This window comes from Equus asinus, chromosome 12, assembly GCF_041296235.1.
Source record: "Equus asinus isolate D_3611 breed Donkey chromosome 12, EquAss-T2T_v2, whole genome shotgun sequence".
Classification (NCBI taxonomy): Eukaryota; Metazoa; Chordata; class Mammalia; order Perissodactyla; family Equidae; genus Equus; species Equus asinus.
This window is the reverse complement of record NC_091801.1, coordinates 41,888,751-42,032,929: the sequence shown is the minus strand read 5'-3', so window position 1 is coordinate 42,032,929 and position 144,179 is coordinate 41,888,751. Positions and strand designations below refer to the sequence as shown.

General features: G+C 46.0%; 2 protein-coding genes, 1 long non-coding RNA gene and 1 pseudogene across 3 annotated transcripts; 3 read left to right on the top strand and 1 right to left on the bottom strand.

Annotated features, from left to right (window-relative positions):
* The first annotated feature begins 43,793 nt into the window (after positions 1 to 43,793).
* On the top strand, positions 43,794 to 46,621 carry LOC139039844 (ral guanine nucleotide dissociation stimulator-like). Its single transcript, XM_070480935.1, has 7 exons — positions 43,794 to 43,930; positions 44,031 to 44,084; positions 44,503 to 44,577; positions 45,142 to 45,174; positions 45,540 to 45,661; positions 45,868 to 45,971; positions 46,296 to 46,621. The coding sequence occupies exons 2-7, from the start codon at positions 44,043 to 44,045 to the stop codon at positions 46,451 to 46,453; spliced, it is 534 nt and encodes a 177-aa protein (XP_070337036.1). The 5' UTR covers positions 43,794 to 43,930; positions 44,031 to 44,042; the 3' UTR covers positions 46,454 to 46,621.
* A 12,983-nt stretch (positions 46,622 to 59,604) lies between these two features.
* Positions 59,605 to 116,471, top strand: LOC123283949 (ligand-dependent nuclear receptor corepressor-like protein; annotated as a pseudogene).
* On the bottom strand, positions 98,906 to 110,556 carry LOC139039819 (uncharacterized). Its single transcript, XR_011493032.1, has 2 exons — positions 108,472 to 110,556; positions 98,906 to 108,103 (listed from the first exon to the last, which is right to left on the bottom strand). It is a non-coding gene; the product is annotated as an uncharacterized lncRNA (long non-coding RNA).
* Positions 116,472 to 122,299: 5,828 nt separating the features above from the next.
* LOC106841611 (large ribosomal subunit protein uL15m) lies at positions 122,300 to 129,759 on the top strand. Its single transcript, XM_070480899.1, is given in 7 exon segments — positions 122,300 to 122,355; positions 122,669 to 122,915; positions 123,784 to 123,834; positions 123,836 to 123,942; positions 124,542 to 124,707; positions 127,193 to 127,316; positions 127,815 to 129,759. Coding segments are annotated over 7 exon segments (1,089 nt in total). The 3' UTR covers positions 128,153 to 129,759.
* Positions 129,760 to 144,179: the final 14,420 nt, after the last annotated feature.

Here is a 144,179-nt window from a genome sequence, read left to right as displayed (position 1 = left end):
AATTGCTGTGGGCCTGGACTCCAGGCACGGCTTAGCTGGGTGTCTGCCTCAAGGTCTCTATGGAGTTGGGGCTTTGGCCTCAGCTGAGGCTCCGCTGTGGTGGGATTTGCTCCAATGTTGCTCACATGACTATGGTTGGGATTCAGTTTGGACTGGGAGCCTGAGTTCCTTTCTGCCTGTCGGCATGGGCGCTCTCTAGGCTGCCGTTTTGCTGACCAGCACCTGATATTCGATTCCGTCTGCTCCGCTCCTTCTTCTCAACACACAGTCAAAAGGAGGAAATAATACTCTGCAGACAGCGCACTCAGCGTTCAAACTTGAACACGGGTTAACAACAGAGGGAAACTGGGTGGTTGTGAACAAGCGTGGTAAGGGATTGCTAAGAGAATTTCATCCTTTTTTGGAATCTTTCAAAATTTTATGAAAACTTTAATGTGTTTGAAAGTGGAGAAAGTAAAGAAACGATTCCTCGTTGCTCCCTCTGGTCCAGCCCTCTCCGTGCTCCCAGCTCCATGCTGCACACCTTCCACCCCAGCGCCTGTCAGCCTGGGTTGGTTGAACTCACCTGGTGAAACATCTGGGTCCTCATGTGCTTCTGCTCTCACTCATCTCTGTGGCCTGTGTCCACCGCAGGCCTGAGCCCATTGCCTCCCGTGCACAGTTAGAGAGAGAATCCTCCCCACACCGAGACCAAGGGACGGAGGACAAAGCCACCATCTCCCACACTTCCTCTCTGCAAGAGCATCCTGAATGGAGAAGGGAATAAATGAATCAATTAGTGAAAATGTTGGGAAGGGGCTAGTTTCTTGACTCCCTGATCTGCCATGTGAGGACAGGGCACTAATATTTCCTGGTGCATTTAGAAGATCAAGGCCAAGAGGAGAAATCTGCCCAGCTGGCAAAGACGGACCAGCTCAGGAGTGTGAACAAGTACCTACTCACCTGTGTGTCGGTGTCAGGAGCTCAGCCCCACCTGTCTCCCTCTGTGTCCTCATCCAGGGACAGTCTGAAAACCAAGCAGATAAAGCAAAGAAAGAGAAACATGCCATGAGAATCCAGGCTTTAATAACATTGTTAGAACCAGCAGTCATGAATCCCCCCCCAGACATACACCTGCCAGTGACCCTGCCCAACCCATGCACCTGCAGGTGACCTGAGACAAACAGGACAGCCTTCTCCTCTCCCAGGGCTAGGGGTAAGAAGGCTTGGACACTGCTGCTCATAAGGAAGACAGTAATAGCCCCACTTGTAGGTAAGATGATATTCAGAGCCTTTTAAACTTGAATTAGACCTCCCATTTGGAAGTATTATTTAATTAATATTTAATGCCTGGGATTAACACCAAATCCTAGGAAACCCTCACAATTATCACTTGGGAATTCTTGTCTCTACAAGGACACCGCTCTGGAATTTCTGAGGTATTAATTCTTGGTTAGGTGCACACACGTTTCTTCTCCAGCACCCGCCCCAGCCCTCTCTAGCCCCCACCCTCCCTGCCGTACCCTGCCCCCTGCTCCCTGACACACCCGTCCCCAACTATCTTGGCTCTCCTCTAGGTGGGATTCAGGCAACATGAGGACATTGACCCTGACTTGCCCTCCATGGCCTTGGACATGTGGCCAGGCCACTTTGGGATCTCCTAATGGTGGGTGAAACATGTCAAGGACTCACATCGTGTGAGAAGGTTCACTGACTCTCATTGTGCATATCAGGGACTAAAGAGCCCTCACACAGGAAAGAAGCAGGAGGACACACGTCATAAGTCTACTGGTGTGTGCCACGATCCCAACAGGGCAGATAGGCTCAGCAAATGCAGAGTGCAGGAATTTAATTTGGGGAGTAATTTAGTCGACTTCTTCCTGAAACTGAGGATGAAGAGGTTAAAAAATCTTTCCTGGACTAGAAGTAGAGAAAAAACCTTTGAGATAATCTTTGCTAACTGCAACTGTGCATACTCAGCATAATCAACTGTTGTTCAAAACTAACCAGATCTTTCTGTCCCTCCCTAGTATGTGAGCGAGCGAGTTGTCTTTCCCAGGAAGTAAAGGTCCAGACATCAAGATTCAGCCTCACAAGGCCAAATGCAGGCTGACGATGAAAACTAACCAGAAAAGTCCGGAGAGTCAAAGGAAAAAAAATCTCAGCCTTCAAGGCCAAGTGCAGGCTGACGGGAAGGAACCAACCAGCAAGGCAACATGCTCCCCCTCCCCTGCCTAAAAGCCCAGCACAAGCTGCCTCCTCTGTCTAAAACCCCAGATAAAAACCCCTATCTTCTTCCCTTCGAGGAGGTGGATATGAGTTCTATCTCCCATCTCCTAGTCTGCTTGCCTTTTGATAATAAACCTCTTTCCTTGCCACAAGCCTGGCATTTCCAGTTTTGGGCCTTTCAGTGTAACAGGTAATGAACCTGTGTTTGCGTTCAGTAATATTCACATATCTCAGTGAAATGGTGTCTGGAGATCTGTCTTTGTAATTAACATCACCAGGATTATACCTTCTTCTCACAATTTATGTGTATTAAAGCATGTGTCACCTCCAAAGTACTACCCGCATCAACGTTAATAATTCTAAATACGGCATGGACGAATAATGCAGTGTGTCAGGAACAGGGGTGGGGTACAACCTTTAGATCCCGAGCTCCTGAATAGAGAAACCATGTCTGGTAGTACGAATTGAAACCCAGTGAGTGGGAAATACACGTATTGGCTCATATAATATTTCCCTGAGGTTTCCGGAGGTGTTACCCCTTTGACAAGTGAGGTGACCTGCGCTCAGAAAGCTTTAGTGATACCCCAAAATTCCATGCTACAAAATGAAGAGCTAGAGTGTAAACCTACCTCTGTTGTCTCTGAATCTCAAACTTCGAAACGTGCTAGTCTTGAGGGAGTAGGTCCCAGACCCAAGTTGTACCTGGGTGTCCCCTCAGATGAACGATCAGACACTCGTCCCTCTCACCATGACTCTTCTCCTTTCAGCAAGTTCCCACAGTTACTCCCCATGTTAAGCTGCTCCTAATTCAGGGGAACTTTCAGTGCATTGACCCAAATTCCCAAATATCAGCCCTCTGCTCTCCTCTGTTTTACGGATGTTTCACCTCCACTTACTCATGTCAGCACATATGCACCAGGAACAAACGTGCTCACGGCCCTCCAACCTTTTACCGCATCTGATGATCCCAGCTGACTCCAAAAACTGGATCGCCCTTCTCGTGGCTGCATCTGCCGCAGCACGTGATTAAAACACTGACCAGGTCTAATTGTGGCGTCACAAATCTCCCAGTGGCTTTCAAAATGATGAGACATCCTACGGTGCCTTGATAATTGACGCGTCCTTCCGTGCTTCATAAATATTTCAGACCTTCACCGAGCCTTTCGAATCTAAAAAGTTCTTGCCTTTCCTCTCACTTTCCACCAATGGGATCATCTCCTACTATGTTGATGAGTTAGATCATTACAAGAAATACTTGAGCTCACTGCCACAAAGTCTACAAATATCCCACCATTCTTAACCATCAATGACTCCTCTCCTGATTCCATTGAAAATAACATCTTGATCCTTGGTTTAGCCTAATTGTCTCCCTTCTTCCTCTTCTCTAGAGAAGTTTTATTATTGATTCCAAACGTCATGTTCTCTGCTAGCAACCTCCCCTCCCCCATCGAATTCCTTTCACTCATTCAATCTCTTCATTATTGAAACAACAGCCTCTCCTGAACCCATTTCTCTCTAGTTCTCGCCCCACGTCTTCCTTCCCCTTCACAATGAACCTGAAGGATCAGTGTTCATGGAATTACCATCTCCTCACTCCCCCACACTTCAGACTTACTGAATCACCAATGGTCTGTGTATTAATCAATCTTGATAATATCACAGCTATCTCCCCATAATTAAATGCAAAGAGTGTTTCTGCATCTTTCTAATACTTGGAACAAACGCAGAACTGGGCCACGATTTTCTTTTGGAATGATTCCCTGTCCTCGGTTTCTCGACATCTCAGGCTGCTGACTGCCTGTGAACCAGCTCACACTCCCTGGTGTCCTTCACAGGGTCCTTCTCACACAGCACTATTGCGAAAGCTCAGGACTCAATGTGAGCCCTATTCTCTCCATTGACCCTACGTTGTCTCAGTACTCTTGTGCATTTCTTCTATTGCTTCAATGCCTTCCACTGTTATCTCTATGATGACGATGTCTAAAAACCACGTCCAGATCTTATTTCTGAGCTATAATGCTACAGGTGTATGTTATAGGCACCTTAAGCAAACATATTTCCAACGGAAGCTGTTAACTCCCCCTCGCCAACTAGACACCCCTTCACCTCTCGGTCTCCGATCTCGTCTGATGACTACAGTTGACATCCAGGGAGTGATGTTTAACGCAAACTCTCAGAACCACCTGACAGAACAAGCACTGCTGCTGCCAGCACACTGAGCAGTCACCCTTCATCTCCGCCCCAGGATCCACACACGTATTCCTACTCTATACTCCGTTTCAGTTCAAAACGTCAGGTCCTCCGAGATCCCTTTGTTCAAACTGCTGCTGAAGTAAGCCTTCCCTCCCCGCCTGTTGTCTGGTGACTTTCCCTTCAGGCCACTGTGGAACAAATTAGGACATTCTTTTCATTGCATATTGTGTAACCTTTGAAATTGTCTCAAATAATAGTAAAATGATTATAATCACAGTGGATATTTGACAACTGAGATATGAAAGTAGAGAGCAGAATCCTGATTTTATAAGAACAAATGCATGTTTACCTCTGCAGGGAAAGTTCATCCTCTATCGCACCAAACAGCATCCTCCCAGGGGATGAGACAGTGAAGCACGAGGCCTGTGCTCATTAAAGAACAAGGTTCCTGCCAGGAGGCCAGTAAGTTTGTTTTTCCATTGTTGCACCTCACAGTTAGACGCTTTGCGTGCCCTACGTGAGCAATTCATTTGATTTTTTTTGTTTCTTTTCCAGATTGGCGCCTGAACCAACATCTGTTGCCAATCTTTTTCTTCTTCTTCCCCTTCTTCTTCTCCCCAACCTCCCCTCCCCAGTTCATAGTTGTGTATCCTAGTTGTAGGACCTTCTGGTTGTGCCATGTGGGATGCCCTCTCAGCATGGCCTGATGAGCCGTGCCATGTCCCTGCCCAGGATCCCAACCCTGGGCTGCTGAAGCGGGGCACGGAAACTCCACCACGCGGCCGTGGGGCTGGCCCCCCAACTCATTGAATTTAACATGTGCTCTCTCTCTCTCTCTCTTTCTCTGGGTTGTCTTGTTTCAGTTTCGATGGGCTGGGGAGTAAGGTGAACATCCCTGAGGACTCCCCTTGCTGAGTGGACATGTGTGGTCCTGGTGAAAGCCCTCACCCAGTGGGGCTCCTAGAGATGTGACTCAGGGGCACTAATTCCCTTTTGGTGCCTGGCAAACTGGGACTCATCTTCCTCTGTCTGCTATTTGCTCTGTATTATGTCTGCTCCTTTGGAAGACAAAAATTTGTGTCCAAAGGGAAAGTTCCAGAAATGCTTCCAGGGATGATGATGGGACTTTGATTTCCAAGTGAGTATTTCTGGCATCTGATTCAATTCCGTTGTCATTAATCAAAAGCTGGCTCGTTCTGGATTGGTTCCATCCTTTCACAGCGATAGCACCATCTTCTACGGTCATTACCAAAAGTGATCATTTCGTTTGAAAGCTCTTCCCTTAGAAGCCACTGCTGTGTTAGTACTTTATCAAGTTAAAACACTTAATTTTACATGCCTGGGTTTCTGTTTTGGTTTTTTGGTTTTTGAAAGCAGCTGAGCATGTTTGAACTGAAAATGAAAAGTATTTATTATGGAAGTACCCATGCTACCTCATTAGGATAGAAGAGGACATATCATTTATTTGTTATAAGATGCGAAAATTCAGAAGTTTTCCCTTGATCGGTAAAATTGCCCCTCTCAAGAAAGTTTTTTTTCTTGATGTTCAGTAACTTATTTTGGAGACCCACGGGGTCATGTCCAGTGAGATAGTTCTGTTGGAGTGAGGATAGTGCTGCTACAACCTGTCCTTCATGCCACCTGCGACATGCCCTACTCTGCACCAAAGACCAAGGACGGTCCTTCTGAAGACAGGGCTATGTTTGCATTATGAGTTGAGAGATGCTGCAAAGACCTCCTATGGTTTCCCTTCTACCCTACACTACACAAATAGACACTTAGGCTTTTAAGTCTTGGCATTTCGTCTCGAGTGTCTGTTAAAACGTGAGTATCTAGGATAGAAAGCGGCCGTCATCCAGAATCTTACCAGGGTTTCCTGCTGGCCACTTTGGAGGACAGAGCAGAGTGACCCACTAGGGGAGGGGCGCATGACTGCCGGGCCTTGGGGAAGAGCTGACCGGAAGCTGACTCACCAAGGACCGTCCATGCTTGTCTTGGTTGGCAGTGACAGCAGCTGAACGCAACTTAAAGGATTTTAATTTGCATGCAGCTTTGCACAACAACTTTCCATCTTACTTCATCCTCCTTGCTTCCTGTGACATTTGGGGATAGGATAGTTTCAGGGATTCACTGAACTTGTTTGCAATGTTCAAATAGTCTTGTATGATGTGTGCGCTTGTTAATTGAGGTATAATTGACATATACTTTATATTAGTTTCATTTGTACAATATAATGATTTGCATGTATCGTGAAATAATCACCACGATAAGTCTAACTAACGTCTGTCCCCAGACGTAGTCAATATTCATCTTCTGGATGAGGACATGTTGTGTTTTAAGGTGCAGAAGAATCGGTAATGATGTCATACTTTTCCGTATACAACTTGATGACTTTGAACATAAGTGTCCACCCATGAGACCATCACCACCATCGAGGCCATAAACATATCCATCATCTACCAAAGTTTTCTCCCACCCCCTTTACTATTATCATTATTTTGCTTTAAGAACACTTAACAGAATATATACTCTGTTAGAAATTTTAAGGACAAAACACAATACCGTGAGATTGCTACATTATACGCTAGGTTTAATTTTTAGAGGAACCTCCAGACTATTTTCCATCATTACGGTATTAGTTTACATTCCCATCAGCAGTTGCAAGGCTTCCCTTGCCTCCACAACCTCACCAACATTTGTCACCTCTACTTTTTTTGATAATAGCCGCCCTAACCGGTGTCAAGTGATATCTCCTTGTGGTTTTGATTTGCATTTCCCTAAAGATTAGTGATGCTGAGCACCTTTTCATGTGGCTGTTGGCCATTTGTGTGTCTTCTTTGGAAAAATGGCTATTCTACTCCTTTGCCCATTTGTTAACTGAGTGCCCTGGTGTTTTTGCTATTGACCCGAGAGATGAAAAAAGAAAAAAAATGTCCAGGCGTTATGGATGCTTCCCAGTTGATGCAGATGATTTTGTCTTTATGGTGATGACAAAATATCGTGTTGTGTGCTTTTTCTTCAGCAGTTATCATAAGACTAGCAGTAGAATGGCAAAGCAGATAATCAGGATCTCCCGGGTTTCCAGTTTTACAACACAAATAAGACGAGTGGTAAGGAATTTTTGATTATTTCAAGGAAATTATTGAGATCACAGTCCGTGGAATGTAGGACTGACAGGTCCACGAGGAAATTAAAGTGAGGACATGGTGATCTGGCATCACTTCCGATCTGAAGGAACAGGTATCTTCTGTATGAATGTTTGAAGACATATTGGAAATCAGGAATTTGTGGTGGATGAATACATTTTCTGAAGGGTTTATTTCTTTATTTAGGAGGAAGATTACCCTGAGCTAACATCTGTGCCAGTCTTCCTCTCCTTTGTCCGTGGGATGCCTCCACAGCGTGGCCGATGAGTGGAGTAGGTCTGCACCTGGGATCTGAACCCGCAAACCTCAGGCCCCTGAAGCAGAACACACACAACTTTAACCACTCAGCCATGGGGCTGGACTCTAACTTATTTAGTTGTGAACATGATCGTTTGGGTTATGTAAATGTCAGGACCTGGGAGTGAGTGGCTAAGAGTGGGGTAGTTGATAATGTCACAATTGATTTAGACCCTAAAGAGGCTAAGAGCAAAAACTGGCCAATGGGTTAACCAAAGGAATAGTCAGAAAACACAGAAAGGATGGGAATGGGGATCTATAGTAAGCTGGGGGATCACGTGTCCTCAGAGAGAGTGCCAGGACTTGCACAGAGGAGAATGGCAAGAGCAATAAAAGAGAATAAAATCACACTGAAACAAGGAGGGGGTGTTACGAGATGGGGGAGGAAAACTGATCTGGAGCAGTCCTGAGTTTTGACCTTGAGCTTTCTGTCCTTGACCCAAATCTGCTTGACGATGTCCTGGGACACAGGTCAGAAGAGCTCCAGAGGGAGAGAGGAAGGGTGGAAGTACAGGGAAACTGAGATAATTGTCCTAAGAAGCCATGCTTCATTTCTCATTTGGGTCCAGTTTCATGATTACTTTTACAGGATGAGAGGAAAAGAAGTGAGGATGGTCAAGTCTTCGCAGAGGAAGCTGCGTGATCGTGGGAATCAACCCAAACCAAAGCCCGGATTAAGAATTCCCATCTCTTTGAGGATGCGCAGTTACATATTCAGAAGGCCAGTTACTAGAATGCCATCCCACCCAGCAGTGAGGGGTCACTGGGAGAGCACGTGGCACCAGCCCCAACAGGTCTGCTGGCAGGAGAGAAGTGGCAAGCCCTTTGGAACTTGCCGTAGCCTTGCAAAATTGCACCTTGCAGCAGAGGTGAATTCCTGCGGGGTGCGCTCGCATGGGGTGCCCCGTCCGGTCCCATACACACCCCTGCCCTTCCTCAGATTTGGCAGAGATGATTCTGGGAACTGGTCTGGGCATCCCACAGCTCCACAGCCAACAATTGCTGGTGACTGTGGAAGATCTGAGCAAACAGGAGGGGACAGGGAAGAGGGCGGGAGAGAGCAATTGTGGACAGGCTCAGCAGCGAGGCAGAGAAAGTGAGCGCCCAAGAAGGATGTGCTGACAGCACCAGGAAAGAGAGGAGACGCTGGTGCCCCTGCGATGGAGCCCGGCACTTCACTGACGTCTCCTTGAAGGGTCCCACGTTTTCTTGCTTGAGCTCTTGCAACTTCAAGACATACCAATCCTTTTCTTTTATTAAACTCCTCTGTGGGACATAGGAAGCATAGACAGGGATTTCTTGTGGAGGAGAGACTGGATTTCAGCTGAGTAGAGCAAGGAGGGCTTTCCGTTTCACGGTGCTCTCGCATTTTCCTTTCCGAAGTATATTATTTATCTGCGCTTGAAAGTCACAGAGAGTTACCGATTCGCGGGATGATTCCGTTGTCGCCCTCACAGCGACACAGTAAAACCTACCTAGTCGGAATGGATCATTCCTTCTGTGTAATACTCCGGTAGATTCCAAAGATCATTTCAAAAGCGCTGGTATATCTCTGTTCTCAAATAAGAGGTCTGCTTCCAGGTCTCCATTTTTCTGCTCTTTATTGCATGTTAATTCAGAGTTGCAAGGAGGAAATACCACATTCGCCTCAATCTTTAGATCTCTATGTGCTGGAAATTGGATTGACAGAAATGGACAAGGCCTTTGAGGGATCGTGCTGTCAACAGAGACCTTTTCCGGCATCAGCAACGTGACAATAAACCGCTGCTTGTTAGGACTTGATTGTCTATTGGAGGGATGGAGCTTGCAGTATTATGGAAATCCTCTTTAGAATTGCTTACCTTCACGTGACAGATTTATCAGTTTCTGAGAGTGATGTGTTAAAATAACCTAGGGTGGCGCAGGGCTTAAACTGGCCCACTCCACTTTGGAGGCCCGGCATTGGCACGTTCGGGTCACGGTTGTGGACATTCACACCGCTTATCGGGCCATGCTGTGGCAGACATCCCACATGTTAAATAGAGGAAGATGGGCACAGATCTTAGCCCAAGGCTAGTCTTCCTCAAGGGAAAAAAAAAAAAACCGAGGAAGATTGGCAATGGATGTTAGCTCAGGGTGAATCTTAGCCCTTGGGCATCTTCAGCTGTGGTCATTTGCAAAATATGTAGACCATGCATGTACTGGGCAAGCCCAGGCAGGACAGCGCAACCGGCCTCCCGCCTGGATGCTTGGGGCTGCTTGTTGTGGAGCCTCTGCTGGAACCGTCTGGGTGGATTCAGTGCAGAGAATGATGACAACGGACTGCCTTGCTTCACCCTCAGAGTTTCCCCTGAGTTTTCTCCATCTTGACATGCAAAGCAGACACTGTCTGGAGCCCTCGTGTTCCTCTGGGACTCGGGCTTCCCTCTGCTCCTCAGCCTGGAGAGGAGGAAGCCCACGTGTGGACTTCAGGAGATTCCTGACCGCGTTTTGTGGGCTAGCACGTCCTGGGCTTGAAGTCCCCAGGGAATGAGCAGAATCCAATCCAGGTAGGACTGCCATGACCCGGACCCTTCAGGAAGGCAGGTTATGGTCCCCTAACCAGGCAGAGCACCATGACCAGCCGCGGGGTTTGTGGAGGGCGAAGGGAAGATGAAATGGGTCCTGGAAGAAGGTGCTTATAAATACCAGCTACCGAGAAGGAACCAGCTGCAAAACCGTGCATTTGAGGAGTATGAGTATTATTTCTTGATTCTGTTTGGAATAAGTTAGAGTGCATGATATATTTGTGTGTGAGTGAACATATATAGATAGCTCTCTCTCTAAAATTTATATCAAAGTAACATAAAGACTGATGAGATACAGGTGCTGCACATGTGGGCCTCTTTTTGTTGGCGATCAGTTCATTTTTGGCCATTGGAAGCCCAAAGAGGCAACGAGTTATTGTCCTCTGCCGTCTGGTAGGCTCATGACAAACAAAGCGCTGCAACCAAAGGGTCGGCTCTCAGGAGCCTCACGGCCCTGTGAGGGAAACCCCTTGGACACGGTGTCTTCCTCCTGGGCCTGGACTAGCCTTGGGACTTGGCACTTCTCTTTCTCTGTGGCGGGAAGGTACAGCCGGCTCCGGCTTCCATTTAGAAAGTCACCTTCCTGGATGGCTGTGCCATACCAAGAAGGGCCTGGGCTGCTGGGAACCAGCATTCCTCCTCAGCTGCTGGCCGTACTGAGGAGGCCTCCCTGGCAGGGTTCACGCTGCTGTGTGTCTGGGTGACACTTGCAGCCATCAGAAAGGAGGGGAGAACTCAGAAGGGCCAAGCACTTCCTGTGGTCCTAGTCTTACAGGGGCTTTCCCGGGGTGGGTTGGGGGGGTGGGCGTCCAAAATGCCAGGTGGTAACCCTCCAGCTCCTGGTCACCGGGTGGGTTCTTGGAGTGAGCTCGGAGCAGTGTCTGCTCACCACCAGACTGGAACCATTTAAGTGTTTTAATTTTGTCAGGCTGTGTTTACCCGTCATCCGTTTGCTTGCGTTCCCTGCTGGACCCCTCAACCACCCTCCTCTCACGACTCATCTCTGAAAGCTTCCAACGGGAAAGATTCACACCCACACCATAAACGGAGCATAAGGCTGGGCAAGAGAACACAGCCCTCCGAGGGGCTGCATGGACCGAGGGGCTCAGGTCCTCCTGCCCCGTTAGGATGAGTCAGAAACAACATGCCTGAGTGTGTGAACAGGTCATTGCCTGAGACCACACACCTCAGAACCACAGGGGCCCAGATGTCACCCTGGGCAGCGAGGGAGAGTATAGGTCATTCTTTGGCCAGGATTAGGGTATCTAATGTTTGCAAGGCAGACTCCACCCGTGATCCGTCAGACCCTGCCAGGGAGGAGTGGCCACGAGGTACGGGACAGAGAGGCCGAGGCATTCGAGGGAATTTCTGCCCTTCCAAGAATTGTAGAAGGAAGTGCATGGAGGCAGGGAATCCTGGTGGACAAGGAGCAGTGATGCGTCGGGAAGGAAGCCCAGATGCAGCCTTCAAAGCGGCATCACAGATCTGTCCCCCTGGATACCAAACTTGCAGGGAAAGGAATTCAGAGCCGTGGACCGGGATCCCAGAGGATTCCATCCAGGTGAAGGGTGAACATGGAGCCCCCAGAGGGGCCGGGGGAGGGAGGGTCCTGCCTGCCCTTAGTCCATCTGCACATGACCTTCTCCGGCCTTGACCCTCCACATGCACGTTTTGAGCTTTTACATCGTTCTCTGCACTTAGAGCTGCTGCTGTCCAGAGCCTGATTAGAAAACGACAAGTTCCTAACATCTGGTGAAGAGGAACCTCCACAAGAGAAGCCGAAAACGTGGCCTCTCCTCCAAAGGGGTGGAAAAGCAGCCACTGTCCTGGGGCAGGTCGTGGTGCTGGCCCGTGCCCTTTGAAAGACACCCGCATTCCAGTGGTTGTTGCTCTGCCTGTGAAAGTACCTCCACCCTCTAAATGCCAGGAGTTCTGGGTGCTGTCTCTGCTCCTGGCCCACGTGAACCACACTGAAATGAACCCGTCCTCTGAGTAAGAGGGGGGCGCGGAGGTGTCCTTCAGTATCCAGGGAGGGGCCTGGCCCTTCTCCCTTCTCTCACATACAATAAGCCGAGACCCTGCAAGGTTTCTTCATTCCAGGAGGAACGCGAGAGTCTGTGTCTCCTTGACACGAGCACAGGAGGGGAAAGAACCAGACCGTGACTCGCAGGCTGGAACAGAAACAGGATTTTAACATCAAATTCAAAACTAGCACTAACTATTAACACGAAAGAAATACGGCCCCTTCCCAAGTGGTAAACAGGCGCTGGGGTGGAGATGCCAGGCCTGTGGGGTGGGGTCGTCCCCTCCCTCTTGGGCTCCAGGGGTCCCAGGAAAAGGCTTAGAATGTTCTTCTCCCCATCAGCATGGGAGGAGCCGGCCTGGGGCCCCGCGTGTTTCCCAGCTGTGTCCCCGCCGCTGAAGAGCAGGCTGCACTCGAGCTGTTGGAAGGACCGGGATCTGCCACTGTTGCTGGGTTCTGCGTCAGGGGTCTGGTGACTGAAGAGAAGACACTGATGACTGGGGGGTCACACCAGTATCCCAGCCCAACACCTCAGCCCCACTGCATTCTGCTCCAAACCTTGTCCTGAGTGTTCAGTCAACACTACCCCATTGTCCCTGACATGGGAGCTGGCATTTCGCTTCACCCATTTCACAGAAGAGGAAGCTGAGTCCCACAAAGGTCAAGGGAATTGTCCCTCACAGGCCTGGGCAGCAGTGGAGCTGGGATCCCCGTGCCGGCTGTCCATCTCCCTAGGCCCGTGCTTAGCCCGAAGCTTTCCGGAGCCCCTGGCTTCAGTCCCTGCCTGTCTGGACACTCACCGAGCCCTGAGCTGAGAGATGCGCGGTTCTTCCTGGGCAGGAAAAACCGGCGCATCTTGCCGGCCCTCTCCTGTGGGGGCTCCAGGTGGCAGGACAGGCTGTAGCTAAAGGACAGAGTGGACTTTTCAGCTACCGGGAGCCACACCTCAGGTGACCCTCCCAGAGACGGCCAGCAGTTGGAGTCCCAGGGCCCCACGGGTGACCATGCGACAAGCCCCGGGACTGACCCGGAAGCCACGGGCACGGGCTCCCTGGAGCTGGCCATCAGAGAGAGTCCGCCTTGCCCTCACCAACTCCTGCCCCGCCTCACCTCTCATCCTCGCTGAGGGGCTCCATGGCCTCGAACCAGGCCCCAAATCGCTCCTCAGCCTCAATGTGGTAAAGATGGACTGCCTCCTGGAGCAGGAAGATCTGCTCGGTGACTTTGAATTCCTGGGAGAAAGGACATGATGCAGACTGGGCCTGGGTGGGGGACCGTGCTGGGGACTCAGACAGGTTCTGAGAAGAGGGTCAAGGAGCTGGTCTGGGGTCTTGGCCCACATGGGAACCCTCCTTCCCTCCAATTCCGTGCAGGACTTGCTCGTTCTCACAGTTGGCTTGAAATAGCTCCTCCTGCGGGAAGGTGTCCTTGGTGCCAGCCCCTTCCCCCACGCACCAGTGGGACGGCTTTCCCAGCTCTGGGTGCCGAACTCTCCCAAGAAAAGCAAGGCCCAAGGCATCGGGCCAGAGAAGGTCTTCCCCGGAGGAGTCTCTGATTGCCACAGCCCCACCCTCCGCACGGGGAGGCCACAGCTGCTCACCTCACTCCTTTTCTCATAATTGATCTCATTTCCCTGGAAGGCAGAGAGCCAAAGTCCATGAGCAACAGCCCCCTTAGCCCATAGCTAGCCCCCGTCTCCACCCTTTCTCAGGTTGCACTACCAGCAGGGTCGACCAGGGAGCAGGCGCTACCAGAAACAGGAATGGGTCCCGGGCAAGACTCTGAGCTCCAGAGCAAGGAGGCCACGGGGCTATGGCTCAGGGACATTCTAAGACAGCCCTCTCTGACAGACAGACAGACTGAGGCCTCAGGCAGGAAGGGATGCTCAGCCACTCGTGTGCTTCCTGCCTTGGAGGGGCCTGGCTTCACTCCCTGCAGGGGCGGGGCCTGAGGGAGAGGCTGAGTCCAGCTCAGACACACCCTCCAGCAGCTCCGCAGTCAGGCAGCCTGGACTGGCGGCTCAGCTGGATCCTATATTCACTCATCACTAAGATGGGCATGACACCCAGCTCCCGGGGTGGCTGTGAGGCCCTCACGAGAGGACTCTGCCAAGGGTTGTGAGCTCAGGCCTCAGTGCAAGTCTCTCCTCCCAAATCTCCGAATCCTGATCCCCAGCCCCACCTCCAGGCTCACTCACCTCCAGGTAATCCTCCATGTTGGTGTCCAGCAGCAGCAGGTAATTGAGGAATGTGCCAAGGAAGGGGATGAGCCCCTGTGCCAGCGGGGTGGAGATGGTGATGAGATCCCGCTCTCAGGAGCCGTCAAAGGCCTCTCCTCCACTCCTCACCCCAGCCTCCTGCCCAGCCCAAGCTACCCACCTAGGCGGCCTCCCCCCAGTTTCCTCCTCTTCTCTCCTCCAGGAACCCCAAACTCCTGCAGGCACCTCCCAGCAGCCGGCTCTGGCAAAACCCAGGGTACGTGGTCCCCGCCCCTCCCTGTCCCAAATCCGTTGTGCGCCCATCCGTTCCAGGCCTCCTCCTGGTCACTTCCAATGCAGGCATTTCAGGTCTGTGGCACCAGGAGCAGGGCTGGAGGAGAAAGGCTCCCTCTCTGCTGGTAGAGACCTCCGGCTAGGAAGGGGAGTCCCCTCTCCTGCGACTCCTGGGCCCCTCCTCCACAGGCACCCTTACCTTCTGGGCACCTATGGGGCCCGTCTCCAGGCTGGTCAACATAGAGGTCGCCTCCTGCCAGGGTGTTGACAGGGCCAGTGAGCCGATGCTCCCCTCCAAGTGTCCTCCCAGACCCCTCCCAGATCGGGGACCCTGGACATGTGGCCCCAGTCACCTGGTGCCCCTGCGGCTCCCACCTCCAGGGTGCTCTGCTTCCAGAGCCATCCCAGCTCCAACACTCAGTCCTGTGTGACCTTGGGCCCGCCCAGGCCTCCCTGAACCTGTTACCTCGTCTGGAAGGTTTGACGAACTCTGTCTGCCTCCCACAGTCTCCTGAGGCCCAAGCGTCATCTGACCGTCATCACTGCTCTCCGCTCAAGCCTGCCTTTGGAGCCAGGTCCAAGCTCCCCACATTCCTCCCCACCCTTGAGCCTCGTCACCCACTGTGAGGCCTGCACCACGGCTCATCTCCCTCTGGCTCCCAGATGAGGAGACCAAGGCCCACACAGGGGCAGGGACTTGCTCAGGGGGCCCCAGAGGAGAGGCTGTTCCCCTCCCAGCCACAGGCCCTGTCTCCTCTGCCCTTCACACCACCCTCTGCCCAGCCGCTGACCACAGTGCTGTCCTCGGGACTCTCAGGCTGTGTTCGGGCCCCCAGCTGGGCCGAGCCATGGATGGAGGGAGATGAGGTGTCTCAGGAGGCCTGGTCAAGTGGCTTCTGCCAGCCCCAACCCCCAGGAGTCTCTGATCCCAGGCCGAGGCCAAGGCCTTGCTAAAGCCCTCAGCTCCCTAGGATCCCCTCAGGGAGTTCCCCTGCACAGAATTCTTTCTTCATCCGCTCAGGATGGGGACCCCGAATGCCACGTCTGACTAGCAGGGGAGGGGGCGACCAGGGCACTGCGGGGTGGCATTTCCTTTCTGTTTTACGAGGAAACTTCTGACGTCTGGGCAGGAAGGATCCCTGAAGAAGCCATCAGTTCCCTGGGCACTTGCCCTTGCCCTCCGGGGCACATGTCATCGCCAACAAGGACCTGGGTGAGCATCCCACTGGGACTGTCTGCAGCGCCCACTTTAGGGGCCAGAGTGGGGAGTCACCGAGGGGACACAGATCTGTCCCAGGTCCAGTGTCCGTCCCAAGGCTGGGAAGCCCCTGAGTGCCCCCGGCCCGTGGGATCCGGCAGTGCCCATCCCTCAGGCAGGCAGGGTGCCCTTCTTGCGAGGCACAGTGAAGACAGAAGGAGCAGTGGGGCCCTGGCTTCCTGAGCACAGACTGGGCTGACTTCGGAAGAAAGGAAGCCCGCCCACTCGCTCCAGCCAGTGGCCAGGAGGAAGATGCAGGGCAGCTGACGGAGCAGCATGGAAGCCAGACACCGGCACCTTCTGCCAGGTCCTCAGCCTCCTGGAACAGTCCAGCCCGCGCCATTCTATCCCATGCCCCTGGCCTCCTGTCCCAAACTGCCCCCACCTGCCCATGGAGCTAGCACATCCCTCTTCCTGTCCGTCTTTTCCTGACCAACTTCACGTGACAGGAGAACCAAAGCTCATCCTGCCGGGTCCCCTCCCCTCTCGCTCCCCCTCCTTCCAGATGTGCAGCCTCCGTCTTACCTTCACCAGCTGCCTCCTGCTCACCCACTGGTCTTTGATGAACCTCTTCAACTTTCGAGAGCTCTTCCTGAGGGGAGAGGAAAGAAGGAAAGAAAACCCGGGGCGGTTGAAGGCGAAATGCCTTTTGTTGAGAACCCGGAAGGTTCCAAGGGCCTGGGGCCTGGACGAGGGTTTTCCCTGGGTTCTTCGGAGCTCTGAGGTCACCGTGGGACTCGGGTGGAGGCTCTCCTGCGGTCACCTGGGGCCTCCATTCCCACTCCGACTGAGCACATTGTTTCTAACAGTGTTGGTTGCCGATGAGGGCTCCGTTGCTGCGAAGTACACCCTTGGAAATCTCCAGTGTGGCTCAATCCAGGATGTGACAAGGGGGGAACCTGACTCCTGAAGCAGAACCACTGCCTAGGGTCTCAGAGAGTCTCAGAGACCCGAGAAAGGAGGCCAGTCCCCATCCCTAGGGTCCGCTGCCTCCCGGATGGTCCTAGCTGAATGAGGGGTCCATGGCAGTCGTACGGGGGATGTCTGGTCCGCCCTGGTGGTGCTTGGATGGAGCACGGCCTACCCACCTGGCAACTCGTCCCCATGTCTTTTGCAGACGGCTGATGGAGGGGCTCTGCAGAGCAGACACGATGGCACGCAGGGACGCATAATTGCCAAGGACTCGGCACTCCTGAGGAAGGGAAGGGAATGAGCTGCGACGGCGGGCTGGAGCCCTGCTTCCTCTGGCTTGTGTCCCCTCATGGGCTTCTGCTGTCCTGGATGAGGCAGATGCCCAGGGAAGCGAGGGAGGGCACACCTGGGAGCTGATGAGTAACGCTCGCGGGCAGGAAGATTTTAGCTCAACCCAGGGCGGGAAGGGAGCTTCCCACCACTGGGACCAGCACTCAAGGTCAGCAGGCCCTTGGCAGCAAGGGGCCTAGGACTTTGCCGAGGCCCAGACCACCGACTTCAAGGCTGAAAGCTGCGAGAGGAGAAGGGGCAGTCCCCCTGACTCCAGGGAGGGGCTCCCTGGGCCCTGCCACTACTGACCTTGGCCACCTGAATCCACAGCTCGACGACTCTGGCCCTGTCCTGGGCCGTCATGCTGAGGTCCCCAAGGCACGTCGTGATGACGCAGCCGGACACGTGAAGAAACTGGTTGATAGTGGCCCGAACGGTGGGAGCCAGGTACTCCTGGCTCCCATTGGGCCGCTGGCACCACACAAAACCCAGGCAGTGGCGGGGCTCCACCTTCTTGAACAGCTCCTGGGGAGGATGGGGACTGTCACCTGACCCTGCCACACCCGAGCTCAGAGTCTGCAGGCCCCCGCAGCCCCAGGCAGGAGGCACTGGTCAGCTGCAGCTCAGGAACCTGAGGAGGTGGCCTGAAGCTTCTGGGAGTCTCTGGGTTTTGTCTGTGTCCGCTGAGGCCGCCCAGCGCAGGATGACCGAGGACCCAATAGGGGCGGGGAAGAGAAGTCCCATTGGCTCGCAGCCCAGTCTTGCTTCCCCCAAGCACCAGAACACGGCTCACACCTGCCCATCTCAAGGGGCATCTTCCACCCGTTCTCATCACCCCCTGGTCCCACTCCCCTTTCAGATGCACGTTCCCCCGAGGCAGCAACAACCATGGGCTTTGTTTGCCTGTCTTCCATGTAGGTAAGGACGCACTAGGTGTCTAATAAGTCCGGAGGCTGTTGAGGCCTCCTGGGCCGATGGGTGAGTGACCCAGGACTTGGCAGCACTCCAGTGAGCTTCCCTCCCCCACCAGAGGGCTATTCTCTGCCCCGCTTCCTCTCTGTTCGACCTCATCCATCTGCACAGCCACTCTGCCCAGCAGGTGCCCGCCCTTGGTGTGCTCTCTACTGTCCATGTGGGGACAGCAAGGACTTGGGGGCCAGAAGGTGGCCCAGGTCACCCGGTGGGTAAGTGGGGGAGCTGTGACTTGCACCCACATCATTGGATTGCGGCTGAGGGAACAGGAGGTCTGGGGCAGCTGATGGCCCACCAAGGCGGGCCCCACCTAGCCCAAGAGCCCCGCTGCTCACCGCATCCATCCGGGTCAGCTGCTCGGCCACCAGCTTCGGAGGGAAGTCCAGCAGCTTAGGCCTCTCCTCTCTCAGCTCGGCGCTCGCTTCTGCGGTGACTTCGGCAGCTGGAGGCAGAGATCGTCCAAAAGTCAATGGCGCATCTTGCTCCAGCTCAGAAGCTGGCACTGGGGCTGAAGCTGATGGCGCTCGCTCCGGCCCTGGAGAGGCCGATGGAGGTGAGGCTGCTGGAGGTGAGGCTGCTGGTGGTGAGGCTGCCTCCAGCTCCGGCGCGGACGGTGGAACTACAGCTGGAGCTGCCTCTGGCCCTGGAGCTGGCCCTTGCTCTGGCTCTAGAGCCGGCAGGAGCTCTGGAACTGGCGCTGCAGCAGGAGAAAGAGAAAGTTTCACCTACGTACCCGACTTTACAAGACAGGAGAGACTCCGCTGTCTTGAAGGGAACCCCCGCCCGTGAACCCCACCGCAGACAGTCTTCCCAGACTGCTGTCCCCTCACCTTCCAGCTCTGCCCTCCTGGGCCCCAGATGTTGCAGCTGGACCTGGGGAAGGTAGGCAGGGCCTCCCAGGTGCGACCCAGGCCAGATGACACGCAGAGAGGCCAGCCGCATCCTGAAAGAGGGAAAGGGCGTGGGCTCCCAGAAATCCTGCATTGGGTCCAGCCAGGTGCCCACCATAGAAGACGCGGTACTGGGCGGAAGCAGTTGGGCCACAGAGCCAGAGGCCTGGCCGTCACTTCCACACTGTCCTCCCAAGGCACCCTGCTTTGGGTCTGGGCCCTGTGCCTGCCCCTTTCCACCAGGGGGGAATCCCACCCCGGCGCTGACTCCTGTGTGGCCATCCTGGCAGTGGCAGGCCTGCTCATCCAGCAGGTGGAACACGGGGTTTGTGTGAGTCTCTTCTTCCCACTGCCACTCTTCTCGCAAAGAGGCTGGACACAGTCCAGCCCAGCCCTCCACGCCCTTGTGCAAGTGGACTGAGGACTGAGGCCGATGTGTGAGCGGCTCGCTAACACCCCTTCTCTTCTGGGCCTGCTGGTGGTGGTCAGAAGGGGTGGATATGGAGAAGGGGAAGCGGAGGGAGACGGGACTGTGGTGGGGATGGGTCGCTAGGGAACAGCTCAAGCCAGCCTCCCCTCTGGTTCCCAGGGGCTCTGGGACCCCACCCACAGCTCTCTCTCACTCCTATCCCCTTGCAGTAGAAGCCATCAGACCTCAGCCCTCCCAGAGGAATCAAAAGATGAGTGAGATCAGAGTTGTGCCGGGCCCGCCCCAGCCACAGTCCTCTGTCCTCTTGTTCTCCCCCAGCCCTGTTCTGTGGAGACAGGAGGCCCTCGTCTGGCACTCAAAGAACACTCAGGTCTTTAGTTGGCGCTGGGGTCCATCATGCATGAGAACGTGGGAAGAGGCCTCCAGTCGTAAAGGAGCATAGGAGGGCATCCCCTGGGACAGGCGGGGGACAGGATCTGTGGATGATATGGTGTGTGACTATCTGAGTCTCAGGCTGCTGCGGGGGTCCAGGGGCTGTGTCTGCTTCATTCACTGCGTTGTGCCAAGTGTCTCTAAAGCTCCTCTAAAGCATGTCACAGGTGCTTAATATACAGTGTTCTCGAATGAACTCCAACCAGAAGCATCCCCGGTAGCTGAGTGGGCCGGGGGCCCCTCTGCGGCCCCGGAGACCCCTCCTTGGCTACTCCAAGGACCCTCCCCACGACCAGCTGGATGGAATCCCACACTCCCTGCCAGAGTGCTTTCCGTGTGCCTTTGCAAACTCAGAAAGGCCCCATCCCAGCGATGGGGGAGCAGACTGCTCTTCATCGGGGACAGGGAAAGAATAACCAGGAACAACCACGGCACGTCTCTCAGCCCCTTCTGTAGAGCCAGGCCCCAGGGAAGCACCTGCCGTGGCTCATCCCATTCGTGCCCACCAGAACCCGATGAAGTTTATCCTCTCCCACTCCACTTTGCAGAGGAGCAATCGAAGCTCAGAGAGATGGAGGGCCGTTTCCAAGACACACAGCTGGCAGTGGGCAGAGTCACCACTGTGCAGAGGAGGGGCTGGGCACTCACGTAGCAAGTAGGTGGTCCAGGACCCCGTGGGAGGTGAGGACAGCCGCGCAGTCGAACATGATGGTGGTGACGTTGGCCACGTTTCGAGGCGCCAAGGCTGGTCCTATGGACGGTGGCAGCCTCTCCAGCAGGCCTGCCTGGAGGGCCCGCATCCTGCAGGCCTCATTCCGCTGCCCGAGTGACTCTCCGCGCTGGGTGAGATGAGGAAGGACACAGAGTCACCAGCACCAGCGTGAACCTCCAGGAAGTCAAGGTCTGGAGGTCCCCCAGGAACTGTGAGCCCCTCAGGGATGTGTGCAGAGGAGGGACAGGATTGCCCACAGCCAACCGGTTTCCAGGCTTGAAAAGTCCAATTTGAGTCTGGGCGGGGGGAGGATTATACGATGAGTTCCTCAGGACACTTGGCTGGCTTGGCAAGGACAGACCGCCCCGCACCAAAGCGTGCATTAAGAGCACTGACCAGCGAATCCAACACAAACATCCCCATTCTAGAGATGAGAGGATGGAAGCTTCGGGCTGCCAAGCGGCTGCTCAGGGTCCTGTGGGTCGGAACTGAGAACCGCCCTAAGCCAGGGCTGCAGGACTCCCCTGCTCCCCCACCTGAGGCTTCATGTGCTCCTGACATGACGGGAAATGTCTGGTGGGAACCTCAGCCCTCCCCAGTCGGGAGACAGAGACGCTGTGAGGATCTGGCTGACTACAAGAAAGGACGCTGGTTTTTCTTTCTTTGACACGAAAGGGAGGTTTGAGACCCTCGTTACAGAGGTTTCAGATTCAGAAAATGGCAAATTTCAAAGATGCCCCTGGCCGAGTGTGAAGCGCAAACATCAGTGTTTTGTCTACTCCGCCTAGGGTTAGGAAAGAGCGACTTCCCACCCTCCTAGGTAGCTGGTGAGGAGGCGTGGAAGTCCAGATTCCTTTGGGACTGGGCCCTTGGGACACTCCAGTGGGAAAGCCCTGGGCGGGTCCAGGGGAGGGCTCCAGATTTGACTCTGGATTGTGGACACACCCCGGTGATCTCAGGGCCCCGGGTGTCACTCACTCTCCCCTCAGTCCAGCCCCGGGCAAGGTCGGTGGTCTGCTGCACTTGCCCCCTGTCCAGGGAGATGGAGCCGTAGGACCCATGCGCCAGCTCCTGGACCATCTCCTGGGTGGAGCTCTGCAAAGACAGCGTCCGGTGGCCGCGGCGGCAGGTAGCAGGGGCCTGCCTGCACTTGCCCACAGGGGGAAAACTCTCCCACACACCGAGCACAGACAGAGGGGCATCCGCATAGACCTCCAGACAGGGAGCGAATGAGATGACACCTCACGGGCTTGGGATTCACCTACGGGTAGGGCAGCTTGACTCCCAGCACTCACCTTCCATCCTGCCAGCCACCACCTGGGATATGAACACGACATACCGCCAGGCTTCCAAGCCCTAACCGTCTGCTCCCGTCCAGGGTAGCTCCACGCTCATCCCTGCCTTCCGTCACTCCATGCCCGCCAACACACACACACAATAAGGGTCAAGGGGTGTGGGGCTGCCCGCGTGGGAGGGTGGGATCACACTTGTGGCCTGACCCGGAGTGGCCCGCCCTGGGCTGCCTTGTGTTACCTGAGGGTTCCTTCTTCCGAATGGCCTGAGGTCTTGGAGGTGCGGTCTCAGCCAATGTCGACAGCGATGGAAAAGACTGTCATTGTTGGCTTTCTGTGCGCCAGAGCCTCGCAAAGAGGGGATACATGAACACATCCTCCTGTGTCGAGTGTCTCTGGTCAAATGGGCTGTGTGTACAAAATGGCTGCCTGGTGACCAGAGTTCTAAGCTCTGTTGGGGTCGGTCGCCAAGGAAGTGAGGTCATGTCTCCAAGGTTCCAGGATGGGGGGCCCTTCCCTCCATCAGACCCACCCAAAGCCCCCTCGGGGCTGTTGACCGCTCACCCTCCTTGCCCGTGTCATCTCCCGAGCTGTACAGAAAGTTCCATCACAGCCCTCCCCACAGCTCCTTGGGATGGGAACCAGCGCCCCAGCTTTGAAGAGAGAGCGCCCAGTTCGGATCGCCTTTTTCCTAGCAGTTCTGTGTCCTGGAAAAGCCACTGTGCCTCTCAGGGCCTCCCCAGTCTCCCAACCTGCACGATGGGATGGCGCTAGAAACACATTCCCAGGGACGTCTTCGGGTGGACATGTGATAACGCCTCCCATATCTGGGAGGTGGTGCCACCTGGGTCTGGTCCCCGAACTTAGAGGTGGAAGAATTACAAGAAGGGGTGGATGCAGTCGGGAATACCTCTCCAAACAGGCCTGGATGCCAGCCGTGTGATTTGGGAAAAGTCACTGCCCCTTGGGGGCTCATTGTCAGGTCTGCACCTTCAAGGGTTGGAAGTTCGAGGAAATTCAGATATTGTCATTCACTAGCATTCAACCTTTCCCAGTCTCCTGTTGGCCTTAGAACCAGACCCAAGCGCCTCATTGTCGGCCTATGTGGTGGGCAGCCTCCACCAAGGCTCCCAGCGCTCCCTCCCTCCTGCTGTGCACATCCTTGTGGAACCACTACATCCCGAGTAACTGGTTTCTGAGCAATAGAATACAGCCCAGCTGATGGAATGTCACATCCAAGTTTTAATTACCAAAACTCTGTCACTTCCCTCTTGCTTGCTTTCCTGAGTTCCCTCCCTTTATCTCCCCCTCTGTTTCCATCTCTTGCGCTCTCTCTCTGTCACATTTCTGGAAATGAGATAGCAAGTGGCGATGATTTCAGTTGCCCTATGTAGAGGCCAAGGGAGGCGAGATCTGAGGGAGCGCCCAGCCAACAGTCACACGGAAACTCAGACTCTCAGTCCCAATGACTCCTGACACCACCCGTGTGAGTGACTTGGGAGCAAATCCTCCCCTAGTCTAGCCTCAGTTGAGACTGAAGGTCCTGCTTCGCGGAGACCTGGAGGCAGAGGCTCCCAGCTAAGCCGTGCCCAATGCCTAGACCACGGAAACCGGGAGAAGTTCAATATTCGTACTTCAGAGGTGCAACTTTTGGGAGCAGTGTTGTGAGAGAGAAACCCAAATGAACGCAGACTCCCGGGTTCCCTGATCTGGCCCCGTTAACCGCCGCCCCTGCCGCAGCTCCTGTTGCTTCTCAGGCTCCCTCCAGCCGCCTGGGCAGCTTTCTGACCTCCTCTGCTCACGCTCACTTCTGCCCCAGAGTCTCTGCACCAACAGCGCCTTTCCCCCTGACTCCCTGTTCCCGGACCTACGCAGGCGTGGCTCAGTCTTGTCCTTCTGGTCACAGCCTAGGTCACTTCAGTGAGGCCTTTCAGAATCTCCCAGGCACAGTCTCTGCCACCACACATCTCACATCTGGAAGCGTCTTCAATTGTTTCCTCCTTCTTGCTCCCATTTGGATAAAGCGAGCCCAGGACGAGGGGCTGTCTGCTTTGGCTGAAGGAGACGTAATTCCTTCTGGTTACCCCGGGCACACGGCTGTCTCCTCCAGGCTGAGTTTTTCCCACCACCAGTCCATCGGGAAGGCACACTAGCCTTCCCTCTCTCCCGGGGGGCTGGTGTCCCAGGAACACGGTGAGCCGTCCTCTCTCCCTGTCATGCAGCACCAGCCCCTCACCCCACGGCCAGAGAACTAGCACCCAGTCTGAGACTCCACCACATCCTGAATTCAGTTACTGCTGAGACCCTCCCATCCATTTGGGGATTCCCTGGTACCTCCTGAGGGCGTCTTTCCCTGAGACCCCACTCCCAGCCTGCCCTTGCTTATTCCAGTAACAATGGCCTTTCCTCAGAGCCCTCCCAGTCTGGAGAAGAAATGTGTTGAAAGGTTCTCTGTGTTAATTTTCAGGGCCAGGGGAAATTGGTAGAAGTAATTTGGGTGTTTCTGTGCAATAGTTCCCAGGAAGAAGATTCAGCCCTAAAAAGAAATGAACTTCTGACACATGGTACAACATGGATGAACCTCGCAAACCTTACGCTCAGTGAAATAAACGCAACCCAGAAAGACACCTATGATACGGTTCCCCTTACATGACGTGCCGAGCACAGGCAAATTCATCGAGATGGAAGGAAGAATAGAAGTTCACAGGGGCTGGAGCTGAGGGTCATGGGGAGGCAGTGTTTAATGGGGACAGAGTTTCTGTTTGAGATGATGAAAAGAAGTCTTGGAAATGAACACGGTGATGGTTGCACAGTATTGTGAATGCATTTGATGCCACTGAATTGTCCACGGAAAAATGGTTCAAATGGCCAAGTCTAGGTTATGCATACTTTGCCACAATCAAAAGGCACTTAAAAATGCAGCGGGGGGTCAAGATGCAGGTTCTGGGGCCCTCAAGTCAGCATATGGGCCAGGTAGGTGTCCAGGGTCTGAGATCTTGGACCCCGGTGAGGCTCTGGAGTGGTCCTGATTGACGCTAGTTTACAAGTTCAAAGTAACAGGATTGGAACAATTTCACCGATTGGGGGATAAGAAAGGAAACAACTGCATTCAGTCCCATCCAACGTGGAAGAGACCTTTTTCTTAATGGGAAGCAAATGTCAGTCCTTCAAGGAAGTCACTTCTCAACGTCTCTACCCCTCCCCAACCCCACCCGCTACTCCCAGAAAGACGCCGCAGTGCAGAGCTCGGGTACCGTGGTTGTGGCCTCATCCGTGAGTCATGTTTGGGGTCAGATCCCCTGTTTTCCTTCCCCAGCCATGTGACCCTGGGCATGTCACTCAACATGACTGAACCTCCATTTCTTCAACCATACAATGGGGAGAATCATCCTGGTAGGGAAATTATGAAGGTCACAAGACTTTCTCAGAGGAGGTAGCACATGGCAGAGGCATTATGCTGAGAGCCGCGCCCCACAGGTCACACGTTTTCTGATTCTGTTGATACGACCTTCTCAAAACAACAGCATTATAAAGATGGAGAACAGACGAGCGAAGGCCAGGGGCTGGCCGGGCAGATGTGACTATGAAAGAGCAGCACGAGGGAGGGCCTGTGGGGATGGGACAGTTCTGTGTGTGGATTGCGGTGGTGGTGGCGCAAATCTGCCTGTGTCATAAAATGGCATAGAACCGCGCGCACACACACACGCACACACACACACCCCAGTGAGCTCATGTCAAACTAGCGACCTCAGAAGTCTGCGGTCTGTGGGTTTAACACTGTCGATTCATGTCCTGGTCGTGACGCTGTACTAGAGTCCCGCAAGATGTTAACCCCCGGCAGAAGCTGGTGGAAGGGTCCAAGGCACTCTGTACTATTTTTGTTGCAACTTCATGTGCTTTCATATTTATTCAAAGGGAAAAGTTAACAGTGAAAGACACAACAGGACACAGCCTGGCATGTAGTAAGTGGCAAACAACACGGTTCTCGGTGACAATTCTTTGCGATTGTAATTGCACGTTCATTTCCAGTCTCTCTCGATACACAGTGACCTTGGTGAGGGACGGACACACCTCACTAACGTCGTCTGCCCTCTGCCCAGCACAGAGCACGCGCCCACTCAATATTTGTCCACTAAATCCCCCGTGGTCCCTGCGCCAGGTGTTCTTACGTCCATGTTCACTGACCCTCCACGACAACCTTAGGCAGTGTTATTCTTCGTGCTTGGCAGGTGAGGAAACTGAGGCACAGACGGGAAAGTAAATTGTTCCAGGTCAACACACTGGACCGACGAGGAGGTGCCATGCCCTGCTCTGGAGGAGAGCAGAGGCTGTCCATGGCAGCTCCAGGGTCCCTCACGGCGGCTCCTCTCTGCGACTGCCAGGTCCTAACTTTGAGGCCAAATAGCTTGACTTCCTAGAGGGAGCTGGAGAGAGAAGTCACCTACCTGTGGCGCTGAGGGGGTCGGTGGCACCAGTGGGTTCTGTGGGAGGAGCATGGAGGTCACAGCAGCTGAGGAGAAATGGTCTGGAGTGAGACCGGGGACTCCGAGGGGGGCATGGAGGCCACCGCGTGCATCTTTCCTATCCAGCCTGAGCCACTGATTGCGGGTCCTCTGGCTTCTTCTCCCGTGGGTGCCCTGGGATGAGGAGATCAGTCGCTCTCCCTAAGGGGCCTGCAGCACACGGTCATCAGAGCCCTGAGGACTCACCGCGGGGAGTGAGGGCTGAGGTCCGATGTGTAACCTGCTGTGAGAAAAGGAGACAGAATTGGCATGCAAGAGGGGCACGAATGTCCAAAATACAGCCCGAGGACCACCAGCCCCACCCACAACTGACACTTCCAGTCTACACGCTTCCACATTATGATTTAGGAGCAACTATCTCTTATTCCTAAAAGGCTGACAAATCAAAGATCCAGTCCCTGTTTTCATGAGTTTGCAATTTATGTGTGAGATCAATGCACTAACCTTGCTCGAACATGGGTTTGCAAATTGTGCTCTTCAGGTTCCAGAGGTATTTAGAGGTGCTGGCAGGGAGAGAGAGGAATAGCCAGACTCTTGAATGCCCATTGGCTTCAGAGGGATACTCTCTTTCATCTGACTGGAGAAAGGCTTCTGTGCCTCAGGCAAGGGGACGAATCACAGCCCCAGAGTGCAGAGCTGCAAAGGGAAGAGAAGGATTCACAAAGTGCAGGGCCTTGGGGTCCCTGAGCCTTGTTGCTCAGCTGGAAGACTAGACACACAGGATGGCTCCTGAGGAACACTGGAGAGTGCACATCCTCCTGGGGCCCATCCTTAGCTTCAGTATGGGGTTACTAAATAGATGCTCCCCATCGACGTAGAGGCTGTCGCTGTCCAGGATGAAGGAGCCCAGCTGAGTGCCCCCACAGGTCTCATGTCTCAGCTTCCGTGACAGCCCCTCTTTTTCCAGCTTAAGGCCCACAGTGTCAGGATGGTGAGTGAGGACAGTATCGTCTCCGCCGGCTGTTGCAGTTTTCTCAGGCCTGGAGCTGGAGGGACACAGGCATGGGGAGGTGGGGACTCCAGGCAGGGGCGCTGAAACGCCTCCCTGAGGGAGGGGGCAGAGACAGCAGGAAGACTGATGGGCAGCTTGGAACAGCCTTGGTGCTGGGGGAGGGTTGTAAGTGAATAGGACAGCCAAGGTCCCTGAACACAGAGGACGTAGCACCTCCAAATGTTGATGTCGGTGCTCAACTCTGAAAGGACGTTCATGATACGGCAACGCACACCCTAACAACAAAGCATGCGGCAGCGAGCGGAGGAGGACTCTGGGCACAGGACCAGGTGAAGCAAGGCAACATCAAGTTGCTTAAATTGCAGCTCTGCCACTCACTTTCTGCATGCCTCTGGGTAAGTCTCCCAACCCCTCTGGCTCCTTTTCTTCATCTGTCCAGTGAGGTGAGAGTTCAGACCTCACAGCACTTAGCACTGGTAACTGTTCGATGAAAAGCGGCCATTTTCCTTAGGTATTAACAGGGCCCGCATTCTTGGTGTCAATGGACCTGGCAGGGAGAGAGACTGAGCCTTTTGAAGGCAACACTTAGGGCAAGCAGCCGTCCTGGGATGGAGGCGGCGATTGGGCTGTGTGGGATCTCAGAGCCAGAAACATCTCAGGGCCAGTGGAAAGGGAAGACACGCTGCATCACGGCTGCAGGACAATGGCGAGGACCTTTGGAGCTGGGTCATTTCATCCTCAGACAAACGGGTTCATGACTGGGAGGTTCACACGAGGGCTGAGGCCACCCAAGTGCTCATGCGGGGGTTCCCACGTTGAAACAATAGATAATGCTTCTAAAAGATTGATGAACATGCTCTTGTCCTGAGAAGAGTGGGGAGAGGCTCAGTAGCTGTGCACTGTTTCCTCATGAGATGCCTCTGTCCTTAGTAGTCCTTTTGGGGTTGCTTAACACTTGTCGTTTCAGCAGGTGCCCTTGCCCTGGAGGGAAGAGATAGCAGGGCTGCTGAGCGTTGGGCTAGAGTTTCAGTCTAGGGGGCCGGGCCCGTGGCCAAGTGGCTGAGTTTATGTGGTTTGCTTTAGTGGCCCAGGGTTTCACCCGTTTGGATCCTGGGTGCGGACCTGGCACCATTCATCAGGCCACACTGAGGCCGTGTCTCACATAGTGCAACTAGAACGATCTGCAACTAGAATAGACAGCTATGTACTGGGAGGCACTGGGGAGAAGAAGAAGAGGAGGAAAGAAAACAACGTTTAGCAAAAGAATTTCAGTCTTGTCTCTCCTGTGTGTGAGGACCTCCACATTCCCAATCTTTGTTCCTCATAGCTGTCTCATTTCATCTTTTCTCTCGGTTTCTTTCTGTTGTTAACCACTTCAGACACTTGTCTGTTCTACTAATGTCCTAGCCTCTATCAGGCCTTTATCCTACCTCTTCCTGCAGAGCAGCTATGCCTGGCACCTCATTGCCGTTCAAATCTCAGCTCAACCATCAGCTGCTCTGAAAGACCTTGCCAGACCACCTTCTATGAAGTAGCACTTCTGAATACACACCTGGCCCTCAGGTTTTCTCTTCCCATATCACCCTGAGTATTTCTTTCATGGAATTTACTATCATTTGCTGTATTCAGTCTTTAGGCATTTGTCACCTTGGCGCCGAGTACCTAGTTGACACTCGCTTTATGCTGCTTGCTGGAATGAATGCATGAATGTAGCAATGTCTGTACGTGTCCACATTTGTGGGTTCTATTTGAACAGACAGAAAATCTTTCTGGGTCTTAGTCATGACTTTGATTCTAGCCCTGTCTCCTCATCTGGCCCCAATGTGGATCTGAGAGCCCCTGAGTTTCCAGGAACCTGATATAGAGGCTTGATTGATGCCGTGGAACCTGTCGTACCCCAGCTCTGAAGATTCATTTTTAAAATTGAGTCCATGGGGGCTGGCCCGGTGGCGTAGCAGTTAAGTGTGCACACTCTGCTTCAGCGGTCTGTGGTTCTGGTGAACTGGCCCACTCAGCTCCCAGGCGTGGACCTATGTACCACTTCTCAAGCCACGCTTTGGCAGGCATCCCACGTATAAAATAGAGGAAGATCAGCACAGATGTTAGCTCAGGGCAAATCTTCCTCAGCACACAAGGAGGATTGGCAGTGCATGTTAGCTCAGGGTTAATCTTCCTCAAAAAAAAGAAGAAAAAAGTCAAGTCTATGAGTCTTTTTCATGCTTGTGTCCTGACCCAGGCTGGGCCTCCCCATCCCTTAATCCTGCCATGTGAGTCTGGAGTCATGGGATATAAACTGGAGTCCTGAAATTTGAATTCCGCCTTCAGGAATTCTTTGTTTCGTGAGTCAAGACCCTGCACATTTTCTACATGCTGTAGACATGATGCACACTCTCCACTTCCTCACCGCTCCGTCCTGACCAGCTCAACCATTTGTGTAACATGCCTAGTTCCAGCAGAGTGTTAAATATGTGACATGTGCTACAGACCAAGTTATGTCTGTGCGCCCCCAGATGGATTCCTGAGCAGTAGAGCACAGTGGTCACATGGTTTTTGGGGGGTCTGACAGGCCTGTGTTCCGATCCTAGTTCCCTGCTTCAAGACTGTGTGTCCCTGACCAGTTGCTAAACATCTCTGTGCCTCGGCCACCTCATCGGTCAATCGGAAGGGCTCAGTTTGCTTTTCTGCAGAACAAATTTAGCCCACATTCTGCTGGATGGTGATTTGTTCTGAATGCTGCTGGGAAGTTCTCCTGCCGGGGCTGGCTCAGCTGATCTCAGCTGAGGCTCACTGATGTGCCTGCGGTCGGCCGCTGGCTGGCGGACCTCGGGTCTCCCGCACATTCTCTCATCCCCCAGTGGGCACCTTGGGCTCATTGAGCTGCTCCGAGTTCCAGGAGCAGCAAGAAATGGCAAGCCCTAGTGTACACGTGCTTCCCAAGCCTCTGCTTCCGTCACATTCACTAACATCCATTAGCCAAGGCCTGTCATGTGGCCGAGCCCAGATTCAAGAGATGGGGAAGTAGACTCTGCTTCTCACTGGGGAGAGGAATTTGTGTGAGGATGGAAATGAAAAGTGCTTAGCAAAGGTCCCGACATGTAGACAATAAGCGGTAAAGGACTCGCACCCTTTCTTACACCCAACTGTGAGAAGGACCCCAGCACGTGGGAACCCCCGCATGAGCACTTGGGTGGCCTCAGCCCTCGTGTGAACCTCCCAGTCATGAACCCGTTTGTCTGAGGATGAAATGACCCAGCTCCAAAGGTCCTCGCCATTGTCCTGCAGCCGTGATGCAGCGTGTCTTCCCTTTCCACTGGCCCTGAGATGTTTCTGGCTCTGAGATCCCACACAGCCCAATCGCCGCCTCCATCCCAGGACGGCTGCTTGCCCTAAGTGTTGCCTTCAAAAGGCTCAGTCTCTCTCCCTGCCAGGTCCATTGACACCAAGAATGCGGGCCCTATTAATACCTAAGGAAAATGGCCGCTTTTCATCGAACAGTTACTAGTGCTAAGTGCTGTGAGGTCTGAACTCTCACCTCACTGGACAGATGAAGAAAAGGAGCCAGAGGGGTTGGGAGACTTACCCAGAGGCATGCAGAAAGTGAGTGGCAGAGCTGCAATTTAAGCAACTTGATGTTGCCTTGCTTCACCTGGTCCTGTGCCCAGAGTCCTGCCTCCGCTCGCTGCCGCATGCTTTGTTGTTAGGGTGTGCGTTGCCGTATCATGAACGTCCTTTCAGAGTTGAGCACCGACATCAACATTTGGAGGTGCTACGTCCTCTGTGTTCAGGGACCTTGGCTGTCCTATTCACTTACAACCCTCCCCCAGCACCAAGGCTGTTCCAAGCTGCCCATGAGTCTTCCTGCTGTCTCTGTCCCCTCCCTCAGGGAGGCGTTTCAACGCCCCTGCCTGGAGTCCCCACCTCCCCATGCCTGTGTCCCTCCAGCTCCAGGCCTGAGAAAACTGCAACAGCCGGCGGAGATGATACTGTCCTCACTCACCATCCTGACACTGTGGGCCTTAAGCTGGAAAAAGAGGGGCTGTCACGGAAGCTGAGACATGAGACCTGTGGGGGCACTCAGCTGGGCTCCTTCATCCTGGACAGCGACAGCCTCTACGTCGTTGGGGAGCATCTATTTAGTAACCCCATACTGAAGCTAAGGATGGGCCCCAGGAGGATGTGCACTCTCCAGTGTTCCTCAGGAGCCATCCTGTGTGTCTAGTCTTCCAGCTGAGCAACCTCCCTCAAGGCTCAGGGACCCCAAGGCCCTGCACTTTGTGAATCCTTCTCTTCCCTTTGCAGCTCTGCACTCTGGGGCTGTGATTCGTCCCCTTGCCTGAGGCACAGAAGCCTTTCTCCAGTCAGATGAAAGAGAGTATCCCTCTGAAGCCAATGGGCATTCAAGAGTCTGGCTATTCCTCTCTCTCCCTGCCAGCACCTCTAAATACCTCTGGAACCTGAAGAGCACAATTTGCAAACCCATGTTCGAGCAAGGTTAGTGCATTGATCTCACACATAAATTGCAAACTCATGAAAACAGGGACTGGATCTTTGATTTGTCAGCCTTTTAGGAATAAGAGATAGTTGCTCCTAAATCATAATGTGGAAGCGTGTAGACTGGAAGTGTCAGTTGTGGGTGGGGCTGGTGGTCCTCGGGCTGTATTTTGGACATTCGTGCCCCTCTTGCATGCCAATTCTGTCTCCTTTTCTCACAGCAGGTTACACATCGGACCTCAGCCCTCACTCCCCGCGGTGAGTCCTCAGGGCTCTGATGACCGTGTGCTGCAGGCCCCTTAGGGAGAGCGACTGATCTCCTCATCCCAGGGCACCCACGGGAGAAGAAGCCAGAGGACCCGCAATCAGTGGCTCAGGCTGGATAGGAAAGATGCACGCGGTGGCCTCCATGCCCCCCTCGGAGTCCCCGGTCTCACTCCAGACCATTTCTCCTCAGCTGCTGTGACCTCCATGCTCCTCCCACAGAACCCACTGGTGCCACCGACCCCCTCAGCGCCACAGGTAGGTGACTTCTCTCTCCAGCTCCCTCTAGGAAGTCAAGCTATTTGGCCTCAAAGTTAGGACCTGGCAGTCGCAGAGAGGAGCCGCCGTGAGGGACCCTGGAGCTGCCATGGACAGCCTCTGCTCTCCTCCAGAGCAGGGCATGGCACCTCCTCGTCGGTCCAGTGTGTTGACCTGGAACAATTTACTTTCCCGTCTGTGCCTCAGTTTCCTCACCTGCCAAGCACGAAGAATAACACTGCCTAAGGTTGTCGTGGAGGGTCAGTGAACATGGACGTAAGAACACCTGGCGCAGGAACCACGGGGGATTTAGTGCACAAATATTGAGTGGGCGCGTGCTCTGTGCTGGGCAGAGGGCAGACGACGTTAGTGAGGTGTGTCCGTCCCTCACCAAGGTCACTGTGTATCGAGAGAGACTGGAAATGAACGTGCAATTACAATCGCAAAGAATTGTCACCGAGAACCGTGTTGTTTGCCACTTACTACATGCCAGGCTGTGTCCTGTTGTGTCTTTCACTGTTAACTTTTCCCTTTGAATAAATATGAAAGCACATGAAGTTGCAACAAAAATAGGACAGAGTGCCTTGGACCCTTCCACCAGCTTCTGCCGGGGGTTAACATCTTGCGGGACTCTAGTACAGCGTCACGACCAGGACATGAATCGACAGTGTTAAACCCACAGACCGCAGACTTCTGAGGTCGCTAGTTTGACATGAGCTCACTGGGGTGTGTGTGTGTGTGTGTGTGTGTGCGCGCGGTTCAATGCCATTTTATGACACAGGCAGATTTGCGCCACCACCACCGCAATCCACACACAGAACTGTCCCATCCCCACAGGCCCTCCCTCGTGCTGCTCTCTCATAGTCACATCTGCCCGGCCAGCCCCTTGCCTTCACTCATCTGTTCTCCATCTTTATAACGCTGTTGTTTTGAGAAGGTCGTATCAACAGAATCAGAAAACGTGTGACCTGTGGGGCGCGGCTCTCAGCATAATGCCTCTGCCATGTGCTACCTCCTCTGAGAAAGTCTTGTGACCTTCATAATTTCCCTACCAGGATGATTCTCCCCATTGTATGGTTGAAGAAATGGAGGCTCAGTCATGTTGAGTGACATGCCCAGGGTCACATGGCTGGGGAAGGAAAACAGGGGATCTGACCCCAAACATGACTCACGGATGAGGCCACAACCACGGTACCCGAGCTCTGCACTGCGGCGTCTTTCTGGGAGTAGCGGGTGGGGTTGGGGAGGGGTAGAGACGTTGAGAAGTGACTTCCTTGAAGGACTGACATTTGCTTCCCATTAAGAAAAAGGTCTCTTCCACGTTGGATGGGACTGAATGCAGTTGTTTCCTTTCTTATCCCCCAATCGGTGAAATTGCTCCAATCCTGTTACTTTGAACTTGTAAACTAGCATCAATCAGGACCACTCCAGAGCCTCACCGGGGTCCAAGATCTCAGACCCTGGACACCTACCTGGCCCATATGCTGACTTGAGGGCCCCAGAACCTGCATCTTGACCCCCCGCTGCATTTTTAAGTGCCTTTTGATTGTGGCAAAGTATGCATAACCTAGACTTGGCCATTTGAACCATTTTTCCGTGGACAATTCAGTGGCATCAAATGCATTCACAATACTGTGCAACCATCACCGTGTTCATTTCCAAGACTTCTTTTCATCATCTCAAACAGAAACTCTGTCCCCATTAAACACTGCCTCCCCATGACCCTCAGCTCCAGCCCCTGTGAACTTCTATTCTTCCTTCCATCTCGATGAATTTGCCTGTGCTCGGCACGTCATGTAAGGGGAACCGTATCATAGGTGTCTTTCTGGGTTGCGTTTATTTCACTGAGCGTAAGGTTTGCGAGGTTCATCCATGTTGTACCATGTGTCAGAAGTTCATTTCTTTTTAGGGCTGAATCTTCTTCCTGGGAACTATTGCACAGAAACACCCAAATTACTTCTACCAATTTCCCCTGGCCCTGAAAATTAACACAGAGAACCTTTCAACACATTTCTTCTCCAGACTGGGAGGGCTCTGAGGAAAGGCCATTGTTACTGGAATAAGCAAGGGCAGGCTGGGAGTGGGGTCTCAGGGAAAGACGCCCTCAGGAGGTACCAGGGAATCCCCAAATGGATGGGAGGGTCTCAGCAGTAACTGAATTCAGGATGTGGTGGAGTCTCAGACTGGGTGCTAGTTCTCTGGCCGTGGGGTGAGGGGCTGGTGCTGCATGACAGGGAGAGAGGACGGCTCACCGTGTTCCTGGGACACCAGCCCCCCGGGAGAGAGGGAAGGCTAGTGTGCCTTCCCGATGGACTGGTGGTGGGAAAAACTCAGCCTGGAGGAGACAGCCGTGTGCCCGGGGTAACCAGAAGGAATTACGTCTCCTTCAGCCAAAGCAGACAGCCCCTCGTCCTGGGCTCGCTTTATCCAAATGGGAGCAAGAAGGAGGAAACAATTGAAGACGCTTCCAGATGTGAGATGTGTGGTGGCAGAGACTGTGCCTGGGAGATTCTGAAAGGCCTCACTGAAGTGACCTAGGCTGTGACCAGAAGGACAAGACTGAGCCACGCCTGCGTAGGTCCGGGAACAGGGAGTCAGGGGGAAAGGCGCTGTTGGTGCAGAGACTCTGGGGCAGAAGTGAGCGTGAGCAGAGGAGGTCAGAAAGCTGCCCAGGCGGCTGGAGGGAGCCTGAGAAGCAACAGGAGCTGCGGCAGGGGCGGCGGTTAACGGGGCCAGATCAGGGAACCCGGGAGTCTGCGTTCATTTGGGTTTCTCTCTCACAACACTGCTCCCAAAAGTTGCACCTCTGAAGTACGAATATTGAACTTCTCCCGGTTTCCGTGGTCTAGGCATTGGGCACGGCTTAGCTGGGAGCCTCTGCCTCCAGGTCTCCGCGAAGCAGGACCTTCAGTCTCAACTGAGGCTAGACTAGGGGAGGATTTGCTCCCAAGTCACTCACACGGGTGGTGTCAGGAGTCATTGGGACTGAGAGTCTGAGTTTCCGTGTGACTGTTGGCTGGGCGCTCCCTCAGATCTCGCCTCCCTTGGCCTCTACATAGGGCAACTGAAATCATCGCCACTTGCTATCTCATTTCCAGAAATGTGACAGAGAGAGAGAGCGCAAGAGATGGAAACAGAGGGGGAGATAAAGGGAGGGAACTCAGGAAAGCAAGCAAGAGGGAAGTGACAGAGTTTTGGTAATTAAAACTTGGATGTGACATTCCATCAGCTGGGCTGTATTCTATTGCTCAGAAACCAGTTACTCGGGATGTAGTGGTTCCACAAGGATGTGCACAGCAGGAGGGAGGGAGCGCTGGGAGCCTTGGTGGAGGCTGCCCACCACATAGGCCGACAATGAGGCGCTTGGGTCTGGTTCTAAGGCCAACAGGAGACTGGGAAAGGTTGAATGCTAGTGAATGACAATATCTGAATTTCCTCGAACTTCCAACCCTTGAAGGTGCAGACCTGACAATGAGCCCCCAAGGGGCAGTGACTTTTCCCAAATCACACGGCTGGCATCCAGGCCTGTTTGGAGAGGTATTCCCGACTGCATCCACCCCTTCTTGTAATTCTTCCACCTCTAAGTTCGGGGACCAGACCCAGGTGGCACCACCTCCCAGATATGGGAGGCGTTATCACATGTCCACCCGAAGACGTCCCTGGGAATGTGTTTCTAGCGCCATCCCATCGTGCAGGTTGGGAGACTGGGGAGGCCCTGAGAGGCACAGTGGCTTTTCCAGGACACAGAACTGCTAGGAAAAAGGCGATCCGAACTGGGCGCTCTCTCTTCAAAGCTGGGGCGCTGGTTCCCATCCCAAGGAGCTGTGGGGAGGGCTGTGATGGAACTTTCTGTACAGCTCGGGAGATGACACGGGCAAGGAGGGTGAGCGGTCAACAGCCCCGAGGGGGCTTTGGGTGGGTCTGATGGAGGGAAGGGCCCCCCATCCTGGAACCTTGGAGACATGACCTCACTTCCTTGGCGACCGACCCCAACAGAGCTTAGAACTCTGGTCACCAGGCAGCCATTTTGTACACACAGCCCATTTGACCAGAGACACTCGACACAGGAGGATGTGTTCATGTATCCCCTCTTTGCGAGGCTCTGGCGCACAGAAAGCCAACAATGACAGTCTTTTCCATCGCTGTCGACATTGGCTGAGACCGCACCTCCAAGACCTCAGGCCATTCGGAAGAAGGAACCCTCAGGTAACACAAGGCAGCCCAGGGCGGGCCACTCCGGGTCAGGCCACAAGTGTGATCCCACCCTCCCACGCGGGCAGCCCCACACCCCTTGACCCTTATTGTGTGTGTGTGTTGGCGGGCATGGAGTGACGGAAGGCAGGGATGAGCGTGGAGCTACCCTGGACGGGAGCAGACGGTTAGGGCTTGGAAGCCTGGCGGTATGTCGTGTTCATATCCCAGGTGGTGGCTGGCAGGATGGAAGGTGAGTGCTGGGAGTCAAGCTGCCCTACCCGTAGGTGAATCCCAAGCCCGTGAGGTGTCATCTCATTCGCTCCCTGTCTGGAGGTCTATGCGGATGCCCCTCTGTCTGTGCTCGGTGTGTGGGAGAGTTTTCCCCCTGTGGGCAAGTGCAGGCAGGCCCCTGCTACCTGCCGCCGCGGCCACCGGACGCTGTCTTTGCAGAGCTCCACCCAGGAGATGGTCCAGGAGCTGGCGCATGGGTCCTACGGCTCCATCTCCCTGGACAGGGGGCAAGTGCAGCAGACCACCGACCTTGCCCGGGGCTGGACTGAGGGGAGAGTGAGTGACACCCGGGGCCCTGAGATCACCGGGGTGTGTCCACAATCCAGAGTCAAATCTGGAGCCCTCCCCTGGACCCGCCCAGGGCTTTCCCACTGGAGTGTCCCAAGGGCCCAGTCCCAAAGGAATCTGGACTTCCACGCCTCCTCACCAGCTACCTAGGAGGGTGGGAAGTCGCTCTTTCCTAACCCTAGGCGGAGTAGACAAAACACTGATGTTTGCGCTTCACACTCGGCCAGGGGCATCTTTGAAATTTGCCATTTTCTGAATCTGAAACCTCTGTAACGAGGGTCTCAAACCTCCCTTTCGTGTCAAAGAAAGAAAAACCAGCGTCCTTTCTTGTAGTCAGCCAGATCCTCACAGCGTCTCTGTCTCCCGACTGGGGAGGGCTGAGGTTCCCACCAGACATTTCCCGTCATGTCAGGAGCACATGAAGCCTCAGGTGGGGGAGCAGGGGAGTCCTGCAGCCCTGGCTTAGGGCGGTTCTCAGTTCCGACCCACAGGACCCTGAGCAGCCGCTTGGCAGCCCGAAGCTTCCATCCTCTCATCTCTAGAATGGGGATGTTTGTGTTGGATTCGCTGGTCAGTGCTCTTAATGCACGCTTTGGTGCGGGGCGGTCTGTCCTTGCCAAGCCAGCCAAGTGTCCTGAGGAACTCATCGTATAATCCTTCCCCCGCCCAAACTCAAATTGGACTTTTCAAGCCTGGAAACCGGTTGGCTGTGGGCAATCCTGTCCCTCCTCTGCACACATCCCTGAGGGGCTCACAGTTCCTGGGGGACCTCCAGACCTTGACTTCCTGGAGGTTCACGCTGGTGCTGGTGACTCTGTGTCCTTCCTCATCTCACCCAGCGCGGAGAGTCACTCGGGCAGCGGAATGAGGCCTGCAGGATGCGGGCCCTCCAGGCAGGCCTGCTGGAGAGGCTGCCACCGTCCATAGGACCAGCCTTGGCGCCTCGAAACGTGGCCAACGTCACCACCATCATGTTCGACTGCGCGGCTGTCCTCACCTCCCATGGGGTCCTGGACCACCTGCTTGCTACGTGAGTGCCCAGCCCCTCCTCTGCACAGTGGTGACTCTGCCCGCTGCCAGCTGTGTGTCTTGGAAACGGCCCTCCATCTCTCTGAGCTTCGATTGCTCCTCTGCAAAGTGGAGTGGGAGAGGATAAACTTCATCGGGTTCTGGTGGGCACGAATGGGATGAGCCACGGCAGGTGCTTCCCTGGGGCCTGGCTCTACAGAAGGGGCTGAGAGACGTGCCGTGGTTGTTCCTGGTTATTCTTTCCCTGTCCCCGATGAAGAGCAGTCTGCTCCCCCATCGCTGGGATGGGGCCTTTCTGAGTTTGCAAAGGCACACGGAAAGCACTCTGGCAGGGAGTGTGGGATTCCATCCAGCTGGTCGTGGGGAGGGTCCTTGGAGTAGCCAAGGAGGGGTCTCCGGGGCCGCAGAGGGGCCCCCGGCCCACTCAGCTACCGGGGATGCTTCTGGTTGGAGTTCATTCGAGAACACTGTATATTAAGCACCTGTGACATGCTTTAGAGGAGCTTTAGAGACACTTGGCACAACGCAGTGAATGAAGCAGACACAGCCCCTGGACCCCCGCAGCAGCCTGAGACTCACATAGTCACACACCATATCATCCACAGATCCTGTCCCCCGCCTGTCCCAGGGGATGCCCTCCTATGCTCCTTTACGACTGGAGGCCTCTTCCCACGTTCTCATGCACGATGGACCCCAGCGCCAACTAAAGACCTGAGTGTTCTTTGAGTGCCAGACGAGGGCCTCCTGTCTCCACAGAACAGGGCTGGGGGAGAACAAGAGGACAGAGGACTGTGGCTGGGGCGGGCCCGGCACAACTCTGATCTCACTCATCTTTTGATTCCTCTGGGAGGGCTGAGGTCTGATGGCTTCTACTGCAAGGGGATAGGAGTGAGAGAGAGCTGTGGGTGGGGTCCCAGAGCCCCTGGGAACCAGAGGGGAGGCTGGCTTGAGCTGTTCCCTGGCGACCCATCCCCACCACAGTCCCGTCTCCCTCCGCTTCCCCTTCTCCATATCCACCCCTTCTGACCACCACCAGCAGGCCCAGAAGAGAAGGGGTGTTAGCGAGCCGCTCACACATCGGCCTCAGTCCTCAGTCCACTTGCACAAGGGCGTGGAGGGCTGGGCTGGACTGTGTCCAGCCTCTTTGCGAGAAGAGTGGCAGTGGGAAGAAGAGACTCACACAAACCCCGTGTTCCACCTGCTGGATGAGCAGGCCTGCCACTGCCAGGATGGCCACACAGGAGTCAGCGCCGGGGTGGGATTCCCCCCTGGTGGAAAGGGGCAGGCACAGGGCCCAGACCCAAAGCAGGGTGCCTTGGGAGGACAGTGTGGAAGTGACGGCCAGGCCTCTGGCTCTGTGGCCCAACTGCTTCCGCCCAGTACCGCGTCTTCTATGGTGGGCACCTGGCTGGACCCAATGCAGGATTTCTGGGAGCCCACGCCCTTTCCCTCTTTCAGGATGCGGCTGGCCTCTCTGCGTGTCATCTGGCCTGGGTCGCACCTGGGAGGCCCTGCCTACCTTCCCCAGGTCCAGCTGCAACATCTGGGGCCCAGGAGGGCAGAGCTGGAAGGTGAGGGGACAGCAGTCTGGGAAGACTGTCTGCGGTGGGGTTCACGGGCGGGGGTTCCCTTCAAGACAGCGGAGTCTCTCCTGTCTTGTAAAGTCGGGTACGTAGGTGAAACTTTCTCTTTCTCCTGCTGCAGCGCCAGTTCCAGAGCTCCTGCCGGCTCTAGAGCCAGAGCAAGGGCCAGCTCCGGGGCCAGAGGCAGCTCCAGCTGTAGTTCCACCGTCCGCGCCAGAGCTGGAGGCAGCCTCACCACCAGCAGCCTCACCTGCAGCAGCCTCACCTCCATCGGCCTCTCCAGGGCCGGAGCGAGCGCCATCAGCTTCAGCCCCAGTGCCAGCTTCTGAGCTGGAGCAAGATGCGCCATTGACTTTTGGACGATCTCTGCCTCCAGCTGCCGAAGTCACCGCAGAAGCGAGCGCCGAGCTGAGAGAGGAGAGGCCTAAGCTGCTGGACTTCCCTCCGAAGCTGGTGGCCGAGCAGCTGACCCGGATGGATGCGGTGAGCAGCGGGGCTCTTGGGCTAGGTGGGGCCCGCCTTGGTGGGCCATCAGCTGCCCCAGACCTCCTGTTCCCTCAGCCGCAATCCAACGATGTGGGTGCAAGTCACAGCTCCCCCACTTACCCACCGGGTGACCTGGGCCACCTTCTGGCCCCCAAGTCCTTGCTGTCCCCACATGGACAGTAGAGAGCACACCAAGGGCGGGCACCTGCTGGGCAGATGGATGAGGTCGAACAGAGAGGAAGTGGGGCAGAGAATAGCCCTCTGGTGGGGGAGGGAAGCTCACTGGAGTGCTGCCAAGTCCTGGGTCACTCACCCATCGGCCCAGGAGGCCTCAACAGCCTCCGTGCTTATTAGACACCTACTGCGTCCTTACCTACATGGAAGACAGGCAAACAAAGCCCATGGTTGTTGCTGCCTCGGGGGAACGTGCATCTGAAAGGGGAGTGGGACCAGGGGGTGATGAGAACGGGTGGAAGATGCCCCTTGAGATGGGCAGGTGTGAGCCGTGTTCTGGTGCTTGGGGGAAGCAAGACTGGGCTGCGAGCCAATGGGACTTCTCTTCCCCGCCCCTATTGGGTCCTCGGTCATCCTGCGCTGGGCGGCCTCAGCGGACACAGACAAAACCCAGAGACTCCCAGAAGCTTCAGGCCACCTCCTCAGGTTCCTGAGCTGCAGCTGACCAGTGCCTCCTGCCTGGGGCTGCGGGGGCCTGCAGACTCTGAGCTCGGGTGTGGCAGGGTCAGGTGACAGTCTCCATCCTCCCCAGGAGCTGTTCAAGAAGGTGGAGCCCCGCCACTGCCTGGGTTTTGTGTGGTGCCAGCGGCCCAATGGGAGCCAGGAGTACCTGGCTCCCACCGTTCGGGCCACTATCAACCAGTTTCTTCACGTGTCCGGCTGCGTCATCACGACGTGCCTTGGGGACCTCAGCATGACGGCCCAGGACAGGGCCAGAGTCGTCGAGCTGTGGATTCAGGTGGCCAAGGTCAGTAGTGGCAGGGCCCAGGGAGCCCCTCCCTGGAGTCAGGGGGACTGCCCCTTCTCCTCTCGCAGCTTTCAGCCTTGAAGTCGGTGGTCTGGGCCTCGGCAAAGTCCTAGGCCCCTTGCTGCCAAGGGCCTGCTGACCTTGAGTGCTGGTCCCAGTGGTGGGAAGCTCCCTTCCCGCCCTGGGTTGAGCTAAAATCTTCCTGCCCGCGAGCGTTACTCATCAGCTCCCAGGTGTGCCCTCCCTCGCTTCCCTGGGCATCTGCCTCATCCAGGACAGCAGAAGCCCATGAGGGGACACAAGCCAGAGGAAGCAGGGCTCCAGCCCGCCGTCGCAGCTCATTCCCTTCCCTTCCTCAGGAGTGCCGAGTCCTTGGCAATTATGCGTCCCTGCGTGCCATCGTGTCTGCTCTGCAGAGCCCCTCCATCAGCCGTCTGCAAAAGACATGGGGACGAGTTGCCAGGTGGGTAGGCCGTGCTCCATCCAAGCACCACCAGGGCGGACCAGACATCCCCCGTACGACTGCCATGGACCCCTCATTCAGCTAGGACCATCTGGGAGGCAGCGGACCCTAGGGATGGGGACTGGCCTCCTTTCTCGGGTCTCTGAGACTCTCTGAGACCCTAGGCAGTGGTTCTGCTTCAGGAGTCAGGTTCCCCCCTTGTCACATCCTGGATTGAGCCACACTGGAGATTTCCAAGGGTGTACTTCGCAGCAACGGAGCCCTCATCGGCAACCAACACTGTTAGAAACAATGTGCTCAGTCGGAGTGGGAATGGAGGCCCCAGGTGACCGCAGGAGAGCCTCCACCCGAGTCCCACGGTGACCTCAGAGCTCCGAAGAACCCAGGGAAAACCCTCGTCCAGGCCCCAGGCCCTTGGAACCTTCCGGGTTCTCAACAAAAGGCATTTCCCCTTCAACCGCCCCGGGTTTCCTTTCCTCCTTTCCTCTCCCCTCAGGAAGAGCTCTCGAAAGTTGAAGAGGTTCATCAAAGACCAGTGGGTGAGCAGGAGGCAGCTGGTGAAGGTAAGACGGAGGCTGCACATCTGGAAGGAGGGGGAGCGAGAGGGGAGGGGACCCGGCAGGATGAGCTTTGGTTCTCCTGTCACGTGAAGTTGGTCAGGAAAAGATGGACAGGAAGAGGGATGTGCTAGCTCCATGGGCAGGTGGGGGCAGCTTGGGACAGGAGGCCAGGGGCATGGGATAGAATGGCGCGGGCTGGACTGTTCCAGGAGGCTGAGGACCTGGCAGAAGGTGCCGGTGTCTGGCTTCCATGCTGCTCCGTCAGCTGCCCTGCATCTTCCTCCTGGCCACTGGCTGGAGCGAGTGGGCGGACTTCCTTTCTTCCGAAGTCAGCCCAGTCTGTGCTCAGGAAGCCAGGGCCCCACTGCTCCTTCTGTCTTCACTGTGCCTCGCAAGAAGGGCACCCTGCCTGCCTGAGGGATGGGCACTGCCGGATCCCACGGGCCGGGGGCACTCAGGGGCTTCCCAGCCTTGGGACGGACACTGGACCTGGGACAGATCTGTGTCCCCTCGGTGACTCCCCACTCTGGCCCCTAAAGTGGGCGCTGCAGACAGTCCCAGTGGGATGCTCACCCAGGTCCTTGTTGGCGATGACATGTGCCCCGGAGGGCAAGGGCAAGTGCCCAGGGAACTGATGGCTTCTTCAGGGATCCTTCCTGCCCAGACGTCAGAAGTTTCCTCGTAAAACAGAAAGGAAATGCCACCCCGCAGTGCCCTGGTCGCCCCCTCCCCTGCTAGTCAGACGTGGCATTCGGGGTCCCCATCCTGAGCGGATGAAGAAAGAATTCTGTGCAGGGGAACTCCCTGAGGGGATCCTAGGGAGCTGAGGGCTTTAGCAAGGCCTTGGCCTCGGCCTGGGATCAGAGACTCCTGGGGGTTGGGGCTGGCAGAAGCCACTTGACCAGGCCTCCTGAGACACCTCATCTCCCTCCATCCATGGCTCGGCCCAGCTGGGGGCCCGAACACAGCCTGAGAGTCCCGAGGACAGCACTGTGGTCAGCGGCTGGGCAGAGGGTGGTGTGAAGGGCAGAGGAGACAGGGCCTGTGGCTGGGAGGGGGAGCAGCCTCTCCTCTGGGGCCCCCTGAGCAAGTCCCTGCCCCTGTGTGGGCCTTGGTCTCCTCATCTGGGAGCCAGAGGGAGATGAGCCGTGGTGCAGGCCTCACAGTGGGTGACGAGGCTCAAGGGTGGGGAGGAATGTGGGGAGCTTGGACCTGGCTCCAAAGGCAGGCTTGAGCGGAGAGCAGTGATGACGGTCAGATGACGCTTGGGCCTCAGGAGACTGTGGGAGGCAGACAGAGTTCGTCAAACCTTCCAGACGAGGTAACAGGTTCAGGGAGGCCTGGGCGGGCCCAAGGTCACACAGGACTGAGTGTTGGAGCTGGGATGGCTCTGGAAGCAGAGCACCCTGGAGGTGGGAGCCGCAGGGGCACCAGGTGACTGGGGCCACATGTCCAGGGTCCCCGATCTGGGAGGGGTCTGGGAGGACACTTGGAGGGGAGCATCGGCTCACTGGCCCTGTCAACACCCTGGCAGGAGGCGACCTCTATGTTGACCAGCCTGGAGACGGGCCCCATAGGTGCCCAGAAGGTAAGGGTGCCTGTGGAGGAGGGGCCCAGGAGTCGCAGGAGAGGGGACTCCCCTTCCTAGCCGGAGGTCTCTACCAGCAGAGAGGGAGTCTTTCTCCTCCAGCCCTGCTCCTGGTGCCACAGACCTGAAATGCCTGCATTGGAAGTGACCAGGAGGAGGCCTGGAACGGATGGGCGCACAACGGATTTGGGACAGGGAGGGGCGGGGACCACGTACCCTGGGTTTTGCCAGAGCCGGCTGCTGGGAGGTGCCTGCAGGAGTTTGGGGTTCCTGGAGGAGAGAAGAGGAGGAAACTGGGGGGAGGCCGCCTAGGTGGGTAGCTTGGGCTGGGCAGGAGGCTGGGGTGAGGAGTGGAGGAGAGGCCTTTGACGGCTCCTGAGAGCGGGATCTCATCACCATCTCCACCCCGCTGGCACAGGGGCTCATCCCCTTCCTTGGCACATTCCTCAATTACCTGCTGCTGCTGGACACCAACATGGAGGATTACCTGGAGGTGAGTGAGCCTGGAGGTGGGGCTGGGGATCAGGATTCGGAGATTTGGGAGGAGAGACTTGCACTGAGGCCTGAGCTCACAACCCTTGGCAGAGTCCTCTCGTGAGGGCCTCACAGCCACCCCGGGAGCTGGGTGTCATGCCCATCTTAGTGATGAGTGAATATAGGATCCAGCTGAGCCGCCAGTCCAGGCTGCCTGACTGCGGAGCTGCTGGAGGGTGTGTCTGAGCTGGACTCAGCCTCTCCCTCAGGCCCCGCCCCTGCAGGGAGTGAAGCCAGGCCCCTCCAAGGCAGGAAGCACACGAGTGGCTGAGCATCCCTTCCTGCCTGAGGCCTCAGTCTGTCTGTCTGTCAGAGAGGGCTGTCTTAGAATGTCCCTGAGCCATAGCCCCGTGGCCTCCTTGCTCTGGAGCTCAGAGTCTTGCCCGGGACCCATTCCTGTTTCTGGTAGCGCCTGCTCCCTGGTCGACCCTGCTGGTAGTGCAACCTGAGAAAGGGTGGAGACGGGGGCTAGCTATGGGCTAAGGGGGCTGTTGCTCATGGACTTTGGCTCTCTGCCTTCCAGGGAAATGAGATCAATTATGAGAAAAGGAGTGAGGTGAGCAGCTGTGGCCTCCCCGTGCGGAGGGTGGGGCTGTGGCAATCAGAGACTCCTCCGGGGAAGACCTTCTCTGGCCCGATGCCTTGGGCCTTGCTTTTCTTGGGAGAGTTCGGCACCCAGAGCTGGGAAAGCCGTCCCACTGGTGCGTGGGGGAAGGGGCTGGCACCAAGGACACCTTCCCGCAGGAGGAGCTATTTCAAGCCAACTGTGAGAACGAGCAAGTCCTGCACGGAATTGGAGGGAAGGAGGGTTCCCATGTGGGCCAAGACCCCAGACCAGCTCCTTGACCCTCTTCTCACCTGTCTGAGTCCCCAGCACGGTCCCCCACCCAGGCCCCGTCTGCATCATGCCCTTTCTCCCAGGAATTCAAAGTCACCCAGCAGATCTTCCTGCTCCAGGAGGCAGTCCATCTTTACCACATTGAGGCTGAGGAGCGATTTGGGGCCTGGTTCGAGGCCATGGAGCCCCTCAGCGAGGATGAGAGGTGAGGCGGGGCAGGAGTTGGTGAGGGCAAGGCGGACTCTCTCTGATGGCCAGCTCCAGGGAGCCCGTGCCCGTGGCTTCCGGGTCAGTCCCGGGGCTTGTCGCATGGTCACCCGTGGGGCCCTGGGACTCCAACTGCTGGCCGTCTCTGGGAGGGTCACCTGAGGTGTGGCTCCCGGTAGCTGAAAAGTCCACTCTGTCCTTTAGCTACAGCCTGTCCTGCCACCTGGAGCCCCCACAGGAGAGGGCCGGCAAGATGCGCCGGTTTTTCCTGCCCAGGAAGAACCGCGCATCTCTCAGCTCAGGGCTCGGTGAGTGTCCAGACAGGCAGGGACTGAAGCCAGGGGCTCCGGAAAGCTTCGGGCTAAGCACGGGCCTAGGGAGATGGACAGCCGGCACGGGGATCCCAGCTCCACTGCTGCCCAGGCCTGTGAGGGACAATTCCCTTGACCTTTGTGGGACTCAGCTTCCTCTTCTGTGAAATGGGTGAAGCGAAATGCCAGCTCCCATGTCAGGGACAATGGGGTAGTGTTGACTGAACACTCAGGACAAGGTTTGGAGCAGAATGCAGTGGGGCTGAGGTGTTGGGCTGGGATACTGGTGTGACCCCCCAGTCATCAGTGTCTTCTCTTCAGTCACCAGACCCCCGACGCAGAACCCAGCAACAGTGGCAGATCCCGGTCCTTCCAACAGCTCGAGTGCAGCCTGCTCTTCAGCGGCGGGGACACGGCTGGGAAACACGCGGGGCCCCAGGCCGGCTCCTCCCATGCTGATGGGGAGAAGAACATTCTAAGCCTTTTCCTGGGACCCCTGGAGCCCAAGAGGGAGGGGACGACCCCACCCCACAGGCCTGGCATCTCCACCCCAGCGCCTGTTTACCACTTGGGAAGGGGCCGTATTTCTTTCGTGTTAATAGTTAGTGCTAGTTTTGAATTTGATGTTAAAATCCTGTTTCTGTTCCAGCCTGCGAGTCACGGTCTGGTTCTTTCCCCTCCTGTGCTCGTGTCAAGGAGACACAGACTCTCGCGTTCCTCCTGGAATGAAGAAATCTTGCAGGGTCTCGGCTTATTGTATGTGAGAGAAGGGAGAAGGGCCAGGCCCCTCCCTGGATACTGAAGGACACCTCCGCGCCCCCCCCTTACTCAGAGGACGGGTTCATTTCAGTGTGGTTCACGTGGGCCAGGAGCAGAGACAGCACCCAGAACTCCTGGCATTTAGAGGGTGGAGGTACTTTCACAGGCAGAGCAACAACCACTGGAATGCGGGTGTCTTTCAAAGGGCACGGGCCAGCACCACGACCTGCCCCAGGACAGTGGCTGCTTTTCCACCCCTTTGGAGGAGAGGCCACGTTTTCGGCTTCTCTTGTGGAGGTTCCTCTTCACCAGATGTTAGGAACTTGTCGTTTTCTAATCAGGCTCTGGACAGCAGCAGCTCTAAGTGCAGAGAACGATGTAAAAGCTCAAAACGTGCATGTGGAGGGTCAAGGCCGGAGAAGGTCATGTGCAGATGGACTAAGGGCAGGCAGGACCCTCCCTCCCCCGGCCCCTCTGGGGGCTCCATGTTCACCCTTCACCTGGATGGAATCCTCTGGGATCCCGGTCCACGGCTCTGAATTCCTTTCCCTGCAAGTTTGGTATCCAGGGGGACAGATCTGTGATGCCGCTTTGAAGGCTGCATCTGGGCTTCCTTCCCGACGCATCACTGCTCCTTGTCCACCAGGATTCCCTGCCTCCGTGCACTTCCTTCTACAATTCTTGGAAGGGCAGAAATTCCCTCGAATGCCTCGGCCTCTCTGTCCCGTACCTCGTGGCCACTCCTCCCTGGCAGGGTCTGACGGATCACGGGTGGAGTCTGCTTTGCAAACATTAGATACCCTAATCCTGGCCAAAGAATGACCTATACTCTCCCTCGCTGCCCAGGGTGACAATGGGCCCCTGTGGTTCTGAGGTGTGTGGTCTCAGGCAATCACCTGTTCACACACTCAGGCATGTTGTTTCTGACTCATCCTAACGGGGCAGGAGGACCTGAGCCCCTCGGTCCATGCAACCCCTCGGAGGGCTGTGTTCTCTTGCCCAGCCTTATGCTCCGTTTATGGTGTGGGTGTGAATCTTTCCCGTTGGAAGCTTTCAGAGATGAGTCGTGAGAGGAGGGTGGTTGAGGGGTCCAGCAGGGAACGCAAGCAAACGGATGACGGGTAAACACAGCCTGACAAAATTAAAACACTTAAATGGTTCCAGTCTGGTGGTGAGCAGACACTGCTCCGAGCTCACTCCAAGAACCCACCCGGTGACCAGGAGCTAGAGGGTTACCACCTGGCATTTTGAACGCGCCCCCCCCCCCCCGCCCCACCCCGGGAAAGCCCCTGTAAGACTAGGACCACAGGAAGTGCTTGGCCCTTCTGAGTTCTCCCCTCCTTTCTGATGGCTGCAAGTGTCACCCAGACACACAGCAGCGTGAACCCTGCCAGGGAGGCCTCCTCAGTATGGCCAGCAGCTGAGGAGGAATGCTGGTTCCCAGCAGCCCAGGCCCTTCTTGGTATGGCACAGCCATCCAGGAAGGTGACTTTCTAAATGGAAGCCGGAGCCGGCTGTACCTTCCCGCCACAGAGAAAGAGAAGTGCCAAGTCCCAAGGCTAGTCCAGGCCCAGGAGGAAGACACCGTGTCCAAGGGGTTTCCCTCACAGGGCCGTGAGGCTCCTGAGAGCCGACCCTTTGGTTGCAGCGCTTTGTTTGTCATGAGCCTACCAGACGGCAGAGGACAATAACTCGTTGCCTCTTTGGGCTTCCAATGGCCAAAAATGAACTGATCGCCAACAAAAAGAGGCCCACATGTGCAGCACCTGTATCTCATCAGTCTTTATGTTACTTTGATATAAATTTTAGAGAGACAGCTATATATATATGTTCACTCACACACAAATATATCATGCACTCTAACTTATTCCAAACAGAATCAAGAAATAATACTCATACTCCTCAAATGCACGCTTTTGCAGCTGGTTCCCTCTCGGTAGCTGGTATTTATAAGCACCTTCTTCCAGGACCCATTTCATCTTCCCTTCGCCCTCCACAAACCCCGCGGCTGGTCATGGTGCTCTGCCTGGTTAGGGGACCATAACCTGCCTTCCTGAAGGGTCCGGGTCATGGCAGTCCTACCTGGATTGGATTCTGCTCATTCCCTGGGGACTTCAAGCCCAGGACGTGCTAGCCCACAAAACGCCGTCAGGAATCTCCTGAAGTCCACACGTGGGCTTCCTCCTCTCCAGGCTGAGGAGCAGAGGGAAGCCCGAGTCCCAGAGGAACACGAGGGCTCCACACAGTGTCTGCTTTGCATGTCAAGATGGAGAAAACTCAGGGGAAACTTTGAGGGAGAAGCAAGGCAGTCCGTTGTCATCATTCTCTGCACTGAATCCACGCAGACGGTTCCAGCAGAGGCTCCACGACAAGCAGCCCCAAGCACCCAGGCAGGAGGCCGGCTGCGCTGTCCTGCCTGGGCTTGCCCAGTACATGCATGGTCTACATATTTTGCAAATGACCACAGCTGAAGATGCCCAAGGGCTAAGATTCACCCTGAGCTAACATCCATTGCCAACCTTCCTCGTTTTTTTTTTTTTTCCCTTGAGGAAGACTAGCCTTGGGCTAAGATCTGTGCCCATCTTCCTCTATTTAACATTTGGGATGTCTGCCACAGCATGGCCCGATAAGCGGTGTGAATGTCCACAACCGTGACCCGAACGTGCCAATGCCGGGCCTCCAAAGTGGAGTGGGCCAGTTTAAGCCCTGCGCCACCCTAGGTCATTTTTTACCACATCACTCTCAGAAACTGATAAATCTGTCACGTGAAGGTAAGCAATTCTAAAGAGGATTTCCATAATACTGCAAGCTCCATCCCTCCAATAGACAATCAAGTCCTAACAAGCAGCGGTTTATCGTCACGTTGCTGATGCCGGAAAAGGTCTCTGTTGACAGCACAATCCCTCAAAGGCCTTGTCCATTTCTGTGAATCCAATTTCCAGCACATAGAGATCTAAAGATTGAGGCGAATGTGGTATTTCCTCCTTGCAACTCTGAATTAACATGCAATAAAGAGCAGAAAAATGGAGACCTGGAAGCAGACCTCTTATTTGAGAACAGAGATAGACCAGCGCTTTTGAAATGATCTTTGGAATCTACTGGAGTATTACACAGAAGGAATGATCCATTCCGACTAGGTAGGTTTTACTGTGTCGCTGTGAGGGCGACAACGGAATCATCCCGCGAATCGGTAACTCTCTGTGACTTTCAAGCGCAGATAAATAATATACTTCGGAAAGGAAAATGCGAGAGCACCGTGAAACGGAAAGCCCTCCTTGCTCTACTCAGCTGAAATCCAGTCTCTCCTCCACAAGAAATCCCTGTCTATGCTTCCTATGTCCCACAGAGGAGTTTAATAAAAGAAAAGGATTGGTATGTCTTGAAGTTGCAAGAGCTCAAGCAAGAAAACGTGGGACCCTTCAAGGAGACGTCAGTGAAGTGCCGGGCTCCATCGCAGGGGCACCAGCGTCTCCTCTCTTTCCTGGTGCTGTCAGCACATCCTTCTTGGGCGCTCACTTTCTCTGCCTCGCTGCTGAGCCTGTCCACAATTGCTCTCTCCCGCCCTCTTCCCTGTCCCCTCCTGTTTCCTCAGATCTTCCACAGTCACCAGCAATTGTTGGCTGTGGAGCTGTGGGATGCCCAGACCAGTTCCCAGAATCATCTCTGCCAAATCTGAGGAAGGGCAGGGGTGTGTATGGGACCGGACGGGGCACCCCATGCGAGCGCACCCCGCAGGAATTCACCTCTGCTGCAAGGTGCAATTTTGCAAGGCTACGGCAAGTTCCAAAGGGCTTGCCACTTCTCTCCTGCCAGCAGACCTGTTGGGGCTGGTGCCACGTGCTCTCCCAGTGACCCCTCACTGCTGGGTGGGATGGCATTCTAGTAACTGGCCTTCTGAATATGTAACTGCACATCCTCAAAGAGATGGGAATTCTTAATCCGGGCTTTGGTTTGGGTTGATTCCCACGATCACGCAGCTTCCTCTGCGAAGACTTGACCATCATCACTTCTTTTCCTCTCATCCTGTAAAAGTAATCATGAAACTGGACCCAAATGAGAAATGAAGCATGGCTTCTTAGGACAATTATCTCAGTTTCCCTGTACTTCCACCCTTCCTCTCTCCCTCTGGAGCTCTTCTGACCTGTGTCCCAGGACATCGTCAAGCAGATTTGGGTCAAGGACAGAAAGCTCAAGGTCAAAACTCAGGACTGCTCCAGATCAGTTTTCCTCCCCCATCTCGTAACACCCCCTCCTTGTTTCAGTGTGATTTTATTCTCTTTTATTGCTCTTGCCATTCTCCTCTGTGCAAGTCCTGGCACTCTCTCTGAGGACACGTGATCCCCCAGCTTACTATAGATCCCCATTCCCATCCTTTCTGTGTTTTCTGACTATTCCTTTGGTTAACCCATTGGCCAGTTGTTGCTCTTAGCCTCTTTAGGGTCTAAATCAATTGTGACATTATCAACTACCCCACTCTTAGCGACTCACTCCCAGGTCCTGACATTTACATAACCCAAACGATCATGTTCACAACTAAATAAGGTAGAGTCCAGCCCCATGGCTGAGTGGTTAAAGTTGTGTGTGCTCTGCTTCAGGGGCCTGAGGTTTGCGGGTTCAGATCCCAGGTGCAGACCTACTCCACTCATCGGCCACGCTGTGGAGGCATCCCACGGACAAAGGAGAGGAAGACTGGCACAGATGTTAGCTTTGGGTAATCTTCCTCCTAAATAAAGAAATAAACCCTTCAGAAAATGTATTCATCCACCACAAATTCCTGATTTCCAATATGTCTTCAAACATTCATACAGAAGATACCTGTTCCTTCAGATCGGAAGTGATGCCAGATCACCATGTCCTCACTTTAATTTCCTCGTGGACCTGTCAGTCCTACATTCCACGGACTGTGATCTCAATAATTTCCTTGAAATAATCAAAAATTCCTTACCACTCGTCTTATTTGTGTTGTAAAACTGGAAACCCGGGAGATCCTGATTATCTGCTTTGCCATTCTACTGCTAGTCTTATGATAACTGCTGAAGAAAAAGCACACAACACGATATTTTGTCATCACCATAAAGACAAAATCATCTGCATCAACTGGGAAGCATCCATAATGCCTGGACATTTTTTTTCTTTTTTCATCTCTCGGGTCAATAGCAAAAACACCAAGGCACTCAGTTAACAAATGGGCAAAGGAGTAGAATAGCCATTTTTCCAAAGAAGACACACAAATGGCCAACAGCCACATGAAAAGGTGCTCAGCATCACTAATCTTTAGGGAAATGCAAATCAAAACCACAAGGAGATATCACTTGACACCGGTTAGGGCGGCTATTATCAAAAAAAGTAGAGGTGACAAATGTTGGTGAGGTTGTGGAGGCAAGGGAAGCCTTGCAACTGCTGATGGGAATGTAAACTAATACCATAATGATGGAAAATAGTCTGGAGGTTCCTCTAAAAATTAAACCTAGCGTATAATGTAGCAATCTCACGGTATTGTGTTTTGTCCTTAAAATTTCTAACAGAGTATATATTCTGTTAAGTGTTCTTAAAGCAAAATAATGATAATAGTAAAGGGGGTGGGAGAAAACTTTGGTAGATGATGGATATGTTTATGGCCTCGATGGTGGTGATGGTCTCATGGGTGGACACTTATGTTCAAATTCATCAAGTTGTATACGGAAAAGTATGACATCATTACCGATTCTTCTGCACCTTAAAACACAACATGTCCTCACCCAGAAAATGAATATTGACTACGTCTGGGGACAGACGTTAGTTAGACTTATCGTGGTGATTATTTCACGATACATGCAAATCATTATATTGTACAAATGAAACTAATATAAAGTATATGTCAATTATGCCTCAATTAACAAGCGCACACATCATACAAGACTATTTGAACATTGCAAACAAGTTCAGTGAATCCCTGAAACTATCCTATCCCCAAATGTCACAGGAAGCAAGGAGGATGAAGTAAGATGGAAAGATGTTGTGCAAAGCTGCATGCAAATTAAAATCCTTTAAGTTGCGTTCAGCTGCTGTCACTGCCAACCAAGACAAGCATGGACGGTCCTTGGTGAGTCAGCTTCCGGTCAGCTCTTCCCCAAGGCCCGGCAGTCATGCGCCCCTCCCCTAGTGGGTCACTCTGCTCTGTCCTCCAAAGTGGCCAGCAGGAAACCCTGGTAAGATTCTGGATGACAGCCGCTTTCTATCCTAGATACTCACGTTTTAACAGACACTCGAGATGAAATGTCCAGACTTAAAAGCCTAAGTGTCTATTTGTGTAGTGTAGGGTAGAAGGGAAACCATAGGAGGTCTTTGCAGCATCTCTCAACTCATAATGCAAACATAGCCCTGTCTTCAGAAGGACCGTCCTTGGTCTTTGGTGCAGAGTAGGGCATGTCGCAGGTGGCATGAAGGACAGGTTGTAGCAGCACTATCCTCACTCCAACAGAACTATCTCACTGGACATGACCCCGTGGGTCTCCAAAATAAGTTACTGAACATCAAGAAAAAAAACTTTCTTGAGAGGGGCAATTTTACCGATCAAGGGAAAACTTCTGAATTTTCGCATCTTATAACAAATAAATGATATGTCCTCTTCTATCCTAATGAGGTAGCATGGGTACTTCCATAATAAATACTTTTCATTTTCAGTTCAAACATGCTCAGCTGCTTTCAAAAACCAAAAAACCAAAACAGAAACCCAGGCATGTAAAATTAAGTGTTTTAACTTGATAAAGTACTAACACAGCAGTGGCTTCTAAGGGAAGAGCTTTCAAACGAAATGATCATTTTTGGTAATGACCGTAGAAGATGGTGCTATCGCTGTGAAAGGATGGAACCAATCCAGAACGAGCCAGCTTTTGATTAATGACAACGGAATTGAATCAGATGCCAGAAATACTCACTTGGAAATCAAAGTCCCATCATCATCCCTGGAAGCATTTCTGGAACTTTCCCTTTGGACACAAATTTTTGTCTTCCAAAGGAGCAGACATAATACAGAGCAAATAGCAGACAGAGGAAGATGAGTCCCAGTTTGCCAGGCACCAAAAGGGAATTAGTGCCCCTGAGTCACATCTCTAGGAGCCCCACTGGGTGAGGGCTTTCACCAGGACCACACATGTCCACTCAGCAAGGGGAGTCCTCAGGGATGTTCACCTTACTCCCCAGCCCATCGAAACTGAAACAAGACAACCCAGAGAGAGAGAGAGAGAGAGAGAGCACATGTTAAATTCAATGAGTTGGGGGGCCAGCCCCACGGCCACGTGGTGGAGTTCCCGTGCCCTGCTTCAGCAGCCCAGGGTTGGGATCCTGGGCAGGGACATGGCACGGCTCATCAGGCCATGCTGAGAGGGCATCCCACATGGCACAACCAGAAGGTCCTACAACTAGGATACACAACTATGAACTGGGGAGGGGAGGTTGGGGAGAAGAAGAAGGGGAAGAAGAAGAAAAAGATTGGCAACAGATGTTGGTTCAGGCGCCAATCTGGAAAAGAAACAAAAAAAATCAAATGAATTGCTCACGTAGGGCACGCAAAGCGTCTAACTGTGAGGTGAAACAATGGAAAAACAAACTTACTGGCCTCCTGGCAGGAACCTTGTTCTTTAATGAGCACAGGCCTCGTGCTTCACTGTCTCATCCCCTGGGAGGATGCTGTTTGGTGCGATAGAGGATGAACTTTCCCTGCAGAGGTAAACATGCATTTGTTCTTATAAAATCAGGATTCTGCTCTCTACTTTCATATCTCAGTTGTCAAATATCCACTGTGATTATAATCATTTTACTATTATTTGAGACAATTTCAAAGGTTACACAATATGCAATGAAAAGAATGTCCTAATTTGTTCCACAGTGGCCTGAAGGGAAAGTCACCAGACAACAGGCGGGGAGGGAAGGCTTACTTCAGCAGCAGTTTGAACAAAGGGATCTCGGAGGACCTGACGTTTTGAACTGAAACGGAGTATAGAGTAGGAATACGTGTGTGGATCCTGGGGCGGAGATGAAGGGTGACTGCTCAGTGTGCTGGCAGCAGCAGTGCTTGTTCTGTCAGGTGGTTCTGAGAGTTTGCGTTAAACATCACTCCCTGGATGTCAACTGTAGTCATCAGACGAGATCGGAGACCGAGAGGTGAAGGGGTGTCTAGTTGGCGAGGGGGAGTTAACAGCTTCCGTTGGAAATATGTTTGCTTAAGGTGCCTATAACATACACCTGTAGCATTATAGCTCAGAAATAAGATCTGGACGTGGTTTTTAGACATCGTCATCATAGAGATAACAGTGGAAGGCATTGAAGCAATAGAAGAAATGCACAAGAGTACTGAGACAACGTAGGGTCAATGGAGAGAATAGGGCTCACATTGAGTCCTGAGCTTTTGCAATAGTGCTGTGTGAGAAGGACCCTGTGAAGGACACCAGGGAGTGTGAGCTGGTTCACAGGCAGTCAGGAGCCTGAGATGTCGAGAAACCGAGGACAGGGAATCATTCCAAAAGACAATCGTGGCCCAGTTCTGCGTTTGTTCCAAGTAATAGAAAGATGCAGAAACACTCTTTGGATTTAATTATGGGGAGATAGCTGTGATATTATCAAGATTGATTAATACACAGACCATTGGTGATTCAGTAAGTCTGAAGTGTGGGGGAGTGAGGAGATGGTAATTCCATGAACACTGATCTTTCAGGTTCATTGTGAAGGGGAAGGAAGACATGGGGCGAGAACTAGAGAGAAATGGGTTCAGGAGAGGCTGTTGTTTCAATAATGAAGAGATTGAATGAGTGAAAGGAATTCGATGGGGGAGGGGAGGGGAGGTTGCTAGTAGAGAATATGACATTTGGACTCAATAATAAAACTTCTCTAGAGAGGAGGAAGAAGGGAGACAATTAGGCTAAACCAAGGATCAAGATGAATTTTCAATGGAATCAGGAGAGGAGTCATTGATGGTTAAGAATGGTGGGATATTTGTAGACTTTGTGGCAGTGAGCTCAAGTATTTCTTGTAATGATCTAACTCATCAACATAGTAGGAGATGACCCCCTTGGTGGAAAGTGAGAGGAAAGGTAAGAAGTTTTTAGATTCGAAAGGCTCGGTGAAGGTCTGAAATATTTATGAAGCATGGAAGGATGCATCAATTATCAAGGCACCGTAGGATGTAAAGGGAAGGAAAAGGAGGACATTACGCTTCTCTCCTGTCAGGATGTGTGTCTGCTGGCACAGCCTGAGCCAGCAGCTGGGACGGCTGCTCCGTGTCCTGAGAAAACAGGGTCTGAGGTGGAAACCTACACCGTGGAGCGGGCCGGGCAGTTCTTCGGGAGATGTGCAGTGACATGTGGAGAGCCCGCGCTGCTCAAATCACAGCCTAATTTGCTAATGACATCTGAATCCCCCAATACACAAACACACACTGTGGTAATGTCTGGTAACACCAGCTAAATTGACAGGAAAAATGTCACAGCTCAGTGTCATAAGTGGACACTGAGCATCCTGGCTGCTAGAGTATTTCGGGTCTTCGTTGTTGTCAATCTGGATGTTTCAGACATGCATCTCTCTTCTCACCACTGAGACTGTGCCTGTCGCCTCCTACTCAACCTCTGAGGCCCCACTGTGATGCAGTCGTCTTCCCTGACGCTTCCTCCTTGGCTGGTTCACTGTGTGCTCTCTGTGCTCCTGACGGTTTGCCCCTCTTTAGAGCTCTTTGCACGTGGACCCAGAGTTATTTCTTTACCCTGCATCTTTCTGGCTGGTTTGTGAGCAGGGTCTGTCTCTTATTCATCTTTGCAGCTCTGTTCTTCCACACAAGAATGCCAGCAGAAGCTGAGGGACATACCCTAAAGGGAAGACTTAGTGATTGTATTATTGGCGGTACTTTGATGTTTTGTTTTGATTTTGGTGAGGGTGCTAGAGGGTGGACTGCCAATCAGTGCAAGTCCCAATCACTCAGTGCTCAGCTTATTATTTTGACTTGAATTTTACTAATGAGTTTGTGTCATTTACTCAATGTACAACATGCTTGATTGGGCTAAATGAGGAGAATTCCATAACTCAGGACCTGCAGGGAGGCTGATGCATGCACAACAATCTGCAGTACTGTCCCCAAAGTGGGATTACACAAGTCTGGGCAAAGTCCTCGGAGGACCAGGAGAGGGGGCCCAAGGAGGATGTGGTTGAAAACCAGAACAGTGATGACATTGCTTCACATTTTGCTGCCTTGACACCCTCAGACCTCAGGGCTTTGCTGTCTATGATCATTCTCAGAGTGCTGGGAAGCCCGTTAGGTATCGCACTACTGCCGTCCCCACTACTGTAGATTTTGGTAGAGTGTTTACCTTGGCTTTAATTGTGTCTCTACAGAGCCAGCCACCTGGTGGTCTGCTCATGTCGGGTCACACTTGATATTTAGCCTTTTGTGGTCAGAGACAGCGCTGTCCTGTGTATTCATTCCTCTGGGGCCTAGAACACAGCAGGTGTCCAATCACTAGGTGGAAGGCATCCATCCTCACAGAGCCTTCAACTCTGTGCTTTGTAATTGTCGACTTTAACAGAAAGATTTGAAAGTACAGTGCTTCGCAGTAATTTTCTGATATTGTCAAGAAAGACTGTCCCATCAAGAATATGAAGCGTATCTTTATGAAGTGTCTTTACTTGAATGGGGATTAAGTTGGCTGCCCTGGAGACATTTTCCTGTCATTTCTGTTCGTCTACTTGCTAGTTGCATTGTATCTTTGATAAGTACTTTCTCAAGATATTGAGCAGTGTTTGCTAAATCTTGACTTCTGTTTCTTTTATAGATAGTCACTGATGATTTTCCCCCATTCCTCTTGGTCCAAAACTCTTTCATAAAGAACAGATTTGAGTATCTTCTTATTCACTGTGGAGGCTTTTGTGGTCATGATGTATATCTCATAGACTAGACCTCAGGGATATTATGCTTTTGATTAAAGATGAGTATTTATTATATTATTATGGTGTATGTAGGAGGAGAAACATTGAGAAGGAATGATGGTTTTCAGTTTCTCAGGTATGTATATATATATATATATATATATAAAATCATATATATTGAAAATTTTGGGGGCCGGCCCAGTGGCGCAGTGGTTAAGTTTGCACGTTCTGCTTCTCGGCAGCCTGGGGTTTGCTGGTTTGGATCCCAGGTGCGGACATGGCACCGCTTGGCAAAAGCCATGCTGTGGTAGGCATCCCACGTATAAAGTAGAGGACGATAGGCACGGATGTTAGCTCAGAGCCAGTCTTCCTCAGCAAAAAGAGGAGGATTGGCAGTAGTTAGCTCAGGGCTAATCTTCCTCAAAAAAAAAGTTTCTTAATAATGAACGTGTTACTTTTTAACTCAGGATAAGATAAAATTTAAAAAAAGAAGCTTGTTTATGATATAAAGGTGGAGTTGAGAACTGGCATATAATGCAGGTAAGTCATACCCAATGGAATTTACTGCAGAGCCGTGTGTTTTCATCCCTCCATTGACAAGGTGGACATTCACGCGGGTCCAACTCAGGCTGAGTTTGCCTGGTGACCAGCTCTTTCTTCTGACCATCACCTCTGGGATGTGAGTTGTTGTCAGTGGCTCTGCTGTGGGCACCAGGGCCGGTCACAAGGTCTGCTGCAAGCCCAGGAGAGTCCCCCATGATCCTGCTCCAGGGCCAGAACATCAGCATACTGGTGACTCCATGTGGCTTTGTTTCCTGGGTGTATCTTGTAGGTAGCCTTGTAGACTCATCGGGTCATATTCTGATCCCTGGAATCTATGACCACGTGGCTCCTCTTACTGAAGAGGAAAAAAAAAAAATGTACGAAGCCATTGACCTGGACCTAGAAGAATACCGGAATAGCAGCCAGGTTAAGAAATTTCTGTTTGACACCAAGGTATGATCACAAGCTGATGGATAATCTGAACAAAGAATGATGGTAACAAATATTTTCCCAAGGCTTAATTTACCGTGTCCTGTTTATCTGCACATCTTAGAACTGAAAGCAGATGTTAATTCCAGGGGGGACTTTCACTTTCAAGGCCACTTCCCTGTGGTCTAGATCAAGCAGACCTTTATCTGGGGTCCCACTGGCACCGGACTCAGGCACCTAACCGTGGAGCAATTGCTCATTTCACAGATGCGTTTTTCCAAATCAGTTTTCTGGACTCAATCCCAAGCCGGCCTGCAGCCGGTGAGCTGGGCTCCCTAATTGTTTAAAGATTGAGAATAGTCTGAGGTTATTCCAGCTCCATGACCCTAATTGTTCATTTTTCTAGACAAAACCAAGAGACTTAGGGGCTAATCTGTAGACTGCTACGTCACTGCTGCCTTGGTGTAATAAGCAGACCCAAAGCCGAAAGCGTTACTGGCAAATTTAGATTTTTTCCTTTTCCCTTCTCCTCCTCCTCCTCCTCCTTTTTAAAACGCTTGCCTGCTAGGGTGTTTGCTAGCTATGGCTGGTTCCTGGGGGAACAGCCAAGAGAGGGAGAAGCATGCCGAAGAGAGTGATAGAGTTTATTATCATGAAGCGTAGCTCTTCCTCAGACTAGCTCTACAGCGGCCATAGCAAGATTGAAAACTGGCTCAAACATCTGCAGAGTTCTTTGAAGCCTTCTGAAAAATAAAATACATTTAGCACACAAATTATCATTGCAATGACTGGGATAGAAATTTATAACTGAACCCAAGTTTCTGAAAGGGCCCCTTTGCCATCTAGTAACTGCAAACTTCAGCGACGAGGGGCCCTCGCCAATGGGAGTGGCTTGGGCAGGCGAAGGCAGCAGAGATCTCGTGTCCTGAGGGGAAAGTCCACTTGTACTGTTTGTCCAGACATATCTAAGTGAGGCGATAATTAACTTGCCATTAACCGTGTCACAGATGTACAGAAATTGGTGATGCAAGCAATACAATTCAACTGAGTTTTAATTAAACATTCTTTCATACAATAAAATACTTTTATTTCAATTTAGGAGGAAATTCTAATGCACCTATGGAGGTACCCATCTCTTTCTATTCACGGGATTGAGGGCGCCTTTGAGGAGCCTGGAGCTAAAACAGTCATAGCTGGCCGAGTTGTAGGAAAATTTTCAATCCGTCTAGTCCCTCACATGAATATGTCCGTGGTGGAAACACAGGTAACAAACGTGCATTGTTCTTCTGTCCAGCAGCGCCGTTCCTGAGAGCCACATGCCACACAGTAGTGAGCAACTCAGTTGTTAGCATTGAAGTATCACTTTTTTCCAATACAGAAGGGACTGGAACAAATGTCAAGAAACCAATAGGATTTTTGTTCAGTAAAAATCTCTTTCCTCAATTATATGCAATTACAGTCATCAGACAAATAACCATTTGGAGTTGGAGTGATGGGAAATTTTTGAAAACTAAATGGTGCATAAAAAGGCAAGATGGGTTTTACACACAGACGGAGAAGCTACTTGTCTACGGCTGGACTGAGCCGGAAAATCTTTACCCCCAGCGTTAGTTTGTCCATGATGTCTGAAATCAACCCCCTGAAAGCAGCCACCTTAATGAAAACGTTTGTGTCTGGAAGGAGGTGTGTGTCTGAAGTATCGACCTATCATCAGTGCACCTCAAGTTGCACAGAAGGTAGACTCTGAGGAAGGGAGCTCAAGGAATACCTCGGCGCCCTCTCTCCATCCACTGTCCGCTTTTATCGTCGTCTTAGCGCTAATTACATTCTCAAAGATCCTCCTTCCCCTCTGCGTCCCTCCGTTTTTTTGTTTCCATCTTCCTTCCTCCTTCCCTTTCTGGATGGACTGTTCCTCCTCCTCACAGCACACACTTTACATGAGCGCAGGATGGTCTTCGTCTTGCTCACGGCTATGTCCCAGCACCTAGAACAGTTCCTGCCACGTGACAGGTGTGCCTTAAATGTTTGTCGAAGGGATGAATATTTCAGAGTATGGAGTTTTTCTCTGGTGGATCTCCATAATGGCAACCGGAATGGAGCCCAGGGGAGAGAGAAAGATGCTGTCAATGAGCCTCCTTCACAGCTTAGCGTGAAATTGCTCCCACTTTTTGGAAATTTCCAAGTGTGTAATGTTCCCAAAATATTCCTTAAGATACTGATGAGTCCAAAAAGAGGGATATTCAAACTGAGAAGTTCTACTTGTATTGTGTTTCATAATTACCTCAAACATTCATCATATTTGTATGACCCACAATATCATTCAAGGTTTCATAATTACCCAAATTCATAATAAGCCGACATTAACAGTGAGACACTGTGGTCGGGGAGGGGTGGGGACAGGAGGGGGGATTGGAGGGTCTCGGGAGGGGTGGGAGTGAGAGCAAGCATTCCTCACACTGGGCGCAGCTCTCCGTCCTGGAGACCCGGCTCACTCCGCGTCCTCCCTGTGGAAGAGCTGAGGGAAAATCAGAACGCTTGAATGCGTCAGCTTGGGATTCCAATCAGTTTCTTGATACAAGGCTATGAGAGCTACTCAAAATTTTCTCTTACAACTGAAAATGTTACCTTTAGGTAAAGCAGCATCTTGAATATATATTTTCCAAAAGAAATCGTTCCAACCAGATGGTTGTTTCTATGGCACTAGGACTACACCCACGGATCGCAAATTATCTTTAAAGATAATCAGTATCTTGCAGCAAAAAGAGCCATCAAAACAGGTTAGACTTATGCTATTTTGATTGCTGGTCTACACTGGGAACAAGGGGTGGTACCCCGTAGGGCTGTAGATAAAGCAGACACTTTTAAAACTTCACTGTGGACTCTCCTTTTATATGGGCCGCATTACTGATGGTAAACGGTGTGGTTCAGGGCTCTTTACACACACTGTCTCATGAATCCTCCCAACAGCCTTCCCCGGGGTGCAGATTAAGGCGCGAGGAGATTAAATAATTTGCTGGAGGGCACTCAGCTAGAAGTAGCAAAGCCGGGGTTCAAACTCACGTTCTGGAGACCTGAATTTGGGGGAAAATGATGGACTTGGAAACCTCCCAACCCTCCTTCTGCAAAACTCATGGAAATATTGGCCGATACATAAAAACTTTTAAAAGCACAGCCGAACTTGCACGAAAGTAAAGGAAGTCCTCTGGGGTTAAAAATGAAGAAGCTAAACTGTGGTGGAGCGAGCAAGCTGGCACCGCGCTGCCCTGTGGGGACTTGCTCTTCCCGGTCACAGAGGTCTGGGTTTAATGGCCTCCAGACCTCCTTGGAGCACTAACTCTCTGCGTCTATGAGTACAAGGGACACAGACATCAAAAATTAGAGGACAAGTCCAACACCGAGAGCCCTACTTCTCTACACAATCATCCCCACTGCCCTCAATTGTAGCAGTATTTTACCAGTAAACTTTGGGGGTGAAGAAATGAGGAAGAAGAGTTAGGAAGTTAAATGGAATGCCAGCTGAAGAGAGATGTGTGATTGAAATGTCAAATTCAACAGTAAAGACACGAAGTACAGGAAAATGCAGGAATGCATAAGGCACCTTTTTGTCTGTCTGTGTGCTAAACCAGTCCTGCCAACAAAGGACAGTCGTCTGCCACATAATGAGTTTTTCGTCAACAACGGACTGCATGTATGACAGTGGTCCCATAAGATTAGCACCATATCACCTAGGCGTGTGGTAGGCTATACCACCTAGGTTTGTGTGAGTACACAACAGTTAAACCATCTAACAATTAAATCACCTAACGATGCATTTCTCAGAATGTATCCTGTCATTAAGCAATGCACGAGCGTACATCATCTTTATTCACATTCACACCTTGCTCTGTGGATCCAGAAGACACGGCATGTTCTCTTTTGTGTCTTCATTTATTTTTCATTCCCACTCCATCTCTGGCAACTTTCCCTATAGCCTAGAAGGTTTCAACTCATCTCTTTCTAAACCCCAGGATATCCATTAAAACTGTTTCCTGGGATACCTTGAAAGTTGAGTACAAACACTGCAACATTCAGGTGAAAGTTGAGTACAGCGATTTATTCATATGTTGGTTACAAAACACCAAAGACATGTGTTCCTAATATTTAATAGTAGTGTTTCTAATACTTAATTCGTGAAGCAACCATAAAAGTAGGTAGGTACATCTTCTTGTGGTACTCTGGCCAAAAACACGTGACCTCTTCCAATCGTGAAAAAACGTCAGATAAACCCAAACTGAGGGACATTTTACAAAACAACTGATCAGTACTCTTCAGCAGGGTCAAGGTCATGAAAGACAAGGGAAGACTGAGAAACAGTCACAGACAAGAGGAGACTAAGGAGCAATGACAAAATGCAGTGTGGGATTCTGCATTGGATCCTGGTACAGCAGAAGGGAAAGAGTGAAATTCAAATAAAGTCTGAGTCTAGTTAATAATATTATCCAATGTTAATTTCCTATTCTTGATAATTGTACAATAGTTATGTAAGATGTTAACATTAGGGGAAGCAGAGTAAGGAATATATGAGAACTCTCTCTGTACTACTTTTGCAACTTTTCTGTAAGGCTAACGTTAGTTTAAAATATTATTTAAAAATATTTTTTAAAAGTAGATAATAGTAAGTAAGGCAACCACAGTTTTCTTCTTGACTCTATTGACTATTTTAGAATATAAATTGCATGATATCAAGACGCTTACTTATCCCAGCCACCAAATTTCATGGTGGGGAAAAAAAAAAAAAAGAAAGAAAGATAAAGTGAACACGACATTTGCGGAGATCACTGGGGGTAGTCTTCTCATTAATTTATTCAATGCCTTCTTTTCCTGTGTTTCAGTGTTTGGAACAGAACCAGATATGATCCGGGATGGATCAACCATACCAATTGCCAATATATTCCAGGATGTCATCCAAAAGAGTGTGCTGATGCTCCCGCTGGGCACTGTGGACGATGGAGAGCACGCGCAGAAGGAGAAAATCAACAGTGAGCAGGTTCTTGAGGGGGCTGATCTCTCAGTGTGCAAACCACAGGGTGTCCACATCAGTAACCTTCCGACATGCCGCGTATTGTAGATTGAATTTATGTCATCAAATCTTCCTGTTTAAATTGTAGACTACTTTTCCTCCATTATTTGAATGGAAATAACAGTTTCTCTTTATTTCTTCTTTTGTTAGGTGGAACTACATAGAGGGATCCCAATTATTTGCTGCCTTTTTCCTAGAGATGGCTAAGCTGCATTAACAACGACGGGAACCTTCCAGCTTACATCTGAGCTGCTGACATATCCCCTCTCTCACATCCCTGGACAGCAATAGAATCTAAATATCCAGAGAATTTCTGTCCAGTAAATAATATTTTCCCTCTTTAATACGTCTTTGGACATTTGGACCAGTAATAAACTATTTTAAAGGTAGAGACACCGGAAATGGCTTAATGTCTCTGTTGCACACCTCTCTAAAGTCACAGCTACCTTCAACAACTTGATTTCCCCAAGTCTGGCCGAAGTAGTCCCCGGACTGGACTCATTCTGCCCTTCCAGCACAAGGATGGTTCTTCGATTAGACTTCTCTTGCCATTTGATTGGTGGAATTGCTCTAGTTTGCTGTGTCCTGAGGTGCTCAGGACACATAATCATTCATCCACTGACTGTCAGTACTTATGTCACCGTTGCTTTCACCACACATTCCTTTTATATTGTTAATAAAAACATTGGTCTACCCCACCGACTACCATGATTTCCCTGGGGGTTCATTTTCAGATGAGTTATTGAAGCGTGATACATATTAACTTCTTGCCTCCCCTTCACTTTTTCCTTTCTTGAAAAGTTTTGAAACAGAAATGACCAATATTCACACTCTTATGCCATTTGGGATTCCTTGTGAGAAGATGCGTCTATCTTTATTCTAAGCCTCTTTACCTTTGCTGTGAGTGACGCCAGCCCACCGCCCCTCCTGCATCCTGTTCTGTCTCACTACCCCATCGGTAGAGGCCACTCTCCCTCTGACACCTGCGCACATGGAAATTCACCACAGCAGAATCAGCCCTGATGGAATTTCTCTCACCCCGTTGGAATTTTACTCAGTGACTACATCTAAATAGTTCAAAGCTTTAAATAGCATCAATTTTAGACAGAGAACTGATCAACCTGACATCAGTAACACATCCCAAATTTGAAGCTGTCAGCTCAGGTTGCATTCATCAGTCATTTCAGTCGACCAGCTTGTTTGGCTCGATTGGATTGGATGGTGTAAACAAATAAACAAAAGCATGTAATTTTTCTACAGCTAAGTATAAGTAAACAAATCACTTCAGTCTTTAGGAATTCACTATTTAAATAGCATTAATGGAGAAGAAGTTAAGGGTTTATTAAAAATGTTTCTCTTATGATTCCAAATAAAAACAAAGTGCCACACATTCCATCTCTTTGTGGGTGCTTGAAATGTCAGTTTTAAAGCTTGCTGCGTCATGTCTAAAACGGCTGGATCATGGGGCCAGCTTACCCTGCCTCTTGTCACAGAAACGGGACCCACCTGTGGCATCAGCCTCGCTGAGGCATCCATAAGGAGCCACTTCTTCTCTGGTGCTGGACAACATCAAGTCCTCTTGGTTAAATATTCGCAGGTGTTTGGTACTCTTTACTATTTAAGCACAGTCCATGCTCGCCAGATTTGGTTGAATCTTGTGAGGTTTTCAGATTCCGTGGACCTACCTGATGTATTTGGCAGAGGTCCCAAGGACTAACTGTACACGAGGTTTCTGACGCCAATTTATATTTTAACAAGGGTGTTCATAGTAGTCAATTAACAAAAGTTGGTTGTAAAATAGAACCATTTCTGAGCAAGGGAACATCAGTTTTACCAAGTCACCAAATAAGAAGATGTATTTGCTGATCTTCATTCCTGCTGAATCTCTGAGACCTGCAGTGTCTTGGTCAATTATTCAGCTGCCACCAGGTGAGGAGAGGAGGAGGACGAATGAGGTCATTGAATCTAGGAGATTCCAACCCTGGGATGCCTGAGTCCAGAGCCGTGGTTTTCTGCCTCCCCGGGTCACGATGGGTCTCCCCAGCTCTCATTGATGGGTCCACGTTTTCTACCCAAACCCAAGCCATGTGGCTACCTGGGTCTTGCTGTGGTTTGGGAGCCAGATAGGAAGTATTTTCCAGACAGATTACATTCAGAGGGGTGACAGAAATCCGCCCAGTTATTAGCCACAAGACCAATTAACTAGTAATAAGAAGACAAAGAGGTTGGGGATAGAGAAATTTAAGTATTTGCTTTAAAAAATTTTACCAAAGAAGCATATGCACATGGATAAAGATGACCACCCAGTGATGACTCCAGGGATGGAGAGGGAGGAGGCGGGATCGCCCGGGGGTTACCCGCTCGGGGAGCCGCTGGAAGCGCCAGGTGGCCTTCCCGGTCAGACGCCGCCAGCCTCTCAGCCTGACGCGCGTCTCCCCTTCCTTAGATTGACTCCTTCGGCTTTCCGTTTTCCTCTTGGGGAGGGGTGGGACTTCCGGTTTCATCTCCGGAAGACGACGAGCCGGAGGAGTCAGTCCGAGGGGCCAGCAGGAGCGATTCCGTCGGCAAACGGGTAAGTTATTCTCTGGTCGGGCCGGGGGGGAGGTTTGGAGGCGGGGACCGTGCAGCGTCTGCGCGGGGCCTGGGGGCGGTGGCTTGAGGGCTCGGGCCGGGCAGCTGGGCGCCGGGAGTCCCGCTAGGGCCCTTCGCTCTTCCTCCTCCCTCCTCCCCCCGCCTCCGCCCCTCCCCGCTCGCCGGTCCCTCCCGACGCCGCCCAGACTCGCCCGCCGCCCGCCCGCCGCCCGCGCGGCGTCGCAGCCGCCCTGCCCCCGCCGTCACCTGCTCGCTCCGCGAGCCGTGCTCCCGGGGACCCGGCGGGCGTCCGTTTCCCCGCGGGCCCGGGCTCTCGGCGCGGGAGCGGCGCCCCGGGCGCCCCACGCACCCCTGCACGCAGTCGGGGCGCTTCCGACCGCCTGGCTTCTCCGACTGGAACGCGGGCGCCCAGGCGGGGAGCTGCCCGGTGTCGGTTTCTAGTCCGGGCGGTGGTGTGCGTGGCTGCCCGCCCACTCCCTGTTTTCCCCAGCGCACCGATGCGCTGCTGCCACCCGCGCCTCCTTCGGTTGAGGATGCTGGTGCCCGAGAGCACCACGCCTGGAAGTGGACGGTCCTGGCCACTCAGGGTCCCGCTGCTCTCAGCAACTAGCGGGAGACCCCAGGCTGCCGCACGTCGCTGTTGGCAGCAGCGGGATCGTCCCTGGAGATACCCACCTCTTCCTAGTGGGCGAGCACGGCCTGAGGGTGCGTGCCCGCTTTCTGGAGCTTAGTCGGGGGGAGGTGGGTGCCAGGAGCTGCTGACCCCTGCGGTTGCGTTGAGTTTTGAATAGCCTGTTTATTGGGGTGGGGGGTTCTGGACTAGGACATCTTGGCAGGGTTGGCATCTGTGGACACATATGTAGGATTATTTTCTAGGTAATCATAGCCCGAATGGTGATTGTGTCGGGACTTTACAGTCCGTGCCGGTGGAACTAGTTACAGTATGCACCTGGTTTGCGGTGAAGCGTTAGTCCAGATGCAGCGCTGCCTGGGGAAAGTCACTAACACGTATTGATTAGAACATCGTTAGGAGAGCTCATTTGATGTATACTCTGTAGACTTCATGTAGCACGGCAGCCTTGTAGGGTCGGAATTACTATTCCCTTTTCACAAACTGAGACTAAAGTTAAACAGTTTGACCAAAGTTAAGGTCAGGATTAGCGTCTCAAGTGTTTGTGACTCATTGTTTTTCAAGTTTGCTACATGTAAGCTTACTGACTCCTGCTGGCACGTGTGAAAAACACTGAGGCAAGGCTCTCTAGTAGCTGGTGTCTTCTTGCGTGACATGTAAGGCAGGTGTGATTATTACTGATAATACAGTGGCTCCTGGTGCCTTTTTTAAAAAACCTGTTTATTTTGGAATAATCTCAGATTTACAGAGAAGCTGTGAGATAGCACAGAGAGTTCCACTTGTATTCAGCAAAGCAGAGTGGCTCCACTTGAGCAAACTGCTTCATGCCAGTCACCATTCTAGGTGCTGGAGAGAGTAACACGCTGCCCTAGAGGATTTCAAGGTCTGGTGGAAGAGACAGATCCATAAACAAGTATAGTGCCTTTTGCTCAGTGCTGAAGTGGAGAGAGGGGAGCACAGAGTAATTTATGTCTGACTGCCTGGGAAGGAGTGGCGCGAGCTTGCAGGATACAGCATTTGAGTTAGGTCTCAAGGATTAGTGGGTATTCACTTGATTGATGGGACATTTCTGCCCACATTCATGCTACCTAGGTTTGTGTTCGAAGAGAACTCTCTAACCTTTATAAAGCGGACTCTTCTTATTTGATTCTCCTCTGTTCGTCTTTCTCACATCTCCTCTGAGAGGTTTTTGTCATAGTTTCCACAGGCTGTGAGAAGAATCGCGGTTTATAAATCCATGACTAGGAGATGAAATTAAGCTGTGTTTCTTAGTAATGGAAGTATCTAGATCTGTACGTTTTAAAATTCTTTCTCTTTCATAGCTGCTGAGTACTTCAGTGGTCTGATCACACACATTCTTTATGCGAGGTTGGAGCACAGTTCTTCTGAACTATGCCCACAGCAGAGGGGTATTTTGAGTGAGTGTGTTGGTCGTTGTGGGCTGCTCTAGGAAAACACCATAACCCCAGGTGGCTGAAACAACAGTCATTTACTTCTCCCAGTTCTGGAGGTTAAGTCCAAGATCAAGGTGCTGATTCCTGGTGAGGGCTCTTCCTTGCTTACAGCCAGCCACCTTCTTGCTGTGTCTTCACATGGCAGCGATGGAGAGAGAACTCTGGTCTGTCTTCCTCTTCTTCTAAAGACGCTGATCCCGTCTTGGAGACCCTACCGTTCTGACCTCATCTAAACCTAAGCACCTCTCAAAGACCTCATTTCCAACTACCATCACATTGGTGATTAGGGCTTCGGCATCAAAATTGTGTGTGTGTGTGTGTAGGGGGGGCGGGGTGCACAATTCAGTCTGTAGTAGGTGGGTTTCTTGGAATTTTTGTTATTATGAGGAATTGCTCCAAAATAGGCTTGATAGAGAACTAAATAGGAAACTGTAAAATTAGCATTTATATGGCTTTTGCTACAGCAAAGTAGTAAACACAATTTTATTTAAAATCAGAAGAAATTATTGTAGATACGTTAAGTCTGATTCAGAGGCTGGTGGATGCCAAGAAGAAATTTTAATTGTTTCATTTGGATGAAAGAGAGAAATACGTGGTGAAATACTGCAGTGGTGTTTTCACTTTTAGGCCTTATACAAATGAATGCTTTCATGGTTATCAAATTAGGGTGTAAGGACTGTGGTAGTGAGCTATTGCAGTTCCCTCACTGATCAGGAGGCTGAGCCCCACAGAAGCTGAGCGGCTAATGCATTGTAGAGGTGAGTGGCAGAGCAAGGATTGGAATCAGGCCTCCAGATTCACGGGGCCAGTCTTTCTGCTGTTCCATCAGTGGTTCTCAAACTGATGGTGCATCAGAGTCAGCTAGGGGGGCTTGTGAAAACGCAGATGCTGGGCTGGGTCTCTGAATCAGCGGGTCTGGACTGGGACTGAGAATTTGCATTTCTGACAAGTTCCTGGGTGATGTTAAAGCTGCTGACTCTGAGGGCACACTTTGAGAACCCCGGCCTTATGTGATGTTGCCTTTGACCTCTTCTAAGAGGATAGTAAGTAAACGTCTGTGGGTTTATACCAGCTTGACCCTTCCTTGATGTTCAGAGAATCAAGTTCTTTAATTTTGTGTTGTGTACTGTAATGCACCAACAACATAATGATTAGATGGAAAAATGTACTAGAAATGGAGTATGTTTTAGAGTCATTTTGGCATCTTCAGGGATGATTTTTGGAGATAATTGTAGAGGTCAGAACCGCTTATGCAAAGGGGATACACTTGAGCTCCTAGCAGCAATCACACTAAAAAGGGTGCCGGTATTGATTGCTAGATTGTATGGGAGTGAAAAGTTCCTTCCAGTTTTGTTACTCTATGTTTTTCTTTCTCATTTTGTGTACTGAAATGTTCTTAATGTATCAAAATCTTATCAGGCCCCAGCACAGTTCCATGCCCATAGTAGATGTTAAATAAATATAAGTTGAATTGAATTAAAAAAGATTAATAGGGAAAATGAGGTAGATTATTTATCTGGAGAGACTTCAGTGCCCTAGGAAAGTTAGTCGGCTCTCTAGATTATCCCAATCACAGGTTTTTAGTGAATACTTACAGATTATTCTTGTTTATGCCTTATTTGCAATTCTTGGGTTTTTTTTAGCACAATTATTGGAGGAGGTAGCATATTTTTTTTTTCCTTTTTCTCCCCAAAGCCCCCCAGGACATAGTTGTAGATTCTTCATTGTAGGTCCTTCTAGTTGTGGCATGTGGGACACCACCTCAGCGTGGTTTGGTGAGCAGTGCCATGTCCACGCCCAGGATTCGAAGCAACGAAACACTGGGCCACCTGCAGTGGAGCGCACGAACTTAACCGCTCAGCCACAGGGCCAGCCCCGAGGAGGTAGCATATTTTATGTAAGAGTTATTGAGTGATCCCCCATATCTCTTTATCATTCATCTGAAATTATTTTTACAAACTTTTTACTTTGAAATGATTATAGAAGTAGAAAAAATGGCAAAAATAGCCCAGAGAATTCCTATATACCTTAGACCCAGCGTCCCTTTGTTAGCATCTTATGTAACCATAGTGCGGTTATTGAAACCAGGCAGTTGATACAGTTAATCTAAAGTCTTTATTCGGGTTTCACCCCTGATATCTTTTTTCTGGTCGAGGATCCAGTCCAGTAGCCCACACTGCATTTAGTTATGGTGTCTCCTTGGTCTCTTCCAATTTATGACAGTTTTTTATCTTTCGTGACCTTGGTACTTTTCCAGAGTACCGGTCAGGTATTTTGCAGAATGTCCCTCAGTTTGGATTTATCTGGTGTTCTTTCATGATTAAATTGAGGGTTAAGCATTTGTGACAAGAATACCACAGTGGTGAGGTTGTTCCCTTCTCAGTGCATCATATTGGCACATGTGTGATGTAGATAGGTCTTATCGCTGGTGAATGTTAACTTTTGATCTCTTGGTTGAGGTGTCTGACATGTTTCTGTGCTCTAAAGAAAAACATTTTCCCTTTGTAATTAATGACTCTCATAAGTTTACTGATTGTAGTGCAGATGTTTAAATGAAATGAATATAGAATGTCAGAATCCTTTGAGCCTGACCCTAATTATGAGATCTTTCTTATCTTGGAGGCTTCATTATTATTTGTTAGATCCCAACATAGTAGGGAAGGGTAAAGCTGTAGACTTCTAGAAGAACAGTTATTTGTTCAAGAACTTGTACCTGATCTTGGTCAGTCTTAGTCTTGAATTGTCAACAGCGGAAGCTCTTTGTTCCAATTCTTTTTCTGTGGTTCTGCGATCTGTCTCGCATCTGTCTTCCAGTGGATGACTTTCCATAACTACATTGCGTTTCTTCAGATTCTCCCTAGAGCATTTTTGTAGAAGATTTGTGTGCTTCAGTTCATCACAAGGCAGTTGCTCCAAGTATCCTCTTGTTGACCCACTTCCTAGTCCATACAGCTGAGTGTGTGTGTTCTCTTTGTAGACTATGCTGATGAAGTGCTGGAGATTACATAGATACATAGACACATATAAATTGTCTCTATTTTCAAACTGTATATCCCTTTAATATCCCAACAGGAGTCAGTTGGAAGATATGTATGTGGCCTGTCTCCCTCCCCGTCATCCCCCTCCAAAGCTCGTAAGCTCCTTAGAAGCAGGGAACAGATCTCTTTTTGTTTACCAGTCACTTGCTTGGTGCTTGGCATACACAAGGCACTCCATAAATATTTGAGAATAAAAGAATATCATATGTGCATCTTGTTAACTGGTTTTAGAAATTACCAGACTATTGGAAACATCTTTCCACATTAACACAGCTATGTAATCATCATAGTATTCCACTATAGTCATGCCTTGCTTAACAATGGGGATACGTTCTGAGAAATGTGTCAGTAAGTGATTTTATCATTGTGCAAACATCATAAAGTGTACTTTCACAAACCTAGATGGTCGAGCTGTTGACACGAATAATCAATAATCATTCTACAGCGGGGAGTTTTACTCGAGCCAAGCTGAGGACTGCAGCCTGGGAGGGAGTGCAGCCTTCCTAAGTGCTGTGAAGAAGAGTGATTTTTCAGCACCATTGTATACCATTTCCAAACAGACATACATCAAGTGTGACAGGGGTACATTCTTTCAAGGGTTCAAGGAGATACTTTGTTATAGATTAGTACATACACAGTGGGTCAGCATGACCCCAGTGTCATGGGAAAGGACACTTACCTTCAAAAAGTACTGGTGTCATAAGAAGAGAGGCATTGGTTCTTACCTTCAAAGAGTACATTCTGGGGCCGGCTCTGTGGCTGAGTGGCTAAGTTCGCGCACTCCGCTGCGGCGGCCCAGGGTTCGCATCCTGGGTGCGGACATGGCACCGCTCATCAGGCCACGTTGAGGCGGCTTCCCACATCCCACAACTAGAAACGCCTGCAACTAAGATATACAACTGTGTGCGGGGGGTGGGGGGGTGGAGGGGTGGGGGGGGGGGTTGGGGAGATAAAGCAGACAAAGAAATATTGAAAAAAAAAGAGTACATTCTTTATTTTGGGACAATATACAACGAACATTTGACAGGCTGTAAGTCAGGCTTCTTTGGTTTAAATAAAATTTAGTCCAAATCGCATTTAAACCAGAACGGCTTCCCCATACACCTCAATATATAAAATTTTCTTCTATCATAGCCTCCTACACATGTAGGCTCTGTGGTACTAATTTCATGGGATCGCCATCATCTACGTGATCTACTGTTGACTGAAACGTCCTTAGATGGCGCATGACCATATATGGATGTGCTGCAGCAGCTACGTCTGTAACCCATCCTGCGTTGTTGGAGATTAGGTTGTTTCCAATTTTTTCTATTATAAAGAGTTCCATGGTGAATATTCCTAAATATGTATTTTGTTCAGTTGTTTCCTTAAGATAAGTTCTGTAAAGAGTCATTGATAGCTCAAAGAAGATATGTATTTTAAGGCTTTTGATATATTGCAAATAACCCTCTAGAAAGTTTGTATAGATTTATATTCCAGCCAGTACTGTTGAGAATGCTCATTTTGCCACACTTTCCCCAATGCTCAACTTTCAGTTTTTTAGAATAAGACTAAAGCTAGAGTTAAAAAAATTTGTTTTTTGTTTTTACGATTTGCACCTTTGTTTTTCTTCTTCTTCTCCCCAAAGCTCCCCAGTGCATAGCTGTGTATTGTACTTGTAGGCCTTCCTGGTTGTGCTCTGTGGGACGCTGCCTCAGCATGGCCTGATGAGTGGTGCCATGGCCCTGCCTGCAGCCAGGATCCGAGCTGTCAAAAGCTGGGGCTGCTGAAGCCGAGTGTGTAAACTTAACCACTTGGCCACAGGGCTGGCCTCTTTTTTTTTTTTTGTGGTATTTTTAAGGATTCTTCCTGGAGTATGGTGGGGTGGGGATCATAGTCTGACTAATTTGCTAATAACCCTCCAAGTTTTCCGTATTGAAATTATCCAGTTTTTGGTTTGCCTCGATGAGAGAGCAGAATAAACCTCAATAAGGTAGGGGTTAACAGGAATCATTATCCTCTCTGAAGTTATAGTTGGTCATATCTGTGGGCCTTAGCCAATAGGAAACTTCTTGAGAGTGGGATACATTTCTAATTCATATCATTCAGAAAAATCAACTACAGGTGAATTAAAGGCTTAAATACAGAAGGCAAAACTATGAAATTTTTGGAAGACAATGTAGGACAGTAATTGTGTGACTCTAATACAAGGAAGAGCTGCTTAAACAGACCACAGAAAGTGTAGACCATAAAGGCAAAGATTGACCGCTTTGACAGCATTAATTTGACAGCTTGTGGTTATGAAAAGAAACCATCAAGAAAGTGAACAGACAAGTCACAAGTGAGAATAGATATTTTCAGGACGTATTATTGAGAAAGGATTGTATCTAGAAAGGTAAACAGTGACAAATCAGTAAGAACAATAGAAAAATGGGCCTATGACCCAAGTAGGCATCTCACAGAAGAGGAAACCTGCATGCAGAGATTCTCGACTTCATTAGTAATGAGGGAAAGGCAGTTTAGGACCAACGTGGTGTATAGTTTCATAACATTGGGTTGGCAACAGTGTAAAAATCTGACAATGTCTGCTGTTTAGGAAGGTCGGAAATAACTGGAATGCTTACACACAACTGGTGGGATTGCAAATTGGTACCATAACTTTGGGATTACCTAGTAAAGTTAAAGATGGATGTACACTTTGACCCAGTGATTCTACTCCTGGGTCTTTATCCTGGAGCAGTGCTTCTAAATTGTGTTTTCAGCATCTCACAGGAACTTACTATAAATGCAAAATTGGGGGCTCCACCCTAGACCTATTGAATCAGAAGCTTTGGGGATGAGCCAGCTTTCAGTCTTAACAAGCCGTTCAGGTGGTTTAATGCATGCTAAAATTGGCAAACTGCTGCCCTAGAGAAACGCATGTATGTGAGTGCCTGAGGACATGACAAGAATGCTCACAGTTGCACTGTTTGTAAAAGGCAAAAACTGGAAGCAGTGTCCATCAGAGGAGAATGGATAAATTGTATTCCTATAGGAGTGCAACCGAATGGATTTTAGCCACATGCACCACTGAGGATTATTGTCAGGAATATCATATTGAGGAAAAAAAGCTACTTCCAGAAGAATGCACATAGTATTTTTCCTTTTTTAAAGTTTTGAAACATGTGAAGCAAAAGTCCATACTGTTAGGAATACAGATATGGCAAAGTAATAAAGCAGATTAATTACAAACACATTCAAATTAGTGGGTAGCTCTATTAGAAGAGAGAAGGTGATAGGGATCCCGAAACGGAACTGAAAGATTAGGAATTTAATTTTTTTTTTTTTTTTTTTTTGGTGGGGAAGACTCGTCTCGAGCTAACATCTGTTGCCTGTCTCCCTCTGTTTTGTGTGTGGGATGCCTCCACAGCATGGCTGATGAGTGGAGTAGGTTTGTATCTGGGATGCGAACCTGTGAACCCAGGCTCCTGAAGCTGAGTGTGCAGAATTTTAACTGCTTGGTCATGGGGCTGGCCCCCTGAATTTAATTTTCTTAAACTGTGGTCTGTACTCAGGGTTTTGTTATGTTATGCTTAGTGCCTCGCACATATTCAAATTATTTTTTGTACCTGCCAAATTTTTAAAAAACATACACTTATGTCTTTTCTTTTTGCGAAGTCTGTCTACACAGGGACTATTCAGTTTGTATGAAAAAGATCTGGTTGGGGTGATGGTGGAGAAGATATGTTCTTGCAGCATTATGGTCTGAAAGTCCTTTCAGCAGTAGGGATATCAAACAGAAGATTGTTTTTGATGATGATGGTGGTTAATACTTGCTGAGCACTTGCCAGGTGCCAAACACTGGTCTAAGGACATTACGTACTGAGTTTATCCTCAGTTAACTGAGGATTGAGCCTCACAGTGAGCATATGGGGGTTGGTACCACGACTCCTGTTTCCTAGGGGAGGAAAGGTGTGTGTGGATACAGAGGTGAAAACGGTAGAGGCTGTCTGACTCCTAAACACTCTGTCAGACCTGGTCAGAGGGAGAGGACAGCCAGACAAGACTGTTATGCCTGAGAGTGTTGGAGTTTCGAGACAAAAAGGAAAAGTCAAAATAGGAATGGGAGTGTGGAAGACTGTGGAGAGGGAAGGCTGTATATACCCGCATTTTTGAAGTTGCTTTCTTTATCTTAGTAGGTTTGTTTCTAAACCAGCGTAAATGACTGTCATTCTAGCAGATGCTGAGTCTCTAAAGCAGAAAAGTAATTGCATTTTGTTTTTAGTTTTAAGGATTGCATCTTCCAGTTCATTAGAAATTGGTAACATCACACCATAGGATTTGGGAAATCTTACTTCTTTGCTTAGGCAGTTTGGTTGCTAAAAAGGGCACTTTTGGGGACTCTCCCTTTGCCTATTGTTTTCTAGCCTTTGATAATTTTTTTTGTATCATAATTATCTCATATTATGAGGACTATTTCTTAGATAAACATTGGTTATATTGTAAACTTTATTTTAAGCCACCGTAGTATGACCGTCACTCCTTAAAATTAACAAATACAGAAAAAATTAAAAGATGTTCCAGAAGCCATAAGTCAAATTATATGAAACCAAATAGCACTACTGTTTTTGTTTGGTATTCAATTCAGAGTGCTCAAATTGTCTAAACCACATGAACTGTCAAGCATTTGTAATTGTATAATGTCATACTTTGCAGCAGAGTCAGCCCCTTACTAAGCTGACAGCCAGGAGAGTCCTTCCATAGCAGGGATGTCTGCATTTGAGACACATGTAGTGCTTGTTGGAGATCCGAACATAGGCTTCTTAAAAGAAATTTTAAGTACTTCAGCTCTTCTAGTTTCAGATGCATTTTGCTGAAGCTGGATAATCTCAGTCTTAATTGCCAGTGCTTTTCAATGTGTTGCATGTTCCTATTTCTCTTTTATTTTCTCTTATATGCTTTTTCCCCCCTTTAAACAAAAACACAAAAAGTTTTAAATAAAAACAAGTAAGGTAATAGGAAGCCTAATAGGAAAAAGATATTTATTGTTTGATGCCTTTGGAATAATAGCAGTGTAATCATCAAATGTAGCCAAAGCCCAGCATGCTTGTCAGTTACTAAGGATAATGGAAACTTTGTGTTTTAAACCTAGAGCAAGCAACAAACCACTTCTTTCAAAGTGTGTAATTCACTTGTGACTTCTGCTGATCGTGGATTCCGGACCAGAATTTGATGCGTATTATTGGATCAATTATTCTAGAATGAGAAATCACAGTTATAGAAGTTCATATAACTATAAAACCATTAGAATTTAAACTAAGGTGGTAATCTACTTTTAAAAATAGCTTAGACAATTTAGATCATTCGAGGAGAGGTAGTAGGAATTATAGTCTTTCAAAAAATGAGACCAAATGGTTTTCATTAAGAATCTTGAGGGTCTGTAATCTGGTTTTCCATATGGGTGGTGTTTAACACCCTAGGATTTCAGGGTGGGAGGTGGAGGCAGTGTTTGCTAAAAGTGACATTCCTCAGAGTCATTTTGCATGAGAGATTGTTTTGGAATCCCTGTGTGACATCCCTATTGAGTGCAGTTTGTTTACTCTCCTTCCTGATTCACCTTTCTTCTCCTTTTTTCCCCTCTTCTCCACACTTCAGCTCTCTGTCTAGTAAATATATGTTAGGTTTATATTATTTTTTTTTGAAGTTAGAAGGGACTTTACTCCAGGGGGTCCCAAATCTGGCTCATCAGAATCACTCAGGGAGCTCTCTGAAACTACAGATCCTTGTCCTTACCACAGACTCTCTTAATCAGGATCTCTCCATGGGTGGGACCAAGGGATTCATGTTTGGCTGATTAGCTAAATTGATAAATGATTGGTATTGGCTGTGGTTCCCTTGTGTTACAGATGTGGAGGTAGTAAGTCCAGGCATGCTCTTCCAGGGACAGTGGCATTTCTCAGAAAAGGTTGTCGAAGGTCTCGAAAAGCCTTCATTAATGGTAGAGTGACAAGCGATATGATAATTTTTGGGCATTGGTATGTGGCAGAGATGGCTAGCTGTCCATCTAAATCAGTTCTGTCCTTCCATAAGATACAGTTCTACAGCTCCAGGTTTCACTTTTCAGATTCCCTTGCGGCGAAGCACGTATGAGTGGAAGTGGTAGATGCCCCTGTCCGGGAGGGGGAAATTTCCCCTTTATTCCTCTTGAGTTCTTGTGGCTGGCCTCATAGTAAAATTAACACAAGACAGATTAAAGAGAAAACTCGAATTTAATGCGTACACGTGGGAGATCATAAAATTAACGCTCAGAAGTGACCAAAGCAGGCAGCTTTTATACTTTTTACACACAGAAACACTAAATTTGTGAGGATTTGACAGGACAAAGATACTTAGGTTTGGGTGCTTCATTAGTAAGCAATCTAAGCAGAGTTTGGACTTGTGGTGGTAAATTAGTAAAAAAGTAACAAGGTGTGTTTATACAGGCCTCTCCGCCTTGAATTCCACCCCCTCCCAGCCCCACCCTTTTTGCTTGAGGAAGATTGTTCCTGAGCTATCATCTGTGCCAACCTTCCTCTGTTTTATGTGGGATGACGCTACAGTGTGGCTTGATGAGCGGTGCTAGGTCCGCCCCGGGATCCGGACCTGCAAACCCTGGGCCACCGAAGCAGAGCACGCCAACTTAACCCTTATGCCATTGGGTCAGCCTCGTGAGGAAGCTGTTTTTCACATGGGAAATTCGTTTGCTCCTTTCAGGGGGAAATGGAAAGGGTCAAAGTGCAATTTTTGCATCAGCTGCTTCTCAAATAACTAAGTCAAAATAATCAGTGTGCCATTGTAGCATACTTTGGGGGCGGTCTGCCCTGGGTCCCAGCACTGCTTTTGAGTCAAGATTGCAAGACTGCTGTTAGTTATGTCTGACCAGATACTGAAAGTCAAAGGTCAGCAGATGGAAGCAGAGCTGGTTGGGACATGGAGAAGAATTGTCTCAGAGCACGTCTCGATGATATTTTACCAAGAGTCTGCTGCTTCCAGGCTTGCTTTCTTCAGTCAGCTGAATGCAGGGAACGAGGAAGCTCCAGGGCAGAGCTGCAAGATGGAAGGAGCCAGGATCCCTGAGTCGGCCTGGAACAGACCGCCTGCTGACCAGGAACACCTGCCGTGGAAGTTTACCAGAGCGAGAGAGAGACTTCTGTTGTGCTTTGGCCAGTTGTCAGTGCACTTTTTATACCAGTATGGTATTAGGGCATTATCTTCTTGTTAGATGGATTCTAGCCACTGTATCCAAATCTCAAAGGAAAGGCAGGTTCTGAGTATGTAGAAAATTAGTATTCTGCAGTTTTCCTTCTCCACGTGTATAATTCTGTTATCTATTCCTCAGAATGTAGACGTGTGATGTGACAGAGTTGGGACATTTTATTAGGCTGCAGTACTTTCTTAGAGGTGTAATCTGAAGGAGGCTACTACTCATGTGAAAACTGGTGAATGAGGATTTGTGATGCCAACTGTGAAGGTTGCCAGCAGTGGAGGGGAGACTGATCTTCAGAGCACTCTCGTTTAATAATGATCTTAGGGCTAAGAATTATTAGTTTTTATTGATTTCCTAGAATTTACATAATTGAAAAGTTAGCAAATGTATAAGGTATGTATGATGTGGCATTTTCCAAACTTAAGTCATTTCCCTACTCCTTCATTGTTTCTGCTGTGTTTTATACCACAGCATTTTATCTCACTCTTGTTTGTTGTTTGTTGTTCTGTTTGTTTGGTAACGTCTGTTGCCAAGCTTCCTTTTTTTGCTTGAGGAAGATTCTCCCTGAGCTAACATCTGTGCCAGTCTTCCTCTATTTTGCATGTGGGATGCTGCCACAGCATGGCCGATGAGTGGTGTAGGTCTGCACCTGGGACCTGAACCCACGAACCTGGGCCACTGAAGTGGAGTGTGCCGAACTTAACCACTACACCACAGGGCCGGCCCCTTTCTCACTTTTTTTTTTTTTAAACTTAGCATTGTCATAAGAAGTAATACATGTGGAGTCATAGGTTGGTGTGTTATTTTTTCCTAATATCTATTTGAATAATACATACTTATTTAAAAATCCCAACATGTGGTAGATAACTTTATTTTAAACGCCACTAGTGATATTTCTGTCATACTTGGGAAATACTGTTCACATAATGAATATTATTTTTTAGGATCTTCAGTGCTTAATCCATAAAATTCTAATAGAAATAGATGCAGTCACAGGAAACTAGCGGATGTACTGTGTCTAACAGGGCTTTGGTTACAGCTTTTTCCTATCACAGATTAATATTCTGTTTGATTAATATCTACATTTGTTTGTGACTGAGGGACGACGAAAACAGTGTATTTAAATAATTTTTGAACAGTGTTAAGCAGGATGTGCTTCTAAAGTTAGTGAGGAATGGGCCTAAGGAAGTGCTAATGAACGTGAAATTAAGATAAAAATTCTTGGAAAATACTGATACTTGTGGTAGAGAAAGAATTTGACAATCCCGTGATCCGAGGGTGAAGAAGATAATGAGGCTTGAACGGCCCGGGGAAGCGTTGTTAGATTACTGACTTAAATTTCAGGTATTGAGGAAAGAATTCCAGTAGGGAAGTTTTTCGCATTTTCCTCCTCTTCTCCTTTTATTTGCCCATATCTTTTTGTTCACTTGAGAGTATGTAAGATGTTGTCCTGGGGACATTTCCTATCAGTGTCAGCAGGAAAGAGTACTTTGTTGGAGGGGTGCCCTGGCGATCCTTGGTAGCTGAGGAAGTACCCACGTGCTTCTTCTCTCCCCTCTCAAAAGGTTTTAAAGTTCTAGAATTTGCCTAAACCATTGGATTTATATATAATTTAAATGTTACCTTCTTCCGTCATTTTGATAAGTTTGTCTCTTGGTGTATAAATTAATACTTTAAATTTGTTCTAAACATGTGTCTTTAAAGTTGAAAAGCAAGTTGCTTATTTCAGGTGTTCCAGAACTTTGTAGATGAGTCTTATACACTATAGACATTGAGCACATTGAAACTTAGTCTTTTTGGTTTTCCTTTTGAAGAGTCTAACTTCATATATAGTCCTGTTTTTGCTCCTGACTTCCTTTACCCATTTTTTAGGATTTGAATCATTAACACCCTATACCAGCAGGCAGGATAGTAAAAGCAGGCAAGGTAAATAAAGGAAAAGTGATAGAACTTCAGATGAGTTAATTTTGTAATTTGTGTTAGATCAGTTAAAACAGGAGTATGTTAAAATAGTCAAAGAACAATCATTTAAACTTTGGAGATTTTTTGCCCTTTTCTCACTTATAACAATTAATTGACAGTGAGATGTGAGAGACACTGACAGAGCTTTAGTGAAAAGCAGCAAAATGGAATTCAGAAGGAGAATTTAGAGGGAAAACTTGAAAATGGAAATGCAGTTTTGCTAGGTGAAAACTAAGGAAAAGGGGATCAGGAAAGTTACAGAAAAATGATAGCATTCTCGAATGAATGGCATAACGTTTATAGAGAGAACCTGCTGAGATGGTGAAAGAATCTAGAGATGTGTGTGATTGCAAACCTCCCCCCTTTTTTAGCGAATAGACCGTTTAAACTAAATTAAGAAAAGGATATAAAGTCTGTTGTTTGTTTTAATATTTCAGGACTGATTTTATAGATGAAATTATATTTTACAATAAATAGGAAGAAGAATTTATGTAGCCTGTTCTATTTGATGTGAAACAGCAAATCTCGTCTCTCTGTAGCTGTGAAGAAAATTCGTTATAATGTCTTTAGTTGTAAGAGATGGTTTCATTGTGATTAGTTCCATTGATAATAAAACAACCTTTTCAAATGGCATACGACACGAATGATCGTGTGTGTCTGCTTTTAATGGCATTGAAACTTTTCATTTTCTGTTTTACTCATAGAATTTTCCTTTTTTTATGCTGTTTTCCTGTTCCAATAAGAATTTTCTTCCTTTTAAAAAAAATCAAAACAATTAGATGGAAATATTAACAAAGCATTAATTTTAAAAATACATTTTGAAAGGAGATATATTGAATTTTAACTTTTTGTGTAAAATCTTTCCTACTACACAAGATAGCTTTGTCAGAGGTGGTTAAGATCGCCATAAAATTGACTTTATTACTGGATCAATTTAATGTATTTGGAAAATAGTACTTGAAGTGTAGGACCATTTTAATAAAAGAAACAGCCAAGTAAGAAAACTGGGCTAATGTTACAGTTTATTTTTGTCCCATGACTTGTCACGTTATGTTGCTGTTACTACATCCTCACGAGTAGTGTTGGGAAGGGGAGACTCTTTGATAATGAAAGGGGTGAGGTCTGTTTATTCTGTTACAGTCACCATGGCTTGATCCCTATTAGTATGGCTTTTTAATGATTGTTTTAGCTCTAACTTGAGCACTAAACAAATATTCTAATTTTTAACTTGCAGGCAAAATCAAATTAGGTATTTGAAATAGAACATGGGTATCCCCTGAAATAGGAACAGTATTCTCTTCTGACTTGAGTGCGAATTTTTTTCTCTCCGTCGATAGTTTTATTTACTCTGACCATTTGGGCTTAAGAGCACATAGTTCTAGCTTGTCTTCGGTTTGTCCTTGGACTCTGGCTGGGGAAGGTTATTTTTAGAAGTAGGCTAGACATGGCATGTGAGATGCTTTGGAGGTGGAACTTAATCAGATGTGAGTCCTGTGACCAGAGGCCCCTACATCTCCGAAGTTTGAATGCCTCCTGCTACGTGAGGGTGAGGAAGTTTTGTATTCTGTGTGGCCAAAAGGATTGTGACTCATTCAGCCCCAGTGGCATGTAGCTCTATAGGTGTTTACTGCATGGGCTGCCCCCTCAGGTTTGGGGAAGAGTAGAAATAGAGGTTGCTAACATTTCTGAGCTTAGCTGGACAGGAACTCATGGCTACTGTTATCTTTGAGGCAAGTTGTTTGCTATAAATGATTCTAGGGGCCAATAAGAATGAATGCCTTCATCCAAAATGAGGTTTTTCAGGAAACATGAAGACATTTCTTTTATTCCATACAAATCTAAATTTAAAACTCTCTACCTCATGTCTTTGTTAGTTAGCTCTTTAATAACTCTTGATTTTAGTATCCCAGTTTTTCATTGTAAGCCGTGTCAAGTCTGGTTTTGGTAGTGGGAGAGGCATAAATGTAAATGTCAGTTTATTAAGTTTTGAAATCTTTCAGAAGTTTGATGGGAATTCTTCTCTTCAACCAGTATACTTCATGGACCTCCTCCCGTGTCCCTTAATACTATTGTGATAGTATAGAACATTCTTGTTAAAGGTTGGAGGGTATAGGAAAGGAAATCTATGTAAAATATATACAAACGAGGGGTGAACTTGAGCCCTGTCTACTCTTGCCAAGGTGCAAAGGAGAGAGAGGGCATTATATTAGTTATCTACCGATGTGTAACAAATTATGTCAGAACTTAGTGGCTTAAAGCAAATAAGCATTTATTATCCCCCGGTTTCTGTGGGTCAGGGTGTGGAGTAGGCTCATTACCCAGTTGGTTGTGGCTGCAGTCAGGATTTTGTAGGGGCTGCAATCATCTGAAGGCTTGCCTGGGGCTGGAGGAGCTGCTCTGCAGGCAGCTCGCTCCCATGGCTGTTGGCAGGAGGCCCCAGTTCCTGTTTGGCTCTTGGTAGGAGGCTTCGGTTCCTTGCCCCCTGGGCCTCCATGTGCACAGGCTGCAGAAGTGTTCTTGCGACAGGTCCCCCACTTCCCTGGGCGGAGTGATCAAGAGAGGGGGCAAGCAGGATACCGGCACCTCTGTGACTGTGTCTCCAGAGCCGAAAACCCTCACTGCCACTGTTTTCTGTCCCTTGCAAGCACTTGGTCACCAAGGCCAGCCCACACCAAGGGGAGGGAATTAGGCTCCACCTTTTGAAGGGAGTGTCAGAGAATTTGTGGACTCATTCTGAATCGCCACAGGCATTTTCCTGGTGGGGGAAGGTAGAGTTAACAGACTTACCCTTAGGAATGCAATGCAGCCTGTCCCTGGCCCTTTGAGGAGGTGGGTTTGGCTGGACCCGAGTGTTCAGGAGCTGATCCCATTGTGAATAAACAACTATGTTACACATCCATTTGTGGTAAAATTGCTTCTGATGTTACCAATAAGTGGTTTTTAGGGTGTTAAATTTTACTCTTTTGTCACGGGAGAAGTTATTCAACTTGTGACCGTTAGCATTTTCATAGAAGAGTGATTTTTTTCTTTGTAGGATCAGATACTTTATTTTGTGGTCTCTGTTACAAAGTGATGTTTCTGATGGGAGAGTGTGGTGAGAGGAGGATTACATAAAGCACAGCTCCCTTTGGTTACCCTTAGGTTATGCACACGGTGTTTTGTAACGACAACGAATACTACAGTTTTCTCCTGAACAGACTATATATGGACTTGGTGGTACTTTATTAAATCAGGTAATCGTATAAGACATATACTTTCGATAAAAGGTCCAATTGAAAATGGTAGATTAAGAAAGAGATCTGAGCAGTCCGCTAATTTCCGTTTATTCCTGTCTTGCTCAGCTCGCAGTAGGCCTGTAGGAAGTCTTACCTGTCCTACCTTGCCCTTCCAGGAGGAGACTGTGCTGTAGGATCTCCACAACTTCTGGAGTTCGTCCTTTGTTGAGCTCCTCAAAGGGAAAGGGCAAAAGAGCATTGGGAGCTTTTATAAATGCACGTGTGTGCACGCCAGCCATGCTGCACACTATCCCCTGTTGTGACTTTACCATGGGCCTGGTGCCAACACGTGCTAACTGCACACTGCTTGCACCACTAATTTGGGTAAGTCTAGGAGGGGTGAAGGGTGAGATGGCGTGGGATGGAGGCAGGGAGAAGGTGGTTTCCTGTGTGGGTGGCCTTGTAGCAGTGAGAGAGTATGTCTGTGAGTGTGCGTGTGTGTGTGAGTGTGTGTGTGTGAGTGAGAGAGGGTGTGAGAAAGAGACAGAAAGCAAGCTCAAGCTGCCTTAATGTCTACTGGTTAGAAAAGAGAGAAGAGATGAAAAGAGAAGTGAAGACTGGAACAAAATAAGTGAAAACTGGAACAAAAAGGAGGGAAATGAGGGGAGAGACTTCATGTGTGCTGCCCATAGTCAAGGTAGCATGTGAAGTGGTTGAGAAGTTAACGTTTCCTGGAATAATTTCTTTAAAATGCTGAAAGAAACTTCCTGTGAGAAGCGGCCACCAGGTGTCATCAGAGGGCTGCTACTGATTTGTTTTGTTCTTGTTCTTAAAGAGTATTGGAGTGTTTCGATTTCTTTCTTGCAAGTGTGTTTTTTTTTTCTTCTTTTTAAACCATAGCAGAGACTGTTTCAGTCACAGCGGGGACTTTCTTTTGGGAGTTTCTTGCTGGGCTAATAATTTTTTATGGGTAACACTGAAGATCAAGTTACATGTAACTTTTTAGTCAAGGAACAGCTAGTTGAGAATTTGGATAAGAGTTGATAGTCTAAGTGGAATTGCGTATTTGAAAATCTTTGTGGAGTTGGATGTTGTTGAATTTGCATAGGCAGCATGTGCTTTAAGACTTGGGAATAACGTATCTCATTATTGTAGTCTGAACACCTGCTATGTCTTGTGAGTCTTGAAACCTGACTATGGGAAGAAATTCGAGGCTCATTTTCTTTCTCCAGTGGAACAAGTCCCAGTTCTTTCAGAGAGGACAGAGATGATGCCTTTCTTAAGGGCCAACAGTGAATCCCCTGCTTGTTCTGTTGTTTGCTTTGTTCTTGAGGGAATTAACGATGCTTTCTGGTACACAGTAGGCTTGCAATAAGTGTTTGTTGAATGAGTAAACGAAATCTGTCTCCAGAAAAATGAGCCCTTAAACTGTCCCAATTGGGTGATTTTTGAATTCTTCTTTAAGAAAGACCCCATCCCCTGTCTCCGTTGGTTACAAGGTACTTGTTCGAATAAGCTTTCTGATGAAGATTTTTCTTTTTAATTTATATTTGCATAAATTTCCTCATTTCTGTTTCATCTCCTGTAGATCACTATAAGATACTTTTCTAGATCACTTTAAGATACTTTTTACATCACCTTGCACTCCCGCTTACTGACATCATTCTAGTTCTGGGCTTTATCAGTTAAACTATTAGAATGTACTTTTTCTGTCTCGAGGCTTTCTCGACCTATACTATGTCCTGTGTACTGAAAAATTAACCTTCCTAAAGCGGTGCTGTGTTTTGGTGACTCCCCACTGACGCTACTGGATAAATCCCAGCTTTGAAGTCAGAGCCTTCTGTGATCTGGTCCGGGCTGGTCATTTGCCTTTGTTTTAAGTTGCTGTGCAGTAGACAGCCAGTGCTGTCGCTGTCTGGACTGCTCACAGCCTTGCACACTCACTGTGTGTGTTTTTGGCTTTGCTTAATCCCTTCCTTCTACTTGAGATGTTTAACTCTTCCTATCTGCTTCCTCAACAGAAGACAAAAACGGTTTTAGTTTCTTCAAGGTTTAGCTGAAATAACATTTCTACTATTTTAGCCAGCTATTCTACTTGGGAGTAGGATCTCTTGCTCATTATACTGCTATAGATCTTGGTGTGTATCACACACGTGATCCTGTTTGGCCTTGTGTGAATTCCTTTGCGTATATGTCACATGGCTCCTAATAGAATATGAGCCTAGTGAGGGCAAAGAATGGGTCCATATCAGTGTACTTCCTTTCATATGCTAGGCACTCAATATATATTTGTTGAATGTTTGTTCTTTCTTGATATAATGAGATGATGAATTGACGACCTCAGATGTGTATGGATGAGATTTGTGCACCATACAGCTTTGCGAAATGTGAAATTGCCCTATAGATGAAGCGCAATCTGTTCTTTTGTGTATTTTACTAAAGAATGTCAACTGAATTCCTGGGGAAGGGGAAATGCTGATATGTCCTCCCCTGTCTTCAGGACACAGATGGCCCAGACGTGTTTGTGGCTCAGTGAAGGTGAGGGAGCTGCTGAGCTGCCAGTCCACAAAGATTGATGAAATCTGAGAACTTCAGAGGAAAGAGCTGGCGTGGCACCAAGGCCATTAGCATATGGAATCCTTATCAAGTGTATCCCGGCTTACTTGCACATTGAATTTTCAGTTAGACTTCTTTTAGTTTACTTAATTACCTGCTTATAACAATTCAAATAAATCCTGAGAAGTTATGTTTTGTGTAGCTAGGGAGCTGACTTCATGTAGATTAACACTGGAGTCCAAAATCGGAGAGAAGGGAAGAGTCTCACGTATAAACTTCACATTGTGTCTTTGTACTCAGTTCACTTTGGGTTCTGTCTAATGGAATGCAGTGCCTTAAAACATTACATGGTTGTGTTTTCAACTAGTTTTATCTTCTGTAGTATATTTATTTTCTAGAAGGATATATTTTAAATGTTTTGGCACCGATAAAATGTAGAGAAATGTAAATATAATAGCAATTAGACAATTTCATTTGTAAGATTAGTAATTTCTCTTTCAGTGAAGAGAAGGTGAGTCATGTATGGTAATTTTTCTATTTAAAATGGGGTACTAGCATTATAGCATATGCATATATATTTTTCTTTAAAATCAATGAGTATTCAGTATTGGTACTAAATTTAAACCTGGTTGTTCTTTAACATTTTCTAAAATTGATCTTCCCTTAATGGGCTTTCCGTAGATAGGACAGAAGTTGAGCCTCATGTTCAGTGATTTCTCTCCTATTTCGGAGCCCAGTAAATCTTCACTATGGCCATCACTCCGTCACTTAATCCACTTCATGTACTTACACTCTCAGCGATATCCTAGATTCAGTGTTCAAAGCCTAAAGTTCAGCCAAGTTCCCTCATTAGAATTCCCACCTTTGGTTAGTCTCGTCATAGAATTTTGAGAGAAAAGACCCGAAGCTCACTCTTCTACATGAACCTCATAAAAGTTAGCATTTCCTAGCTTAGAATGGAACCAGGGACACGGTACGAATGTCAGAGCCTTAGGACTTCTCCCCTCCTCACGCCTGAATTGTTGTAAGTCATTCTAGTTCTTCCACGTGGGATGCTGCCACAGAATGGCTTGATGAGCAGCGTGCAGGTCTGCGCCCAGGATCGGAACCGGTGAACCCTGAGTCACCGGAGCGGAGCACATGAACTTAACCAATCGGCCATGGGGCTGGCCAGCTAATCTTTTATGTAAACTTAATTCTCGGTCAAGATGTCCTGGATGCTCTTGGTATTTTTAATCTCACATTGTTCATTTTCACTCTTAACTTCAGTCTACAGAATATGTCAAAATGGGGGCCCACAGAGAACCTTTCTACACTGAAGTTTTTTTTCTTGGACTGATTCTTCAGGCCTAGAAGCTCTCTTTATTGGGCAAGTGACAGGGTAGCAAGTTCCTCCCCGGCTCTCAGTATCAAGAAGGGTTTGATTATAAAAGAGAGCTTCTCTAAACCTGTTCAGGAAAATAAATAGTAAAATATAAGTCTGTCATTTTCATAGGACTACCTCATTGCCAGAAAGAGTCCTACAATCTTTTCCGTGTTGTCATGTACCTCTACTTAAAGGGCATAAAAGAATATCAGGAATCACTTTGAAGAATTAATCTAGCCCAACACACCCTTATAAAGAAGATTTAATAGTTTATTTAACAGTTTATTTGACCACCTACTCAAAATTTGTTTATCTTCAGTTTTCCTCTAATTCTGCAATTTCGTTACAGTTTTACCTAAGTTTCAGACAGATAATCACAATTTAAATTAAAAACAAACACTTCACAATATAGGAAAAGCCTGACTGAAAGATAAATTGTACATCTCAAGTTAGCACAACAAAATCTGTTTGATAAACTGCCAAATAAATCTTTGAGTTGCCTCCCCTACCCTTGAACTGATTTTTTCTCTTAAGGGCATAATTAAGCTTTCATTCAGAATGCCGTATACCTCACATTGCGATTATTGCTCTTATCAAAATCAACCAGTTGTTCTCCTCAACTTGCCCTGAAATTTTAACTCCTCCGGAAAGCTCTCAGTTGCACACTCTCTACAAACATTCCACCCATCTCTGGTATCCAATGCCCACAGCAACTCAAGGAGGAGTTTGCAATTTTAATACGTTCCAGAAACAGGAGTTGAAAAATGACGAATTCACGATGATGAGAGGAAATTCTGGAGGTTTTTAAAAAAGAAAAGATTCTATCATATTACTGGACTGTAAGAAATATCACTAGCAATCTTTTTTCATACAATCCTAGAGTTCATTAACATTAAACCTTTGATCATGTAAGTAGAGTTGCATGACCCCATTTCATTACTGTTATTAAAAATAATGGTACCTACCCTGTATCTCCCAATCCATGAAGGAAAATCACCTACAAGAGAAAAAATTAATACACAATGCCCAAATAAACCCACACAGAATTGATACACACTAGCGTTGGTCAATTCTGGATGCCAGAATTTCAGAACACTACCTTCAGCAAATCAGACTCCATAGAGCTCTCTTCAGTGGGAAAAATACTTAATTTCTCTCACTGTAGTTCCGAAGATAATTAATGTGCGGCTTTAGCACTTAAAGAGGTCCCAGTTAGACATTCTTAAGTGCAAATAACATTCTAGGAAAAATAGTTTGTTTCAAGTCAAACCATGCAAGTCTCATGTAAACTGTAGACTTTTTCCATCACAAAAAGGAGCTTCCGGGGTTAAAAAGACATTTGAGCTCCTCGTACACGGTTTTCTAAAAAACAGCACCCTGTGATGTCATAAGTTGCCAATCTTCAAACTTCTTTAATTCAGGACACGAGTGCAAGGTAAGAAAATAAAGTCATTTTCTTGAGGACTTCAGACTTCCCTCACCCACAAACAAGAGAGAAACGAGCAACGGAGCCACCTCGAGTTAGGGTGCCTGGCCGCTAACGCCGGTCCCTACAAGCTGGGGCCGGCGGCGGGGTCCCGGGGGACCCGGGCCGCACTCGCTCCGCAATGCAGAGGGCTCGGGGCTGACGGGGGCGGGCGCGCTGATCCTCCGGCCCGGCCGCAGCCCCGGCGCCCTCCCGACACCGACCACCCCACCCCACCCAGCCCACGCCGGACCCGGCGGAGGGAACCCACCCACCGGCCGCCAGGCGGTCAGCGACGCCGACCCTGCGCGAAGGGGCAGTGGTGAGCAGCGGGCCGAGGGTCCCCTCCGAGCCCCGGCTGCCGCCACTCACCGCAGCAGTGGCCTTCCGGGCGGCGGGGATGATGGCGGGAAGCGGGGCAGACATGTTATTACCGCACATACACCGGCTCGACCGACAACGCGCGTCGCAGGCGGAAGGGAGAGAGGGCTCCCGGCCCGCCCCACCGGGCGCGCGCTCAGGTGTCGGCGGCCCGGCGGCGCTCTTTCCTGCCGGGCGTCCGGGACACCCTGGGGGAGACGCTCTCAGCCCCAGCGGGACTGCGTGGTCCCTGGAGCCTGGGCTTGCCTTCCGCTCCTGGGGCGCGGTAGTGAAAAGAATGAGCCCCAAAGCCAGTCATCCGCAACCCCACATACTCCTTTGTTTCCTGAAGCCGGGGTGGACTCGTTTGCGCTGGGAGAGGTCGGTCGAGCTTTCGCTGTATTTCCGTTTGGGGCTACACCAGTGTGCAGTTTTGGAGTCGACTCCCCTCCTCCTTTAAACTTCAGCTGAAAGAGAAAACATTCAGTTGTCACCGAGAATGCACAACTTATTGATCGATGGATAGTGACATAGTACTGATTTAAGCATGAGACTAGACGGTCCCTTTTCTGCACAGGTGGGTCAATGCATATTAAATACATGGTATGATCTGGGAAAGCGCAAGAGATAGAAACCCCGTAGAACCAAAATGGCCAGACCTTCTGAAGTTTATCGTTCAATGGAGAAAGTTAAATGATATACACAGTCCTTAGGGAGTACAGTGTAAGATAGGGAAAGAAGCTGGTGAACAAAAGGCTTTAAAACACACACACACACACACACACACACACTCCACTTTAATTCATATGATAACCAGAATGCACTCGTACTGTTTTTTATCTTTCTTGTCTTGGATTTGAGTGCTGAGAATTTGGGGGGCTCTCAAAAATGTTAAATTGATGCTGATTTATTGAAAATGATAATGTGACATTTCACTTATGAGTCTACAATTATGTCAGGCTTTTAAGTACTTGGTTGTGATTTAAGTATTTGGTTGTGATGTTAATAGAGACTAAAACTATCTTTAGCTCTTATGTCAACCTAAATGAATCTGTCTGGGGGGCAAGCTCAAAAAATGAGTTTATTTGGGAATAGCCGAGGAATTGCAATTCTGGACGTGCAAACTATGGTGAACCATAGGCAACTTGGAAGAGACAAGGGGAAAGTTAGTTTTTATTAGGTGTTAGGAGGAAATTAAGGAGGGTTATTTAGAATAAAAGTTCATGGGAGAAGAACAAGAGTGTAAGGTTGTGACAGTGCGTTGTCGCTGCGGCAGGGACGGATCTTCCTTCCTTTTCTTAAAAGCAGGAGATGAAATTCCTAGGTGAAGATGTCCTCTGTTGCACCAGCAGAAAAGTTACATTCTTATCATCACGGATAAGAAGTTGGGACTGAGAGAATTTTATACAAATAGGCCTCGTTAAAATAATTCTTATCGTCCATCTTCCTGCCAGTTAAGCAGGCAGCAGTGAGTGGTATGTACGTGAGAGGTCCCCCTTCAGGGTTTCATGACTCCATTTTAAAAGAGGTTTTCCTTTATTTTCACTCTTACTATGAACAAAACATGTTCCAAGACACTACTAGTCTGAGTTTTTCTGTGATGTAATATGTAGAGTTCCAGGCGCCACCAAGCGGTTCTATCAACTGACTTCCGTTAGTTGGGAGTAGGACAGCTCAAGTTTATCTAGAGACATGCACAGCATAACAGCGTTTGGGTCAAGGATGGAGGGCATATAGGAGGGTGGTCCCGTAAGATTAGTACCATATAGCCTAGGTGTGTAGTAGTCTATACCATCTAGGTTTGTGTGAGTACACTCTATGATGAATTGTGTAAGTACGCTCAATGATGAAACTGCCTAACACATTTCTCAGAATGTATCCCCATCATTGAGCAATGCGTGGCTATATTTCTGTCATCCTCCCCTCTTAGCCAGTCCAAATGCTGCTATTCCTGCAAGATTCACCGAAGTCTTACATCCTCTAAGGAACCTTAGTGTTCTAATTAATCTCTTTGTCCCCCAGATAAGAGAAAGAAAGAAATATAGTAATAGAGAAAAGACAAAATTAGCATTATTTTCAGAGGATGATTATGCTAAGGTGTTTAAAGCAAAAGCCAACTGAGTAAATTTGAAGATCGAATTGGCTCTATTCAACAATTCATGAATTGAGCAGCATCCCAGCTAGCAAATAGAAGGGAGGTCAAAGGAGCTATGCAGAGTGGAAGGCTGTTATGGGCAGAAGGGACAGAATAAAGGAAGTTTCTAGCAAAGAGCAGATTCGGGCAAGATCACCTTCCTTTGGGGAAGAGTGGTGTGGGGATCTATGAGGCAGATTACTCACTCATGCCGACCAGGTAATTCCAGATTGACTAGTTAAAGGTCACATTCCTGTGAGAGACTGAAAGTGCAATTAAGTCTTGATTTATTGATGTGGGACTTAGCACAAGTGACACCATTTTGTTCCTGTTTTTTCTTTTTTAACAGTTCTCCCCCTTTGCATGAGACTCTTAGCATAACTTGAAAGATGTGATCAAAATTTAAGGCATTAGTGCCACTCTCAGCTACCGCTCTGTTGGTCTCGCAGCTTTTACTGTTTCTCCGTGTTATAGTCACAGGTCATGAGGTTTTCTGCTGAATCCTGTGGTATTCACAGGTCACGACTTCACATTCATTTGCTTGATGGTTAGCAGCTGCAAACACGCATTTAAAGCTTTTGAGAGAATACAGTGCATCAGGGAGATTACTATGACTGTTACTGGTAGGATAATTCCCATGTCTGGAGTGCACTTCAGAGCCATGGTCCCCAAGACCCAAACCAATCAAAATCCAATAAGTGAAAGAAATACTCTGTTGAAGGAGTCACCTTTTTAAGCCAAGTGCGTACTCAGTGATTTTATGTAACTAAATTTCAGCTTCCCCAGAAGTGTTAATCCAGGTGCAGCGGGTGGTGGCCACAGCACAGACACATCCTTGCTCAGCTAACAAATGATCAAGGGCTGTCATATTATCAAGAACTACTTTGAGCTGAGAGTCTAGAGATTTTCATTGGGCAGCTATTGCTTTAGCAGCGAATTCTGTAATACTTTCAAGAGTTAAGGAGGGATTTCTGATCACAGGCTCATTTGTACTCACTCCTAACAAAGGAAGTAGGGACCTGCCAAAAGAAGCACATCCTGAATCATGAAGGCCTCCTGGCAGGTCTTTTCGAATTGGATGATTAGGGGAGTTGACCAATGAAGTGTCTTAGCCTATTTGAGAACAGTTGAGTGGCACAGTTAGATAACCTAAGGGGCGTTGCCCAGTTATGTGTTAGCCATCTAAGCATTTATAGGTCCAAGGAGAATGATCACCACCACCGATGAAATTAAATCCTGTTGGGGCATAAACCATTACTGCTCAGGTGGCATTGTTCATGGGTTCCAGCATCATGAACAGATTGGAGTTTTTGATGATGAATCCAGCTGTCTGAAAGGTTGCTCTCCCTTAGTAATGGCTTGGGAGATATGATGGTGGCATTATCTTGCCAGGCCAATGCCAGAGTAAAGGAAAGAAAGAGAGGAAGACAGTGTTTCATGTTTAGTTACAATGGGAAATCTTGATCTGGTGTCTTGGGTGGAAGCAGTCTACGTCAATGTCAGCTGCTTCTCCTGCTCATCAGTTTGATTCAGAGGTCTTCAGTGTTTGTAAAGGACCAGAGGTCAGGAGGAGCTTTCTTCCACTGTGAGATGTGTAGCCAAGGTTTAAGTCCTGGAGGTTTGGCTGCCATCTGGGTCGGGAGGAAGACCTAGTATAGTCCTTCCCAAGGAGATTCAAGGACAGTCTTTGGTCTCAGTGATTCCAAATCAGAAGGATGGGAGGAAATAGGAAACATTAGGTTGGAGAGTGGTAGCCAGATATTTGGGAAAATTGGAAGAATTTAGGATCCAGTTCAGTTTACAGGTATATAACAAAACCTCAAAGACGATTAACAGGGTTAGAATCTAAATATCTACAAAGGTGCAAATATAATTTTTCTCTCTACAATTACCCCATTTTTTACCAAAGATAATCAGAGTAAAACTAATTTGTTTGTATTAAACTTGGCCTGATTATTTACATGAGTGTAGCAAGAATGGTGATTGACCACATAAGCTCTTTTAAGACTGCTTTGCTGGAACTTTTTATAAGGAATCTCAGATTTGACTCTTTCAAAGCCTCTGAGGCCAGGAAGCCAAGCCAAGTTTCAAGCAGTTCCTTACAGCTGTCTGGTCATGTCTGAATCTATGCATATCTCTCTCAACTATGACATTCCAGTCAAAGCCTTGGTAACATAGCCAATGTTTTCAATTGTACCCTGTTAGAAGGAGAACAGATTCTTCTTGAAATTATGCAAGTAACTTACTGTATTGCCATGAAAAGAACACTTGAGTTTCTAAATTCTGGAGGGATCATACAGGGAGAAAAAGTAAATGTTTCCTCTTTGTTTACAAAGGTATACTTTACCAATTGTAAATCATAGGTAGCTTAAGAGAAAAAGTTTCCTTAAATCTGGAAAAACAAAACACTAAAGAACCAGAAATGTTTCAAACAAGAAGTCGTAAAAATTATAACTATCCTTCTCAGCTTATTCAGTCCCAGGTTATTAATTCTTGTTCTGCTTGAACCCAGTTGTTTCTTTTAGTTCTGGAAATTCTTTTAATCTTAAAAACTAATTCTAAAATTCATAAACATGTAGGAGTATCCAGGAATGTTAAAAAAGAAATAGAGTAATTGGCAGTTTATTGAAGGGGATTAGAATGCACCACCCAAAATATGCCATATGGATTATTTTGAGGTAAGGCCATTGAGAATCAACAGATACAGAAAGAAGCCTTCTTGGAGATTCTTTCTCTGACTAAGAGCAGAAACTTCTAAAAACTGAGGGCTGCCATAAATCTCTTCTCCTAAGGGAGTTTTATGGCTATGAAGAAGACAGAAAATCGGCACCAACATGAGCCTGCACAAACAAATTTTAATAAATAACCTTTATCTTTCCTTAGTTTCCCCCTATATTTACCTCCTCACAATTTACCACCCTTAGAAGCTCAAACTTCTTTTCCTTTGTCTTGTCATTTCTTCACAAATTTATTTCCCTTTGTTAAAATGGTAACAGTCTGACTGCCTCTTTAGGATTTTCATGTCATTTCTGAGGCCCCTCCACCATATGCATATGAAATAAACCTTTTTCTCCTGTTAATCTGTCTTTTGTCAGTTCAATTTGCAAGACCCCAGTTATTGAACCTGAGAAAGTAAAGGAAAAAATTTTTTCCCTCCTCGTCAACATCATCTAGAATTACAAAAATTACAAGAGTAAATTACCAATGTAGGCAAGGATAAGCAGATCAGGTCATTTACTGAATGCCCTTAGTTACTCAGATTTATTTCTAGAACAGAATTAAAACTCCAGGGAAAAAAAAAAGCACACGGGAGAAATAAGTACATATTAGAGGTGGCATTTCAAATCAGTGGAAAATGATAATTTTTCAGCAAATGATATTAAAGTAATTGGCTACATTTGGGAGAAAATTCAGGTGGTTCCTCCATTATTCCTCCCACCAAATTTTAGTCAGTATCCAGAAATTCAAATGACTAGCATTTACAAGGAAGTGCCCAACTTTTCTAATAATTAAAGAAGTACAAATTAAAACAATTTATTACTTTAGATCCATGATATTGGAAAGAGTGGAACAAGCTTAAATTGCGTACACTGCTAATGGTGTGTGGTATAAAAGGGAATGACCCTGAAGAACAATTTGGGAAGATCCAGTAAAGTGGCAGATGTGCATAGCTATGACCCAGCAACTCTACTCTGGGGGCCTACTTTGGAAACCCTCACATGTACGTACACAGAGAGACATATAAGAATATTAACTGCAGCGCTCTTCCTAAATTGAAAACTGAGAACAACCTAGACACTCATCAACAAGAAAACAGATAAATTCATTTATATGTGAAAACACGTTAAAGTACCATATATTGTTTCTTTCCGATGTTTTATTAAGATATGTGATGTACAATGAACTGCACATACCTAAAGTGTACAATTTGATAAATTTTGTTTTATTATATACTACTCAAACTATAACCACAATCAAAATAAGGAACATATCCATCACACACAAAACTTCTCATGCTCCTTTGTAGTCTATCCCTGTCTCTTCCCTCTGTGCCCCATCCCCAGGAAACCTCTAATTATTTTGTCACAATAGATTTGTTTGCATTTTCTAACACTTCTTTCTCTCAGCATCACTGTTTAGAGATTCATCCATGTTGTTGTATCAGTTGTCATTTCTTTTATTGCTAAGTAGCACCCATTATATAGATATAACACAATTTGTTTATCTGTTCCCCCGCTGATGGGCTTTTGAGTTGTTTCCGGTTTGGGGCTATTACAAATAAAGCTGCTATAAAGAATCTTGTACAAGTTTTCATGTGCATGTATGTTCACATTTCTCTAGGAGTGGGACTACTGAATCAACTGGAAGGTGAAGTCTTGACTGTTTAAGAACCTGCCAAAATGTTTTCCAAAATAGTTAGTTTAAACATCTGATCAAATCTTTTGCCCATGTGATAAACTGGATTGTCTTATTATTATTGAGTTGTAAGAATTTTATGTCTATTCTAGATACAGTTACTTTGTCAGATACATGTTTTGAAAACACTTTCTCTTAATCTGTGGCTGGATCGTCTATTTTCTTATGTGTCTTTTAAGGAACAAAAATTTTTAAGTTTCATGAAGTCAAATTTATTGACTTTTCTTTTATAGTTTATGCCTTTTATTTTAGTTTATGCTTTATTTAAGAAATTTTTGCTTAACCCAACATCACTAAGATTTTCTCCTATATTTTCTTCTAGAAAATTTATAATTTTGGCTCTTATATTTAGACACTTATTATGATCCATTTTGAACTAATATTTCCATATGGTGTGAAACGATTAAGACCTTTTTTTGCGTATGGCTCTCCAATTTCCTATCACCATTTATTGAAAAGATGATCATTTCCTCTTTGAATTCTCTTGGCTTCTTTGTCAAAAATCATTTGTCCACAGGATAGCCACATAAAAAGAATGAAGTTGTACAGCTATCTCATACCATATACAAAAATTTACTCAAATGGATCAAAGAGCTAAACGTAAGAGCTAAACCTATAAACTCTTACAAGACTACGTAGATTTAAGTCTTTGTGACCTTGGATTAGGCAATGGTTTCTCAGATTTGAATAGACATTTCTCCAAAGAAGATATACAAATGGCCAATAAACACATGAAAACATACTCAACATAATTAACTAATAGGGAAATGCAAATTAAAACCAAATGAGATACCACTTCACATCTGCTTGGATGGCCATAATCACAAAAGACAGGTAAGTGTTGGCTAGGGTGTAGAAAAATTGGAACATTCATGCTGTTGGGAATGTAAAATAGTGCAGCTGCTTGGGATATTTTCCAAAGTCTGGCAGTTCTTCAAAAGGTTAAACATAAAGTTACCCAGCAATTTCACTCCCAAGTATATAACCAAGATAACTGAAAACGTATGTCCTCGCAAAAACTTGTAAACAAATGCTCATAGCAGAATGATTTGTAAAAGCCCCAAAGGGGAAGCAAATGTCCATCAACTCATGAATAAATAACCAAAAGGTGGTATATCCATACAATGAAATATTACTAAGCAAGGAAAAGAAATGATACATGCTACAACATTGAAAGCATTAAACTAAGTGAAGAATCCAGTCACAAAAGACCACATATTGTATGATACCATTTATGTGAAATGTCTAGAATAGGCGAGTGCATTGAAACAGAAAGTAGATTGGTGGCTGCCTAGGGCCAGGGTAGGAGGATTCAGGAGGAAATGGGGAGTGACTGCTAATTGATACAGGGTTTCTTTTGTGGGTGACCTAAATTTTCTAAAATTAAATAGTAATGATGGTTGCGCAACTCTCTGAATATACGAAAAACCATTTAATCGTACATTTAAAATGCGTGAATTGTATTGTATGTGAATTATATCTTAATAAAACTGTTATTTTAAAAATCTATTGTCCATAAATTTGTAAGTCTACTTCTGAACTCTCTATGGTGTTCCACTGGCCTGTGACTATTCCAATACCACATTGTCTGGATTACTGTCTCTTTCTGATAAGCTTGGAATCAAGTAGTTTTAGTCCTTCTACTTTGCTCTTCTATTTCCAAGTTGTTTGGCTATTCTATATCCTTTGTAGTTCCATATTCATTTTAGGGTTGACTAATTTATTTCTTCAAAAGAACCTATTGAGATTTTCATTGAGATTCTCTCAAATGTACAGGTCAATTTGAGGAAAAATGACAACTGAGTCTTCCGATCCATGAACCAGTATCTCTGTCCATTTATTAAGGTAATCTTGGATTTCTGTCAGCAATGTTTTACACTTCTCAGTGTATAGTCCTGAATATCTTTTATCAAATTTATTCCTAGAAAATCCATGTTTATGTTATTGAAAATGGTACTTTAAATTTCAGTTTGACCATTTATTGCTAGACATAGAAATGTAACTAATTTTTGCATATTGACCTCATATCTGCAGTCTTGCTATACTCACTTAAAAGTTCTAGTAGCTTTTATTTGTAGATTCCTCAGGGTTTTCTTAGACAATTATGCACTTGAAAATAAAGACAGTTTTACTTCTTTTCCAATCTGCATGTTTGATTTTTTTCTTTTGCCTTACGGTACTGTCTAGGACCTCCAATAGAAGTGGTAGGTAAACATTGTTGCTTCATTCCAGATCTTAGGGTAAAAGCATTCAGTCGTGCATCCTGAAATATAATGTCAACTGTAGGGTTTTTGTAGATACTCTTTATCAGGTGGAAAGAATTCCCTTTTATTCCTTGCTGGCTGAGAGTTATTGTACTGAATGAATCTTTGTGCATCGAATGTTTTTATATATATATTAAAATGATTATTTTTTCTTTAGTTTGTTAATATGGTAAACTATATTAATTGACTTTAACATTAAGTCAACTTTGCATTCCTGGGTTAAACCCCACTTGGTCATGGTATATTTTGTTTTTTCACTCAATTCATGATAAGTTGTTTGTTCAAAAATTGTGCAGAATTTTTCCATCTATTTTCATGAGGGATATTGGTTTATAGTTCTTTTTTCTTGTAATGTCTTTATCTGGTTTTGGTATCAGGATAATGTTGGCTTCATAAAGTGAGTTGGACGGTATTCCTTCCTCTTTAAAAGTCTGGAAGATTTTGCGTAGAACTGGTATACTCCCTTCTGGGATGTTTGGAAGAACGTGGGGGGGGAATAGGGAAATGCTTGTCAAAGGGTACAAACTTGTAGTTATAAGACAAATAACCTTTGGGTCCTATTGTACAGCATAGTGATTATAGTTAATAATACTGTATTGTATACTTGAAATTTTTTAAGAGAGTAGTTTTGTTTGAGGAAGATTAGCTCTGAGCTAGCATCTGCCACCAATCTTCCTCTTTTTGCTGAGGAAGATTGGCCCTTAGCTAACATATGTGCCCATCTTCCTCTACTTTACATGTGGGACGCCTGCCACAGCATGGCTTGATAAGTGGTTCCCATGTCCGTGCCCAGGATCCGAACCGGTGAACCCTGGGCCGCTAAAGCAGATCACGCAAACTTAACTGCTATGCCACTGGGCCAGCCCCAAGACAGTAGATCTGAAGTGTTCTCACCACACACAACAAAAAAGTAACTATGATGGATGTGTTAGTTAACTTGACTGTAATAATCATTTCACAATGTATATGTATATCAACTGTTTGCGTTGTACACCTTAAGTACATGCAATTTTTATTGTCAATTATACTTCTGTAAAGTTTGAAAAAAAATGTTTAGTAGAATTCACCCATAAAGTCATCTAGGCCTGAAGTGGAAATCAATTTCCTTAGTAGGCATAAGCTAGTTATGTTCTTTATATCTTTTTATTAAGGGTAAAAAAAACAGCTTTATTGAGATATAATTTACATACCATACCACTCACCCATTACAAGTGTACAATTCAGTGGGTTTTGATATATTACATTATTGATTTTTTAAAATTGTGGTAAAATATATTCAACATAAAATTTGTCATTTTAACCATTTTTAAGTGTACAATTCAGTAGCACTAATTCCATTCAAAATGTTGTGCAGCCTTCACCACTATTTTCAAAACTTTTTCATCACCGCCAACAGAAAGTCTGTAATTGTTAAGCAATAAGTCTCCACCCTACCCTCTCTCTAACCCCTGGTTATGTCTACTCTACTTTCTATTTCTATGAATTTGCCTATTCTAGATACTTCATATAAGTGGATTCATACAGTATTTGTCCATTTGCATGGCTTATTTCATTTAGCATAATGTTTTCAGTGTTCATCCATGCTGTGTCATGTATCAGATCTTTATTCCTTTTTATCATTGAATAATATACCTTTGTACATATGCACTACATTTTGCTTATCCTTTCATCTGTGGATGGACACTTGGATTGTTTTCACCTTTTGGTTTTAGTGAATAATGCTTCAGTGAACATTGACATAAAAATATCTGTTTGAGTCCCTGCTTTGAACTCCTTTGGATATATACTTTCAGCTTTCAACATCTGACCATGATGCGTCTTGGTGTAGCCCTCCTTTCATTTATCCGACTTCGAGTTTGTTGAGCTTCAGGGATATATATTGTTTTTATCATATTTGGGAAGTTTTCGATCACTACATAGTCAATATTTTTCTGCTCTTTTCTCTCTCTCCTCTCCTTCTGTTACTTCCATTACACATAGGTTGGTGTGCCTAATGGTGTTCCACAATTCTCTAAGGCTCTGTTCATTTTTCCTCGTTCTTTTTTCTCTCTGCTCCTCAGATTGCATAATCTCCATCAGTCTGTGTTTAAGTTTTCTGGTTTGTCCATCTTTCGGTTCAGATTTATTGTTGGGCTCCTTTAGTGAGTGATTGTCCAGCCACACCCTTGATGTTCTCTCCAGAACAGATTTTCTCATTTTTTTGTAATGTAGATAGGTTGAGAACTTTCAAATCTTCAATTTTGGTTTCTTTTTCTAACTTGCACCTCAAAACTCTTCCAGCCTCCACCCATTCCCCAGTTCTAAAGCCACTTCCACAATTTTAAGTATCTGTTAAGCAGCACCCTACATCCTGGTACCAAAATCTGTATTAGTTTGCTAGGGCTGCCTTAACAAATTACCACAGACTGGGGGGCTTAAACTACAGAAATTAATTTTTTCACAGTTCTGGAGGTGAGGAGTCCAAGATCAAGTTGTGGGCAGAGCTGTTTCTTCTGAGGCCTCTCTCCTTGTTTTGTAGGTTACTGTCTTCTCCCTGTGTCTTCACGAGGTCTTGCCTTTAGACGAGTCTTTGTCCAAATTTCTTCTTCTTGTTTGGACGCCAGTCATCTTGGATTAGAGCCCATCCTAATGACCTCATTTTAGCTTAATTACCTCATTAAAGACCTTTTCTCCAAATACAATCACATTATGAGGTACTGGGAGTTAGGACTTCAACATACGAATTTTTCAGGAACACACTTCAGCCCGTGACATACTTCCTGGTATGGAACCTGCATCCTGTCAGCAAGCTGGGGTGTGGGTGCTCAGGGCCCGGTGTTTTCAACCTGCTCCTACCTGTGGTAGAGTTCCACCTTCCAAGTAGGGGCTACTTGGGGTAACAGAGCCCCAGTCCTCTTGGCTACATTTGCCTGGAATAGAACTTCTGCAACATGAAGCTGAGAACGTTAGAGACTCCAGCAGCCTGCTCTCCCAGGGAGAAACTCTCACCCTAGACTGCGAGCTAAGAGGAGAGAGAGGGTCTCATTTTCTTGTAAAGCTAGATCACTCCGACTTGTAGGAGGGGTGGAGGTAGGAGTGGGACATGGCTCAAATGGCACAGACTTGCTGTTTTTACCCAGATTTACTAGATTTTCCTGAATAAATGTTTTTTAATTTGCTGTATGCCATTAGGACAATTTCCAGAAAATTTAAATTTAAAAATAATAATGATTTTTACCATTTTTCTTTTTTTGAGGAAGATTATCCCTGAGCTAACATCTGCTGCCAGTCCTCCTCTTTTTTTGCTGAGGAAGACTGGCCCTGAGCTAACATCTGTGCCCATCTTGCTCTACTTTATATGTGGGATGCCTACCACAGCATGGCTTGCCAAGTGGTGCCATGTCCACACCCAGGATCCGAAGCGGCGAACCCCGGGCCGCCAAAGTGCAATGTGCGAACTTAACCACTGTGCCACAGGCTGGCTCCAATTTTGATCATTTAAATGATCGTTTCATGGGGAAATGTTCTGCCGAGCTCCTTATACCACCATTCTGGAAGTCCTGTCTCTATTACTTCTTGAGTCAACTTGGCTAGTTTGTGTCTTTCAAGGAATTTGTCTATTCGATCTAAGTCATTAGTTTGTTGGCGTAAAATTGTCTACTCTATTCCCATATCACTTTTAATGTTTGAAGGTTCTGTAGTGATGTCTTCTCTCTCTTTCCTGATATTATTTATTTGTGTCTTTTCTCATTTTTATCCTTATAGGACTTGCTTGAGATTTGTCAATTTTATTGATCTCAGACAAATCGTTTTTGGTTTAATTGGTTTTCTCTCCTTTTTGTCGTTTTTGGTTGTTTTTTATTTTTATTGATTTCTTCCTTTTATTTACTTCTTTCCTACTTATTTGGGTTTATTTTGCTCTTCTTTTTCTGGCTTCTTAAGCTTTAACCATAGTTTTGAGAATTTTCTTCTCTTCTAATATGAGTTTTTAATGCTATAAATTTTCCTCTAAGAACTGCCTGGCTATACCCCACAAATTTTGATATGTCATGCTTTCATTTCCATTCTATTCAAAATATTTTAAAATTTCTTCTGGGATTTGTTCTTTGATGCATGAGTTATTTAGAAATACGTTTAGATTCCATATATATGCGGATTTTTCAGTTATCTTTTGTTTTTTTTAAGATTTTATTTTTTTCCTTTTTCTCCCCAAAGCCCCCTGGTACATAGTTGTATATTCTTCGTTGTGGGTCCTTCTAGTTGTGGCGTGTGGGACGCTGCCTCAGCGTGGTTTGATGAGCAGTGCCATGTCCGCGCCCAGGATTCAAACCAACGAAACACTGGGCCGCCTGCAGCGGAGCGCGCGATGTTAACCACTCGGCCACGGGGCCAGCCCCTCAGTTCTCTTTCAAATACTGTTTTCTCTGAGTTTGAAAATTTTTGTAATTGAGGTCACATTGGTTTTTAATATTGTGTAAATTTCAGGTGTACATCATTATATTTCAGCTTCTGTATAAGTTACATCATGTCCACCACCAAAAGTCTAGTTTCCATCTGTCACCATATATATGTGCCCCTTTACCCCTTTTGGCCTTCCCCCACCCTCTTCTCCTTTGGTAACCACCAATCTGTTCTCTGTTTCTGTGTGTGTGTTTGTTTGTTTGTTTATATTCCACATGAGTGAAATCATACAGTATTTGTCCTTCTCTGTCTAACATTTCACTTAGCATAATACCCTCAAGGTCCATCCATGTTGTCGCAAATGGCACAATTTCGTCTTTTTTATGGCTGGGTAGGATTCCATTGTGTACATATACCACATCTTTATCCATCATCTGTTGATGGGCACTTAGGTTGCTTCCCGGTTGTGGCTATTGTGAATAATGCTGCAATGAACATAGGGGTACATGTATCTTTTCAAATTAGTGTTTTCGTCTTCTTTGGATATCTACCCCGAAGTGGAATAGCTGGATTGTATGGTAGTTCTATTCTTAATATTTTGAGAAATCCCCATACTGTTTTCCGTAGCGGCTGTAGCAGTTTGCATTCCCACGAGCAGTATATGAGGCTCCCCTTTTCTCCACATCCTCTGCAACTCTTGTTATTTCGTGTCATTTTAGTAATAGCCATTCCGATGGATGTGAGGTGATATCTCATTGTAGCTTTGGTTTGCATTTCTCTAATTATCAGTGATGTTGAACATCTTTTCTTTTCTTTCCGTTTTGGAGAAGATTAGCCCTGAGCTAACTTCTGCTGCCAATCCTCCTTTTTTTGCTGAGGAAGACTGGCCCTGAGCTAACATCCGTGCCCATCTTCCTCTATTTTATGTGGGATGCCTGCCACAGCCTGGCTTGAGAAGCATTGTGTAGGTCTGCCCCCGGGATCTGAACTGGAGACCCCAGGTTGCCAAAGTGGAAGGTGTGAACTTAACCGCTGTGCCAACGGGCCGTCCCCTGAACATCTTTTCATGTGCCTGTTGGCCATCTGTAAATCTTCTTTGGAAAAATGTCTGTTCATATCCTCTGCCCATTTTTTGATTGGATTGTTTGTTTTGTTGTTGTTGAGTTGTGTGAGTTCTTTATATATTTTGGAAATTAACCCCTTATTGGATATATGACTTGCAAATACTTTCTCCTAGTTGGTGGGTTGTGTTTTCATTTTGTTGATGGGGAAGACTTTTAGTTTGATGTAGTCCCGTTTGTTAATTTTTTTCTTTGTTTCCAGTGCCTGAGGAGACATGGTATTCAAAAAGATACTGCTAAGACTAATGTTGAAGAGCATACTGCCTATGTTTTCAGCTAGGAGTATTATGGTTTCATGTCTTACATTCATCTCTTTAATCCATTTTGAGTTGATTTTTGTGTATGGTGTAAGATAATAGTCTACTTTCATTCTTTTGCCTGTGGCTGTCCAGTTTTCCCAACACCATTTATTGAAGAGACTTTCCTTTCTCTATTGTCTGTACCTAGCTCCTTTGTCGAAAATTAGCTGTCCGTAAATGTGTGGTTTTATTTCTGGACTCTCAGTTCTGTTCCATCGAGCTGTGTGCGTGTTGTGTACCAGTACCATGCTGTTGTGATTACTGTAGTTTTGTAGTATGTTTTGAATTCAGAGATTGTGATACCTCCAGCTTTGTTGGTTTTTCTCGAGATTGCTTTGGCTTGTTGTTAGTTTCTAATGTAATACCGTTGTGGCCAGAAAGCATAGTTTTTATTATTTGAATTCTTTTACATTTATTGAGACTTTCTTTACGGCCAATCTTACCGTCTATCTTGGTCAGTGATCCAGTTGTATTTGGGGAAAATGTTAGGTAGAATGTTGGTTGATAGAGTTATTCAAGTCTTCCTTTACTGATTTTTCTGTCTACTTCATTTGTCATTTATTGAGAGAAGGGTATTGACATCTATAATAGTGGCTATAATTGTGGATTGGTGCAGTTCTTTTAATTTTATCATTTTCTGTTTTATGTATCTTGAAGTTCTGTCATTAGGTGAATATGTATTTAGTGTTCTTCTTTTCCATAGAATTTGACAGTCTCTACCTTTTCATGACAGTCTCTATCTTTTCATGTTTCAAAAATCTCTACCTTTTGATTTTTTTTTACAGCATTCACAGTTAAAATGATTACTGGTTGTTGTGATTAAAGTGGTCAAATGCACCATTGTGCTATTTATTCATTTTCTCTCTTATTTGTGATCTCTTTGTATTTTTTTTCTACCTTCTTTTAGAAGGCAGAAAATTTTACGTTTTCTAATTCCATTTAATCTCCTTTATTCACTTGTTAGGAATAAGTCAATATTCTTTTCATATTATCTGTACTCTTTGTTTTCTTTATTTTATAAGTTGTTTTAGGGTTTATATTAGACATCTTTCACTTATTATGCTCTACCTTCTGATCATATTATTATCCTTCATGTATAGTATAAGCTCATTACAATAGTTTACTTTGATTTCACCTTTCCTAGATTTTAGGTTATTGTGGATATACATTTTATTTCTACATATATTAGTAACCCCACATGCATTGTTACATTTTTGTTTTAACCGGTCAGTAATGTTTTAAAGATATTTAAAAATTAGGGAAAAGTGTATTTTGTATTTACTCACAAACTTTCCGTTTCCAGTGCTCTTTATTTCCTTGTGTACATCCAGATTTATAGTTGGTATCATTTTTCTTCTGTCTGGAGGATTTTCTTTAATATTTATTATAATGCTGGGCTGCTGGTGATGAATTTTAGCTTTGATATGTCTGAAATAGTATTTATTTCATTTTCATTTCTGAAATGTATGTTTACTGTATATAGAATTCTGGGCAACCATTATTTTTCTTTCAGCTCTTTAAAGGTGTTGCTCCGTTGTCTTCTGGCTTTCATTCAATCCAGTGAGAAGTCTGCTGTAATTCTCATTTTTCTTCTGTACACGTGTCTTTTTTTGGGCTGCTTTTAAGTTTTTTCCTTATCACTGATTTTAAGCAATACGATTATGATGTGCATTGGTGTAGTTTTCTTTGTTTCTTCTGCTTGGGGTTCATTGAGCTTCTTGGAAATATGAGTTTATGGTTTTCATTAAATTTGGAAAAATTTCATCCGTAAGTCCTTCAAAATTTTTTGTCCTATCCCTCTCCTCCTTTTTGGGAGTGCAGTTATATCTATATTAGGGCACATGATGTTTTTCTATAGCTCACTGATATTTGTTTTTTTCCAATCTTTCCTCTCTCTCATTTTAGATGATTTCTGTTGTCTTTAAGTTCATTAATCTTCTTCTACAGTGTCTAACCTGTTGATAATTTTAACCATACTATTTTTCTTCTCAGACATTGTATTTTCACTTGTAGATGTTTATTTGTGGTTTGTTTTGTTTGTTTCCTTTTAGATTAACAAAGGTTCTTTTACCATGCTAAAAATATAAAATATACCATCTTAACCATTTATAAGTGTAGCACAATTCAGTAGTGTTAAGTAAATTCATATTGCTGAGGAATAGATTTCTTTTACATCTTCCATATCTCCTTAAAATGCTCATCTTTCATCCTTTTTGAACATATGAACTGTATTTATACTAAGTGTTTAAACATTCTTGCCAACTATTTCTGTCATCTCTGGGTCTGTTCATATTGATTGATTTTTCTTTTCATTTTAGGTCTTATTTTCCTGTCTCTTGCATATCTGGTAATTTTTTTTTGTCAAGTGCCACATATTGTGAATTTTATTTTCTTAGTTGTTGGAGTTTCTGTATTTTTTTTCTAAAATATTTTCAGGCTTTGTTTTGAGATTCAGTTAAGCCATTTGTAATCAACTCTGCCATTTTGAGGCTTGCTTTCTTGCTTTCTTAGGTGGGTCCAGTACAACTTTTAGTATAGGACTAATTTGGTCCCAACACTGATGTGATACCCTTTTGAGAATGTCCTTGTATTAGGAGGTTCTTTTTATTTGGCTAGTGGGAATATAGAGTATTACCAGCCCTGTGTGAGTTCTGGGATGGCTAGCTTGAATCTTTCTCATGGTCTTTCACTGGCCTTGAGTAGTTTCCTCACACACCTGCATTGATCAGTACTCATTTGGAGCTCTTCCTGTGCAGATCTGTCTTCTCTCATACTTCATCCCATAAATGCTCATAAGATTTCCTTGTATGAACTCTGTATCTTTAGCTCCTGGAACCAGCAGGCTCCGTTTGGGTACTTCCTGCCTGCACACAGCCTAAAAATTCTCTCCAGGCTGTAAGCTGGGGCAATAATATGGCTCACATCTTTTGTTTCATTTCTCTCAGAGATCATTATCTTTCACTGACTGTTGTCTAATATCTGGACACCACTGTATGTTTTGTCCGGTTTCTTAGTTGTGTGTGGTGGGAGGATAAGTCTTGTTGTTTTCTTTTTAATCCAGTTGTTTTCCCCCGTCATTGCTAGAACCCCAAATCTCAAAAATACTGCATATTGATAGCAGATACATACAGATGTAGTAAAACTACAAAGAAAAGCACAAGAAGGATAAATTCTCAATTCAGAATAGTGGTTACTTCTGGGGAAGCTGGGAGAAAGAGGAATGTGATTAGGTATAAAAAGAGACCTATAGGGGGCCAGCCCCATGGCCGAGTGGTTAAGGTCATGCTCTCCACTTCCACGGCCTGGGGTTCGCTGGTTCGGATCCGGGGCATAGACCTACACACCGCTCATCAAGCCATGCTGTGGCAGCCTCCCACATAGAAGAACTAGAATGACTTATAACTAGGATATAGAACTATGCACTGGGGCTTTGGGGAGAAAAAAAAGAGGAAGGTTGGCAACAGATGTTAGCTCAGGGCCAATCTTCCTCACCAAAAAGCGTGCAAAAACAAGACCTATGACTATTTTTATAATATTTTATTTCATAAGCAGGGTATTGGGCACATAGGTATTTGGCTTAGTGTTAGTCACATTTAATATCAGTCCTGAAATATTTCGCAATTGAAAGATTTCAAACAGAACAAAGGATTAAGTTTTTTAAAAAGACAAACTGGAAATACTAGAAGAAAAAGCAGGTATGTCTTAGTGGTGTCTATAACCTTGATTGAACCTTTTACTCCCTCTACAAATGGATGTATAATATGTAAGAAATAGTCTTCAAATTAATATTATCAATCATTCATAAAAAACATTGAGCCGGTCTTGTGCCCATTTCTTTGATTTTTGCTCTGAGAAGTTGATATGGAGAATATATGTATTTCCAGACTGTTCTTGACTTTTAGAAAAGTTTAAGGCAACTTGACTGAAGTGAGCCAACTAGAATCCTGAGTAGGGAGAATGAGGTCACATTCTGTGGATTCATTCTTCCAGGTCTGCAAAACAGTAAGAAACCATTTCCTCAGTATTAGAGGGATCAGATAGCGGCAAGACTCACCAAACTGTCTTCTATTTCTACCATATGCCTCCCAGAGGAACCAGAACTAGCAATTCTAATGGCCTTGCACAGTTGTAGGAGAACTCCTGCCACTAGCACGCATGTATCTATGACTTTCCCTCCTTTATATTTTCCCCTGTGAACATGAAGGACTATAGTAGTAGTTAATTATGTTTTCCGAATATTTCTGATTCTCTGCCTTCCAGGACATGGTAGGACTGCAATTCCCAGAGTCTTGGTTTGGGTGGGGTCATGTGAATAGTTCTGGTTAATCAAGTATAGGTGGAAGAAATCTGTGTCACTTACAGACTAGAGCTTTTCATTGCTGGTGTGAGGCCCTTCAGAATCTTACTTCCTTTTGTCACAGCAACCTGCAAGTTTCAGTTTGGTGGCTGCTCTCTCAGCCTGGGTCCTGGAATTAGATAAAAACTAGAGTTCCCAGATGATCCTTGATGAGATTATGATATAATCAAGAAATAAACCTTTGCTGAGAAAGTGCTAAAAATTCCTTTGTATCATTCAGTTCAAATGTCCCTTCAGAGAGGCAGTCCTTGACCACGCAGTCTAAAACCCACCACAAATATCAGTTGCTGTCTAACACAATCCCCTGTTTAATTGTCTTCATAGTACTCTTTACTTTCAGAAATGGTTTTATCTATCTGCACTTCTTTATTCTATTCCCCACCCCCTGCCCAAAAAAGCCCCCAGAATACTCCATGAGAATAGAAGACTTGCCTGTTTGATTCACTGCAGTATTCCCAGCACTTTGAGGATAGAGAGACATGAAAGAATCAGATTAGCCTAATTCTTATAGGCCATGGTAAGTGCAGTGTGAAGTCACTGAAGGGTAATGAGACTCTGACTACTTTTGGAGAATGGACTGGAAGCGGGCAACAGTGGAAGTGAAAGTAGATCAGTCAGTAAACTCTAGCATTGTTCTAGGCAAGATAAAGGGGGGTTGAACAAGTATGGTGTTTGTAGATCAAAAAGATAGGTCTTGTTTATGTGGGAATTAGGGAAGAGAAGCATCAAGAAGACTCTTAGGTTGCTGGCTTTAATAACTAGATAAATGGAGGTGCCATTTAATGAGATGGGGAATATAAGGGAAGAGCACTTTGGGGGGACTGTGGCAGAGAGTTGGATATCTAGAATTTCCTTCGGACTATGTTATGAAGACATCCTAGTCAAGATGTCAATTAAACAGCTAGATACTGTCCATGAAAATAATCCATAACCAATCTATAAACGAAAATTTGGGTGAATTTGTTCTGAGCTGAAATCTGAGGACCATGGCCCGGGGCCTTTCTTCCCACAGGAAGAAAGGGCACCAAAGAAGTGAGGTGTACAGAGTGGTTATATACCCCCAAGCAGGACGTTTCACATATGATTGAAATGTCCCTCCCACAATAGTCACAAGATTGCCCTGTCAGCACAGCACTTGATGGACACAGCAGGTAGTAGGTCTGCTATCTCAGAGGGCCTAGCAGGAGGCAAGTCTATTGTCTCGAGTTGGGCAGTCACAAGTGAGCACAGCAATCAGTTTCTAGCCTAAGGAAAGACGCTTAAGCCTTAAGGAGATGCCAACTTTGGGAGAGGGAGGGAAGTTGCACCTTTATCTCAAGGGCCTTTGTTCTTGCCATAGGGAATATCTAAAGCAGATATACAATGCATGCTCAACAGCCACGGTCAGGCCCTTTTGGAAAGACAAGGTCAGGCCGAATTAGGTTTACACCAAATGGCTTCCTCATATTCTCCAATATATCCTATTGCTTGCCATTTTTATTTGTCAATACAAACAAGTTGAACTCAGATTTGGGATGCAGATATAAACCTGAGAATTTATAAACCATTTAAGATCACCTGTGTTGGGGAAGTGGGAGAATTCCCCCCCCCTTTTTTTTAAGGTTCTTATGGCTGGTCAAATAATTTAAAAGGCAGGTTAGCAGGAGAAAAATCAAACAAAGTTTAATAGCATGTATACATGGGAGAAACTCAGGAGAAACAGTAACTCAGTCATCTGGCTGAGGCTGCCTGTTTAAATTTCTTCAGCTACAGACAAGGAGGATGTTGGGGGTAGTGATTTGGAGCTTCAAAGGGGAGGAAGGCAACTCCTGGAAATGGAAAAGCAAATGTTTGGTAAATAGAACTTTGATAAGAATGGGCTTAGCAAGGATCCTCCCAGTCTACCAGATACCCAGAGTTATCTAAGGTGATGGCTTGTCCTGGGGACTGGCCTTTATTTTAAATTTCTTTTAGTCAGTTGGGGAGAAGGTGGAATGTTCTTCCTGAGTCTTCTGAGCCTTTATTTTCTTCAGCTTGAAATAATCCACATACCAGAGTGGTGCATCTTGCGGGGGGCGGGGTGGGGGGCGGGTCATGCCCTGAACCCCATCACCTGCATAGGAAAAATAGATTTCAACATTTAGGGGTTAGATAGTATAAGAGGAGCCACTAAAAGTGAGAGAAGCATGGGCTATCCAGAAACCCAACAAGAAAAGTATTTCAAGGAGCAAGTGCTCAACTGCTTTGAATGCTGCTAAGAACTCATTTAAGAGAACAGAGAATTTATATTTTTTTCAGCTTTATTGAGGTACAATTAACATTAAAAAATTGTACATATTTAATGTATACATTGTGATGAAGTTGGACAATATGCTTACACCCATGATACCATCACCACAATCCTGGTAATAAATATATCCATCACCTCCAAAAGATTTCTTACGTCCCTTTGCTTTTGTGTGTGTGTGTGGGAAGAACATTTAACATAAGACTTATCCTCTTAAGTTTATAATGTTGTAGATCTCTAGAACTTATGTATCCTGCATAACTAAAACTTTATGCTGAACAACAACTCTCCATTTTCCCCACTCCCGTCCCCTGGCAACCACCCATCTATTTTCTGCTTGTCTAAGTTTGACTATTTTAGATACCTCCTGTAGGAGAAATCATGCTATATTTGTCATTCTGTGACTGACTTGTTTCAGTCAGCATAATATCTTTTTTTTTATTGAGTTAATGATAGGTTACAATCTTGTGTGATTTCAGTTGTACATTAATGTTTGTCATTCGTGTTGTAGGTGCACCATTTCACCCTTTGTGCCCGCCCCCACCCCACCTTTCCCCTGGTAGCCACTAATCTGTTCTCTTTGTCCACATTTTTAAATTCCTCCTATGAGTGGAGTCATACAGAGATTATCCTTCTCTAACTGGCTTATTTCACTTAACGTAATTCCCTCAAGGTCCATCCATGTTGTTGCAAATGGGATGATTTTGTTCTGTTTTGCAGCTGAGTAGTATTCCATTGTATATATATACCACAACTTCTTTATCCATTCATCTGTTGATGGGCACTTAGGTTGCTTCCATGTCTTGGCTATTGTAAATAATGCTGCAGTGAACATTGGGGTGCATAGGACTTTTGGGATTGCTGACTTCAAGCTCTTTGGATAGATACCCAGTAGTGGAATGGCTGGATCGTATGGTAGTTCTATTTTTAGTTTTTTGAGGAATCTCCATACTGTTTTCCATAGTGGCTGCAGTAGTTTGCATTCCCACCAGCAGTGTATGAGGGTTCCATTCTCTCCAGAACCTCTCCAACATTTGTTACTATTAGCTTTAGATATTTTTGTCATTCTAATGGGTGTAAGGTGATATCTCAGTGTAGTTTTCATTTGCATTTTCCTGATGATCAGCGATGATGAGCGTCTTTTCATGTGCCTATTAGCCATCTGTATATCATCTTTGGAGAAATGTCTGTTCATGTCTCCAGCCCATTTTTTGATCGGGTTGTTTGATTTTTTGTTGTTGAGTTGTGAGAGTTCCTTATATATTATGGATATCAAGCCTTTGTCAGATATATGACTTGCAAATATTTTTTCCCAGTTAGTGGGTTGTTTTTTTGTTTCAATCCTGTTTTATGTGCCTTGAAGAAGCTCTTTAGTCTGATGAAGTCCCATTTGTTTACTCTTTCTATTGTTTCCCTTCTCTGAGAAGACATGGTGTCCGAAAAGATCCTTTTAATACTGATGTCAAAGAGTGTACTGCCTACGTTTTCTTCTAGAAGCCTTATGGTTTCAGGTCTCACCTTTAGGTCTTTGATCCATTTTGAGTTTATTTTAGTGAATGGTGAAAAAGAATGGTCAGTTTCCATTCTTTTACATGTGGCTTTCCAGTTTTCCCAGCACCATTTTTGGAAAAGACTTTCTTTTCTCCATTGTATGCACTCAGCTCCTTTGTCGAAGATAAGCTGTCCATAGATGTGTGGTTTTATTTCTGGGTTTTCAATTCTATTCCATTGATCTGTTCACCTGTTTTTGTACCAGTACCATGCTGTTTTGATTACTGTAGCTTTGTAGTAAGTTTTGAAGTCAGGGATTGTGATGCCTCCCGTTTTGTTCTTTTTTCTCAGGATTGCTTTAGCAATTCGGGGTCTTTTGTGGCCCCATGTAAATTTTAGGATTCTTTGTTCTAATTCTGTAAAGAATGTCATTGGGATTCTGATGAGATAGCGTTGAATCTGTAGATTGCTTTAGGCAGAACGGACATTTTAACTATGTTTATTCTTCCAATCCATGTACATGGAATGTCTTTCCATCTCCTTATGTCGTCATCTAATTCTCTCAGAAAGGGCTTGCAATTCATTATATAGGTCCTTCACTTCCTTGGTTAAATTTACCCCGAGGTATTTTATTCTTTTTGTTGCGATTGTGAATGGTATTCAGTTAGCATAATATGTTCCGGGTCCATCTATGCTTTTACAAATGGTAGTATTTCCTTAATTTTTAAGTTTGAATAATGTTTAATTGTGTGTATATCCCACATTTTCCTCATTTTCTTTATCCGCTTGTCTATTGATGGACATTTGAGTTGTTTCTATATCTTGACTATTGTGAATAATGCTGCAATAAATGTGGGAGTGTAGATATCTCTTCACAATCCTAATTTCAAGTCTTTGCATATATACCCAGGAGTAGAATTGCAGGATCATGTGGTAGCCTATTTTAATGTGGTTTGTTTTGGTGAGGAAGATTGACCCTGAGCTAACACACCTGTTGCCAATCTTCCTCTTTTTGCTTGAGGAAGATTGTCGCTGAGCTAACATCTGTGCTAATCTTCCTCTACTGTATGTGGGATGCTTTCACAGCGTGGCTTGACGAATGGTGCTAGGTCCATGCCCAGGATCTGAACCTCCGAACCCCAGGTCGCCAAAGTGGAGCACACGAACTTAACCACTATGCCAACGGGCTGGCCCCAATCTTCCTCTACTTTTTGTACATGGGATGCCACCACAGAGTGGCTTGATGAATGGTGTGTCGGCCCACACCTGGGATCTGAACCCATGAAACCCCAGCCGCCAAAGTGGAGCGAATGAACTTCACCACTATACTACCAGGCCAGCCTCTATTTTTAATTTTTCTTTTTTTTTGAGGAAGACTGGCCCTAAGCTAACATCTGCTGCCAATCTTCCCCTTTGTGCTTGAGGAAGAGAGGCCTTGAACTAACATCTGTGCCAATCTCCCTCTATTTTATATGTGGGTTGCTACCACAGCATGGCTTGACAAGCGGTGAATGTCTGCACCCAGGATCTGAACCTGCAAACCTGGGCTGCAGAAGCGGAGAGAGCTGAACTTAACCACTACACCACCGGGCCAGCCCCTACTTTTAATTTTTTGAGGAACCTCCATACTGTTTTCCATAGTGGCTGCACCATTTTGCATTCCCACCAACAGTGTACAAGGGTTCCAATTTCTCCACATCCTTGCCAACACTTGCCATTTTCTGTTTTTTGGTAATAGTCATCCTAACATTTGTGGGTGATATCTCAATTGTGATTTTGATTTGCATTTCTTATCAGATTTGGCAATATGGAGGTTATTCATAGGAAAACATATGAATCAAAGAGGAGGAAAACAGAGTCCACGTAGAACTCTCAAGAAGTTTTGCTATGAAAGCAAGCAGAGAAATAGGCTCAGCGAGAGGGATTACGGGGTAAAGAAAAGTGGTGTTTTGTCTTTGTTTTTTTAAGATGAGCGATGTTACAACATTTTTTATGATGAAGAGACCATCCAGCCTGAGGAGAGATTGATGATGCAGTAAAGAGAGGGGATACGGAAAACAACTAAACCCCTAACTAGGTGGCAGACGTAGGAGTCCAGATCACAGCTGGAAAGACTGAACATTAACAGAAGAAAAGCCACTTCCTTCTCTTTACTATGATGCAGAAGATAAATGCAGTTGTAGGAAGGATTGTACATTTCGTGGTGGGATGTGGGAGAAATTCCCTATCTCGTGACTTTTTTCTGAAGTATAAAGGAAAATCATTGGCCAAGAGAGAACATACAAAATAGTCATCGCGGAGAGCGAAAAAGTAAGTTTCCTAAAACCCTGGAAAAGGATGACCGGCTTAAGGTTTGTGATCATGAATTTAAAGAAAGCTTGTCAGCCTGAAAGCCAGTTCTTTGTGGCCAGGAAAGAGGGCAATAATGAAAAGTGTTCTAGAGAGAGCAAATACAGTAATTGTTGTAGCTTCTTATTTACCCTAAATGATCACTTAAAGTGTATAAGTACATTATAATCTATAACAATGTTAAAGAAAATATATAGCTAACAGAAGTTGGCAAGTAGAAGGAGCAAAGAAGTGTGAGAGGTTAGGTGTGTAAGTATCTTCATCTCGCACAGAGTGAGGAGCTAATGTATAATTTTGACAGTTGAAAATCCAAAAAACAGATGTTTGAAGTACTTACCTTATTTAAATTATACGGTTTATCATAAAATAACTAAAATACTAAGAGGAAATAGTTTAAATTATCTAAATCCTCACCTGTCATAAGATAAGTGAATCCACAATGTCAAAAATTGATAAAACAATTAGTGATTGAGATCCTTTAATTTATAAATATGGAGGCAGTCCCCGGAAGAAATAAAAAAAAAAGTGAAAAGTAATTACCTGTGGAGAACTTTTGTTCCTCATTATTATTTTGTATGACTTGATTTTTTTCATAACAAATGTATGCGTTAGTATACTTTAATAAAATTAAAACAGAAACTATTTAGCTGTGAATGAAGGCCTTGAAGTCAGGGCCAAGCTTTGATACAACTGGGTAGGTTTTGTCGAGGTGACATTTATTTCCAGCCCCTTCCCGTGCCCTCTGATTGGCTCTCTCGGAATTGGTTTTCTCCCAGTATCAAAGGGATTCACTGCCCTCCTGCCCCTGGCTTCCTCCCGCCTTCACTGAGGAAAAGCACATCTCTGGTTGTTTTCTGCTCCTCAACTTTGATCATTACAAAATGAGTCTATTCTTGGTCTCGTTCTTAAAATGATTTGTTTTTGGCGCTCCGGGGCTCGCGCCCCTGCCTCGTGCCTGCGCCGCTCGTATGTAAATGAGGGCGCGTGACGCGGGACGCGGATGGACAAGGGAAGAGAGAGAGTGGCCGCTGCCCTCGCCGCCCGGTGCCGGAGCCCTCGGTGCGCGGCGGAGAGGAGAGGATGCCGGCGGGAACTCGAGTCTTGGCGCCACCGTCTCATGCACTGTGTAGGTTTTGAGAGTATTTTAGAAGGGCTTTATGGACCACGGCTACGAAGAGACCTGAGTTTATTTGAAGGATTGTCTACCATCTCTTGATTCTTCACAGTCAACGCCAACAGAGGAACTATCATCTCAAGGCCAGTCCAACACTGAAAAGACTGAATGCCAAGCAGAAAATTACCTAAATGCACTCTTTCGAAAGAAAGACCTTCCTCAGAACTGTGATCCTAACATTCCCCTAGTTGCTCAGGAATTAATGAAAAAGATGATACGTCAGTTTGCAATTGAGTATATTTCAAAAAGTGGTAAAATTCAAGAGAATAGAAATGGTTCAATTGGACCAAGTCTAATATGTAAAAGTATTCAAATGAATCAAGCAGAAAACTCCCTTCAGGAAGAACAGGAAGGCCCCTTAGACCTCACTGTGAATCGAATGCAAGAACAAAATACTCAGCAAGGGGATGGAGTGTTAGATCTCTCTACAAAGAAAACCAGCATAAAATCTGAAGAGTCGTCCGTATGCGATCCTTCTTCTGAAAATTCAATGGCTGGGAGACTACAGAGAAACAGAGAGGACTATGTGGAAAGAAGTGCTGAGTTTGCAGATGGTTTGCTCTCAAAAGCTTTGAAAGACATTCAGTCTGGAGCACTGGACAGAAATAAAGCAGGCATACCTCAAAAAACTTTACTTCTCCACTTAGAAGCCTTACCAGCAGGGAAGCCTGCATCTTTTAAAAACAAAACTCGAGATTTCAATGATAGTTACTCATATAAAGACAGTGAAGAAACTTGTGCAGTGCTGCAAAAAGTAGCCCTGTGGGCAAGAGCTCAAGCAGAGCGCACAGAAAAAAGTAAACTCAATCTACTTGAAACCTCAGGATTAAAATTCCCAACAGCTTCCAGTTACCTCCATCAGTTAACTCTACAGAAGATGGTTGCTCAATTTAAAGAAAAAAATGAAAGCCTACAATATGAAACTTCACATCCTACTGTACAGTTAAAAATTCCTCAACTACGAGTAAGTTCTGTTTCAAAACCACAACCTGATGGTCCTGGTCTGCTGGATGTTATGTATCAAGTTTCCAAAACCTCTCCAGTCCTAGAAGGATCAGCTCTCCAAAAACTGAGAAATATACTCCCTAAACAGAAGAAAATAGAATGTTCTGGGCCCGTAACTCACTCAAGTGTTGACTCTTACTTTCTACACGGGGACTTCTCTCCTTTGTGTCTTAATTCTAAAAATGGAACAGTTGATGGAACCTCTGAAAATACTGAAGATGGATTGGATCGAAAAGATAATAAGCAGCCCAGGAAAAACCGTGGCCGTTATCGGCAGTATGATCATGAAATAATGGAAGAGGCTATTGCAATGGTAATGAGTGGAAAAATGAGTGCTTCCAAAGCACAAGGAATTTATGGGGTACCTCACGGCACTTTAGAATACAAGGTAGAAGAAAGATCTGGAACACTGAAGACTCCTCCTCCGAAGAAACTCCGAGTACCAGACACTGGGTTATATAGTATGACAGATTCAGGGACTGGCAGCTGCAAAAACAGCAGCAAGCCTGTGTAGATTACTTGTTAGGAAAATGTTTGTACGTGTGTATGTGCGTGTGTTTGTGTGTGTGTGTGTGCACAGGTGTGTGTTTGTGTGTCTGTATACACACACGTGGGAATTACAGATGCTCACTCTGACAGGAGACATGAAAGTTTGCAGTTCAAAAACCACTTACATGCCTTTTGAAAAAAAGTTTTATTCAGGGTTTTCACTGTGGACAGAATTATATAGTTGCTTACTTAATTCTGATAGTTTGTATTTAATCCTTGTATAAATAGGTGAAAAAGATTCAGGTTTTCTTTAGTAGTCAATAGCATAAAGCGTTGTGGGAAAACAAGTAATTGTCAAGTGAAACATTTTTATAGGTGAAAGACCACCCCAGCCATTCAGTTAAACCATCTTATAATGGAAATATGCTATTAATAGTTTTTAAACATTTTTACCTAACATACTTACAGTTACTGTAAGTACGTCAAACAACCAATCAGAGTTTAAATACGCAGCTATCTCCATACTAAGAAAAATTAATATATACAGTATTAGGACACTACAGTGCATTCTATGAATATAGAATATGAATATGAAATGCACTCAAGTGCATCCACCAGGAATAGACAAGAAAACCTTAAATGATATGTATAATGAAATTTAATATTTATCATTTAACAGTTGTAGCAGGAAGTTGGGGTTTATAAGGTATACACTTTTTGAAAAAAACTGACACATTGTTAACCCCAGGAGCTATAAAATCCTTTAATATAAGATGGAATACTAAGAACAAAAAGTAATTTAAATTTAATTATTAAAATAATTTAATTTTGTTTTTCATTTGAAAAATAAGCTAATGTGTAAGATTAGAAAAGAAAGTTGGAATGCAACTTAGAGCATGTTTATAATGTGCACAGACAAAGCTTGAGAATGATCATTTTGGTTTAAATGTGCTGGTTGGTTGATGTTATGACTACTTTAAGTTTTAAGGATTGTGATAGACTCCTACTATTGAAAAACCTCAGTGTAACTTTAATGTATTTCCTGCTGTGACATTTCAAAACATTTTCAGTTTATCAAAATGAATTACAGATGTCATTTTGGTGAGCGATACATTATCATTTTGCTAATAACCAAATTTGCAGTTTGTTCAGGGTCTTAAATAGATTTACAAATATTTAACACTGAAGCTGTTTTGAACTTTCAGTAATGTAAACTCTACTAATTGGGCAGTTAGAAGCTGGGCAGTGCATTTTAACTTTTACTAGCCTCATAAAAGAGACCAGTAATTTTTATATAGCAGTTTTAAAATGTGGTTCAGAGTATCCATGTTGGATTTATGGAGTATGCCGTTTTAGTGGTAAAATGTTATAAAGCATGTGCCTCCATATAAAGATTGGGGATTTGCTTCATATGTTCACACTTCTCCGAGTGCCCCTTTGCTCTGTTAAAAGTCAGGTTCTGATCATTTTTCTAAGCCAGTTTTCCTAAGTCCAAAAGGAATACTTAAAGCTGAATTTAAAAAATAAGTGCACCTTGTCAAATACTTGTGTTTTTACACTTGTGTTTGTGTGTATCTAATAATCACATATACATGTAATACTAAAGAGATTTTCAGCTATTACATTGAAAAACTGCTTACATATGTATAAGGAAACTGAAGAGAGGAAAATACACAACCAAGTAGATATTTGGTCTCTTCGATCCATACTGAACCCTCTTCAGCAATTAATGTTACCTGCATGCTAGGGTATGAATCCTCTCGCTCTTTTTTTTTCCCCCCAAGAAAGTATACATAATAGATTGCAAAACAGCAGATGTCAGGGTCATCTTTCTTTTTAAAGAATTAAGCCATATTTTGTGAGGGCCAGAACTTGGATGATTTAATGTATTTCCCCTCCCTGCCCCCCGCGCCCCCAGTGAAAAGCAAAGTTAATGTTTCAACACAATTTTATTGACCTCTTTATACAGAATTTTACTTGCAAAAATTTGGGGGCTTGAAGGCATTACATAATATTTATATTGTATTGAGCTTTTTTATTCCTCACACTATATTTACATTAATAAATTGATTGAGAAGTTTATAGTAAAGGGATACTTAACAGAACACTTTTATATCATTTAAAAGATGACCTGACCAAAAACTTGACAGGATTCATAAAATCAGGGATCATTTTGCTATTGACTTCACAGTGCTCAGTAGTTTTATAGGTAATATTATAGTTAATTTGCAGTGTTTTAGTACTTGTATTATTTATTTTTGGTCAGAAATAGTAAATTAAATATTTTTTGATAGTTTGTAGGTAATGATGAACTCCTAACTTTTAAAAGAAACAAAATGTTTCTAGTTATTGAGTTCCCTTTTGATTATACAAACTTGGAAAGGCAGGGAAATTTATGGGTTCCTCTTCCCCCCCAGTGATTCCATTAAGATATTCTCTATGTTAAACTTTCAAAGTACTTTATAAATTTAGTTACCAGTTATTACTTATTAACTGACAATTTTCTGAAAAATCCAGTTTCAGCAGACTTTTAATGAAGGTGAAAGCAACCATTATGTGCTTTGTACTTATTTGAATGTTCCTCAAGTATTTTATATTTTAAAAAAAAAGAAGGAAAAGAAAAAACAGTGCCTCTGTTTTTAGAAAACTCCTGCTCAGTAAAGTTGTTTAAACCATTTCTGGTAGCTAATGATAATTTTATATTGTATACTAACTTTAGTGAGACTGATTTTTTTAGTTTTTTACAGTACAAATACTTGTATTTGTTTTTTAATTGCAGTATTTCCATTGTCGCAGTAATTTAGTAAAACTCTGGCTGCCTTGATTTTGACAGATTTTGTTAATATAAACTGATTGTTAGGCAATTAGTTATATTTATGCATAAATCAATTGCTCTATAATTCATGAATTATTTATTACAATATTTTCTAATGAATTCATGTATCTGTCTTGTGTTGTGAATGTACTGTAATTCTCTTCCTACTTTGTGGTGTTATATATCTAAATCTGATTGTATGAATTTTAATTGTTCAGTTAACGTGTTTCTAGGTTGTAATTTGTAGTAAAGCTCTTCAATGCTTTTGCACTTAAATTTAAAAAATAAATAAATAAATAAAAAATAAAAATGATTTGGTTTTGGCTCATGGTAAAGATCAGTAATAATCTAATAACTGAAATTCCCTTCCTCCTCCTGTTCCCATCCCTGCCAAATATTATTTAATGTGTGATCTCATTTAGGGAGATTAGATGGGAGAGTTTTATATGCATGTTTTTGTTTTTTAATCTCAGAAACAGAGGGTTAAATTGATCAGATGCTTCACTTCACGGTGTATTAGTATTATGGTTCATACCAAGTACCTCATGTGATAAATTTATCCCCTTTTATTTTCATCCCCCTCTCTCATTCTCTACCCACCTTGAGAATTTTAACTCTAAATAATGAGCTCAAAAGAATTCATCTCTGTTGGCAGACTGTTAAGGCACTGGGATAGGTAGGGGAAAATTATTTGGGAGTGTGTGAGAAAGAGGCCTTCCCAAGGAACTTCAAATTACACCATCTTTACAGGGCTTGTTTTATTCTTTTTACATAATGATTCAGTAGTCACTATCAACTGGGACTGGAATTAGGATGGACTTTAAATCTCTCGTTGAGATGTTTTCTTATGGCAAGGTCTCATTAACATCATTTAAACAGAGTGTAGCACAACACCCCCAGCAGGTGGGTGCTTAATAAGTATTATCATGCAATGATAATGATGCTGTAAAACTATAGGCTTCAGGTAAGGGTTGATGACTTATTCACCACACACCTTAACCTACATTCTTAAAACACAGATGAAACTCATTAAATTATTTTGACAGTTTTATATGCTTCATCAACATGTTGGATATGGGATAAACAAACGGCCTACAATTAACTACAGACAATTATTTCCACTATTATTAACGGATGTTCACCAATAACATTATATAACCTACACAACAAAGAGCATCTACTTGCAAGAAATGCAGCACATTGTTTTTTATTTCCTGTATCTCATCTATTCAATACACATTTTTTCCATGAGAAACATTATTGGTGTTAACACTCATCCGAAAGTTCATTACTTAATGCAAACGATTTTCTAGGTAGAGAAAAAAATTGTATATATTTCTGTAGATTAGGGCACGTTTTGCAACATATTTTGTAATTTTCCTCTCAGAAGTATGAAAATTCTAAAGAAAAGATTATGAAATATATTGAAGTGAAACCTCTTAAAGGCAGGAACTAGCTTTTTTTTTTTTCAGTATTTTGTACTTCTAAATAGAGTCTGGACTTTATCTTCACATTGTTTTATAGAACTCATATATCTGTATTTTTCTTGAATTTGCATTATTAGGTCCACAAGAGACGTACTTTTTTTTTTTAACTTTTATAAAATACTCCATTTGGGAAAGTCTGTCCTACTAGATTTCAAACAACGTGGGAGCAAGATCTTGTTTGACTTCATCCACGTATATTTTTCAGTAACAAGTTTCAGTGTCTTGCTCATAAATATTGCTTAAATAAAGCATGAATGCAAATTTTTCTTTCTGTAGTATTTTATACTTGTTTTAAAATAAGTTGAAAAGGGTTTAATTAAACATAGAAGTAGCTCCCCTCCAAAAATTTCTCTCCTTCACTATTTGTGATCACTAAGAGGAACCAGAAAGAACAACTCCCCAGCGAGACAAGTGAAATATAAAAAGAGTAAGAGAAAGAAAAAGAAAGGAACCTTGTCTTCTATACCACATTCACTTAAGACAAAAATAGGGAAGCTATTTTTTAGCTTGAAAATAATGTTATGTATTCTATGCTACAGATATTCAATTTTATATCCTAGGAAACACTACTGTTCTACTAGGAGGCAGTGTAAGTGTGAGTCCTGGCTCTGCCGCTTGTTGTGAGACCTTGGTTAAGCTACCTGACCTTGCCAACCCTTACCGTCCGGGTCCGTAAAAGGTAGTAGCATCTACCTCCACAAGCGATTGATCGAATAAGGCTGACAACACAGCGGTGACACGTGCCAAGCGCTCCTATGGCACCTGTCATCACGAGCAGCAGCTCAGTGAAGTTCGTTATCTCAGCGACTCGGTGGGTCAATGCAGTACACGTAGAAGCACGCTGATGGGAGTGCGTAGGTTGAATTTCATTACACAGGTTAGTATTAGCCAGGCATTTTACTAGCTGGACTCTGAGTATTGTTTAATCTCACTGTGTTTAATTAGCCAAATTCAAAATTAGTAATTCTGCGCTCAGGTTATCTCATTCTCCACGGCGCGGTCAGAGAAGACACTGCCTCTTGAGGATCGCAGACTGCAGCGTTTGCAGTGCGCGTTTGCTGTGGTGGAAGAGAACACCGGACGTTCAAGCCCGGGCTCAAGCCACGATCTCTCAAACCATGAAGACATCCGCAGCGAATTTACCAAAAAAAAAAAAAGGCAGAGCAACACCGACATGTCAATCTTCTAAAGCTTCCGAAGCCGCTGCCGGAGTCCAGGGCGCTGGCGCGCTCGCGGCATTGCGACAGGGGCGGGGCCGCAGCCGTAAAGCAGCGTCCCAGACCACGTGGGTCCAGGGCTCGGGACCTGCTCCGGACCCTGCCCCGGGTTAGCCTGGCCAACTTAAAGCCGAATCCGGGCTCCAGGAAACTGGTAAGTGGCTGGTGGCGTTGCGGGCAAGCGCTGGCGCACGGGACGATGGAAGCGGCCCTGCACTGCCCGCGCTTTCCGGGGACTGCTTATTCCAGAGGGTATTGGGATGGAGGTAGGGTTTCTGAGTCCCTGTTCTCCTTAACTGCAGAGGAAAATCTTCTCGCGTGGTCTCAACTCGTAATACGGTTTATACTTAAAAGCATAACTATGCTAGGGCGTAGGAGCGAAGTCGCACTGCAAAATGATTGTCCCGTTCAAAATTGGAATTAAAATGAAGGACTTTTCCAGTATAGCTTCATGGGAAAGAGTTGAATTGATTTATTCCGTTAGATGTCTCTTCAAATCACTAAATACAGCCAGAAAAGCTGTTAGGTGGCGTACTGTAATTTTGAAAATCAGTCCGTTGCCTTCGTGAAGTGACGGGAAGTAAATTAAGAAAAATGTTTTCTTTATTAAAAATTAATCTTTAAATAAAATAATATATGGGTAGCAATGACATATTTACAATTCCAAAATAAAATTTCTTAACTATCATGTAAGCTTTGTTTGTTGTGGATGTTTAACTCTAGGTGTTTTTCCGTTCCAGCCTGTTGTAGAATCCTTATCCCCATCCCATCCTTGGAAGTTTGCCTTTGAAACACAGCTTGCACTTTGGTTGCAAGAATTAGGTACATCTTCAGAGGCAAAGATGCTGATTTAGAGTGTTTGGACGCTAGAGCGGCTAGGACAGTGCTTGGCACAAGGTAGTGTTAGCTAGTACTGGTTGGTTGGATGAATAAATGGTGTAACAAAAAATATACAACGAAAAGATGAGATACAGTTTATAAAAAGGCATCTGTAGATCATAAAACTTTGTTCTTTCCTTTAGGAAAGACGACCGAGGGGGCGGAGAAGAGGTAGAAGATGTGGCAGAGGCGACAGATAAAGGAGAACGACAGAGAGGAACCCGGCCCCGACTGGGCTTTGAGGGAGGCCAGACTCCATTTTACATACGAATCCCAAAATACGGGTTTAATGAAGGACATAGGTAGGTTGTTCTGCTTTGTAAAGTAGAAAGCCCTGTTTTTCGCTGAGAATCACCTAAAAGATAGCTTGGTAGAAATTGATAGTCACTTTGAAGCAAACTTTTGCCCCTGTTCCTCTGAAGCATCTTTAGTCGTGCGATTAGTTTGGAATAGTAGGGAAAAAAGCCCAGACATTGAGCCTGCAAAATGGAGATAATGATGCCTGTTCTCCTGGTTGTTTAGAGGCTTAGCAATAATATATATAAAAACCTGGCTCATTGTGATTACCCAATAAATGACAACTACCATGGTTACTTTGAGTTCCATTAATGCATAATTCAGATAGTGGGTTAAATTTTCCCCAGATTTGTTTGTTGATTTGTGTAAATGAGTGAAGTAAAATGCTTAAGAGGCAAATTATTTTTAGCAAAATAAAGGAAATGCTGGTTTTGTTTCGTTACCAAAAATCAAGCAGTATAACGTTTCTGTTGTAGTCAGGAGGGTCTTATTTTGTTACCATCTAAATTGTTGGAGGAAAATAGAGAACAAAACTTTTAAGTTGATTTGGAGAACTTAGAGGAAGAGAGTTGAGTTTTCCAACTGTTACTCTCTTGTTTTGTAGCTTCAGACGCCAGTATCAGCCTTTGAGTCTCAACAGGCTGCAGTATCTTATTGATTTGGGTCGAGTTGATCCTACTCAGCCTGTTGACTTAACCCAGCTTGTCAATGGGAGAGGTGTGACCATCCAGCCATATAAAAGGGATTATGGTGTCCAGCTGGTAGAGGAGGTAAGTCTGGATTAGTATTTTTGGAGTTAGATAGGAGGCTATTTCTGATTTTCATATAATCTATACTCTGCCTCCTTTGTTTTTATCCCTTTTGAATTGTTATAACCATTACATAGTGGTGATTGTGTTTATACTCAGTTGTGGTTTTAGAAAGCCAGCATGATGACGTCGAGGGGCCTCTGTTCCCATGGTCCGGGAATGCTCTTCTCCCGTGTGTCCGTTCAGCTTGTTCCCTCCCTCCCTTTGGTTCTCTGTTCAGATCTGATAATATCAGAAAGGTCTTTTTTGATTTTCTTTTATAAAGGAACACTCAGCCCCCACCCGCTTCCCCCACAGTCGTACTCTGTCTGCATTACTCTGCCCGAAGTATTTTTTTCTTTGAATATATGAACACCTGACATTTATTACTAAGTAATGCATTTATTTTTCATTGTCTTCCTCAGTGTGATGTAAGTTCTTTGAGAGCAGGTACTGTGATTCATTCCTATGTTTGCAATATTGGAAATATTGGCTCATGATAATAACTCAGTATTTATGGAGGAAAGGGATCAAATCCAATTCTAATCGCAGTAAAGGACTTTTCTATTTATAGAAGTTGGCCAGGAATTTCATAAGCAAATAAACGTGTTGTTAAGTAACTACTCCTCCTTCTTGTTGTCAGTAATGTAACTGTGTGAGTAACTTAGTGTCCACTAGAGGGAGGCATATGTTTACGGAAAAACCTTTTAGATTCCTTTGAAAAAGTAAACCTTACGGATAAAGGATTTTCAAATAAGATGATTTGAAGATAGATTACCAAATATGCGATTAAGTCTCAGTATCCTACTCTGGGTGTATAAGGGAATGCACATGTAAATTGACATGGAAAAATCCGTGACCTCTTCAGCTGTTAAACTGCGCATCCCAGCAACTCACAGGTATGTGTCTATTAAACTAACAAAAATAATCCTGAAAACGACACCAGGGCAGTGGTTGTGTAAGTACAGTTCCACATCGTTTACAGCTCTGTAAATTGATTTCAGATTTGTAGTAAATAGTGGATAATAAGACTTTCTGATCCTTCAGCATAAAATTACCAATTTGGAAAGATATGTTTTCAAGGAAAAACAAAATAAACCTAACTGATAGAAAGACATTCCTAAAAATGCTTTTATAATACTTAAAATACTGAAACTAACCCCAATGTCCAAGGATGGGGAGTGGTCAAGCAATCTATGGAATAGTAATTAAAAAATCACAAATTATAGGGGCTGGCCCTGTGGCCTAGTGGTTGAGTTTGGCGCCCTCCCCTTCTGTGGCCTGGGTTCAGTTCCTGGGTACAGACCCACACCACTCGTCGACGGCCATGCTCTGGCAGCAACCCGCAGACAAAATAGAGAAAGACTGGCAACAGATGTTAGCTCAGGGTGAATCTTCCTCAGCAGAAAAAAAAAAAATCACAAATAATATGGCAAGACCTTACTTTATTGAGTCAAACGTACCATAATTATTAAAATGCAGGTCGGTATCATAGATGGAAAAAGTGTATCTTAGAATTGATGGAATATTTTTTAAATATATTAAAGGTTCATAATTAATAAAAGGAACTTGATTGGGAGCCAGCTTGTTTCAACCACACCAAAATAGGAAAAAATTCTTATCACTACATAAAGAATGGTAATGATGCCATCTTTTTATTTTTGTCAGAATCTGTTTTGAAATTAAATATAGCACATCCTAACTAAAGTGATCAAAAGTAGAACTTAAAAAAGTTCAGGACTACATTTTTCAGTGTTGACCATGGTAGGGAAAGGTAAACTTATTTTCTGTCAGTTTAGAGGCTGTAATAAAGTCAATAACGAATGCAAAGTGAATTTCTGTTGTCCTTTGCTCCCTTTTTTCCTAGAGGGGGTGACCCCTCCAAAGCTCAGATATTTTATTCTTTCGCTGATTCTAGCCCACTCGTCCCCCTCTTTAACCTTCTCTTGGCCTCTTGCTTATTAATGGATAGGAAGATAAGTCATGATCTGTATCCTACAGCGTAATGTTGTGGTTAAGAACACATACTGTGGCTGGACTGTCTGGGTTAGAATCCTAGCTTTGTGATTTTGGGCAAGTTATTTAACCTTTCTGTGCTTCAGTTTCCCCATCTGTGAAGTTGGTTTAGCAATAATTCTGTCATAGGGTTGTTAGGAGGGTTAAACAGCCAACTATTACCGAAGTACTGGGAATGGGTGCTTATATTGGTGTCTACGAAATACATCAAGTGAAAATATAGTCATCTCTGCTCACAGGGAAGGAAAATTGGTAAAAGAAGGGGGCCTAGAAAATGTAGAAGAATTTGATGTTATTTGATAGGACCTCGAAGCAGAAGTCTTTGAAGTAGGAATTGCTGTTACATTGTGGGCATTTTGGAGGAGAAAACACAGTGTGATAAGGAAGCTTGCCATAGTTAATTTACTTGTAGCCAAGCTAGCTACTCACAGACTATTTTGACGTGTTACAGGGTGCTGATACCTTTAAGGCGAAAGTTACTATTGAAGTACAGTTGGCTTCGGAACGAGCCATTGCTGCAATCGAAGAGAGTGGTGGTGTCGTTACTACAGCCTTCTGTGATCCCAGAAGTCTGGGTAAGCTTGCTCTGCAGTCATTTTCTTCTCTCCCTCTTTGTCTCATGCTGACTGCATGTGAGGATTGTAAAAGTCCTCATGGCTCTTTGACTTGCCGTTTGGACACCTCTGTTTTCTGTTTCAGGATTTCTTATTAGTGCTGTGGCTGGTGGGGCTCTGTCCTCTGATAGACCTCAGCCAGTAGGTCATAAAAAGGTTTTGTTTTTGTTTTGAACGCAGGGCTTAAATACAATGTTACCTATGTCTAGAAACTCACTAATGGTTGGTAACCCAGGAGTAACTCTGACTTTCAAGATACAAACTTTTGAAAATTAAGCATTTCCATTTGTTTACTTAAAACAAGCTTATTTAATTAAAAAAGTTCTTGGAATTAAGTTCTCATCTTGGTCATATTTAAAAATTAATGATTATAAAATACCATTACTAAAAGAAAATCATCATGTAAATAAAATAGTCAACATTTGCATTTCTCTTTTTTTAATTTAAAAATTGTTTTAGAAATTCTGTGCAAACCTGTTCCATTCTTTCTGCGTGGACAACCCATTCCAAAACGAATGCTTCCACCTGAAGCACTGGTGCCGTATTATACTGATGCAAAGAATCGTGGTGACCTGGCGGATCCGGCCAAATTTCCTGAAGGAAGACTTGAACTCGCCCAGAAGTATGGTTATATTTTACCTGACGTTACTAAAGATGAACTCTTCAAAGTGCTTACTACTCGAAAGGACCCAAGGCAGATTTTCTTTGGTCTTGCTCCTGGACGGGTGGTGAATATGGCAGATAAGAAAATCCTGAAACCTACAGAGGAGAATGTCCTCAAGTATTACAGCTCATGAATTCCCTTCCAAGAAAGCAGAGTTGGAAAAGAGGACTGGAAAAGGAGGCAATGCGATAAAACAAAGAATTGGTGCGGTCACTGTGTTTGAGTGATGTCTACAACCTGACTCTCAATAATACTTTCATCTTGGTCATTGTATTATTTATTATCATAGTCATTATCAAGGAAACTCTGCCTAGCAATGGCTTAAACAAATTAGAGTTTTTTTCTTATTTTTTATCACCTAAGAAGAATTGGTAGTGATGGTAATAGCCACAGCAGTTCAATAATCTTGCAGTTTCTGTATCTGCAATTCTCAGGGCCTCTCCCCAAGACCCTAAGATGATCACCATGGCTTCAGTAAGAATAACCTTAAAGGGCAGGAAGCAGCGGGGAGAATGGTTCAAGCTATAGCTGCCCTGTTCATAAGGAAGCAAAAGTTTTCTCATGCCCACCCCTTGCAGACTTTCATATACATCTTATTATCCATAGCTGTGTCATTTGATTCCCTCTAAGGGCAATGAGGCTGACGCACTGAGACTTAACTATGCCTGCCTCTACAGTTGGTAGATGGGAGAGGCAGAACATCCTTGGGGATGGAAATTGATTAGCCAACCACTAAGGACTGCCAAAGTCATCAAAAAAGTTATTCATTCAGTATATATTTGTTGAATGTCAAGTATTCTAGGTTCTATTTAAATAACATAATATACATATATTTTATAGGGTACTTGATATTTACAAAATATATTTTTATAAATATAAAATAATTAAAAATACTTGAGAAAAGGTGCACTACTCCAAAAAAAATCATAATAGAAGTTTTCAATGTACATTTTTTAAAATGTGCTTTCAAAAACTGTACCTAGGCATTCTGGAAAATGGAATGAAAACAGGTATTGCAGTTTGAATGGTACTACGCTAGAAAACAAAAGTAGATAGTTGCAGCAAAAACTTGTAGATATAAAGATGTTTCTGTGAGAACATAAAGGGCTGATGTACCCATAATGCACATGACAGAGGGTTTCACAATGTGCTGCCAGGCACCGTAGCTTTTAGATACTCGTCGATCCGTTGCTGCTGCTGTTAAGTTGGTTTTTCTTACTAATGCAATAGGATAGACTTCGGGTAGATGATGATCACACATTGTGTCCTGTGAGAAAATATTGGGCCGTGGAAAAGAGAAAATTAAAAGGGATGATTTAATTTTGAAGTTACATATATGATCCTGAAAGAGAGAAACAATAGGAATAGTATTATCTTATAATAGCACAACTATTTATTTGGTAATTTAAGACAACTGTTTAATATTATCTTTATTATGTTCAAGATTATCATTATTATGTTTAAGATATTATGTTTCTAAGACATAATTTTCACTCTGATCTCATTAGTAACAATATAACAAAAGTTGAGGCAAATTCATTTTTGTTTTCAATCTGAAAAAAGTCACTTTTGGAAGTTTCAAGAATGGAAAAAGTGCTATAAATGTGTTTCATTAAATTGTTCTTTTAAAAATGTATTTTGAAAGTCTACAACAATGTATGAACACACCATTTTACTATTAATTTCTTCTCCTGTACATATCCGTGAGACCAGAATAAAAATGGACTATTTTCCTGGCTAGATATGCATTTATTTCATAAGGGAGCTCCTAATTGCAAAAATACTTGGGTGAAACCATCATCTCCATTCTGTGGATCCATTCCCAACGTCAGATGGAGAGACGAATGTGACTGGATTTCACCTGTTCAGCTTGTAACCCCAACCTTTGTCTCCACTTGGAATAAAGTTGTGTACTTTCGCCATCAAAAGGAACTTCCCATTCACCATCTGGCCCTTCAGCAGTCCCCTAAGCACTAAAAATAAAAGTAAGACTAAACGGGTGAAATTAATTTTAATGATTTGTTTTAGTTAAGCCCATATTTCCAAGTATTGTCATTTCAATATGTACGTAGTGTACACTTAGTAATGAGATATTTGATCTTCTTTTTTTGTACTAAGTTTTCAAAATCCGGCTTTTACAGCATATCTCAATTCAGACTATCTGCATTTCAAGTGTTCAATAGCCAAATGTGGCTAATGGCTACTGTGTTGGACAGTCCAACTCCAGAGTATCTGGGATTTAGCTACTCTGTTTCCAGTTGACTAAAGCAGCACATCTACCGTGACAATCAAGTTCGGTGGTGGGTTAAAATAGTTCTATATAAATTGATGTGCATAATGAAGATGCATGCCTAATTAAAATACAAAACCACCTCCCCTTGGAGAGAAATCAAGCAGGTACCATAAGCCAAAACATAGACCACACATCAGAAAATATTTAGATAATCATCACAAATCTGCTTTTAATTTTGAAATATTTGAAACATAACCATCCAATATTAGAAGACTAACAGAAAATATTTGAAGTAATCCAATAGTACAAAATAGAGGCAATAAAAGTTATGAGTATTTAATAAATGTTGTGTTTAATAACATGGACAATATAGCCATGAAGTATCTTTAAGTAAAAAGAGTTAGAAGACACTGTGTCTGATATTACTTCATTTTGGTAAAGTAAAAATATTTATCATTATTTGAACAAATACATAGTAAAAAAGATTGAAAATCTATCGATCAAACTCTTTAAAATGTAATATATAGACGTCTGGTTTATGAAAATTTTGTATCTTTTCCACATGCTTATCTATGTTTTCTAAAGGCACCATTTTTTGTTCATAACAAAAAATAAAATAAGGCATGGCACTGTGCATGAGTAGCTAATCTGAAAAACCTTCCACTGTAAACGCCTGGATATGCAAGACAAATTATATCAAGCATTCTTGTACCTGCAAAATTGAGGTCATATAAAGGAAAGCACAATGCCTCGTTTGCCACAAAGAAGAAGGAGTTCAGAACAAGCTCAATGAGCATCCAGTGCTGAGGCTGGTGTACCGCTTCCCTAAGTTGATGGGTATGTGAGGATGGGTGGGGAGCTTCTCTAGAACCTAGAGGATTGGGTTTTACTATCCCTACAGGAAGAGGAACTCTGTACTGGGACCCTGAAGGATCCGTGTTTCACAATGAAACCCCTACAGTAAAACTAACCCTCAATGAAAAACTTGGCTGAAATATAAACCCACAAACACAGGGAGTTGACAGACAAGTCTTTGTTTTTTTCTTGGACTCCAGCTGGGATTCCTCTAAGAATTTGTCACTAAATGTGTGCCATCCAGTTGGTGTGGCTTCAGTGTCCACCACAACTGTACCTAGGAAAAGTCTAGCCGAAAAATAAATATGAAAGTATATTCTAAATTAATTGCATTTCCGTAGCAAGAGAAACTCTACACCCAGGCTACACAACAGTTTCAAGATAAAGCATTATGAAGTTTTAGCTTCTAGTATAAATATAAATTTACAAATCCTATATTGGGGTTTCTATTGTTAGCTAACAAATTCTTACAAAACTACTGGCTGAAAACCACCTTTCCATATACTTATGGGTTCTGTGGGTTTAGAATTCAGGAAAAGCATAGGAGGAAGGTTCTACATGTTGCACGGTGTCTGGGGCACAGGCTCGTGAAGACTTGACAGGTCAGGGTGACTCCGTGGCTGGTGGCTGGAATCAATCAGAGGAGTCTTCACATGTCTGTGAGTTGATTTTGGCTGTAGTCTGGGTCCTCAGTGAGGGTTCACAGGAGCACCAGCATTTGGCCTCTCCACGTGACTTGGGATTTCCACTGCATGGTGGCCCCAAGGTTCCAAAAGCAAGTGTCTTTGCAAACAAGTCAGAATCAACATTGCCTTTTATGACATAGCTTCAGGAGTCCTGCAGCATCACATCTGCTGTATTCTATTTGTTAAAAGTGAGTTACTTATATCAGCTGAGATTTGAAGGAAGGGGACACGGAAACTGCCCTCAATGAGAAGAGTGTTAAAGGATTTATGGACATATTTTAAAAACACCACAGTCTGCATTTGGGCTACAAATTATTTAAATTCCTCTCACTTGCAAAACATACTTACCTTCTCCCAAGACCCCTCAAAAATTTTATTTCATTACAGCATTTGGGTCCGGTTCAAGGCCCAGGATCTCATAATCTAAATCAGATCCAGGCCAGATTAAGTTCTTCAGATACAGTTACCCTTGATATGAAGACCTGTGAAGCAAAGAGGTAAGTTTTCTGCCCCCTCTAGCCACACCCCTCTTCCAAACATACACATCTATGGGGATACAGGCATTGGATAACTGCTACTGATATACCCACTTAAAAAGATGGCAAAAAAAAAAAAAAATTGTTCTGTAACAGTGATACAGTGTCGGATACATATGCTGTGTATCCACAGCAATTCTGAGGTACACCCAGCTGCATGCTGGCAGTTCTCTGATGTAGGCTCAGCCCTACTCTCTGGAGGGTTTTTTTCTTGCTTTTGTTTTGCTTTCCCCATGGTGCTTGGCTTTGACTTCTGGTTTCTTGGTTCTGTACTCTGACAAGCTGCACAGTATTTCCATAGATAAAGCATGACAAATTATGAGCTAAAGATGCCAAGTTATAAGGCCCATTATGAAAAAACCTAACATGATTGAATGTAATTAATATCAACTGAAAGTAGGTTTAGAATGCTAAGAATTTATAAAAGTGTTATGATAAATTGCAAAAAGCATATTTTCAATGATTAAGACACAATCTTAAAATCTGAAAAATAAGATACCACGAAGGGGTAGGTATAAAAAAGTAGAATTTTATAAACAAAAGTTTTATTAAAATTTAAAACACCTTACACGGGTAAAATAACAGTTTAGATACAACTGAAGATAGAATTAGTTAACCAGAAGAAAGGACTAAAGGGAATGCAGATTAGAGTGAAAAACAAATATGTAAGGTTTAATGAGCTTGTGGGATAAAACTATATGGTCTAACATATCTAATGGAATGTCTTTGAGGAAAGGAAAGAGGCAATATATGATGTGAAAATGACTGAAAATATTCCAGACTTATCTTAAATCGTTAGATCCCAGAAGTATAATTACCCCCCAAAAGGATAAATAACAATAAATCTATACCTAGAAATATTCTAAAGGAGATTTCAGAGTCAGATCTTACAAGCAGCCTGGGGAAAAAAGACAGGATAACTACAAAAAACAGTAAGCTTGACGTTAAAGTTGACATCAATAAAATGTCGAAAGATAATATTATATATTCATGGTGCTCAGAAAAATTAACTATCATTCTAGAATTCCAACCCCAGGTAAACTACCGTTAAGAGTAGGCATGAAATAGACATTTTCTAGAGAAACCACGAGGCAGGAGGTGTCTACCACTTATAGACATTCATAAAAGGACTTACAAAGGGTGTCATTTAGGAGGAGGGAAGTCTCCACACTAGGAAGGAATAGGATACTAGATCCAATGGGGATCGAAGAATCTGTTAGATACATGGGTAAGTCCAATTAAGGTTTACCCAAGTTCTGGAGATATAAAAAATTATGGAAAAGAAAATTGTGTAAGACAGGAGGCAGTGGAGTAACTGGAAGTAACAGATAATAAGCACCTTGTATATCTTGGGAGGAGACTAATCATAACTCACTTTTGACATTCTTAAATGAATTACGGTTATTAAAATTGTTGAAATATCACAAAAGTCAGAGAGAGAAGATAAAACTCTGTTTCAGGAATATAGAAGAGAGGGGACTTTGAAAATTCTCTCATGACAAAAGCACTTAGAATATTGCAAACATCATTGTAAAGGTATACTGAAATGCTCATGATTGAAAGTGTAACACCTCGGCTCCAAAAACAAAGAGTGAATGGACAGCTGGAGTGGAAAGTGAGAGCTGACACAGCCGCTGTGCCAGGAGGCACGTCTGTATAGTGGTGACCGAAGGCTTGGCTGATAGTCGTCCACAAGACAACGTGTAAGTTCTACACTAGGGCTGAAAGGGAGCACCGATGCTTCAGCCGTGCTTGTGGCAACTGTTGATAGTGGTGATCAAAGGGCTTGAGTGCTAATGGTCACATAGGATGTGGGAATTTGAGAAACAGATTTGAGCATGAAGCCTGGACTTTCAAAGGATCTCTGCTCTCCGTGTAAATGTGGACCAAAAGAAAATGCCCACCTTCAATAGGAAATGAAAAGAAATATTGTCTGCTTCAGTTCTGGCTGTGGAAAGGGTAGAAAAAAAATTTTCCCCCTAACATTTTATGACCACATGCTTCCATTCACATGGATTTTTGTGCTAATATTTGTATTGCTTTACTTATGAGGTCTGGGAACTCAGACGACACAGGATTTCTGAGATAAAGTCGCACCAAATGGAAACTTTCAATCTAAAATAACAAAATACAAGAGGAAGCAAGCTATCATGATGTCAGCTGCAGACAGAAACAAATCGCATCATTAATCTGTCAAGAAGAGCAGAATCGAATTATTGGGCGGAGACTATGTGGTGTAGACTGGCTAGCTGTTCTCTCAGTGTGTTTCATCTTCCTCTCGGATTCAGAGATGGAGTCATTACATTTCCAAGTTTCCCTTATGGTTGGCTATGGCCGTATGACCAAGTTCTGGCCTATGGAATGTGTCACTCTCAGGCCTACTTGATGTAAACTTCCAAAATGCAATCCTCCATTCTCAACCTTGCAGAATGGAGAGAACAGTATGGGTTTGGAGGAGGAGGATCCAAGATGTATACTCAAATAGGCACAAGGAAGACCACTCAGCCCCAAATACCTGTTGATCTGATTTCTGTTTGCAAGGAATATGTGGCACAGAGACTGATTGCGTTTTTGCAGCAACAGCTAGCACTAAACAAATCAATAAACTATAAAATATGTGTAAGTGATTAAACAGATAAAAGAAGGAATTGAAAATAAGAAAAAGAAAAACTCTTTCAGTAAGGACCAGGCAGATTTGGAAAACAACCAAAGTGAATACCTATAAACTATATGCATCATCTTGTATATCTTGGGAGGAGACTAATCATAACTAGCTTTAGACATGAATTACAGTTATTAAAATTGTTAAAATATCACGAAAGTAAGAGAGAAAGAAGATAAAACCCTGTTTCAGGAATCATATGAAAGCCTGGGGGAGGGTGTGGTCTTTACTCCCAGGGATCATCATCTGTATTATTGATCCTTCAGCCAGTTGCAGCTATGTGACAGTGAGGTCCAGAGATGGTCCTCTGCTTCAAGCAAATCTGGAAATATTCCCTTTAGCGGCTGCCACTCTGATCCTAGATTAATCCATAAAAGCTATGATCTTAAGCATTTTCCATCAAGCTAATGAAGCTCAGCCATCAGGGTCCCTACACTTGCTTGCACTCCTTAAGGGCCTTGGGATAAAATCTAGCAGTTTGTTCACCTGGTCAGAGATTTTTTTGTAATGTTGAAATAGTTTTAAATGCAATTGACTCCTGTCTCCAACTCTCAACTTTCCCTACATCCCACATTCTCTCGTATCAGAAGGCTTGAGAACGACAAAGCTGACTTAGGGTATGACTAAATTTGGCTGAATGGCACTGATTTTTGAGGTTTGCAGTCACATCTGTATTGTTATTTAGAACAGATGTAGCAAGATGACCACTCTCCACTGTGCTGATTCATCCTGCACCGTTGTGACACAACAGTGTCACAAAATACGTCAGGTGCAGCTCATGTCCTTTTTTTCATTGGAGTAAAGGCTTCTACCACAGTTCCTCATGCTGTTGACTATTTCGATATTTTACAATAGTTTACATTTTCTTTGGGAATTTGGCTATTATGTGGAATATGTTGACTACAGAGCAACTTGAGTTTTTCTTTATCATTTAAATGTAATAAGATGCTCATTATACAGCTGTTCAAGCCTTGTAAGGTGAGTACAGCAAGGTTTTGAAAACTAAAACATATTTTTGCTGAATTAGAGGAGAAACCCATTCACAAATGAGATGCAAAATATGTATTTAAAAAGCTAATAAAGTTTGAATCCTCTATCTTAACTGAAACGGCATTTGGAAGAGTTTCAATGAACCCTGTTAGAAGTGGCAGATTCCTGGTTGGGTGTAGGAAGTTGCTGTGGATGGGTGGCACGGAGGCTCCAATATTTCACATCCCTCGGTTTCTGTGCCCTTCGCCATGTGACTTGCAGCGTCTGCCAACTCAGCCCTTCGAAACAGGCCTAGACTTGTGAGCTGCTTTGGTCAACAGAGTGGGCAAATGTGCCAGTGTGCCAGTTCTGACCCTAGGCCTTCAGAAGCTGTGTGTGCCTGTGGAGTTGATTTCCCCTCTGTCGTGATCATGAGAACACGTCTGTGTAGCCTGTTGGGGGATCAGGAACCATGTGGAGGAGCGATGCCTCACTCCCCCTAGAGGACATTCCAGACCAGCCAGCACCCAGCTGACAAGCCAGCTGAATGCGGACACCTGAGTGAGCCCAACAGAGCTCGGCAGAGCCCGTCCGAGACCAGCGCAAGCAGCCAGCTACCCCCGAGACTGTGCAGAAATGGTCAGTAACAGGTTTTTTGTTCTACCCAAGTTATGTTTTGAAGTGGGTTTATTATGCTCGTTATTGTGACAACAGATGCCTGACATAGAGGGATGCATTCTTTGTTTTTGTTTTTATTAATGAAAGAAAGAAGAGGAAAAACAGCTAAGAATTAGGGAAATATGGGAAATGTAATAAAATGAGCCCTAAACTTCATAGACATTATTCAAATACTGTAGTGGGCTGCACGGTGGTCCCCAAAAGATATGTCCACATCCTAACCCCTGAAATTGGTGACTGTTACCTTATTTGGAAAAAGGGCCTTTGCAGCTGTAGTTAAATTACGGATTTGAGATGAGATCATCCTGTAGGATCCAGGTGGGCCCTCACTCCAGTGACAGCTGTTCTTATAAGACACACACAAGAGAAGACAGACATAGAAGAGGGGGCGACGTGAGGACAGAGACACATTGGAGGGATGTGGCCACCAGCTGAGGAAGCTTCAGCCACCAGAAGCCACAGGGGCGTGAAGTGGATGCTCCCCGCAGTCTCTGCAGGGAACGCGGCCCTGCCGACAACTGGATCTGAGAATCTTGCCTCCAGAGCTGGAGGAGAGGACGTTTATGGTTTTTTTAGGCACCAAGTTTGTGGCAACTTGTTACAGTGACCCTAGGAAATTAATGCAGGTACCCAGAAGTAATTTGTAGTCAAAACATTTTAGATTCTGACCAAGCCGCTGCCTCAGAAACCACACGAGCCTCTTATTGTCTGTGATGGTCTCTAGGGAATGAGCTGGTCAGAGTCAGGAAGGAGGGGCTCGAGACCTTCCCATCTGTTCACCAGCAGCGATGCCCTGACACTCACCTGAGCAGGGGCCCTGGGGGGCCCAAGTCCAGGCCTGAAAATGACCAAGTGGTCCCTTGTGAGGGGGCTCAGAGTCTGGAGGAGAGAAGGACAAATGCACAAAAGCAGGGACATGTGAAAGAAAAGAACAAGTGCTAACCCGAAAATGAAGAGTGTGTGAGGGAGGGCTGGGCAGTCACTGGGTGGGAGAGTCTGAAAGGCCTCACTGAGGTGACATCTCCTGGGGCCAGGAAGAGAAGAGGGAGCCAACCCTGCCCAAGTCTGGGAGTAGCGTGGCGGGGAGGAGGCACCACTGGGCAGAGACTCACAGGCAGAAGTGAGTTTGATCAGAGGAGGCTAGAAAGGTGGCCAGTGTGGCTGGAGGGAGCCTGGGAAGAGCGAACAGCAGATGGGATGGATGGTAGGGCCAGGGCCTGGGGCCTGGTGGACTGTGTTAGCTATCTGCTCCTCTCTGGCAACATTACTCGAAAACTTAGCTCTTATAAAGCACCATATCTAATAGCTCACAATTGCTGTGGGCCTGGACTCCAGGCACGGCTTAGCTGGGTGTCTGCCTCAAGGTCTCTATGGAGTTGGGGCTTTGGCCTCAGCTGAGGCTCCGCTGTGGTGGGATTTGCTCCAATGTTGCTCACATGACTATGGTTGGGATTCAGTTTGGACTGGGAGCCTGAGTTCCTTTCTGCCTGTCGGCATGGGCGCTCTCTAGGCTGCCGTTTTGCTGACCAGCACCTGATATTCGATTCCGTCTGCTCCGCTCCTTCTCCTCAACACACAGTCAAAAGGAGGAAATAATACTCTGCAGACAGCGCACTCAGCGTTCAAACTTGAACACGGGTTAACAACAGAGGGAAACTGGGTGGTTGTGAACAAGCGTGGTAAGGGATTGCTAAGAGAATTTCTTCCTTTTTTGGAATCTTTCAAAATTTTATGAAAACTTTAATGTGTTTGAAAGTGGAGAAAGTAAAGAAACGATTCCTCGTTGCTCCCTCTGGTCCAGCCCTCTCCGTGCTCCCAGCCCCATGCTGCACACCTTCCACCCCAGCGCCTGTCAGCCTGGGTTGGTTGAACTCACCTGGTGAAACATCTGGGTCCTCATGTGCTTCTGCTCTCACTCATGTCTGTGGCCTGTGTCCACCGCAGGCCTGAGCCCATTGCCTCCCGTGCACAGTTAGAGAGAGAATCCTCCCCACACCGAGACCAAGGGACGGAGGACAAAGCCACCATCTCCCACACTTCCTCTCTGCAAGAGCATCCTGAATGGAGAAGGGAATAAATGAATCAATTAGTGAAAATGTTGGGAAGGGGCTAGTTTCTTGACTCCCTGATCTGCCATGTGAGGACAGGGCACTAATATTTCCTGGTGCATTTAGAAGATCAAGGCCAAGAGGAGAAATCTGCCCAGCTGGCAAAGACGGACCAGCTCAGGAGTGTGAACAAGTACCTACTCACCTGTGTGTCGGTGTCAGGAGCTCAGCCCCACCTGTCTCCCTCTGTGTCCTCATCCAGGGACAGTCTGAAAACCAAGCAGATAAAGCAAAGAAAGAGAAACATGCCATGAGAATCCAGGCTTTAATAACATTGCTAGAACCAGCAGTCATGAATCCCCCCCCAGACATACACCTGCCAGTGACCCTGCCCAACCCATGCACCTGCAGGTGACCTGAGACAAACAGGACAGCCTTCTCCTCTCCCAGGGCTAGGGGTAAGAAGGCTTGGACACTGCTGCTCATAAGGAAGACAGTAATAGCCCCACTTGTAGGTAAGATGATATTCAGAGCCTTTTAAACTTGAATTAGACCTCCCATTTGGAAGTATTATTTAATTAATATTTAATGCCTGGGATTAACACCAAATCCTAGGAAACCCTCACAATTATCACTTGGGAATTCTTGTCTCTACAAGGACACCGCTCTGGAATTTCTGAGGCATTAATTCTTGGTTAGGTGCACACACGTTTCTTCTCCAGCACCCGCCCCAGCCCTCTCTAGCCCCCACCCTCCCTGCCGTACCCTGCCCCCTGCTCCCTGACACACCCATCCCCAACTATCTTGGCTCTCCTCCAGGTGGGATTCAGGCAACATGAGGACATTGACCCTGACTTGCCCTCCATGGCCTTGGACATGTGGCCAGGCCACTTTGGGATCTCCTAATGGTGGGTGAAACATGTCAAGGACTCACATCGTGTGAGAAGGTTCACTGACTCTCATTGTGCATATCAGGGACTAAAGAGCCCTCACACAGGAAAGAAGCAGGAGGACACACGTCAGAAGTCTACTGGTGTGTGCCACGATCCCAACAGGGCAGATAGGCTCAGCAAATGCAGAGTGCAGGAATTTAATTTGGGGAGTAATTTAGTTGACTTCTTCCTGAAACTGAGGATGAAGAGGTTAAAAAATCTTTCCTGGACTAGAAGTAGAGAAAAAACCTTTGAGATAATCTTTGCTAACTGCAACTGTGCATACTCAGCATAATCAACTGTTGTTCAAAACTAACCAGATCTTTCTGTCCCTCCCTAGTATGTGAGCGAGCGAGTTGTCTTTCCCAGGAAGTAAAGGTCCAGACATCAAGATTCAGCCTCACAAGGCCAAATGCAGGCTGACGATGAAAACTAACCAGAAAAGTCCGGAGAGTCAAAGGAAAAAAAATCTCAGCCTTCAAGGCCAAGTGCAGGCTGACGGGAAGGAACCAACCAGCAAGGCAACATGCTCCCCCTCCCCTGCCTAAAAGCCCAGCACAAGCTGCCTCCTCTGTCTAAAACCCCAGATAAAAACCCCTATCTTCTTCCCTTCGAGGAGGTGGATATGAGTTCTATCTCCCATCTCCTAGTCTGCTTGCCTTTTGATAATAAACCTCTTTCCTTGCCACAAGCCTGGCATTTCCAGTTTTGGGCCTTTCAGTGTAACAGGTAATGAACCTGTGTTTGCGTTCAGTAATATTCACATATCTTAGTGAAATGGTGTCTGGAGATCTGTCTTTGTAATTAACATCACCAGGATTATACCTTCTTCTCACAATTTATGTGTATTAAAGTATGTGTCACCTCCAAAGTACTACCCGCATCAACGTTAATAATTCTAAATACGGCATGGACGAATAATGCAGTGTGTCAGGAACAGGGGTGGGGTACAACCTTTAGATCCCGAGCTCCTGAATAGAGAAACCATGTCTGGTAGTACGAATTGAAACCCAGTGAGTGGGAAATACACGTATTGGCTCATATAATATTTCCCTGAGGTTTCCGGAGGTGTTACCCCTTTGACAAGTGAGGTGACCTGCGCTCAGAAAGCTTTAGTGATACCCCAAAATTCCATGCTACAAAATGAAGAGCTAGAGTGTAAACCTACCTCTGTTGTCTCTGAATCTCAAACTTCGAAACGTGCTAGTCTTGAGGGAGTAGGTCCCAGACCCAAGTTGTACCTGGGTGTCCCCTCAGATGAACGATCAGACACTCTTCCCTCTCACCATGACTCTTCTCCTTTCAGCAAGTTCCCACAGTTACTCCCCATGTTAAACTGCTCCTAATTCAGGGGAACTTTCAGTGCATTGACCCAAATTCCCAAATATCAGCCCTCTGCTCTCCTCTGTTTTACGGATGTTTCACCTCCACTTACTCATGTCAGCACATATGCACCAGGAACAAACGTGCTCACGGCCCTCCAACCTTTTACCGCATCTGATGATCCCAGCTGACTCCAAAAACTGGATCGCCCTTCTCGTGGCTGCATCTGCCGCAGCACGTGATTAAAACACTGACCAGGTCTAATTGTGGCGTCACAAATCTCCCAGTGGCTTCCAAAATGATGAGACATCCTACGGTGCCTTGATAATTGATGCATCCTTCCGTGCTTCATAAATATTTCAGACCTTCACCGAGCCTTTCGAATCTAAAAAGTTCTTGCCTTTCCCCTCACTTTCCACCAATGGGATCATCTCCTACTATGTTGATGAGTTAGATCATTACAAGAAATACTTGAGCTCACTGCCACAAAGTCTACAAATATCCCACCATTCTTAACCATCAATGACTCCTCTCCTGATTCCATTGAAAATAACATCTTGATCCTTGGTTTAGCCTAATTGTCTCCCTTCTTCCTCTTCTCTAGAGAAGTTTTATTATTGATTCCAAATGTCATGTTCTCTGCTAGCAACCTCCCCTCCCCCATCGAATTCCTTTCACTCATTCAATCTCTTCATTATTGAAACAACAGCCTCTCCTGAACCCATTTCTCTCTAGTTCTCGCCCCATGTCTTCCTTCCCCTTCACAATGAACCTGAAGGATCAGTGTTCATGGAATTACCATCTCCTCACTCCCCCACACTTCAGACTTACTGAATCACCAATGGTCTGTGTATTAATCAATCTTGATAATATCACAGCTATCTCCCCATAATTAAATGCAAAGAGTGTTTCTGCATCTTTCTAATACTTGGAACAAAAGCAGAACTGGGCCACGATTGTCTTTTGGAATGATTCCCTGTCCTCGGTTTCTCGACATCTCAGGCTGCTGACTGCCTGTGAACCAGCTCACACTCCCTGGTGTCCTTCACAGGGTCCTTCTCACACAGCACTATTGCGAAAGCTCAGGACTCAATGTGAGCCCTATTCTCTCCATTGACCCTACTTTGTCTCAGTACTCTTGTGCATTTCTTCTATTGCTTCAATGCCTTCCACTGTTATCTCTATGATGACGATGTCTAAAAACCCCGTCCAGATCTTATTTCTGAGGTAATGCTACAGGTGTATGTTATAGGCACCTTAAGCAAACATATTTCCAACGGAAGCTGTTAACTCCCCCTCGCCAACTAGACACCCCTTCACCTCTCGGTCTCCGATCTCGTCTGATGACTACAGTTGACATCCAGGGAGTGATGTTTAACGCAAACTCTCAGAACCACCTGACAGAACAAGCACTGCTGCTGCCAGCACACTGAGCAGTCACCCTTCATCTCCGCCCCAGGATCCACACACGTATTCCTACTCTATACTCCGTTTCAGTTCAAAACGTCAGGTCCTCCGAGATCCCTTTGTTCAAACTGCTGCTGAAGTAAGCCTTCCCTCCCCGCCTGTTGTCTGGTGACTTTCCCTTCAGGCCACTGTGGAACAAATTAGGACATTCTTTTCATTGCATATTGTGTAACCTTTGAAATTGTCTCAAATAATAGTAAAATGATTATAATCACAGTGGATATTTGACAACTGAGATATGAAAGTAGAGAGCAGAATCCTGATTTTATAAGAACAAATGCATGTTTACCTCTGCAGGGAAAGTTCATCCTCTATCGCACCAAACAGCATCCTCCCAGGGGATGAGACAGTGAAGCACGAGGCCTGTGCTCATTAAAGAACAAGGTTCCTGCCAGGAGGCCAGTAAGTTTGTTTTTCCATTGTTGCACCTCACAGTTAGACGCTTTGCGTGCCCTACGTGAGCAATTCATTTGATTTTTTTTGTTTCTTTTCCAGATTGGTGCCTGAACCAACATCTGTTGCCAATCTTTTTCTTCTTCTTCCCCTTCTTCTTCTCCCCAACCTCCCCTCCCCAGTTCATAGTTGTGTATCCTAGTTGTAGGACCTTCTGGTTGTGCCATGTGGGATGCCCTCTCAGCATGGCCTGATGAGCCGTGCCATGTCCCTGCCCAGGATCCCAACCCTGGGCTGCTGAAGCGGGGCACGGGAACTCCACCACGTGGCCGTGGGGCTGGCCCCCCAACTCATTGAATTTAACATGTGCTCTCTCTCTCTCTCTCTCTCTCTCTCTCTGGGTTGTCTTGTTTCAGTTTCGATGGGCTGGGGAGTAAGGTGAACATCCCTGAGGACTCCCCTTGCTGAGTGGACATGTGTGGTCCTGGTGAAAGCCCTCACCCAGTGGGGCTCCTAGAGATGTGACTCAGGGCCACTAATTCCCTTTTGGTGCCTGGCAAACTGGGACTCATCTTCCTCTGTCTGCTATTTGCTCTGTATTATGTCTGCTCCTTTGGAAGACAAAAATTTGTGTCCAAAGGGAAAGTTCCAGAAATGCTTCCAGGGATGATGATGGGACTTTGATTTCCAAGTGAGTATTTCTGGCATCTGATTCAATTCCGTTGTCATTAATCAAAAGCTGGCTCGTTCTGGATTGGTTCCATCCTTTCACAGCGATAGCACCATCTTCTACGGTCATTACCAAAAGTGATCATTTCGTTTGAAAGCTCTTCCCTTAGAAGCCACTGCTGTGTTAGTACTTTATCAAGTTAAAACACTTAATTTTACATGCCTGGGTTTCTGTTTTGGTTTTTTGGTTTTTGAAAGCAGCTGAGCATGTTTGAACTGAAAATGAAAAGTATTTATTATGGAAGTACCCATGCTACCTCATTAGGATAGAAGAGGACATATCATTTATTTGTTATAAGATGCGAAAATTCAGAAGTTTTCCCTTGATCGGTAAAATTGCCCCTCTCAAGAAAGTTTTTTTTCTTGATGTTCAGTAACTTATTTTGGAGACCCACGGGGTCATGTCCAGTGAGATAGTTCTGTTGGAGTGAGGATAGTGCTGCTACAACCTGTCCTTCATGCCACCTGCGACATGCCCTACTCTGCACCAAAGACCAAGGACGGTCCTTCTGAAGACAGGGCTATGTTTGCATTATGAGTTGAGAGATGCTGCAAAGACCTCCTATGGTTTCCCTTCTACCCTACACTACACAAATAGACACTTAGGCTTTTAAGTCTTGGCATTTCGTCTCGAGTGTCTGTTAAAACG

What these genes read in the sequence shown, in the direction of transcription:
- LOC139039844 (XM_070480935.1), top strand. Translation starts at nt 44,043, where the DNA reads ATGTTGACCAGCCTGGAGACGGGCCCCATAGGTGCCCAGAAG. An exon ending in ACATGGAGGATTACCTGGAG is followed by an intron (nt 44,578 to 45,141) that starts GTGAGTGAGCCT and finishes TCTGCCTTCCAG; the next exon opens with GGAAATGAGATCAATTATGA. An exon ending in ATCTCTCAGCTCAGGGCTCG is followed by an intron (nt 45,972 to 46,295) that starts GTGAGTGTCCAG and finishes TCTTCTCTTCAG; the next exon opens with TCACCAGACCCCCGACGCAG.